The following is a 144179-nucleotide window of genomic DNA, read 5'->3' on the forward strand; positions in this document are numbered from 1 at the left end:
TTGTGGATATTCAAAAGTAATCTTTAAATTTATTAGACAGAAATCTGTATAGTCTTATGAAACCTCAAGTTTAAAAACAAATGATGTATATGTTTTTTTTATAACTAAATAGATAGTTTTCATTATAAAACCTATGTACATATACATTTTTCTGACAAAAATTCTTTGATTTGTTCATATTTAGATAAAGTTTACTTTTTTTAATTGCTTACTTCAAGGAATAAAATTGAAAATGGAAATGGGGAATGTGTCAAAGCGACAACAACCCAACTATAGAAAAAACAACAGCAGAAGGTCATGAACAGGTCTTCAATGTAGCGAGAAATTCCCGCACCCGGAGGCGTCCTTCAGCTGGCCCCTAAACAAATATATACTAGTTCAGTGATAATGAACGCCATACTAATTTCCAAATTGTACACAAGAAACTAAAATTAAAATAATACAAGACTGACAAAGGCCAGAGGCTCCTGACTTGGGACAGGCGCAAAAATGCGGCGGGGTTATACATGTTGAAGCAATTCGTCGACATATTTTCCGTATACAATTGACCTTAGCGTGACTCGTCTCGTAAGAATCCGGTGATCACAGTACGCATGGATCTCTCATTGAAATAAACTATTATCTGATTGTACATGTTATACATGTGCTCAATTTCCATGCTTCTTTGTTGATTGTGTACTATAAGATGATAATCGGTAAACTTCGGCTTTAAAACACGACAAATAATTAGCCGCCATATTTTCTCATCTTAACAAACAGAGAGAAACAAAATTGACGATTATCATATATATAATATATAATATAAAATATACGACATATTTGCGTAAAAAATCATGTTAGATGTGCACAGAAGACCAAATTTATGATAAATACATACATTTGTCATTTGTTCAAGAATTGAATAAACATTATTTTTCACCAGTCACTCGTTTCATGACTTTAAATGGAACTCCAGAACTTTTATTCCAGTTCGGTAGTTGTATATCGATTTTTTTTTACAATTAACAATATTATTTTTTATTATTGTATTACTTGTTGGTTTGTTTTCGTTATTATTATTCATGAGGCAATAAAAAAGAATAGATTTGTTTGCCCAAATGCAACCTACCCAGAAAAAAGCTGCCTACTCAAATTCTTTTATTGTCCTGATTTGAAGAAGTTTTTTTTTTAATCAGACAGGCATGAAGACTAATAAACACCATATACTTCAATTTCTCTTTTTGAAAAAAGAAAAAGAAAATGCCTACCTACCTACCCACTGTCTCAACCTTTTGGTAGGGTTTGGGCAAACCAAAATATTTTTAATTGTGGCCTGATTATAAAAAAAGTTTTAGAATTTGAACAGTGTACAATAATATTATTTTCTGAAAATTCCTGTACAATTGAGGTTTCACATTCAAAGTTATTCATGTTACAATAATTTATCCTGAATATGAAACATCAATAACTTATTGACATAGCCACAAACTCATTTTCTAATGCGGCTTATCATAGAATGTGTATAAGCAGGAGCAGCTCAACTTCTGAAGCAGTCTCTACTTATACTTCAGGAGAAACTGAGATCAACCCAAGTATTTTTTGTGGTTCATGTTTTTAGTATTTTATTTCCCTTGTAAAATTTTATGAACTCGTTTTTGCCTTTTTCGTCGTTTTTGTCAAGCTATGACGGAGTCAAAAAGCGAGACATAGGTATGCTGTTTCTGGTCATTTTAAAGAGAACCACTAGAAGAAGGTCAATGTTATTTGGTATGCAATTATAGAAGCATTACCACGTCTTGTTTTTTTGAAAATTAGTTTATTACTTTAATTGTTTTAGTAATCACTACAATAATTCAGGATATTTTGAAAGACTACCAACGGCGGTGAATAATTTTCCTATTGAAGACAAAAGTGGTATCACTCTATATGACTCAGTATTTAGAAAAGAGGGACGAAAGATACCAAAGGGACAGTCAAACTCATAAATCTAAAACAAACTGACAACGCCATGGCTAAAAATGAAAAAGACAAACAGAAAAACAATAGTAGACATGACACAACATAGAAAACTAAAGAATAAACAACACGAACCCCACCAAAAACTAAGGGTGATCTCAGGTGCTCCGGAAGGGTAAGCAGATCCTGCTCCACATGTGGCACCCGTCGTGTTGCTTATGTGATTACAAATCCGGTAAATAGTCTAATTCGGTAGGTCACATTCATGAAAGGGAAGGGGATTGTAGTTACGACGTAAGGAACATATCCGATATCATTTGTGAAACGGTTATTCTATAACGGTCAACCAACTCGTGGTGGCGTCCGTAAAATTTACGAAGGGATGATTTCAACTTCACCATTTGGAACTCTTGGTTTAATAGCTTCCTTGTGAGCAGTAACCCTCTATCAAGAAAATCATGATAGGAAATGCAAGCACGGGAATATCGTATCAATTGGGAGATATATACCCCGTATGCAGGTGCTGCTGGAATGTTGCTACTTAGAAATGGAAAGTTCACAATTGGAAAGCTGAAATCATCTCTATTGTCGTAAAGTTTTGTTATCAACCGACCCTCATTGTCAATTTCTAGATGTAAGTCAAGATATGAAGCCGATTTAACTTAGAAGGTACCTCTTCTGATTGTTTATTCCATTATTTAAGGAATGACTGTTTTTATTGGCACTCATATCACGCGAAGCGGTTTACTTTAAAGTGTGCACCACATTTTTGTTATGTTATTTCAAATAGACAGAATAAATATTAGTCATTTCTTATAATTAAATTCTAAATTCCATTTTTTAACTGAAGTAAACATAAAAAAAACGTCGATGACGTCACGGTCACACGACTAAATTATTTCTACGAGCTGACAAACAAAACAACGTCAGGCAATCAGAAGACGCGTTACATCTAAAATTAAATTATTACAAAATATAGTTAAAATCATTTTAGGAACTTCTTGAGACAATGTTTATATTGAATGCAACGCCCTTAGATTCTAGTTCAAATGGTTTATATATATGTGAATTGCCGAAGTTTGTGACTCAATATACAAACAATTAGATATAAGATGTGGTATGAATGCCAATGACACAATTCTCCATCCAAGTCACACTTTTTAAAAGTAAACCATTATAGGTCAAAGTACGGTCTTTATTTAACACGGAGCCTTGGCTAACATTTTTTTACTCCATATATAGGTGCTGACAAGAATAAAACCACAAATAATTGAAAGGTTTATATTTTATGATTTAAATAATCAATATAAAATCCCACAAGTAGATTTAACGAACGGTAAGACTTGGTATTTGGCGCAACACTCGTTTGAGGCATCATATCTAACAATTTGCTGCTGAAGATAAGAAGTTTGGACTTACAGGCGTATATTTTTTCTACTTTCAGTTTTAACGGACACAGTTGTATATAGGCATGGCAAATACAAAACTGATAGCTATGATACTTATTGGTATCATGGTAGTAAAAACTGAAGGTATGACAATTAATTTTATGATACTAATTGTACAGAGGTTGATTTTCAAATCATTTTATTAAAAATTTGGATGTATGTATTTCCTGATTATTTGTTGAATTTCGATTCACATAGACTTATGAAATTTTAATTTTAGCATGAGGTAGAATCCACTGGGTGAACCGTTGAAACTGTTATTTTATTCACAATTAGAGTAAATCAAGTATAAATATTTAATCATTCGACATAGTCGGTGTGGTAATCCTCGTAGATATAGTCCCACACAACATCAATTGTGTGTGTTTATCTCAATTGCAAGTGCTTGATGATTTTTTTTTAAATAAAAACTAGAGAAAAAAAAAATAAAAATAAAAAATAGAAAGTCCTTGAAATTTGGAATTTGGCAGCAGTATTTTTTTCTTAAGATACAACATTAAGTGCTTGATGAATTAATTAGGTATTGACAATTCACCTGGAAACTTAAAATATACCTTCTCGATACTTAACAAAGAGGAAGTCCTGAATAATCATAGTCTGTTTTATGTTCCTTTGGAATTTCAACCAAAGATGAAGAGCTGGGTTTTCAATCGCTGTATTGGATACCTAAACTACGTAAGTGTCCTTACAAATAACGGTATATTGATGAGTCTTCTAAATGCTCCACGAAACCTCTTTCTACATTATTACATTCTATTTTATCAGCAATCAAAGCCGAGATTCAAATATTTTGTAAAACAGCCTATTTTAGAGGTGCCATGAATCAGATGTGGATACTAAAATATTCCAAAGATCTTCTAGAGAACATACAATTGAAGACTCTTTTATCTTGCAATAGTATTAAAACATTTGACTTTTCTACATTTTATACAAGCATTCCAAACTCCCATCGAGCTAGAGATAAAGGATACTACAAATACAGTTAAGTCGGCCTCATATCTTGACTTACATCTAGAAATTGACAATGAGGGTCGGTTGAAAACAAAACTTTACGACAAAAGAGATGATTTCAGCTTTCCAATTGTGAACTTTCCATTTTTAAGTAGTAACATTCCAGCAGCACCTGCATACGGGGCATATATCTTCCAATTGATACGATATTCCCGTGCTTGCATTTCCTATCATGATTTTCTTGATAGAGGGTTGCTGTTCACAAGGAAGCTATTAAACCAAGAGTTCCAAATGGTGAAGTTGAAATCATCACTTGTAAATTTTTCGGACGCCATCACAAGTTGGTTGACCGTTATGGAATAACCGTTTCACAAATGATATCGGATATGTTCCTTATGTCGTAACTACAATCTCCTTCCCTTTTATAGAATGTGACCTACTGACTAAGAGTACTGACCGGGTTTGTAACAGTATGAGCAACACGACGAGTGTCACATGTGGAGCAGGAACTACTTGCCCTTCCGGAGCACATGAGATCACCCTAGTGTTTTTGTGGGGTTCGTGTGGCTTAGTCTTTAATTTTCTATGTTTTGTCTTATGTACTATAATTTTAATCACTCTGATTCAAACTATAAAACCAGGTTCAATCCACCATTTTCTACATTTGAAAATGCATGTATTAAGTCAGGAATATAACAGTTGTTGTTCATTCGTTTGATGTGTTTTGTCATCTGTCATTTGCCATGTGATTAGGGACTTTCCGATTGAATTTTCCTCGGAGTTCAGTCTTTTTGTGATTTTACTTCTTTTTTTGTCTGTTTGTCCCCACAAAAATTCCCGTAAATTTTGACGTCGTCATAAAAAATATCTGACGTCACAATGGAAAAGAAAACAATCGATACCGGAAAAAACGGAAGTAATTTGCACGAGAAGCACTGTTATGGGTTTTTGCACGAGACGCCCCTGATATGGGTTATCAACCCGGGTGGGAAATTATGGCTTGTGTACTTCTGCTCATTACACATATGCAAAAGCTATCATATCAATGCATAAATTGCATGCTTATATTGGTGATTTTAAATCTGTTCAAAGTTTTGATTTTTCTACCCTGTATACCACATTGCCTCACATTCTCATTAAGAAAAAATTCACACACCTAATTAAATGGGCATTTAAAAAGTCAGAATGTGAATATATATGTTCAAACTCTTTTAGGTCATTTTTTAGTAGCAATAAACAAAAAAACTATGTCAATTGGACATGCTTTGATACTATATATGCCCTTGAATTTTTACTAGATAACATTTTTGTTCGCTTTGGGGATTCCGTATATCGTCAGATTATCGGAATTCCAATGGGGACTAACTGTGCACCACTTATTGCGGACCTGTTTTTGTATTGCTATGAGTTACAATTTATGACAAAAATAAGCAAAGACCCATCGAAACAACATCTGATAAACAAATTTAATAATACTTTTAGATATTTCGATGATATTTTGGCTCTCAATAATGACGACTTCAGCATGTATATTAAAGAAATATATCCTGTTGAACTTACTTTAAATAAAGCTAATACTAACAATGACCACTGCCCTTTCCTCGATCTTGATATCTATATCACTAACGGAAAGCTGAATACTAAAATTTATGATAAAAGAGATGATTTTTCATTTCCTATCGTTAATTATCCATTTTTAGATGTTGACGTTCCCTTGTCACCATCTTACGGTGTTTATATATCTCAACTTGTACGATTCGCTCGTGTATGTAACAATGTTTTAGATTTTAACGAGAGAAATTTATGTATTACTTAAAAATTATTACACCAGGGTTTTCGATATCACAAACTAGTCAAAACATTTACTAAATTTTATCATCGGTATAAGGACATCATTCGTAAATATAGCTCAACATGCAGACTTCTTATACGTTTAGGTATTTCACATCCAATTTTTTATGGAAATATTCTTTATAAAGCACAAAGGTGTCAGTATTCACCTCAAAAACTAACAAAACCTTTGAATAGACTTATTAAGAAGGGATATAGTTACGATACTGTTGTCAGGTCATTAAAGATTGCATATTTTGGCGTTAATATTGATTCACTTATAGGGTCTTTGCATCGGAACTAAACACATTTATTCAAAAACCAGTTGTTGGCATGACACGGATTATGTTCTTCTCATATATGTTATGATGGTATGATACTAAACCCCTAACGGGAAGGATTGTGCCTGATGTTCATATGATGTAATCATAATCTTTCAGTCAGTTTAATTGAAGTCTGGAGCTGGCATGTCAGTTAACTGCTAGTAGTCTGTTGTTATTTATGTATTATTGTCATTTTGTTTATTTTCTTTGGTTACAGCTTCTCGCTACATTGAAGACCTGTTGGTGACCTTCTGCTGTTGTTTTTTTTTTCTATGGTCGGGTTGTTGTCTCTTTGGCACATTCCCCATTTCCATTCTCAATTTTAAGTATATGATAAAATACAATCACTCGGAGGCTTTCTGTACAATCGCTTGAAGCTTTTCTTTTCATCGTTTGGCCAACTAGACTACTCCAAAAGAGGGTAATCACCTTATTCGAGCTTCATGATTATAAGATGATAAAATTAAGATGATTTTTTTCTCCCCAAATATATAATAGGATATGAATTCCTGTTATTCAAAATATATGAAAAGAGAGAAGTACTCAATGTGTCAGCTGTTCATCCTTACCACAAAAAGATCAAAGTGTCCCACCGAGGATTAATCTTTATGTTGATCAGGCCATTATTATGTTGCCTATTTTTTCCCCATATTTTATGTTCATGATAAAGGTTTATAAACTGTATGTTCGTTTTAGGAAACCTCCTGTGTTACACATCCTGTTTTGCTACTGTTGGTGCAACAAGTGTTGTTGCTGGCCCAGCGGTACTGGCCACACTGGGATTTACTTCCACTGGTATAGCAGCTGGATCATGGGCGGCTGGTTGGATGGCCTCATATGGAGGAAGTGTTACGGCAGGAGGGTTGTTTGCCACGTTACAAGGCGTTGGTGCCACAGGCGCAATGAAATGGACGGGAATTCCATACGTTAATGCTGTATGCAAACACCTTTGCTATTAATAATTATCGACAGTTTCTAATGTATAATGTCAAAAGTCTTTCACCTATCCCAAATACATCTATTATTTCATGTAAAACGACTGTTTTGAAAAACATTGCGAACATTCATTTTTAATGTTACTCTAAAATGTATACATTTTTTATATGGATACTATCGTAATTTTTTTTTGTCATGCCATCACAGCGAATTTCGAATCAATCGTTTATATTCAAACCTGATTTTAAATGGCAATTTTTCCTTTATAGCCATATAAATGTAATCAAATGATAGGGGAATTTCCAATAGTTGAAAATCTGTTCACCTAAGCCGGTAAATATATGATTTACAAAGCACCGTTTAAGACATCTATATATTACCTTTTTGTTTGTTATTGATTTGTTAATTTATTAATTACGAAAAGTTTGTGTCGTAAATTCACTATTATTTTTTTTTTTAAATATTTTGATTGATTAAAAAAGTTAAATCATTGTACGTTTGTCACTAACAAATTATTATAGTTATTATGTGTATTTGAGAAAGACTCAAAATGACATTTCACCCAACTTCACCATTTTGCCGCCAAAATTGTGGGTTTACAGCAAAAAAATAAATTTTCGTTATCGGTAACCTATGTTATTTTTGCTCATTCTTTGAAGCTATATTTCAGCTTTTTATATGACAGTTTTGGACCAAGTGTCACAGAACGGTTTTTTGATATTCCTCTATTGTCCCTATCATTTCATCGAAACACGGTCCCTTTTACGTACCTCTTTAAAAGTAATTCTCTGAGCTGAAATTGTTGGGACCCCGTATTTTTTTTTCGACCAATTTGATTCAATCTCTAGAAAGATTAAAATAACAACAGTATACGGCACTTCTGACAGAAATTTCGAATAGGCCCGAGCCACCTTAAATGATGAACCACTGATAGTTCTATTCGTAAACCGAAAGAGACGGGCTAATTTTTTGTGAACATATTAAGTTATTTGATGGATCTAATACACCATTTCCTTGAAATATCTTTGGAGCACCTGAGATCACCCCTAGTTTTTGGTGGGGTTCGTGTTGTTTATTCTTTAGTTTTCTATGTTGTGTCATGTGAACTATTGTTTTTCTGTTTGTCTTTTTCATTTTTAGCCATGGCGTTGTCAGTTTGTTTTAGATTTATGAGTTTGACTGTCCCTTTGGTATCTTTCGTCCCTCTTTTTTTGAACCTCTTTGTGTATTTAAATCTTTGTCTATACATTTGATGACAAAGATAATCACTACTGGTTTGTCATTTGGGTGTTTTTTGTCGGATAACTATGTCAACAAAATGTGATAAAACGGAATTTATAATGCTTATTTTTCCTTGATTAAAAAATGAGAAGAGCTAACCTTTGTTTTGTTTTTTTTTTTCGTCAGAAAATCATGAAACAGCATTTCATGTAATGAAATATTTAGCCTTTCACTTTCTCATGTCACTAATTCTTTTAATTAGGACGACTAATTCAACTGGTTTGCTTTGTCAATTATTTTTCTGAGTTGTGCTTTTTAGTACTGTAAGGTGTAAATAACCTGACGTTATCGAGTGAAAATACATTTCTTTATCTTCATATAAATTCCTATTATCAATAAAATTTCATGAAAACATTTCTTTTGGCTATCAATCAACATGATTTTTCGTAAAATATGTATATCAGTGAAATCATGAATATCTAAGGGCGCAGACTACTCTTAATTTTATGACACATGCGTACAAGTCAACGGTTTACTAGAAGGTTAAGAAGCATGGATACCTGGAAAACACCCAAAAAAACCCAGTGGAAAACAAGCTGTATTTAAAACATACTTTGATTTTTCATCTTGTGTGTACTGTAAGGCAAACACGTATATTATTTTCAATATGAACACAAGTTATGATATTGTCCCCTCTGTGGATATTAAAAAACTTGTCTCGTAATAACTCCAATATATTTATAATTCCAAATTTTGTTTTGATAATTAACAAAATTGTTTTTACGCTAAAACTTTAATGGGGTAATGGACCTTTAAAAGGAACGCAATTCAATTTTCCAGCATGAATAAGGTCTTTTAAGTGGATGATTAACTTAGAAAACTGTCCCAAATCATCTACAGCAAACAGATGATCTCTTTGAGGTTCTGACACAAGTTTAGATAACTTTTGACGTCCATCATCTGTTGATATGCCAATCATCATTCCATAAACATCAGCCACATTCTTTAAAGATTGGGCTGCAGAAAGCACTACATTGTCGCCCTCACAATTGTACAAACCGTCTGTTAGTAATAAAACTTCCTTTTTTACAGCTTTGCTGGGTCTCATTCCTGTGGAATAACAGATACAAATATAATGCCACTAAATTTACCTGAATAACTCATAGTTTAAAAGGGTTGAAATATTAAGAAACAGATTACCAACAAAATTAATATACAGTTTATCCGAAATTTTGAAGTAAAGAGCTATACAATCATGAGGAAGATATATTCCTTAATTTAAAATAATTTTAAAACTGCAAATTATAATAACAAAATATCTGTATTTTCATGGGCTGGTGTTAACCTCGGAGTCTAATAATCAAACAGCAAAGGAAATATCAAATGAGGCTTTCAATTAAAGTAAAAACAATAAATCGAACATGTATTTCTTTTCTTCAAGGGCACACCAGGTTTTTTGCTGAATTCGTGTTGCACTATTTTTAGAATATGTGTTAAACTCTGGTTATTCTTGTTTGTCTCTTTATATTCTCGGCCATAGGCATAGTGGTTTGAATCGATACGGTGGACATGAATTTGCAAGTTTGTTTCCCTTAAGATAGCATAATTTGTCATTAATTTATTATAAATGAGATGGATCTTACTATTCTAATGACACTACTGTATTTATAACGAATTATCGTTACACCTTTATTATAAAACCCTCGTGTACTTACCATTTGAAACTGTAAACATTGTTTCTCCTAACATTAATGCCTTTTCTGTGCATGTAGTACCAGGATTATAATGAATTGCCTTTATCGCATGTTGAGCCTGTTTTACGCTGTGATATTTATTGAATTTAAAAACAAGTTCTGAGTCAGTTGAAAACAAGATAGCAGACAGTTGAATATAATTCCCGGGGTTCTGTTTATGGTCTAATGGATCGCTAAGCGGACAGAACATTCCAATTAACTCTGAGAGGTCTTCCAATGTTTTTGCAAATGGCTCATCTCCAATGCTTCCAGAACCATCAATAAGAAGAACTAAGTCACGTGGTTGTACAACTGGGCGAACAAACTGCACTCCAAAATTTTCAGATGTTGTAGTCGTTGTGATAGCTATAAAAAATTGTAATTTCGAAGTTGTAAAAATATGATAACACTTCATTTTAATGTATTATTTTCAAATTAAATCGACTTGCATGAGTGTAAACAACTCACGAACACCGTTTGCAATAAAAAACCAAAGTTATCAAGATTCATCAAATAACTATTATAAAAATTAAAAAAAAAAAAACAACAACTGAAAACATTGTGCCATTTATTAGAACTATTTAGATATATTAAACGAAAAATCATTGAAAACGGTTTACTTTTATACCCCAATTTTCTCCTTTTCTTACTTGTTATGTCTGGTTTTTTTCAAACATTGTTGTCAAAATAATAGAATTTTATTCGACTGTCATACAAGTGAGAAGTTAAGTTAGTTTTATTACCAGGTTGAATCCATCACTTTTTCTACATAAAGACATGCCTGTACCTTGTTTACGAGTTCAGAATAAGGCAGTTATTTTCCTTTTGTTAGAGCTTATGAATTTGCATTTTTTGTAAATTTACTTTTTGTCCAAATTAAAGCAGATCGTAGTCTTAGAGTTAAGTATACATACGTGCATTTTTCGTTTGTCTTTCAACTGGACAAGGAGCTCCTCCTCCGAATGCTTCTTTTTTAATCTGTTTAATTCTTTCAATAGTTCCAAATCCAAAAGGCTTAGTCCATTGACCCCATTCACCAAGTTCACAATCTCTTTTCACTATTACAAAAAACATCAATATGTCAATGATAAGTACAGAGCACTTATCTGTATGTTTTTGGACACATTTATAACCTTGCTAGAAATTTTCTTTTAGTAAATATATTGGTGTCTCAAATCACTAGAGATATGTTTTTTTTTCTCTTGATTGGGTCATATTTCAGATTGTGACATTTTACCGAGTGTGGTTTCGCATTGATATATGTATAAAATATGACGATTACACTGTTGCCTTTATTTACACCTCTAGTGTTCATGCGATACACTCATATTTTGTCTATTGCTAATCAATTTATTGATGGCTTATTTGAATAAAAACAAGGAGTGGTGTGATCGTCAATGAAACAATATAAAAAAGAAGATGTGGTATGATTGCCAATGAGACAACTATCCACAAAAGACCAAAATGACACAGACATTAACAACTATAGGTCACCGTACGGCCTTCAACAATGAGCAAAGCCCATACCATAATTATATAAGTTGGTTATCACATGGATCACAAACAGAATAATATACAAAATTATCGTACGGTAAAATGTACTATAACCATCTTCAATATAATCTTATTTAAAGTTTGTATTTATAAATTAGTAAGTTTACCTGATTTAGTCTCTGTTGTTGCAGGACAAGGTTTACCAGTGCTAACAGGTTTAATAAGAATTCTTCTTGTTCTAATACATGTACCTTGGTTATCTGGATGACCCCATGCAGTCCATTCACTAACAACGCATTGTACTACAACTACAAACATGTGTTGTTAATATAACTATAGCAAATTGTGATATTTAACATCGAAGTTTTATCTGTATGCATGCGTAACGTAAATAGTTATCAAAGGTACCAGAATTATAATTTAGAACGCCAGACGCGCGTTTCGTCTACATAAGACTCTAAATGATGCATATTTAAAAAGATATATACAGTAAGTATATATAGAAGGGATAATCTAATCGATCAACGGAAATATCTTATTTAAATCTTAAGTGTTATAGTTCATTCTGTAGAAATCAAGGCCAATAATTTTAAAGAGTAATTGTCACAAATCGGAAAATCCAAAATATAATAAAAAGACAATATATATGCCTTAATCATCAAGCATCAAACTTTTAAAAAGTATCCGAAACTTTACCCAGTTTAGTTTCTGTAGTGTAAGGACACGGAGTACCACTATTTACTGAGTGTCGAAGAATTTTCCTAGTTCTTGTACATAAACCATTTGTATCTGGATGACTCCATGTTGTCCATTCACCAATAATACATGATAATGCAACTAAAACATTAATTTATCCATATAAACAAATTGAATTATACAATGAGAAGTTTACAAAGACACTATATATTTAAACATGTGTAACGCGTATGGATAAAACGCAAGTGAATAAAAACAACAAACTATAAATTTGGTGAGTCTGATGGGTTTTCCTCGATTGTTCATTGGTTCCTCACCATATAATGTAATTTGCCTGAAAAGTTAAGGAGTTGTATGACCTAAACTTCAGTTGGTAATTGTACTGTTCAAAACAAGATATGGATTAAATTTCCATTGAACGACAGAAACACCCCGAATATTATACTTTGTTTTAATGAAATTATACTATTTACCGGATTTGTTATAACATGAACAACACGACGGGTGACACATGTGTAGCAGGAACTGCTTACCCTTTCGGAGCACCTGAGATCACCCCCAGTTTTTGGTGGGGTTCGTCTTGCTTATTCTTTAGTTTTATATGTTTTGCCATGTGTACTATTGTTTGTCTGTTTGTCTTTTTCGTTTTTAGCCATGGCGTTGTCAGTTAATTTTTGATTTATGAGTTTGACTGTCCCTCTGGTATCTTTCGTCTCTCTTTGTTTGATTGAAATAGTTATCAAAGTTACCAGGATTATAATTTTGTACGTCAGACGCGTGTTTCGTCTACATAAGAATCATCAGTGACGCTCATATCAAAATAGTTATAAAGCCAAACAAATACAAAGTTGAAGAGCATTGAGGATCCAAAATTCCAAAAGGTTGTGCCAAATACGGCTAAGGTAATCTATGCCTGGGATAAGAAAATCCTTAGTTTTTCGAAAAATTCAAAGTTTTGTAAACAGGAAACCTATCAATCATTTTTTCCTTTACTGTTAAAGTCTTTAGATCAAATGGGCTTCGATTTTAAACATATTTTATTCATTAAGATATGGAAAGGATTGAGCAACAGGCACAGCCTAAAAAAGCTCTCTCCATTTTACATGTTCAAGGTATAATTCAATTATAACAACTGTATTTAAATTAATGAAATCAAATGGGCTTCACTACTACGTCCTTCCCTATTTGTTTAATCTTCATATAACAATTTTCACAAATTGAAAGAAACAGTTCAAGAGCATCACGGGAAATATAAGCATATCCATTATTCAGTTGTAAATTCGTGCGATATCTGCCACCTTGACCTGTTTCTGTATGTGCATTATATAAAATACCATTGAATTCCTCTAGGAAGACATAAATTTAAAAACTTCCCTCCTCATTCGCAAAACCTCCAATAGTGAAATATAGTAACCTTTTGTTTCCTTTTTTTTTCTTATGATTCAAAAGTTTAATCATTCCCAAAAGATCATGGTACATTTTTCTTAAGTTTGTGTTCCTTATTTTTCTTGATTCGAATTTAGATCGCAAAGATTCAAGAAAGGTGTCCTTAATTTACATGTTGTCACTTAATACTAATAATTCAGACAAAGAAGTGAAAAAGTCAAGATGGGCTGGGGGAATTTAATTTTCTTTTTTGGATTAAAAACGATTATCTTATCCAAATAAAACATTGGCAACAAGAATGTTACCAAAGTACACGGATGCCCCCCTCGCACTATCATTTTCTATGTTCAATGGACCGTAAAATTGGGGTAAAAACTCTAATTTGGCATTAAAATTAGAAAGATCATATCATAAGAAACATGTGTATTAAGTTTCAAGTTGATTAGACTTCAACTTCATCAAAAACTACCTTGACCAAAGGCTTTAACCTGGACTATGCATATGACATTGGGGTCAAACCTTTAATTTGGCTTTTAAATTAGAAAGATCATATCATGGGGAACATGTGTACTAAGTTTCAAGTTGATTGGATGTCACCTTCATAAGGCATAAGATTTGAAGATCTGTCAACTGAATGTATATTAATATTAGGATTATAATTAAGCTTCATTATATCAAGAATACATTACCGAATATACATAAGTTCACTTGTTGCCTAAAACTATGTTTTAAGCTTAATGCCTAATTTTACTTATTGCCGCAAACATATGCACTAGACTTGACAATAGAGCACGAATCAAAACAATAAAACAACCAACGTATAATAAAACTGAAGAATACTGAAAATTAAAATTTGAGAAACGTCTGCTAAATCTGACCATCCTTGTCTTGGATAGTATAATCTTGATATTTCGTACCTTCAGTAAATAAACATAGACAGACAGCAAATGAGCGCTTACCACTGGAATGGTGAAGTATTTTGATTCTTTGTATGACTATTGTAAAATTAGGAAACAAAAGGGTCTAAAGACTATATAATTAAGTAAAACAACAAACAAAAAAACCTCCTAGGAACATTCAAACCTAAAGTCCCTAATCAAATGGCAAGGTCAAAAGATCAACCACGTTAAACAAATGGAAAACAACTGGAATATTAAAAACCAATTCTTCAGAGAACAATTGAACATCTTTCCACCTCGATGATAAGAATGAAATTGAAAAAAGGATGTTAGAAAATGACACTCCTTGTTAATGTAATTTCGAAGCTCAAACTGATATAAAACAATAAGACTAATAAGTATATGCAGAAGACTTAATTGTTTTATAAAAAAACAAGATTTTTTTTTAGCAAAGGTCAATCTTGAACGTCCAATTGACCTTTGACCTCGACCTCAATTTCAAGGTCATAGGTCAGTGATCTCAAATCAAAAGACCCCAGGTCAATCATTTGTATGGTTGTGGAGAAATACTGATTTCAAATACATAACGGGAGAAAACTCCTATAAGAGTTTACCAAAACACTTCGACTGAAATTGGTTGAAGTTGCGCCTTATTGTAAACAGTAATTTGGCAAATACATCATATCATTAACTGTAACAGTTTCTTCAAAGTTTTTCAAAATTTATACCATGCCCTTGACCTCCGACCTTGACCTCAATGTCAAGGTCATAGGTCAGTGAACTCAAATTGGAAGACCGGAGGTCAATCACTTGTATGGTTATGGAGAAATACTGATTTGAAATACATAAGGGGAAAAACTCCTATAAGGGTTATCCAAAACACTTTGACAGATTAGATATAAAGTTGCGCCTATTTGTAAACAGTTATTTGGCAAAACACATCATATCATTTACTACCACAGTTTCTGTGGAATAACGATAACAAGCAAAATTCAAAATTTAGAACATGACCTTGACCTTTGACCTCAATTTCCTTCAAATGGACCAAGGACTTCATATCAAAAGACTGTAGGCCTCTACGACTTATAACGTATGAATTAAGAATCTTAAATTTTCAAAGGGAAATAACTCCCTTGAGATGTCATCCGATCACTCAAGTCAAAATAAACCAAAACATTCTCAAGAGTAGACGAACAATTTGATGAAAACAGTTTGCTAAAATCTTTTACGATTTTAGAAATATAGCGATAACAAAAAAGGGGACGCGGGGAGATAACTCTTATAAGAATAAGTTTTCGGTCACTCACGGTGAATTTTGAAACCCCCATTAATGTACAACATCATTGGCTAAAAAATCCATTCGATATGTTGTAAGACAAAAAAGCATCTCAGACGGCAGAAGAAAAACAAAATCAGAAGAAAAACAAAAGGTCTTTCCACGAAAAGTAGATAGACCGAAAAATAATCCGAATAAAAACAAAAGGTCTTTCCACGAAAAGTGTAAAGACCTAATAACATGACTCGGTACAGGCACTTCCTTCATCATAAACAACCCAGATATTTATTATCGATGGTCATATGATTAAAGTGCTCCATATTTCGTTAGTATCTAAGTATTATAGTTTTAGTCTTTTAGAACAAATTGAAACATACTCACAAACATTTTTATTCTATTTAAAGCAAACCTTGAAAAAGAAATTCTTAAGATACATCACCGCTGTTAGAAACATAACTACATTCGGTATATTTCGAAGCCTAAGACACAAAGGATGAGGTGCTCCTAGTTTTTAAATCTGGCCTTCGAAATTGAAGTGAATCAAAATCATGTGAATTTGTTGCAAAAATGATTATAAAGTGTTTCCAAATTACAAACTTCATTATCTTTGAAAAAATTACTACGGTCACGGAGATTGAGGGTAGACGAATAACATGCTTCTATTAACTTATCTATCAATACTAAAAATTGAGAAAAGTTGGAAAATGGAAGAACCACAAAATTATTCATTGTATGAATGTTGTTATTCATCTAGACAACGCACAGCTATAGATTTTGTTTTATATCACAATTGCATTTGATATGACATCGTTGGTAGAAAATAGCTTATTTCTACCTAACATTGTCTCATCTTTAAAACATGCATAAAAGAATATTCTTAAATCAAAACTTCCAGATTTCAGTAAAATATACGACCAAACTAAACCATTACTCAACCTCTCCAATTTAAACTGGAGGTCAACATTGTGTTTAACTTATTCATGAAAAGCTTCTACTAATAAACAAGTGATAAAATGGCAAGTTTTTTTCATCTCCTTGTGTGCTTCTTCCATAATCTGCTCCATTTACAATAAATTCCCTTAAAACAAAATCCTATTTACCTTTATCCTTATCAGTCAAAGTAGGACAGTTGTTACCGCCATTCTTAGGATGCTGTAATACAACTCTACTTCTCATTCTGTTTCCTCCTTCATCTGGAGTTGTCCACTCCGTCCACTGTGTAACCTCACAATTCACAGAAACTAAAATGTCATCTTATTTTGAAACATTTGTGGAAATTTTTATAAAATTTTATGGTACACATTTAAACAAATTGTGCTACTTAAATTACATTACTCTAATTTTAGTCCGTATTTATAATTTCATGTTTATATTGTTGTCTTTTTGTTATCACTGATTTAATTTTGCCTTTTTTTCTGTTCTGTTCTTTTCTGTTCTGTTCTTTTCTTTTCCATTTCCTTTCTTCTAACGTATTTGCTTAAGTATCTGTAATGTGACCCAATCGCTTTTAGAATTCAATTGATAACTTAAAAAATTCTGAAACTATTAAAAACATACTCAGCTGTGTTTGTTCAAGTTTAGGACATTTTTTCCCGCCATTCAAAGCATGTCTTTTAACATCACGTGTTCTAGTTATTTTTCCATTTGTATCCCTTTTACTCCATTTTGTCCATTCACTAACCAAGCAGTCCATTTGCACTAGTATATAGAAAGATCTCACATTATCAAATCATGAAAAATATATACAACCAAATTGAACTTTCAAGTCACTTTCATGAATGTGACCTACCGAATTAGACTATTTACCGGATTCGTTATAACATGAGCAACACGACGGGTGCCACATGTGGAGCACGATCTGCTTACCCTTCCAGAGCACCTGAGATCACCCTTAGTTTTTGGTGGGGTTCGTGTTGCTTATTCTTTATTTTTCTATGTTGTGTCATGTGTGCTATTGTTTGTCTGTTTGTCTTTTTCATTTTTGGCCATGGCGTTGTCAGTTCGTTTTTTATTTGTGAGTTTGACTGTCCCTCTGGTATCTTTCGTCAATCTTTAGAAAGAATAATAATAGAAATTGAAAAAAAATATATTAGTGCAATTTTCAAGCGAGACATGATGTACAAATAGGTAAACCCAACTGAATTTGAGAAGGTCAATCTTATAGGGCTTACTGCCCTAAAAATTACATCTATGCATATTTATAAGTTAATAAAAATCTTTAAAAACTGTAATTGAAAACAATATACTGTAAACAACAAACCTGTCTTAGGGATATACATGTAAAAGCCACGTCTACCTTCATTCCTATCAAGTTAGCACTTCAATTTTTTATAGTATTTGACTACATTTGGTCACACATGGATTGATGGGCGACCTATTGATCCAACACCGATCGATACTAAATACATAGTTGCTCTAAATGTGTCTTTGTACTGTCTATTTAGAATATAAATCAACAGATTTATTCAAATAGTTTTTTTTTTTACCTTTATCGTTATCCGCCAAAGGAGGACAGCTTTTCCCACCATTTAGAGGAGCCTCTAATATAGCCCTACTCCTTCGTCTGTTCCCTCCCTCATCTGGTGCTGTCCATTGCGTCCATTGTGTAACCTCACAGTCCACAGTAACTGAAAAGAAATCAAACTAAATGTACAGGTTATTTAAAAAAGGCGGTTGCTTCGATCAATTAATTTCATTTCGGCACTGATCAGTTTCCAGCCATTGTGGATTATTTTGCTTTCTTTCAAAGATATTGTTTTTGTTGACTCTCCAAACGTTTCGTCTCGAGCATGAAGAATACGGTGCTTAAAAGATTAATCTTTCTTTGTTAGTAACCTTTTCTCTTTTTCATACATATTTTTGTCAAACTGCAGTAAAATAATTATAAAGCAGAAACTGATTACATAATACTTGTTTAAACAATATCATGCATACCCAGCTGTGTTTGTTCTAGTGTTGGACACTTGTTCCCACCATTCAGGTTATATCTTGTAACATCACGTGTCCTTGTTATTTTCCCATCTTTGTCTCTTTTACCCCATTTTGTCCATTCACCGACCAAACAATCCAAAGGTACTAGTATTTACAAAATATATTATACATTGTTTATCTTGGAAACTTGGAAAAAAAATAATAAAACTTAGTGTAACTATATTTTATATTCTAAATGTTCCAGATGTTACCACCATTCAGAGATTTTACCTTTATCATTATCGGTAAAAGATGGACAAATGTTACCACCATTCAGAGATTTTACCTTTATCATTATCGGTCAAAGATGGACAAATGTTACCACCATTCAGAGATTTTACATTTATCATTATCGGTCAAAGATGGACAGATGTTACCACCATTCAGAGATTTTACCTTTATCATTATCGGTAAAAGATGGACAGATGTTACCACCATTCAGAGATTTTACCTTTATCATTATCGGTAAAAGATGGACAGATGTTACCACCATTCAGAGATTTTAGCTTTATCATTATCGGTCAAAGATGGACAGATGTTACCACCATTCAGAGATTTTACCTTTATCATTATCGGTCAAAGATGGACAGATGTTACCACCATTCAGAGATTTTACCTTTATCATTATCGGTCAAAGATGGACAGATGTTACCACCATTCAGAGATTTTACCTTTATCATTATCGGTCAAAGATGGACAGATGTTACCACCATTCAGAGATTTTACCTGTATCATTATCGGTCAAAGATGGACAGATGTTACCACCATTTAGAGATTTTACCTTTATCATTATCGGTCAAAGATGGACAGATGTTACCACCATTCAGAGATTTTACCTGTATCATTATCGGTCAAAGATGGACAGATGTTACCACCATTCAGAGATTTTACCTTTATCATTATCGGTCAAAGATGGACAGATGTTACCACCATTCAGAGATTTTACCTTTATCATTATCGGTCAAAGATGGACAGATGTTACCACCATTCAGAGATTTTACCTTTATCATTATCGGTCAAAGATGGACAGATGTTACCACCATTCAGAGATTTTACCTTTATCATTATCGGTCAAAGATGGACAAATGTTACCACCATTCAGAGATTTTACCTTTATCATTATCGGTCAAAGATGGACAGATGTTACCACCATTCAGAGATTTTACCTTTATCATTATCGGTCAAAGATGGACAAATGTTACCACCATTCAGAGATTTTACCTTTATCATTATCGGTCAAAGAAGGACAGATGTTACCACCATTCAGAGAAGGCTGCAATATAACTCTACTTCTGAGTCTGTTTCCTCCTTCATCTGGACTTGTCCATTCGGTCCACTGTGTTACCTCACAATTCACGGAAACTGAAATGTTTTCTCATTTAGAAACTTATCATCCGGTTTTCAATTATTATTTTAAGAATATTAGAATTATGCCTGTGTATATTTAACTGTTTCGTCGTCTGTCTCTGCTACTTATTGTAACTTTTCCCTTAGCTGATTTTGGAACTTCTGTGTAACTGTTTTCGTTTTTTCTTATTCTTTAAAGATCATCATTTCTTGTTGCAAAATATATTAGTAGCAATTATACCCGATGGAAGCCTTTTGAGGAATATGTGTCTTTGAAATTAGTATTAAACATTCATCTTGTTATGTCACCTCTAAAAAGGAAGGATGGAAAATTGTTAATGTTCTCGTCCGACGGTCGTTTATTTTTCTCCTACGCTTCATGTCCCATTAACTTTGTGGTGATTATTGGGTAAATATTCAACTTGATTAATCTTCACCGTAAAAAGATCACCATTTTTAGGTGTGTACCTGATTTTTGTATCTCAAAACGTTTGTCATTGTCATGAAAATAGAGCAAACTGTAAGTCATTCCAAACCATACAGAATTTTTAACCTGTAATGTGCAGATGTGCCATCTACTTCGGAATATTCAAAATAGATGTTGTTCCCACGGATATGTCAAAATATATAGTGTATCATTTCAAAACTGTTGACAGTCCTGTGTACAAGTGTTGTTGTGTTTGAATTGTTTAAATGACCACGGAATCCAAATCAAAAATAAAAAAAAAAATGACCATGGACTGGAGTGATCCGCAATTAGAATTACAGTACTCCTAATTTTTCAAACAACAATATTGTTGTTTCATAAATTGATTCAATGATACGTATTGAGGCTGTTGAAATGCATACCCAGTTGTGTTTGTTCTAGTGTAGGACACTTTTCCCCACCATTTAGGTTATATCTTAGAACATCCCGTCTCCTGGTAATTTTACCGTCTTTATCTCTTTCGCTCCATTTTGTCCATTCACCAACCAAACAATCCAAAGGCACTAGTACAAAATAATGTATTAATTAATATTAACAGTACGAATTTAACTGCACCGGATATTTCGACAATAAATGTATCTTCGGTGGTGCTCGATCCACAACTTGTTACAAGCGCCGAGAAGCTGATAAAACCAATAGGACCAAATGTAAAGTCAAAAGTTGCAGCAACTTTTAACAAATAAATATCCGTATATTCCAAGTATCAAAAGAACAGTACAAAATCCAGTTGGCATAATTGTTGTTCATGTGCACCCCAGCTATATCAGTCAAGATTACATTTGTTTTCTATACATCACTTTAACGTTGCCATGTCCCTACCCTCTATTATATTGTTTAAAAACTTACACTCTCCTCATTTAAAATCTTAAGACTTAGACAATATAGATTTTTGACATTAACTTTAGATATAAAAACAAGTTAACTGTCAAGTAGACGACATGAGCATCTTTTGTACCTAATAAAAAGCTTGTCCGGTGTCATGAATTAGTTCTTTATTACTTGATTCAACATAGGCGCTTATATTCTCTATTGACGCGAACGTATATGTAAATGTAAATTATTGCACACGAAAAAAACAAAAACAAAGAGAATATTAACACCAAAGAGTTTATTTAAAAAACTTTACACCTATTGAGATATACAATTCAAAATAATATAGGGGCAAACTTCTTTGAAGACATACAACTTTAATCTTAACAAAACTGTAAATTTTAATCTCGTAACTTGAGCCTCGTTTATTGACCTCTTCCTGCAAATGTATCATTCACAGATCTGATCATGTTTTTAACTGAATAAAACTATAATAAACCAAATTCACCTTTCTTCTTTTGCCACAAGTCTGGACACTTGATTCCATTGTTCAATGGTTTAACGCGGATTGTACGGAATGATTCAACATTACCACCTTCATCAGGTTGGGTCCAGGCACTCCATTCACTCACAACACAGTCTATGGGTACTGAATAAAAAATAGAACTATTGCAATTTGATACTCACTACACAGTCTATTGGTACTGAATAAAAAACAGAACTATTGCAATTTGATACTCACTACACAGTCTATTGGGACTGAATAAAAACACAACTATTGCAATTTGATACTCACTGCACTGTACATTGGTACTGAAACTAAAGATAACTATTTTTGGTGAACAGACACCCGACCTACTCACTAAAGCACTATTGGTACTAAAAATTTGAATTAAGCTGGAAATGGCAATTATCAGGCCTTCAATGTACAGTAATAAATGACTTCATTTTAACAGGGAATTCGTATAAAGCTGTTCTTCTCAACGTTTCAAGCAACTGAATGTCTCTAACGAACCTGGCAATGGTAACTATAGAATCACTAATATAAATACTATGCACTAATACTATCAAACAAAGGAGAATTTGAAGTAAAAGAGGGAAGGGAACAAGAAAACTAGTAGTAAAAGAAAAAAATATAACGCCGGTACCATGCATACAAAACAAACAAACGAACGGACAAACTAACAAACTGCAAAACATAAGACACAAATTTAATGTCAAGACAGCAAAATATATCGTACTAAAAGCCAGATGTGACACAAATCACATTTGTCCAGCTGGTCTTGGCCAGTATAAACAATTTAGTGTTTAGTTCCATGTTTCAATCAAGGAAAAGAAGAAAAGATGAAATGAATATGCATATGACAATTGGAACATATTCGCTGCCATCTGCATGTGAGATATATATTCTATCACGATTTATCAAATATTAATGCCATTTGTAAAAATACGAAGCCTTCCTACAATAGATTGCTTGTATATACGTAGAGAAAAGATAATGTTATCCCTTCGAAAATGTTTAAAAAACATAGAATAACATAGAATGAATTACATCAAGGAAGTTTAAGTAACATGTTATCATCTTAAAGTTGATGTGTTCCTCGGTTTTAGTTTGTAAAGCAAATTTGTTTTCTCATTCGATTTATGACCTTTGAACAGTGGAATACTACTGTTATGATGAACTGAAATAGCATCCTAGTTTTTGTTTTACATTATAACAAATATCTCTTACCATATTTCGTATCTCTGAGTTTAGGACATTCTGCCCCACCATTCAGATTTTCCTGAATAACATAACGCTCTCTGTATGTGAATCCTGTATTGTCATGAGGTTTCCATGTACTCCACAGACTGACTATACAATCAACGGGTACTGTTTAATATATAATTCATCAATTATTAAGAAGTTTAAGTGAGTTAATTTTTTATAGTGCAGTATTTTTGTGATTTTACTTTTTATGTAATAACAAATCAACTATAACAGTGATATTACAAGTTTTATCAACTCATTGTGGTTGTTCCGAAGAAAGAAGGAACCAATAAATAAGTAGTGTAAGACACTATTTAATAGATATTTTAAAAAATAATCTTGTCAAACTTTTTAGCAATATTATTCCACTTTCTGTTTTGACTTTTATTCAAAACACAAAATGGTTTAGTCAAACTGAAACAAAAACAAACTATTTCACGTATTTTCATGACAATTGATACAAAAGTTCTGAAAAATAAAACTAGGATGAACAGGTTGAAAATTGGACTGCCGTATTGAAAATGTGACAATGCTTGATAACGGGCATACATTGTACTGACACCAGTATACCCAAAGTCGTTGGTGCGATGTTTTTTTTAACAAATAAACAGTTAGAAAGTGTCACCATTCCGACAGTCATATCTTCCATCACGCAAAGTCTAGAATACATACTCTCCGGCACAGCGAGATGTTTTACTTGACGAAACAAATCATTAGATGACCATATTTTCATATCTTAATCGAACCTTTTATCGTTAGATTTATAAATCAAATGACATTATAGATACAGCCGGTGTAAATAAGAGATATGATATAGGAAATTTACAAATGGTGACATACAATTATTAATTGACTAACGTCTTACATTCATAGATTTTATAGCTACTTATTGCTTAAACGTAAACTGATGGCCACACAAGCCTTTGCATTACCAACACAATTGTCATTTAAATATTTTTGATGGAAGCAATGGTAGCGTCTCGTTATATTGCACATCCAACATTCATTTATCTATTTTTGATGCTTTTGTTACAGTTTCAGTTTTAAAATGTGTTATGTTGTATCGTTTGTTGTTCAAAAAAGTATAATATTGCCTTTCAAAACGATCATTGTCGTATTCTTGAAAGTGACTGTAATACTGAAAAAGAATTTATGTTTCTGCTATAGTTTTGGTTGAATAATCTGTTATGTCTAAACGTTTGTAGTCCGAATACTGCATGAAGTTTTGAAACAATCGAAGACTCGTATTTTTCATTACAACAAATGAAGATATCCTTACACACTTCTGTTTGTCTTTTTTCATTTTTAGCCATGGCGTTGTCAGTTTATTTTCAATTTATGAGTTTGACTGCCCCTTTGGTATCTTTTGTCCCTCTTTTATACTATTATTTTCAATTTCTTTTTAATCAGAAGAAACGAGTATTTTTAACCAATGCATGTAGATATAATAAATATAAATAATAAAATTCTCTATGCAATGTGTTTTACATTCTGTAACATATAATCCACAGACATATTTCATTCAGCGAGAAGTTTGCCTGCTAATTAGTGTTTATTAATTATTACCGAAGTTTACATAACGTTAAATTGATAAACAAACAACATAGAATCATGGTGCACTTGAAAAAGAGTTATATACATGCAATAAAACGAGGTATATAAACTAGCCATGCGTTTTACCTTTGTTATTAAACCTTGTCCCAATAGTTTTTTTAGTATAATTAATCTTGTCTTTCATAATGAAATAAAACTATCTAATTGGCACGTTGGTTACATTTTCTTTTATCCATTTTTTTCCCTCGCACTTGCTCTGTATGGTGCCGGAATAACTTCTGACAGGTTCATCGTTAGAGAAACTGCATACGAAACTTCTATCGACGAATTAGAGTACACGAAGGCAATAAATCGATAAAAATACATTTCTGAAAATTTTGATCAGACTATATAAAGTCCTTATACACTTGTTTTATAGTAAATTATAGTCATTCAAGTATATAAAACACATAAAAGTTGTTTTGGTCATTTTAAATATCATATAGCTTTAAGATAAAGTTAATAATGAATGAACATTGACAGACTTCTCCGCACTTCCTATGATAAAATACATGCCGTTTTTAGAATCTTTTAATACAGGACATATCTTTCCACCATTCAGAGGCTTCACGATAATTGTTCTTTCTCTCCTGCTAATACCACTATCATCCAATGGACCCCATTCACTCCATACCGATACTAGACAGTTAATTGGTACTGAAAAAGGAGTTATAAGAGAATATTTCATAAACGTTTGTGTCACATTTTAAAAACAGTTATTGCTAAAACGATATAAAATCATTGCCGTACGTATCAATTGGCTCAGCAAAACGGATGCATGCTGCTTTTAAATATATATGTCCGACAAAGATTTATGCGATGTTTTTTTAAACTGTTGCAAGTATTTTATATAGTAATAATCTGGTACTATTAATCATCTGCCACACATGAAGTACTGGATAAATTGCCTTGGTACAGTAGTTGTTTTCCAATTTTATTTGAGATATATATGGTCTTATAAATATAAGTGTACCTTTTTTTGTTTCCTCTAAAGGCGGACATGGATCACCTTTATTCAAGGGAGTTGTGACAATAGTTCTGTAGCGTCTAGCAATACCTTTAGAATTTATTGGACCCCATTCATTCCAAGCACTGACTTGACAATTTATGTTCACTGAAACATATAATAAATTAAACAAAGAAAGTCAATGGTTTGTGATTGCTTGAAATAACGGTTATTTTAAACACTGTCATATTTTATTTTAAACCCTAGCCGTATTTGGCACAGCCTTTTTCAACTTTTAATCCTCAGAGCTGTACAACTTTGTACCCCACCCCTTTTTTTGACTTTCGAACTTTTATATCTGGGCGTCACTGGTAATTCTTGTTTGGACGAGGCGCGTTTTTTGATGTAATGAATTTTAAACCTGATGCCTTTTGTTATCTGTTGTTCGTGTGTTTCTAATACGTTCTCCTATTTGTTTGTATTGTGGTCCTGTATTATAATGTTGTCATTTTGATGTTATATTTAACAATGCCATCAAAGTGCGAGGTTTGGCATGCCACAAAACCAGGTTCAACCCACCCTTTTTTTCTTTAAAAATGTCCTGTACCAAGTCAGGAAAATGGCTATTGTTATATCATAGTTCGTTTCTATGTGTGTAACATTTTTACGTTGTGTTTCCGTTGTGTCGTTTGTTTTCTCCTATATTTGAGTGTACTATAAGACGTGTCACGGTACTTTTCTATCCCAAATTCATGTATTTGGTTTTGATGTTATATTGGTTATTCTCATCGGATTTTGTCTAATGCGTAGTCCGTTGCTGTGTGTGTTACATTTTAATGTTGTGTCGTTGTTCCCCTCTAATATTTAATGCGTTTCCCTCAGTTTTAGTTTGTTACCCCTATTTTGTTTGTTGCCCATAGATTTATGAGTTTTGAACAGCGGTATACTACTGTTGCCTTTATTCATATTGTGCCAAGTAAAAAGATGGTTCATTTATAATACTATTTTTGTCATTAAAAGTAAAATACAGAATAATTCAAAAAAATAATTTCAAAATTTTGCTGTTGATACTGTAATTTGATCATAAAAAGTTTCTGTCTCAGTATCGTAAAATTCCAAAGAGATTTACAAAGCTATTGGTGGAACTAAAAACGTTAACCCTTTTTAAATTCCGCAGATATATATCTATATATTTTTCGTGAATAATCTAATAATGTGTCTTCAATCTAACGATATGTTACTTATGTTAAGGACACTTTAAATTTATCAAATCCCTGAAATTGTTTGTAGGAAACAATCTGAAAATTTTGTACGTACCTAATCTTGTTTCGATAAGATGTCCACACTCCTTCCCTCCATTTAAAGGTTGCTGTGTTACAAATCGCTCTCTTCGTGAAAGCCCTTGGCTATCATGTGGACTCCAAACACTCCAAACAGTGGCAATACAGTCAACTGACACTGTAATTACAGATAAAATAAGCTGTCAAGAGGAAATATTTTATTTTCTCTCAATAAAACACTCATATATTAAAATTTTATACTTGCTCTAGTTTGTTCTCATGGTGGAATGCAAAACTTGCTTTTTCACATACCAGAATGTCAAACATGCTTTAAACCAAGGCTCCATGTTGAAGGTCGTACTTTAACCTTTAATCGTTTACTTTTTTACACGATTTGACTTGCATGGAGAGTAGTCTCATTGACACTCATACCACATCTGTGACTTGGATGAAGAGTTGTCTTATTGGCACTCATACTTCATCTTATCATTTCTATCTACTTTGTTCGCATGGTGGAATATAATACCTGCAGTAGTTTAATCTCATGATAAGTATCTAACCTGCTGCCAGTTTGTACTAATGTTTGAATGACAAACCTGCTTTAGTTTATTCATAAGGTTCAATGTCATATCTGCTTTAATTTTGGAATGTTATGCCTGCTCTAATTCGTATCTATGGTGGAATATCAAACCTGCTTCAGTTTGTTCTAATGGCGTAACGATATACCTGCTTTGGTTTGTTCTAATGGTGGACATGGATCACCGTTGTTTAGAGGAGTTGTCACAATTGTTCTGAATCTTGTAGATATACCTTCAGCATTCAATGGACCCCATTCATTCCAAGCACTTACTATACAGTTGATATGAACTAGAATATAATTAAACATCACTCATAGAAAACAAACCTTTAATACAGTATAGTGTGTTTGGGTTTAAATCATATGTAAGCTATTGTAAGATTCGGACTAATTCGATAGTTCTCAACAAATTAAGCCAATAAACTTTTCATCACTATTTCTTCATCTCATGTAAATCACATATGATTAGGTATAAAACGAAAACAACAACAGGAGAAGAAAAAAAGAAAAAAGAAAACCCGATATTGATACGACTATGCATAAGACAGAACAAAAAAAAAACAAAAAAACTTTAAATTCTATATATTGATTGTTCTATCAAAATGACGACAGACTTTGTTGATAATAAATAAAGTGCAGACCTAACAAGACAATTGTAAACAAATCATACTAAATAATACTCGAAATAACTACAAGCTAGTTAATGTGTTTGGTCTGCTGACATCTTTATAAGCAGGTATACACTAAAATATCAGTGGTTAGACGTCAGAGAAGATTAATTACAGCAATGTTATAAACTGTTGAGAAAACACGATATAGTAAAACGCAATAACAAACAGAATTTCAATGTTGAAAAAAAGTCTCGCTTAAATTATGAATGAGTGAATTAATAATCCCCAAAATACCAGGGCAATGATCGATCGAGCACAACAACAGAATGATTATAATAGTTTACAATTAAGTCTATCAGCCAAAAACAATAATTGGCCATAAATACCTAATTTCGTCTGATAAGTAACTGGACATTCTGCTCCTCCATTCAAAGCTGGTTGGGTCATATATCGCTCTCTGTGGGAGTGTCCGTTGTTGTCATGGGGACTCCAATCGCTCCACTTCGTAACCACACAATCGATTGGAACTTGTGAAATTAAAACAAAATTCATTAGATAATCTGTCACTTGAATGGATGTTCGTAGTCATCAAATATATGCTTTTATCTAAGATATAGTGTTTTTTTTTAACTTTATGCATTGGTCATTGAAATTGCCTCATTCGAATGTTCAATCCATTGAAAAGTACAACCATTTTTACTATTAATAGAACAAAGTACCAGCATTAATTTGTACAATTTAAGCCTTAGAAGATAAATCTGTACTCCACGGAAAATGTTTGGCTGTACACTATTTCATTAGAATTTCTAATACTTTGTTTAAACATATTTTATTGTTCAAAACAAATGGATTAGACACAAGTTTTCCAACTTAGTTCTGTCTTCTCCATAATATACATGAATATACATTATATTTATATAGCACATTACATAAATTTGTATTTTTCTAATAAGCATGAAGGCATGAAAAATAATTAAATAAATCACAACTATTGTTATTATAATATTTATACACAAAAAATAATAGAAACGGCTCAATGGATATCAAACGTTCTTATTTTGAATAATCAAACACACCCAAACGATCGGTCTAAAGGGAAAACACCTACTGTTACTAGTGTGTTTTTCAATGACTTTCTATAATATTTACCTGTATAAGTTGTAAAAGTAACATGCAATATTGTGAATATATATAATTGTGATACGGACATTAAATTATGACGTTAAAAATGCGGATAAAGGGATGACAAGAACATAGATTTAATGTAAGTATCGTTTTTGTATTAACTTCAATAATTGAAATCCATTGAGGCGAAACATTATGTTAACCGTTATGAACAACAAATCGATCATTCGAACAATGCATCGTCTGTACTGTAGACTAGTAAATAAAACAATAACCAGCAAGGTTGTTATCAGAGTGAGAAACGTTGAGTTTCTTTTATATATTTATGTACAGCAGAAAATATTACAAAATTGTCTTTTGTATCTAAGTTGTCATTACCAAACAATAACAAATCGATTGTAACAGGAATGTCTAAGTGGGTCATTTCTGTAAGCATAACATTTCTTTGCGATGCAAAGTTATTACAATATAATAAATAGTGTTCAACACTTTCACTAGTGTACCCACATGCACAATATACATCATGTACTAAATTGGCCTTGTTTAAATCTGCGCTAAGTGCACTGCACTTGTTGCGTAGCCTTGCATGTAATATAGATAGCAGTCTATCTCCATAAAAATAGTACCTAGGAGGTTTTACATTATGAAAATATAGTTGTTGCAATTGTAACTTGAAAGAAGAGAAAGTAAGAATTTGACGAATATGCAAATCTAATTCATTCCACAATGTAATAGAAGATGGAAAAAAAGACTGTTGATAAACTGATAGACGATTCAATGGTATATTAATGTTATGTCTATTTCGCAGGTTATAATTATTAGTATCTGATACATACGGAGGAACTAATACTTGTAAATAATCCGGTGTTTGGTTATTTACAATTTTATAAAACATGGTCAGTTTTTTAACTTCCCTTCTGACACTTAATTTCTCCCATCCTGTCTCTCGATAAATAGAGTTGATACTAGCATAACATGGTAAACCGGTAACTATACGTGCAGCTTCAATCTGAATCTTTTCTAACCTTTCGGAATTAATTTGCCCACAGCTGTCCCAAACTTCAGATGAATATTCCAAAATAGGACGAATAAAAATCATATAAATCTTTTCAAGATATTCCCTTTTTAGTCTAATTTTTAGTTTTCTCAGTACATTTACTTGTTTTGACGTCTTCTCTATCAGTTTATCAACATGTTTATTCCATTTACAGTCACTACTAAAAATAATACCTAAATGTTTATGTGTATCTACAGGAGCTATTGAGACTCCACCAAAATCAAAAGTAAGGACGTTCTGCATATTCCTAGTATTAAAAATCATGATATCTGTTTTATTAGGATTAAATTTTAGCATCCACTTTTCAGACCAATTTTGCAAATTATCTAAATCAATATTTATTAAAGTGTTGAGACTTGTAACATCGGGTGCAGTATGGCCAATAGATGTGTCATCAGCAAAAAGTCTACTGAACCCACTTAGATCATCTGCAATGTCATTTATGTAAATCAAAAATAATAATGGACCAAGTACCGACCCCTGGGGCACACCAGCTCTTAAACAGCCCAATGTGGATAGTGAATCTTTCATAACCACTCTTTGCGACCGTCCCGATAAGTAACTTTTCAACCAACATAATAAATCCCCTTTAATGCCATATTTTTCGAGCTTATATAAAAGACCTTTGATCCAAACTGTATCAAAAGCTTTGCTTATGTCCACAAATGTTATACTAGTAAGTTGTTTGTCGTTTAGTGACTTTATAATATGGTTATACAACTCAATCAATTGATGGGTAGTAGAATATCCAGGAATGAATCCTGATTGAAACTTGTATAATAGATTATGTGAATGCAAATGATTAAAAATATTTTTAAAAACTATTTTTTCCAGAAGTTTGCTCAAACAAGATAATAAAGAGACAGGTCTATAATTTGAGGGCAAAGATTTATCACCACTTTTAAATAATGAAATAACATGTGCAATTTTCCACTGGTTTGGGAATATTTTATCCCGTAATGACCTATTGAATAATAAACATAATGGTTTTGAAATTTGATTTCTGACAGCAAGTAACATTCTGTTGCTTATAATATCAGGCCCCACCGCTTTATCAACATCAAGTGTGGAAATCATATCGTGCACGTCTTGTTCACTAACTACAATCGATGACAGGAAATCAGCACAACGATCGTTAGAGGCCGGTAAATCCTTATCTGGATTCTCCAAATTAGCTATAGAACAGAAATATTTATTCAAAATTTCAGACTTTTCAGAGCTCTCATATGCCAAATTATAATTTTGATTCGGATCCTTCAAAGGTGGTACGTCATGAACAGGCCTGTCGCTTTTGATGTGCATATTAATAGTCTTCCAATATTGTTTCGGATTCGCTTGTTTGATTTCATCTAAATTTTCATTTAAACTGGCGTAAAAGTGTTTTTTAGCCTGCTTTTTCATTTTATTTACTTTGTTTCGCTGTTGCTTAAACTTAAGTTCAGCGAAAGATGTTTTCAAACGTAGAAAAAAATTACGAAATCTGTCGCGCTTGCGCATTTCACGACGTAAGTTAGAATTATACCAAATTTTGTCATCACATCGCACTACATCTTCTCGTGTAGGTATACACTCTGATGCTATGTCAAGGAGTGAATTAGTGAAATTAGTGCAAGCAACATTCATGTTATCTGCGTCAGAAATCAAATGCTCCCAATTGGTCCTTGATACCTTTTGATTCATGAGGTCAAAATCCCCATTTTTATAATCCCAAATCTTCCGCTTATAAGTACGACTACTTGTAAATCCGCAATTGATTGTGACATATGTTCCATCGTGATCACTGATCTCTCTATCAATAGGTACCGTGTCTTTATCGACAACAGGTATCGAATCTGTCACTAAAATAGGATCAAGCAACGAAGTGTTACCTGTACGTGTATCAAAGTGCGTCGGCTTATCTATAATGTTAATGAGGCCGTTAATGAAAATAATATCTCTTATATTTGACGATATATCTGACACAAGCATTAGCCTTTCAAAAAGGGCTAGTCGACTCTTAGCTGATGAAAATGGAAAGTGCTCTCGCTTTGTAGATTAATTCATTTACTAGAATAGCCACGTGCATCAATCAACAAATTTTACCACACACGTGAGGTCACACGTTATGAAGTAGTATATATAGTTTAACGTTGTTGTTTACGAAACTCCAGAAGATTCGACTATTTATAGATAAAAGTTACCTGTGTACCAATATCATGAATATGCATGATTAATGACCAGGCAAAATATAATTGCTAAAAAAGAGAGGACAAATCCGATACTCTACGGGATTGAAGGACATTTACTAGGTTTGGATTGTCCTAACCAATCAATAAATTTTGATTATTCACGTCTCGTAATATCTTCCAATCAGGTAGCAAGAAAAATTCACGCACTGACTGTCCATCGTTCAATTCTTAATATCGACTCCTAGGAGTCGATAATGAAATTTTTGTTCAGATCACCCAAACAAATTATACTATTATTTTCATCTAGGGCCCTTTTCAACATCATATCAAAATATTGCCAGAAACAAACTGAAGACTGTCGCTCTGATCTATAATTAATATTAATCAGTATTGATCGAAGTTTTGTTTTTAATTCGAACCACATACTTTCAACTTCATCATGTTCTAAATCAACACGACGAACAATATTAATTAAACTTTTATAATACATAATTATGCCTCCGCCGTTGGCATTCCGGTCTTTTCGAACTGGTGTCTCAAAACCAAATAATGATATATCGAAATCAGTAACGTTAACATCTAAATGTGATTCGGTAAAAAATACTATATCGAAATCTTCAATTATGTCAGTAATATAATTCAGTTTGTTTCTTGGGCTTCTAATATTACCGTGGAAAATTGACAATGTTTTTTTCGAGCGGGTCTGGTGTGCCTCCTGGACCAGGATTACTTTCTATATCGCCACATATTAACAATAAGCTTTATAACAACATATAAAATGATACAATATCAGAATATGATTTGTATTTACTTAGTATCCACAACTTACATTTCTCCAAATTTACACATATTTCAAAAAGTACATCATTAAAACTAACAGTATGTTTAATAACTGTTTTTACACAACCAGAGCTTAGTTTGCAATAAAACAGTCCTATTGATATTCTGTGTGCAACAATATCACTACCCATTGTCGAATACAAAGTATTCTAATATTAAAAAATAGGACCGTTTTAAGACATTTAAAGAATACAAACAATAGCACTTCGAATGATCAAAATTGAGTTTTTCAACGGCATTACATGCTGTAACAATTATGTACAAATTGAGGTATAACAACGTAAAAGTTGAACACATTGAAAAAAAGGGGGGTGGTGATTGCGAAATTGAACGAGAGAAGTTTATAATAATCTGATAAATATCATTTCTATTGAAGAGATAAACAAAAGTTATATATGTATAACTGATGTTCAGGTGCAAAGAACAAAAACAAAAATTATTGTATTTTCAATTACTATTATCGATAAATGAATAAGAGGCGGAGTCTAATTAGGTTTGATATTAAGGCCATATGTTATTTACTACTAATCACGCTAGAGTAAGCATGACATTTGAATGTTAATTAAACAACACAAAATAATTTGTATATAGGTTTTGAAACTGAGAACTCTACTCATACATTTACCACAGTATTTACACACTCAACAGTGTATGTAAACAGAACCACGTGCTATGTCATATAATAACAATAACAAAACACAGGATAATACAGTTCAAAACGGCAAGAAAAATAATAATAGACACATTCGTATGAATTTGCTAAATACAACCCAATATTATACAGAATTTGTCAGTACAAGAATATTAAACTTGGTGCAAACGGAATGTCTAATCCTCATCTTGGCTATCACCCTCAAGGACTTCCCCCACCGAGTTCATATATGTCTTGTCTAGATTTTATCTTTTTCGGGCTGGATACATCAGTTTTCTTAACAAGTATTGTGCCGTCATGTGTCCAGAATGAATGTATCTTATCTTTGGTACGCAGAGTATTTAGTCTGTTTATCAGATCATATCTGTGTTTAGTTAGGTTCTCAGCTATAAAAATCTTGTCGGGGTTGTTTTTAAGTTGTTTCTTATTGCTGAAGACCATGTTACGCTGACGATAAGAAAGGAATCTTACGATGATGGAGATCTTTCCGTCTTTCATTTCACCAATGGGATGGGATCGACCTATGTCGAAAATATTCAGTTTGACTTTGAGCTTTTTGTTACAAATGCGTAAAACAAGATCATCTGTATCAATTGGTGTTATGACTGCACCGTTATTATCGGTTGGTACAGGAACATTATGGAACCTTAAACTTGTTCTCCTGGAATATTGCTCTTGTTCCTCTATTCTAGATTCTACCTTAACTAGCTTGGATTTTAGGGATTTTATTTCGTCGCTTTGTTTTTTCATTTCTGCCTCTTGCAGTATCAGAGCATCTTTGTTTTGGGTAATAGTGTCAATATATGGTTGGATTCTGTCATCAACAATTTCTATTATTTTGGGCTTCACTTGATCCATGATTTTTTCTGCTATCATAGGAATTATTGTATTGATGAATGCTTGGTTGTTTAATGTAGCAAAAACCACTTCTGATAGTTTAAATACTGTTTCATTTTCTATGGATTTTGCAAGAATGTGTTCAGCAAGTGGAATATGATTATCATCCTGACTTGGGGATGTTTCCAAGTCTTTCAGCTTAGCTTGGTTTCCGACCTGTTGCGAAGAAGGAGAAGATAAGTCAGGACTACTAGCTGGTTGATCACGTTTAGCTCTAGATTTAGGTGTTGTGTTGATAAATTTATCTAACTTTGGTTGTTTATCTTTGTTTACTAGGTCGGCCATGTTGCTCATTACTAAATCAACTCACTTTGATTCATGTTCAATATCTTCAAATACACACTTCCAGAAGTTGTTGATGACGGAATTCAGCATACAGATATCTCATATAATAAATGTTCAATTCAATTCATTAATAATTTGACAATAAATACTTCATAATATAGATTTTCTCTCGTTTTTCGCTGCTCTGAAAATTTTCAAACCTCCATACTCAAGGGCACATAACTAGATTTTTCTAATACTTGTAAATGAAAAAATCCGTTACCTCTCTGTAAATATGTTTGTTGTCAGATATATAAAAGAGGGACAAAAGATACCAGAGGGACATTCAACCTCATAGATAGAAAATAAACTGACAATGCCATGGCCAAAAAAGAAAAAGACATAAATCACCATAAATTTTGTTGTTCCAAATTCATGTATTTAGATTTGATGTTATATTTGTTATTCTCATTGGATTTTGTCTAATGCTTAGTTCGCTTCTGTGTGTGTTACATTTTAATGTTGTATCGTCGTTCTCCAATTATATTTAATGCATTTCCCTCGGTTTTGGTTTGTGACCCGAATTTGTTTTTTTCTATCGATTTATGAGTTTTGAACATCGGTATACTACTGTTGCCTTTATTTGCCCATGTTTGACTTGAAGATAACGATCAAATCTGTGTAGTATCTAAATACCACAAAATAAATAATATGTCACAAAACTTCAAGTAATATCATAGATATAAAATGATATGACATTTGAACCTGCTTTGGTATCGTCTGTCGCTCCACATTCTTTCCCGCCGTTTTTCTGTTCTCTGACTATTTCTCGTTCCCGGAAACTTATTCCTTTCTTGTTAGGTACTGTCCATTCTGACCAAACAGTCATAATGCAATCAAGTGGAACTGAAACAAATTATCAGTATATAATATCTTTGAATGTAAATTTTGAAACAAACTTGTTACAAATTGACATATCACAAACATTTGGGATATATTTCATTTACTAACATGGTATGCATATTTGTTGATTAATATTTACCTTCTAACTCTTCTAAGAGAGGTGGGCATGGTTGTCCTCCATTTAAAGGTTTCTGTTTTCTTACTCGTGCTCGTGTTTTTATTCCCTCATTGTTGACCGGTCCCCATGAACCCCAATCTCCAACAATACAGTCAATTGGAACTAAAAATATAGTGTTGACAATTGAAATATCTTGACATGTTTATTGAAAGGACAAAAATGTTGCTTGCCTTATACATGTTATATTTAACTCTCTTGCAAAAGAAATTCCTTCATAATATTAGTTCCATATGAATAAACAATCCTGAACTTTATTTCCACTGGAACGATATTACAACAAGAACAGATATTATGGTATTGCATATAACAATTTTTCCAGGAAAGCATTTATCAATTATTAAGTTTACCTTCACGGTGTATCATTTCAGCTCATTTTTTCAGACAATATTTTGAATCATTTCAATAAAACTATAAAATTTACATTGAAGACAGTAAATTGAAGATGGGTAATTTAACATATCAATTGAGTAGCATGACCCTAATAACTATTCTTCAACTAAATAAATATATGTAAGAACAAATAATACCTGCTTTAGTTTCAATCGTATGTGGACATTCTTTACCCCCGTGTATCGGTGTAACTTTGACAAATCTCTGTCTATTAGATATACCGTCTTTATCGTGCTTACTCCACTCGCTCCAGGTAGATACAACACAGTCAACAGATACTATAAATAATATAATTATACTTCACGTTAAAATGCCATATTTTGATTGGCTAATACGATAGTGTTAATTTGCTCTATCACATTGCTGAGCGGGTGACAATTTTTTTGATGTCACCCTCAAGACCAATCAAAAATCGATAACTTAAAGGACAATGAGTTGAATTTACACCAAGAAATTACATACAATGCTTAAGATCTACGTTTTGGCTCTGGATCAGATTTCATTATTTGACTGTCAAAATAAAAAAATAAAAAACATTTTTTTTTTCACTTCTGTTGATTTTTATAAAATCAATTACGTTGTACGTGAAGTCAAAGAAAATACTTTTAAATGAAATTCATCTGTAAAAGACAATAATGATAGGACTTTCAGTATAATATGTTAATCAAATAACATAGCTGAGAGTCAAAATACAAAAAAAAAAATACATTTGTAGAAATAGAAGAATGAAAAAAATACAAAGGAAGCAAATATTTTTTTTTTTTATTTCAACAACGCTATTGCTATTAAATCATTGCACAAGATGCAGTTCTTCCGTTACCATGAATTGGTAGCGCTTACCAATTCAACGGGTTTCTTTGGAAAAGGTTGTTCATAGTTTGGATAATATCTACATAAAAAATGCAGTTATGTTACCTTTTATTGTTTCAACCAATGGTGGACATGGTCTACCGCCATGGCATGGTCGCTGTATAATAATTCTGGTCCGTTGCCGAACCCCTTGTGAATCCACTTGACTCCATAATGACCATAGACTTACGACACAATCTTTTGCAACTAAAAGAAGTAATAAGAGACCAATGAATCAATAATCGAAGTTCAATGTCCAGCGCAACTCATTCTCGATACGTATAGTAAAACATTATCTACTTAGGGTTATTATTATATAATTTGTATGCATAAAATTACTCGAATCAGGCGGAAACCCAGTTGAAAACAAAAGAATCGAAGCTCTTTGTTAAAGAAGGCGATACATGATTACTGTAATGTTTACTATAGTAACAAAACATTTGAAAGCTAAAAGAAACAAATAAAACGACAATTTTCTTCTCAATTACGAAGTGTTTTAGTTTAAAAACACAATTTCCATGTTTTCAATGTATCTAATACATAGTAATGCAGAACAATTAGATATCAAGTCGAACAACATGGGTATCTATCAAGTTGGATGTAGAAAATGCTTAACGTCCGATTTAAAAAAAAAAATACCACGGACGGAGAACATATCAATCTACTAGTTCAGTAATTTTCGTGTCTAGCCTTTCATTATGTGACTCAAGAAAAAATTCCAAAAATATGGGGAACAATTGTATCGATAAGAGAAAAACGAGTGCACCTGATCATCTCGCTTCAGATTCTATCATTTCTATACATTAAATCTTCAGGTTGACTTTATAACATAAAAACATCACAGTACGAAAAGATAAAATAGAGGGGTCAAGTGAAATACCTATTTAATGAATCACAAAAACAGAGTATAGCTATTGTTTTACTAAAAGTACTTGACGACAGTCTCTAAAGTTGGATGATGGAAATGCATATCTTCGAAAAAATATATACTTTTTGTGTGTGTGATAACTAGGGTTTATAATCTTCAACCACTGAAAATATTTAGTCTGCCCTTCCACGAAATATTTATTTCAATTTTTTTTTTAAATGTTTAAGAATTTTGGAAAATTGCACCAGACAACCGATCAGACAATAGTTTTAAGTTGAATCAATGCAGACAAGATCATTAACTGATGCTCATTAGCTAGTAGATACATTTGTCTTTTAAAATACAACTGACATGTAAGGATCGTAATGGTGCTATGTGGATAAATTTATCTGTTTTCAAGAGCAAAATTGGCAGCGCGTCATCCCTACAATGGCTTCCATGTGAAAATGAACTGGCGTAATGGGGAGATAATTTTGACGAAGTAGAATCCTGACTGGAATGGGCTTAGTCTAATAGAATTTCCCCCTATGTTAACACTTTGAAAGACCAAATTGCTATGACCATAATGCGCCAAGATCATTCATAAATATTCGAGATATTTATTATATTCCATTTAACCAAACTGAATCACTAGCTTGTCAACATCCGGGTTTTAAGTTCGTGTCCTGCACGTGGCAGGGGAATTCGACTCCAATACACATAATCGCTATTTATTCCATTCCGGATAAGCTCTAAAATTAAAAAACTTTTTTCATCCAGTTGAAGCTATCTTGAACCCTGTTTAAACAATGCACCATGCATAATACTTTTTAATGAGACCTGTTTAAACTATCGTAAATACTTCAAACAAAATAATTTTTTACTTCATTCTTAATTTCGAAAAAGGGGATCATAATATATCCAAGTTTCCAAATGATCGCTTTCTAAAGTTTTTCCTCCCTCAGCTCACTACTGATGACGTCAATTTTTTGGAAGCCTGACCCAAACAGAAAGTTGTATAACTTACCCGGATTGGACTAAATAGCGATAGTGTGTATCTTGATTTACTAGGATTGTCAGTTTTCCTACAGGGGGCCAATGGTTTTCACCGCGCATCCGACCGTCTCCAAAAATACAAACTGGCGACACAGAGATTAAAGCGAGTTGAATACCAATAAATCGAGAACTCAAATCAAAATCTACCACAATATTGATTTCAGCAATCTACGATATCGCGGCTATTGTGTTTTATTGATAAGTCAAACATCTGTATAACACCGTGTGATTATCGTCCATGATACTAATTGTGTAATTATTCCAACATACAGTTTTTCGGATTTTTTTCTTAATAGAAACTCATAAGGAAAGTATAAAGAACGATATATAATTAAGTTTCATTTGTACAGGTATCAATAAAAACAACAAACCTTGCTTAGTCTGGTATACTATTGGACATGGTCTTCCTCCATAGGATGGTCGTTTTAATATGTTTCTATTTCTAAAACTAACACCGGACCGATTCGGAACACTCCATAATGACCATTGTCCAACCGCACAATTACAAGGAGCTGTTTATGGTATATATGAAATATATAAAAAAACAAAAAAATTACCAAGAAAAATACGAATGATGAGAAATTTGGATCTTAGCCGATTATACATTGAGAAAATTTGATAAAAACATGAACTTATACAGCGTACATACAAATTATCTAAAGAAGTAATGATGGTTTTTCATGTGTCTGTTTCAAGGCAAACTTTAGTTTTGAAAATCTCATATGTGGGCCCAAATTCCTCCCGCCTAGACGAGGATGAGGTTTTTTCCTTGAGTTTTGCTTAATGTCTAAATTCGCAACAATAAAACACAAAAGAAAATATAATATCGTTTCTAATTTTTTTTTCAATGATTTGCTTGTCCATTCGTTTTTGATGCGTTTTGATATTTGATTTTGCCATGTTATTATGGACTTTCCGAATTGATTTTCCTCTAAGTTCAGTATTTTTGTGATTTTACTTTTTGGAACAATATGCTTTTTACTTTAAAAGTTATCAAGTACACTGGCTTTCAGTAATGATATCATAATAGCAAATCAAAAGGATGAAACTTGTCAATCTGATTGAATTACAGATCTGGTGTCCACAAATCTAAAGGATGAAACTTGTCAATCTGATTGAATTACAGATCTGGTGTTCATGAATCTCTTTCAAGAATCTGACAATACTCCATTCTACTTTCTGATCTTGTAACAATTACACCAACCAATCCGATGTCCGCCTTTAAAGTTCACCACGACAATTTCAAAATGATCCGAAAAGTCTCCAGACATGTATATCAATCAGATCTAAAATTTTGACATCATTGCTAAATGTGAACTACGTATCACCCATTCCTTCCAAAACAAAACAAGCCATGATTTCTTAAATAACACAGTTTCATATATAAGATTTTAGATATGCCCCAAGTAATTATTTAAGAATATAACAGGTTGGGGAGGATGATGCAGGTGATGTTTTTACCTGTTCTTGTCTCGATCAGATTAGGACACATTCCCCCGCCAGGTGTAGGATGTCTTATAATCCACCTGTATCTTCTTTGGATTCCAAAATAGTCTGTCTGTCCCCACGTTGCCCACTGCGAGACTATACACTGAGCCGGTGGTCTATAACCACCATATCCACGATTCCTAGGGTAGTAACTATTACACCGTGCGATGTAGATCAAACATGTAAAGGTTATAAAACGAATCAACATTTTATCATCACAATGTCAGGATTCCTCAGGTATCACTGGACACTATGTAGCAGTAGGGATTGTTTTGAGGGAATGAACTATTTCTTCTCTCACATAGGAATGATAAATCAGATTACTATAATAAATTTATTTAATGTTTGGTCACAGGTCATAATTATAAGCCGTTTAACGTGATCATTGTTTAAATTGTTGATTTTTGTAATATATGTCAATCAAGAATTATCTTAACTTTTAATGTTTTATTACTTAATGTTCGTTTTATTCATAATTTATTTTATATTTAGTGGTATTCAAGGAATTTTGTTCTCTACGTCAAATTAAAAAGTACAAATGTTACAGCCAACAAACTGCAATACTTGCGTGTAATTGGAATATAGCGATTTGAAACATATTTAATTTTTATTTCTTTTTGTACTTAATTCAATCAAAAGTACTGCACGTCATACTACTTTTATATAGGCCAAAGGGAAAATGTTAAAGAAATATGAAATCTCAATCCTGGTATCTATTAGGAGTTTATTTATAAATCTTCTGGATCGTATGTGGAAAATGGTCAACTCAAGATCTGCAATAAATGATCATTTGGTAATTATTAGATAGGGATTTGATAAAATGAAATAAAATCCCAAACAAATGCTAAGCAAAATATAATGGAACGGGATAACAGAAAAAACTTTACGTATTTGCTCTAAAAACTGATACGATATAAAATGATATGCAATATGTAGACATAACATTAGAATGACGAATTCAGGGCCGTAACTAGCATCTTTTAATAGTGAGGCAAAATATATTTGCCGAGCGTAGCGAGGCTAAAAACTTTTGGCGAGGGGTCTGAAGCTCTGAGAAAAATAAAGCAAAATCGTGCATTCTGAGCGTTTCCCGGACTTTTTTATTTACATTGAAACGCAATTAATTTTTAGCTATTTTTTCGACAATATTCTGGTCTCAAAGCTAAAACATAGATTAATTGTATTTTAAGACTTTTAGGTTTCACAGGGACAACATTAAAAGTAGACCGATATGTAGGATAAAGCAAAAATCGTAATTCTCATAATCTCATAATTATTAAAACCAGATCTGTCTGTCGATCTGTTGTTGTCTTGTATAGTGCTTAGACTTTTTTTATTATTTTTTTTACTAGATTTAAATATAGTGACAGTGCAACTATTATAATTATACTAGTACTGAAAAGTCGTCACTAAGGACCATCTTGACCTTGTTTTACGTTATTAATGATTCTTTTATTGTTGAAGACCCTCCAGTAACTATCAAGATAAAGATTTGACCATTGATCATTGTATTTGTTTCTATGCATTGACTTTGTGTGAGATTAGGTCCCGTGCACGTTTACTCCATGTTCCTTTATTTTCTGTTAAAGGGTCTGAAGTTAATGCAAGTTGAACCCTTCAATGTAAAAGGTCATATTGCAATGCATTGGTGTTTTATAATTTATATAGATGACTTGATACGGGAAATTAGAGGTCTTACTTTAATTTAATCCATGTCAGCTATCTTTCTACAAAAAAGAGCCAGTTTTCTTTGATATTAAGTTCAATTCTCCATGCAGAAACGACATTTGTTTTGCTGTGTCCAGTTTAGCATCGTATATTCTTAAAATATTTTCTCACACAATGTCTGGACATCGGTGGACATGCACTATTGCAAAACAAAACGCTTACAAATGAAAATCAACACTCAGACTATAGTCATAAAGTAGGACAATAAATGAACAAAAGACAAACCCGAGACACGGAAGTACAAACAAAAGAAAAACCCGGGACACAGAAGTACAAACAATAGACTATCTACTCTGAAAACTATAAGTAAAATAGAAACATGGATCACGAAAACATGCAGGGGCAACAACAGATAGTAAAGAAAACGTGCTTTTTGCAAGAGACTTTCAGTGAAAACAATTTGATATGAAGACAATGTTTTGTTTCCGTTTTTTTTTTTTTTTTTTGAAATTTCCAACATGAGGCATTTGCCTCATTTGCCTCAATGCAGTTACGGCCCTGCGAATCAACGAATCAAAGAAATCATTGCAAAATAAAGGCAACAGTAGTATACCGCTGTTCGAAATTTATAAATCGATAGAGAAAAAAATAAAAATCTGGGTAACAAACTAAAACTGATGGAAACACATCAGATATAAGAGGGGAACTACGACACAACAGAAACGAACTATAATATAACAAATACCAAATACTAAATCTTTTACATCATCTATTCTGTCTAACATCAGGCTCCTTTTGTTTTTATTTTTAAATTTCCTGAACTACTGACCTTTAGTATACGCGTTTTGTTTCTTCTTGTAAAGTACAAAGAACCCGGTCGCGCAGATAACGCTAGTCCTCTATTGTTTATTTCAATTAAATGCACAAATGCAAAAGTTCTATTAATGTTACAAACATCTGTGACGACTTATACTACACTATCTGCAATAATCTATATTTTTTTCAAATATTGTAAATCATGTTATCTCGGTGAAGATTAAAAATGTTAAATACTATAGTGGCAATCTTATTATACTGCAAGCAGGAGATGCAGTTAAACTTGAATGGAAAAAAAATAAGCTTTCATTTGCAAATTATGGACCGATACACATTACAAAATACTGGAAATGATTACTAGTAATAAACAAATGTTTAATTTTGTGTTCATTCCAAAAATAATACATATGATGCACTGGAAAACATTAGATTGATAACTTTTGTCAAAGTACTGGCAGTTATTTTTTTGTTTTTGTCATTATTGTTTTCGACTTCAATCAAGCCGATGCTATTAACTTTAGTTAACTCGGGGATATACGTTATTGGTTTTCGTCCATTGTTGAAGGATGCTTTGTGACCTTGGTCTTCGTAGTTTTTGATAATATCAAAAAAAAATTATTTTTGTATTGACATTGACACAAGAAAAGACTTCATCTGAACACCCTCTGTTGACCGAATAAATATAAACATACATAGCAAGAGGTTCAAAGGGAAGTTTTGCCCATTAATACTAAACATACCTGACTAGAGGTTCAAAAGCAAGTCTGGCCCATTAAATACTAAACACACATGACTAGAGATTCAAAAGGAAGTCTGGCCCATTTAAAACAAGAGAGTACACTCGGATCCTTGCTGATCTTTCGGTACATCGATCCTGATGTTTTTATTTATAGAATCAGAGTTTATAGTAGTTAACAGGTATTCAAAACTCGGAAATACATTAGAAACATACAAACAGAAACAATAAATTTGGAACTGGATGAACTCAAAACCTGACTGAGTGAGCCCTTTTACTGTGGTAACATCACTAAGTATGTAACAGTAGAAATGTGTAAAACCTGAGTGAGCCATTTTACTGTGGTAACATCACTAAGCATGTCACAGTAGAAATGTGTAAAACCTGAGTGAGCCATTTTACTGTGGTAACATCACTAAGTATGTCACAGTAGAAATGTGTAAAACCTGAGTGAGCCATTTTACTGTGGTAACATCACTAAGTATGTCACAGTAGAAATGTGTAAAACCTGAGTGAGCCATTTTACTGTGGTAACATCACTAAGTATGTCACAGTAGAAATGTGTAAAACCTGAGTGAGCCATTTTACTGTGGTAACATCACTAAGTATGTCACAGTAGAAATGTGTAAAACCTGAGTGAGCCATTTTACTGTGGTAACATCACTAAGTATGTCACAGTAGAAATGTGTAAAACCTGAGTGAGCCATTTTACTGTGGTAACATCACTAAGTATGTAAAGTAGAAATGTTTTACACATGCTAAGTGTTTAACCTTATATCAAATGTTTTACACATGCTAAGGGTTTAACCTTATATCAAATGTTTTACACATGCTAAGGGTTTAACCTTATATCAAATGTTTTACACATGCTAAGGGTTTAACCTTATATCAAATGTTTTACACATGCTAAGGGTTTAACCTTATATCAAATGTTTTACACATGCTAAGGGTTTAACCTTATATCAAATGTTTTACACATGCTAAGGGTTTAACCTTATATCAAATGTTTTACACATGCTAAGGGTTTAACCTTATAACAAATGTTTTACACATGCTAAGGGTTTAACCTTATATCAAATGTTTTACACATGCTAAGGGTTTAACCTTATATCAAATGTTTTACACATGCTAAGGGTTTAACCTTATAACAAATGTTTTACACATGCTAAGGGTTTAACCTTATATCAAACGTTTTGAGTTTTTATGCATTAGAATATTTGTCATCTTTATAGTTAAATGGGAACTAGTCAACCGATCAAAAACAAACATATGTAAAGGTATGTAATATGTTACTGATTCAGCGGCTACAAAACAAGGTAAGGTGTTACACTGTTTCTTAAGCTGATACATGCATCTTTTATAGTTGATTACTTTTACTTTAGCTATCACATTGCACGTTGAATACGCAAGTTTAATTTACGCAACTTACAGATGCATGCCTATCTGATTGTCATAATTGTGTTTCCGACATAGGCGAATCCGCTTTCAATAAAATTGATGGAATTTTGAATCCCTTTGTTTGAACGTTTGCTTTCTATTATAAATTTGTGAAAGAATGGATATAAGTAATTGTTATTTAAAGAACTACATTCCAAATCTATAATAAGTGATAAAATAAATAAGAAAAAGAAAAAAATTCATCACTACTATTCCGTAAAAAAAATCGTTTCAAAATTAGCCAAGAAATAGTAAAGTGACGAGCACTCTCAAGCGTTTTTTAATCTACACTTAGTTGTACATGATTCTAGGAGAAAACAAAATCATAAAAATACTGCTATCCGAGGAAAACTCAAAACGGAAATCTCTAATAAAATGGCAAAATAAACAGCTCAAACACATCAAACGAATGGGCAACAACTGTCATATTCCTGACTTGGTAGAGGTGTTTTCTTATGTAGAAAATGGTGAAATGAACCTCGTTCTAAAGCTGTAGAGAAAATCAACTCTAAATAAGATGAATATTGTTAATTATTTAAATCTGTCCGACTTTCAGTTAAAACAAACCCTTTTATTTCCAGGACTAGCTTCTTAAACTGTGCGATATGTGTTTGAAGAATGTGTCGTATCTGTTGTTTGTGTGTCTTGTTTTTAGAATTTCTGGCATTATAGCAGGTACTATTTATTCATATTTTATTCAGTGGAGTTAATAATAAAGAATTACTGCAGTTATAAGGTTTTGAAATACTATTGAACCTTTCCAAATTATCTTGTTAAATGCATCTCAATTTTATTTCCATAATTGAAAATGTAATACTAGCTATATAAAAATAATTCCCTTTTCCATTGTGATTATATTAAACTAATACATCAATAAAACAAAAGTGTATCACTTGAATGCTAAAATAAGTATGTAGGATCGATTATAGACTCACCATAATGACTACTAACTGTCTAAAACTCCTCGATTATAGACTAACCATAATGACTACTAACTGTCTAAAACTCTGCGATTATAGACTAACCATAATGACTACTAACTATCCAAAATTCCTCGATTATAGACTAACCATAATGACTACTAACTGTCTAAAACTCCTCGATTATAGACTAACCATAATGACTGCTAACTGTCTAAAACTCCTCGATTATAGACTCACCATTATGACTACTAACTGTCTAAAACTCTGCGATTATAGACTAACCATAATGACTACTAACTATCCAAAACTCCTCTATTATAGACTAACCATAATGACTACTAACTGTCTAAAACTCCTCGATTATAGACTAACCATAATGATTACTAACTGTCCAAAACTCCTCGATTATAGACTAACCATAATGACTACTAACTGTCTAAAACTCCTCAATTAAAGACTCACCATAATGACTGCTAACTGTCCAAAACTCCTCGATTATAGACTAACCATAATGACTGCTTACTATCCAAAATTCCTCGATTATAGACTAACCATGATGACTACTAACTGTCAAAAACTCCTCGATTATAGACTAACCATAATGACTACTAACTGACTAAAACTCCTCGATTATAGACTCACCATAATGACTGCTAACTGTCTAAAACTCCTCAACTATAGACTCACCATAATGACTACTAACTGTCCAAAACTCCTCGATTATAGACTCACCATAATGACTACTAACTGTCTAAAACTTCTCGATTATAGACTCACCATAATGACTACTAACTGTCTAAAACTCCTCGATTATAGACTCACCATAATGACTACTAACTGTCTAAAACTCCTCGATTATAGACTAACCATAATGACTACTAACTGTCTAAAACTCTGCGATTATAGACTAACCATAATGACTACTAACTGTCTAAAACTCCTCGATTATAGACTAACCATAATGATTACTAACTGTCCAAAACTCCTCGATTATAGACTAACCATAATGACTACTAACTGTCTAAAACTCCTCAATTAAAGACTCACCATAATAACTGCTAACTGTCCAAAACTCCTCGATTATAGACTAACCATAATGACTGCTTACTATCCAAAATTCCTCGATTATAGACTAACCATGATGACTACTAACTGTCAAAAACTCCTCGATTATAGACTAACCATAATGACTACTAACTGACTAAAACTCCTCGATTATAGACTCACCATAATGACTGCTAACTGTCTAAAACTCCTCAACTATAGACTCACCATAATGACTACTAACTGTCCAAAACTCCTCGATTATAGACTCACCATAATGACTACTAACTGTCTAAAACTCCTCGATTATAGACTCACCATAATGACTACTAACTGTCTAAAACTCCTCGATTATAGACTAACCATAATGACTACTAACTGTCTAAAACTCTGCGATTATAGACTAACCATAATGACTACTAACTATCCAAAATTCCTCGATTATAGACTAACCATAATGACTACTAACTGTCCAAAACTCCTCGATTATAAACTAACCATAATGATTACTAACTATCCAAAACTCCTCGATTATAGACTAACCATAATGACTACTAACTGTCTAAAACTCCTCGATTATAGACTAACCATAATGACTACTAACTGTCCAAAACTCCTCGATTATAGACTAACCATAATGACTACTAATTGTCTAAAACTCCTCAATTATAGACTCACCATAATGACTGCTTACTGTCCAAAACTCCTCGATTATAGACTCACCATAATGACTACTAACTGTCAAAAACTCCTCGATTATAGACTCACCATAATGACTACTAACTGTCCAAAACTCCTCAATTATAGACTAACCATAATGACTACTAACTGTCTAAAAATAATGACTGCTAACTGTCCAAAACTCCTCGATTATAGACTCACCATAATGACTACTAACTGTCAAAAACTCCTCGATTATAGACTCACCATAATGACTGCTTACTGTCCAAAACTCCTCGATTATAGACTCACCATAATGATTACTAACTGTCTAAAACTTCTCGATTATAGACTCTCCATAATGACTACTAACTGTCCAAAACTCCTCGATTATAGACTCACCATAATGAATGCTAACTGTCTAAAACTCCTCGATTATAGACTAACCATAATGACTACTAACTGTCTAAAACTCTGCGATTATAGACTAACCATAATGACTACTAACTGTCTAAAACTCCTCGATTATAGACTAACCATAATGATTACTAACTGTCCAAAACTCCTCGATTATAGACTAACCATAATGACTACTAACTGTCTAAAACTCCTCAATTAAAGACTCACCATAATGACTGCTAACTGTCCAAAACTCCTCGATTATAGACTAACCATAATGACTGCTTACTATCCAAAATTCCTCGATTATAGACTAACCATGATGACTACTAACTGTCAAAAACTCCTCGATTATAGACTAACCATAATGACTACTAACTGACTAAAACTCCTCGATTATAGACTCACCATAATGACTGCTAACTGTCTAAAACTCCTCAACTATAGACTCACCATAATGACTACTAACTGTCCAAAACTCCTCGATTATAGACTCACCATAATGACTACTAACTGTCTAAAACTTCTCGATTATAGACTCACCATAATGACTACTAACTGTCTAAAACTCTGCGATTATAGACTAACCATAATGACTACTAACTATCCAAAACTCCTCTATTATAGACTGACCATAATGACTACTAACTGTCTAAAACTCCTCGATTATAGACTAACCATAATGATTACTAACTGTCCAAAACTCCTCGATTATAGACTAACCATAATGACTACTAACTGTCTAAAACTCCTCAATTAAAGACTCACCATCATGACTGCTAACTGTCCAAAACTCCTCGATTATAGACTAACCATAATGACTGCTTACTATCCAAAATTCCTCGATTATAGACTAACCATGATGACTACTAACTGTCAAAAACTCCTCGATTATAGACTAACCATAATGACTACTAACTGACTAAAACTCCTCGATTATAGACTCACCATAATGACTGCTAACTGTCTAAAACTCCTCAACTATAGACTCACCATAATGACTACTAACTGTCCAAAACTCCTCGATTATAGACTCACCATAATGACTACTAACTGTCTAAAACTTCTCGATTATAGACTCACCATAATGACTACTAACTGTCTAAAACTCCTCGATTATAGACTCACCATAATGACTACTAACTGTCTAAAACTCCTCGATTATAGACTAACCATAATGACTACTAACTGTCTAAAACTCTGCGATTATAGACTAACCATAATGACTACTAACTGTCTAAAACTCCTCGATTATAGACTAACCATAATGATTACTAACTGTCCAAAACTCCTCGATTATAGACTAACCATAATGACTACTAACTGTCTAAAACTCCTCAATTAAAGACTCACCATAATGACTGCTAACTGTCCAAAACTCCTCGATTATAGACTAACCATAATGACTGCTTACTATCCAAAATTCCTCGATTATAGACTAACCATGATGACTACTAACTGTCAAAAACTCCTCGATTATAGACTAACCATAATGACTACTAACTGACTAAAACTCCTCGATTATAGACTCACCATAATGACTGCTAACTGTCTAAAACTCCTCAACTATAGACTCACCATAATGACTACTAACTGTCCAAAACTCCTCGATTATAGACTCACCATAATGACTACTAACTGTCTAAAACTTCTCGATTATAGACTCACCATAATGACTACTAACTGTCTAAAACTCCTCGATTATAGACTCACCATAATGACTACTAACTGTCTAAAACTCCTCGATTATAGACTAACCATAATGACTACTAACTGTCTAAAACTCTGCGATTATAGACTAACCATAATGACTACTAACTATCCAAAATTCCTCGATTATAGACTAACCATAATGACTACTAACTGTCCAAAACTCCTCGATTATAAACTAACCATAATGATTACTAACTATCCAAAACTCCTCGATTATAGACTAACCATAATGACTACTAACTGTCTAAAACTCCTCGATTATAGACTAACCATAATGACTACTAACTGTCCAAAACTCCTCGATTATAGACTAACCATAATGACTACTAATTGTCTAAAACTCCTCAATTATAGACTCACCATAATGACTGCTTACTGTCCAAAACTCCTCGATTATAGACTCACCATAATGACTACTAACTGTCAAAAACTCCTCGATTATAGACTCACCATAATGACTACTAACTGTCCAAAACTCCTCAATTATAGACTAACCATAATGACTACTAACTGTCTAAAAATAATGACTGCTAACTGTCCAAAACTCCTCGATTATAGACTCACCATAATGACTACTAACTGTCAAAAACTCCTCGATTATAGACTCACCATAATGACTGCTTACTGTCCAAAACTCCTCGATTATAGACTCACCATAATGATTACTAACTGTCTAAAACTTCTCGATTATAGACTCTCCATAATGACTACTAACTGTCCAAAACTCCTCGATTATAGACTCACCATAATGAATGCTTACTGTCTAAAACTCCTCGATTATAGACTCACCATAATGACTACTAACTGTCCAAAACATTTCGATTATAGACTCAGCATAATGACTACTAACTGTCTAAAACTCCTCGATAATAGACTCAACATAATGATTACTTACTCTCTATAGCTACTAGAGACCAAACAACACATTTATTGGCGAATGAGAGTAAAATTTTCAGACTTGTTTGATCACAAACTATTCTGTTTATCCCATTGTCAAATGTAAATAAGTAAGAAAATGCCAGGAAGAATAGATTTACCACTACGCGATTATACCGTTCTAGATGCCAATGACTGTAATGAATACGAAAGATCCTGTTTGGCTGATGGCAAGTGTATACCAGAAACATGGTGGTGTGATGCTCATTCGTTAGGCCCAGATTGTTCCGACGGTGCGGACGAAACAAAGTGTTCAGGTAAGGTACAAGAATATTATTCTTTTGTTCATCTCATATTGTTTTTATTGTGAATGTTTGTGGTTTAACCCTTACAATAAAACATTAGCAGTCAGATGCTCTGGAAGGGTACTACAACAGTGGTATACATCATGTTGATCATGGCAAGATTGTAGTTTGTCTATATATTCAGTCGTTTTTATTATTTGGCTAAAACGACTACCTTTCTAATAATTTCGGTATTGTATTCTCCTGTTGGTATATTTTTACTTTTTAGACATTTCAAGAATTCTGATTGTTCAACCGATCTTATTCACATTTTAGCTTCTGACTGTGCTTCAACTAATACGTTTCATTGTGGTAAAAGTATGACGTGTACACCTATTTACACCAGATGTAATGGCGAGAGTGATTGCCCAGATAATGAAGACGAGGCAAATTGCAAAGGTAACAATACTTTATAAAGTTAGTAACACACTGGTATTTATCTTATTTCTTTGAAAACCAGGACTTAAAAAAATATCAATGGTAACCCAAGCATGATAATGAATCCACAACATCTGTTGAATAGATTCTACCACTGTATCGAGTGTGTTACGATATTTATTCACTCATGGCACTTACATTCTACCACGGGGGGGTCTCAACATGGGATTTTGGGTACAGGTGTGCAGCTGGGATTTTAAAAACACCCCCCATTCATATATTGAATAATTGTGAAATCCCTACCTATACATATATTTCACAGCGAAATCATAACCCATTCATATATTTATCACCCATTAATATATCACAATCGGTCAATTACTACCTATTGATATATTTCCTCGGTAAAATTGCACCCCATTGATATATTTGACGGATCAAAAAAGGGACCCATTCCAGCGGCACATATGTATATACCTTTATATAGGAAGAGACCCCCCCCCCCCCCATTCTACTACTGTCACCAAAGGAAATTCGACGTCATAATCGAATTTTGACCAATGAAGAACTGAGATCAAACGAACCACACGTTGATCAAATATAAATTCTACCCTGCATCGAATCTGATATGATATCTATTCACTTGAGACAGTTAAAGTTTTATATGATGGTGTAAGGGGCATCGAACGATATCCACGGAACTCGTCGTGCTCCTTAAATATTGTTAAATAACCAAAGAAATATTCGTCTAAGATTACCAATTTGTATAGTGTTACAGAAAATAACAATCAGGAAAGTTTGAAAAGTATATTAAACATTTTAACAAACGCTTAACACCGTAAATTTAATATAACAACCAGTCAAGAAAACCAAAACAAACAACATGGCTGAAATCAACTCATATTCCGATGCGGTTTCACAACCAGCATATCATAAACATACCAACTTTTACCCGATACATGAAGGTCTTGAGGAACTGAGGTCAGTAAAACCGGTATTCATTTTAGAAACAGATTTATTTGGCAATACAGAACTCCAACAAAAAGACTTCTTACAACATGAAGAAGTTTACAAAAGTATCGGTTCAGAGGTACCCAGATTCCAAATGAAAGGGTTACAAAGAGTCAAGGGAATGTGGCGTATTTATCTTGCACAAGAACTAGCAAGAGATCACCTCCTTACAAGAGGTGTATCTATACGTAACAAACTTTTAACAGTATACGATAAAAACCCAAGAATCCCTGTAGCTGAACAACGCCCAGAATACCTCCGAATACGTGTGTCCAACATTCCATTATCAGCTGAGGACGGTATGATCTTCTCGTTCTTTCAATCTAATGGCGTAGTCGTTACAAGCTATTTCAGAGAGAGAGTGAGAATAAATGGCGAAATGACCGACTGCCAATCTGGAGACAGAATCTTTTTTGTCGAACCATTGGAAGGCACACTACCCAGATTCACAAGGATAAGCAAGTACAATGCCAAAATATATTACAAAGGCCAAATCTACATAAATGCACATATTACTTGTCAAAAATGCCTGAAAAAGGGACACAAACAGGACAAATGCCAAAACGATTGGGTTTGTAATGAATGTGGAAAAGAAGGGCATAAAGCAAAAGAATGCCAAACTCCTAGTAAACCAGCACCAGATAATGACACTCCTAGTAAAACAGCATCAGACAATGAAGCTAATAAAACAGATGACCAGTCTGATTCTAGTGAAAGTGAAAGTGGGGAAGAGACTGACATTGGTGATCATGTTGATCACAGTGAAACCCCACCTTCACAGTCCATATTGCTACCTACAGAAGCAATAACAGCAAAAACAACAGCTATCAGTAAAGTCGTTACAGAAATTGATCCTGATTCACAGGAGAAAAAAACAAGAAAAAACAAAAACAAAGACAAAACAAAAAACAAGCCAAAAGTTGAATCAAAAGGACCAATAGACAAATTCATTGTAAACCCTGAATCAACAACACCAGTACAAAAACAGGGGAAAAGACCAGCAACAACCCCTACAGATGAATATCACAAAAGACAAACTGATTCCAGTAAATCATCAAAGACATAGGTACAAGAACAGTTACCATATACCATTTCCTTTCAAAATATATTATCCATACAACAATGCCTAAGTCAATGGACATAATAATTTGTACTTGTACAAATATCTGTATATACTCCTATTTTATATATATTCATAAAAAACAATTAAAAAAATATGTGGCAGTGTATGATACAATAACATTAGACTGTATATACTCTGCACAAAACAAAATAAAACAATAAACTCTATATAGAGATTGTTGTCAATATAATATGTATAGATCAATGAAACTAATTCTTCTTTTTTCATATGAAACAACTAGTATAGTTATATATATATATATGTAATAATTTGTGCTTCAATGTACCACAATATCAATATGTGCGCTATGTCATATAATCATGTAAACAGAAAAGCAATAGCACTCTACTATATTTATATAGATATGCAAATTAATTCCATCGCCATTTCCACACACCTGTATACAAAATGTAAACAAATCAGTTTGACCTATTTATACCTGTTTTTATATGCAGATAATTATCCTTTTTTAGTTGTAGCCTCAAAAGTTTTCATTCATGTATTATGTCTTCATTTTTTTAATTATTTGCATCAGAATCTCCGTGTCCTGCTAAATATCTGTATAATTAAAGTCAAGCCCCTTAAACAAAATAGTTGTAATATTATCTGTACTGTTATCACAAGCATACGAAAGTATTTGATAATATTCTCCCGTTATTTTTGCTACTTGGTTATTAATGTCTTTTTTTCTGAAAAGTGTTTTAAAAATATACAATTAACGAAAAATAAATTCAATACTCACCAATTCAGAAAGATATATATTACATCCATCACATTTATATATTTCTATGTACGGTATATTAGTCTATTAAAGTTAATCCTCGTGCGAATTAATCGTTTTACATGTGAAGGTCAATATATTTTACCAGCTAACAATTCTAAATATAGAAATAGGTGGAAACCTAATAAAGTCGGTCAATATGAAATTAAATGTATGTGTGTACATGTAATTATATTTCGTCTAGCAACTCACACATGTACAGTCAAAGCTAAACCTGTCACTAGAGATGCACATATGATTGTATTTTTATCTCTAAATTCTGTATATATTTGTATGTATATTATGCTTTTTATATTTGAAATACATGTATCAAATACTTTTTTAAAACAAAATCAAGATGTCACTTAATCCATTGCATATATGTTCTTTAAATTGTCAGGGGTTAGGAAAATATGAAAAAAGAATTAGACTAAAAGAATGGATAAAACAACAAAAATGCAACATAATATTTTTACAAGAAACACATTTTTCGAACAATTTAATAGATAAAGAATTTACGGGCGATTTATATCATAGTTTTGGAAGCACACAATCAAGAGGTGTTTCGATTTATATCAACCAAAAAATTAAGTATGAAATCATAGATAAATATGTAGATCAACACGGAAGAATTGTTTTAATCAACATAGAAATCGACAAAAATATATTTACTTTTGTAAACCTTTATGCCCCAAACACAAGTAAAGATAGAAATATATTCTTTAAAAAAGCTTTAAGTGTCATTGAAAAATATAGTCTTGGTGTAATTATCATAGGCGGTGATATGAATGAAACGCTTAATATAAAAGATAGAAAAAGTAATAGAAAAGATCAACAAAAAATAAAAAATAAGACAAATGGGCTAAAAACTCTGATAAAAAAACTAAAAGTTATAGATATATGGAGAGCTATAAATCCAAATAAAACGCAATATACCTGGAAAAGAAAAAATAATGAAGTAGCTAGTAGAATTGATTATTTTCTAGTAAGTGAAGATGTGAGACCAAGAGTACTCAGCACTGATATACGACCTGCAACAATTCAATATACAGATCACTTAGCGATTTCACTTAAAATTAATCATTGTCAAGGGAACAAAGGAAAGGGATACTTCAAATTAAACAATAATATCCTTAACGACGAATCATACAAACTAAAAATAAATACTTTGATAGATAAATATGAAAAATTAAGAAATAAAAAAAGTCTAGCAATCGTGTGGGATCTTTTTAAAATAGAAGTTAGAGAGAAAACTATAGAACATTGTAAAATAAAAGCTAAACATAAAAGAGATGAAATTACAAAACTAGAACAAGAACTTAAACTTTTGAATGAAATTCACGATAACTACATAGATGAAAAAAATAATAATTTGCCAAATATAATAGATTCAATAAATAAAACAGAAGAAACACTACAAACTTTATATTCAGATAAAATAAAAGGGGCACAAATAAGATCACGAGTTAAATGGATAGAAGAGGGCGAAAAAAATACAAAATATTTTTTGGGATTAGAAAAATCAAGACAAACAAGGAAAAACATTACTGCTATAAGAGACAGTAAAGGAGAATTAACAGAAGATCAAGGCAAAATATTAGAAACGGGGAGAAATTATTATGTCAATTTATATAAGTCAACTAATCCTGATATAACAGAAATTGAAAATTATATTGAAAAAACTAAAATAAATTACAAATTAAGTACAAAAGAAGGTAATGAAATTGACGGCAACCTGACAATAGAGGAATGTACACAATCTGTTTTTAAAATGAAACTTAATAAAACACCAGGTATCGATGGTCTCTCAATTGAATTTTATAGAGCTTTCTGGTCAAATTTACAAACCTTTGCTGTAGATGTTTTTAATAATTGCTATGAAAAAAAAGAATTAACAAATTCTCAGAAACTTGGATTGATTACCCTTATATACAAGAAAAATGACCCATTAAATTTAGATAATTATAGACCAATTACCTTACTAAATGTAGATACCAAAATTATAGCATACTCTCTTGCACAAAGACTGAAACCAATATTGCATAAAATCATTCATAGTGATCAAAACGGTTATGTAAAAAACAGATATATAGGATTTAATATTAGACAAATCCAGGATATTATAGATTATTCGGAAAAATTCAATGTAGATGGAGCTATCTTATTTTTAGACTTCACAAAGGCATTTGACTCGCTAGAATGGGAATTTATGTATTGTTCTTTAAAGAAATTTGGCTTCCAGGAATCTCTTTTGAGGTGGATAAATACTTTATACACAGATATAAAGGGTTGCATATTAAATAATGGCTGGATTTCAAGACCCTTCAACATTGAGCGCGGTATCCGTCAAGGGTGTCCCGCGAGTTCTATAATTTTCGTAATTGCTGTTGAAATTTTAGCTAGTAGATTAAGACAAAATAAAAATTTTAAAGGCTTTCAAATTAAACTAGATAATAAAACCCATACATTAAAATTAAGCCAGCTTGCAGACGACACCACTTTATTTTTAAATTCAAAACAAGAAGTGTCATTAACTCTGAATATTATAGAAATTTTTGGATCACTTTCAGGCCTAAAGCTTAACCGAAATAAAACAGAAGGAATATGGCTCGGCAATTTAAAAGCCTGCAAAGATAAAGTTGAAAACATTAATTTTACACAAAAACCTATAAAAGTTTTAGGAATATACTTTGGACTTAATAAAAATGAGTGTAAAAAATTAAACTTGCAACGACAATACGAAAAATCTGAAAAAATAATTAAAGATTGGAATAAAAGAAATTTAACTATGTTAGGTAAGATAACTCTTGTTAAATCATTAATCTTACCGAATATTACTTATGTTGCATCTGTAACCGAAATTGATAACGAATACCTAGCAAAATTTAAAAAAATAATATACAGTTTTATATGGAATAATAAATCTGAAAAGGTTAAAAGGGATATAATAAGTAAAAATTACCATGCTGGCGGGCTTAAAATGATAAACATAGATAAATATTTAGAAGCGATAAATATTAGTTGGGTAAAAAAACTCATCGAAAACGAAGATCTATCACCCAATTGGAAAGTATTACCAAGATTTTATTTTGATAAATTTGGACAAGAATTCCTTATATTTAAAATGAATTTCAACAATATTAATTTGGTCTATAAACTGAAAGAACTAATTCCACAATTTTACTTAAGAATAATCAAATCATGGATAAATACAAAATCTGAAAAGGAATTGGATCATCTATCATATAAACAAATAAGACAGCAGCTTATATGGGGCAATAAAAATATCAAATTAAACGGTAAATGTCTCATCTTCAAAAACTGGATAAACAGCAAAATTCTTTTTTTAAATGACATTATTGATAATAAAGGAAAATTTAATCAAAACATGATCTTAGATAAACTTTCCTGTCATGCTAACTGGTTTTCAGAATATTCTAAATTAATGAAAGCAATACCAAAACAGTGGTTACAAGAGCTAACTAAAGAAGAATCATTAAAAACAAAAGTTGCCACTGACTCCGAATATAAATTTAAAGATAAAAAAGGAAAAATGGTATCACTTAAAAACATTTCCTCCAAAGACATTTACATCTCCCTCTTAAATAGATATTATGAAAAACCAATAGGATTTCAAAAATGGGACAACATATTTATCTTGGAAAACAACACAAACAAAAGACAACAAATGCTAAATTATATCTTTTATTATATACAAGATAATAAATTCAAAATGTTAAGATGGAAATTTCTGCACTACATTTTACCAACCAAACAATTACTTTTCTCTTGGAAAATAACTAAAACTCCGCTATGTAATATTTGTGATGTCATCGAAGATTATGAGCACTACTTTTTAACATGCAAATTTCTGAAATCATTTTGGGATAAAATAAAACTTTTACTTGATAAACTTAAAATAGGACATCACATCATATCAATTAAATCACTTTTGTACGGATACAAAATAAACGATACAAGTTACTACAGTATAAATGATTTAATTACAATTATTATTTTTACTGTATACAAAGGATACTATACATCCGAACAAAAAACAAAACAAATTAATATGTTTGAAATTTTCAAAAAAGAATTTCTTCAATATCACGAAATATTGATAAATAAAGAAGGCAAATATGAAAAATTCCATAATCTGGTTGCAGAAAAAATTAAATTAATTTCATAAATTAGAATTTATTATACATCTTGTTATCATATTTCTATTCAGTTACATACATGTCATTATTACTATATATACATATTGTGCACTAACAAGTACTAACTTATCAATAAAATGCTATATACTAACGTTAACGAGGCCGGGATAAGGTACCGGTACTTCATGTATCTCTAACAAATGTAAAATTCAAATAAAATATTTTAACATTTAAAAAAAAAAAAAAAAAAAAAAAAAAAAAAAAAAAAAAAAAAAAAAAGTTTTATATGTTAAATTTCGAGTGTGTACCGATATCGTAACACTGTCACCAAAGGAATATTCGAAGTCATAATCGAATTCTGACCAATGAAGAACTGAGATCAAACGAACCACACGTTGCCCAAATATAGATTCTACCACTGCATCGTGTCTGATACGATATCTATCCATTTGAGACAGTTAAAGTTTTAAATGTTTAATGCCGAGTGTGTACTGATAGATTTGTTTGAAAAATCTGTTTCTCTATAGTAATGATGTACAGACAGATTTATCTTTCTATTCGAAAGACATGCGATAAGATGTGTTCATTCTATGTGGTGTCATCAAGCATGATCGCCTTTTTTTATGCAGCTACAATAGGAAATTCAAAAGAAAGAAAAGTTTGACATCATAATCGAATATTAACGAACGGAGATCAAGCACACCACATGTTGATTAAATAAAAATAATCAACAGGTCGGGAAAAGGATAAATCGTGTAAGAATTAGAAAAACCTTTTTTTCAGAATTTGTTATGATGGAAGTCTTCAATCTTTGATAAAGAATTCGAAAATATGAAATATGTATACATGACTAAAAAATTGTAAATAAGGATTCTTTAAATCCTTAATTTGAATTCAAATTCATAATTACTGATTGATAAAAAAATAGGATTCTATATTTAAATACGTTGTTTCAGATTTAAATCCGAGAAAACAACATAAATGAATGTAGGACAATGCAATCAGTTTTATTATTGCATCAAACCTAACTTATTGCATCAAACCTAACTTATTGCATCAAACCTAACTTATTGCACCAAACCTAACTTATTGCACCAAACCTAACTTATCGCATCAATTATTTGGAAAAGTTGCTTGACTTCTGAAATAATTATTTAATATTATTTCAAAACAAAATATATCGAAAAACATTTTACAGATTATAAATGTTTGGACGGAACCGTTAAATGTAAAGACAACACATGCGCACTAGGAGATAAATGTGATGGAACAGAAGACTGTTCGGATGGAGAGGACGAAGAAAATTGTGAAGGTACAACACTTTAAATGTGAACTTTAACTATTTCAACTCCTATGTATTGAACAGTTCATTTTTAATGTTAGTAATTATACTAATATCTCTTTTTTCTGCAGTTGTGTGTCCTTGTTTCTTTGTTTGATGCTGTTAATTTGCCGAATTAGAAATATGATAAATATCAACCGAGGAACCAACAATTAAAAGTGTTGTTTTCAAGCAAAAATATGAATTGAAGTTAACAATAATTTTACTTAGAAGGTTTTTCATATTTTCATAGCTACTTTTATTTTAGTAGTTACTTTCTTGATTGTGTTTGATATACAAAATTCGATGGCCTTAAGAAGTTTATGATATCAACATTTCAATTGATAGTGTAACATAAAAATCCTTTGGCTAATGTACAAATGTTAAATGTCCTTTAGGGTAATTGTTTAATGTTAGATAAATAATCTTTAAAGGTCTGTCTTTATCTTCATCTGCAAGTCTTAGCTTAAAAGAATATGTCCAATACACACAAAACAAACTACATGTCTTTATCATATTTATAATGAATAAATAATACATTAAAAGTATAACAAAATATAGTTTTAAATGACTGCACTCACCACCGACAAACGACACTTCAAAGAAATGAGACAACAGAATAAAAAACGTGAACTATATGGCGAGGTTCCTAAACAATCTATATCAAGCACACCCACCATCTCTCGATTATCTTGTCCATAGACACAATCACAACATTGAGGTAGGTACACAAGGTAGAAGAATCGGATGACAAAATACAGATGAGTTTATATAAGTATTATACATTACAGATGGTTAATTTACTTTCTCTATACATTTTTGTTCTATTGTAACATTTCTTGATCCGTATGAGAAAATGTTTCTCCTCACAAACGAAATATCTGTTCTCAACAAATGATTGGTCAAACTTTTATTATGACGTCAAATTTGCTTGGTTTCTTCTGAATTTTTCTTTTGGACATCATTTAGAAATTAAACAATGCCTGATGACGTCAAATATAAAGGACACAACGTTCTGAAAATCACTAGATAAATATATTCCATCACTGCAACTGACGTATTTCCATATTATCCCACTCTCAACAGTGACATTTTAATCATCTACACACGGTCATACTTATGTTACACTGTTAAGTCGTATTTACAATAAATCCCTACAATTGTACTGATTGACTTTTATGTTTTGACTAAACTATTGTTTGTTAGTTGACATCAACTTTAAATCTGGTTTTCAGTTACTACTTATTCTCTTAGATCGGTACTCTATGTCTTTTAATTTGTATATTTGTCTGTTTGTGCTTTGTGCAGATAAGATTTGTCAACAAATTAATTCAACAAATGTTTACAACAGGTTCTTGTAGGTGGTGTACCATCATTGTTCTAGGTTAAGAGGTTGTCGAGCTCTCACAAACAGGTTAAGAACTTCATAATTAGCTAGTCTTTATGTACCAAGCCAAAAACTTGTGACGCAGTTGTCTTCATTTGTTGTCGTTTCATTCTTCTTTTCGTGCATTTGTATTGTACATTGTTTAATAGTTTACAATATGGTTTTAGAAATCTGTTTTGTAGTGATTAGTGCATCGGACTACTAACACAAATGTTCCTGGTTAAATCCCCGTTCCGGGGAGAAAATTTCAAGGACTTATATTTCGGCTCTCCTATGACACCATTCGCAAGTATGGACTTGAGAAACGATGATAGTCCGTCGGAAGGGGACGATAAATGAATGACCCGTATTTAGAGAGAAACATCTCTCGTGCACGTTAAAGACACCCTTGTAGATTTCGAAAAAGATCAGGCTAATGCCGCTACAGGGCAGCACTCGCACCTGCAAAGTGGAAAGGGATTAATATAAATTGAAATAACTTGTTTCTTAATCCAATATAAATCTATGTTTAAACTATTACGATTGTTGATGGAAGCTATGCTTAAGATGCATTTACTAACAGCTTTGTCCTTTTGTCTATAAAACAGTTGACTCATTGCTAAAGGGGTTCATGGAATATTATAATTTTTTTTAGTTTTATTTCAGAAAACAAATGTTCAAGATGAGTGTAGAGATAAACTGATAGAACTCCTTAACATGTAGATAGCATGATTGCGTGATATACAAAAGATACCAAAGGTACATTTAAACTCGTAAGTCGAATACAAAATCAAAATGACATGACAAAAACGGATAGCGACAAAAAGCTGTATACATAACACAACATAGAAATCAAAAGATCAAGCAATACGAACCTGCCAAACAATCAGGTGCTCCGAAAGGGTAAGCAGAATCCGTGTGAATAATTGTATACATTGATGTGCGTTTTTAACTCTCTATATTGCTTTAAGAATACAAGTGTCCATGGGGAAAAATTAAATGTGAGGACCATTCTTGTGTTTTGGGCGAACAATGTAATGGATTGACAGACTGCAATGATGGATCAGATGAACACAATTGTCAAGGTAAGACTCCGTTTTCAGAACACTTGCGTATAAATTAGATCGATAGGGACAGTCTACGTTAAACCGATGGGAATAGTTAACGTTAGACCAGTTGGGACAATTTACATTAGACCGATGGTGACAGTATACATTAGACTGATTGTGACAATCTACGTTAGACCGATGTTGACAGTCTACATTAGACATATTGTGACAGATCGATGATGACAGTCTACGTTAGACCGATGGTGACAGTCTACGTTAGACCGATGTAGACAGTCTACGTAAGACCGATGAAGACAGTCTACGTAAGACCGATGGGAACAATCTACGCTAGACCGATGGAGAAAGTCTACGTTAGACCAACGGGAACAATCTACGCTACACCGATGGGAACAGTCTACGCTAGACCGATAATGACATTCTACGTTAGAGCGATGGAGACAGTCTACGTTAGACCCAATGGAGACAGTCCACGTTAGACCGATGGTAACAATCTACGCTAGACCGATGAGAACAGACTAAGCTAGACCGATGGGAACAGTCTAAGATATACCGATTTGGACAGTCTACACAAGACAGATGGAAACATTTCTAAATTCCCAAAGGTTGTGAAGTGATGATTGAATTAAGAAATACCAATTAAAAGTTTATAAGATGTGGTATTATTGCCAAATAAGACAAATCTCTACCAGAACCACAATGAAATTTTATATATGAAATCTCAAATTAGAACTTGGCAATGTTAACTAGGACATGAAAAGTTTTAACATTTTCTTGTCGCCAGCCGGTCTTTCGTTTTGATGGTAAGGCATATATAGGTTGCAGGATCTGCTTACCCTTCCGGAGCACCTGAGATCACCCCTAGTTTTTGGTGGGGTTCGTGTTGTTAATTCTTTAGTTTTCTATGTTGTGTCATGTGTACTATTGTTTTTCTGTTTGTCTTTTTCATTTTTAGCCATGGCGTTGTCAGTTTGATTTAGATTTTTGAGTTTGACTGTCCCTTTGGTATCTTTCGTCCCTCTTTTTGCACATTGTTGTTTAAAGTGCAGTTTATAGACTATTATGGTGTTACTAAGATATATAGTTGGCCCTAAAAATGGAATGCAAAGTTAATCTCATAACGATAATTTGTACTTAATCGGGATTATTTTTGCATCTGTTTTGATTATACTTTTTAACTAGTTTCAAACTCATTTAGTTATTATAATGAACTGAAAAATATATAAAGTTATATATTGATGCCATGGGTACTTTAATTTTAAAAGAACTGTCATTATTGAATTTATGAAATATAGAATTAACGGTTACAGTTCTCTATCTTTTTTTTTTAAGAATATGAATGTCCTTTGCAAAAAATGAAATGCAATGACCATACATGTGTCTGGGGTGAACGCTGCAACAGTTGGATTGATTGTAAAGATGGATCAGATGAAGAAAATTGTGAAGGTAAGAATCACGTGATCATACATGTGTCTGGGGTGAACACTGCAACAGCTGGATTGATTGTAAAGACGGATCAGATGAAGACAACTGTGAAGGTAAGAATCACGTGATCATACATGTTTCTGGGGTGAAAGCTGCAACAGCTGAATTGCTTGTAAGGACGGATCAGATGAGGACAATTGTGAAGGTAAGAATCACGTGATCATACTTGTGTGTGGAGGTGAACGCTACAACAGTTGGATTAATTTTTAAGACGGACCTGATGAAGACAACTGTGAAGGTAAGAATCACGTGATCATACATGTGTCTGGTGTCTGGGGTGAACGCTGCAACAGTTGGATTGATTGTAAGGACAGATCAGATGAAGACAATTGTGAAGGTAAGACTCACGTGATCATTCATGTGTCTGGGGTGGACGCTGCAACAGTTGGATTGATTGTAAAGACGGATCAGATGAAAACAACTGTGAAGGTAAGAATCACGTGATCATACATGTTTCTTGGGTGAACGTTGCAAAAGTTGAATTGGTTGTAGAGAATGATTAGATGAGGAAAATTGTAAAGGTAAGAATCACGTGATCATACATGTGTCTGGGGTGAACGGTTCAACGGTTGGGTGAGTTGTTAATACTAAAATTGAGAAAGGAAACTACTCAGTAAATAAATTGTATTTAAATTCGGCATATATATATTCCGAAAGGATTAGTTTTAAAAGCCTCCCCACTTACAACAGGAGAAAAGTCAAACAGATTTTTCCACAGATGGAATAACATTCTATACCACAGTTCTTTTAGTCTGATGGATCTTTTACGCCAAGAAGCAATTCATCAAGTAAATTATTTATATAAACTTCGTGATAATTTGCACTGCCGATCTCGTGAACAATTGTCTGATCCTGGACTTGACGAAATTCAAGTACGTCTTGGTGATATCAACCATATTGAATCACATAAGCTCCACGTCAAACAGATTAACAAATTTCAACGTGATGGTGTGCAAATTAACCACTCTTTCATCAGACCCTCTAAAAAATCCATTAAAAAGCCGCGAAATCGTAGATTTCAAAGAAAAATTCGAGTTCCGACCAATCCCAACAACACGGTTGTCAATTTATCCTCAGTCTTTTTATCTGAGGACGAAACTAAAGTCTTGTTTAAGGGTTTGAATTTTTGTCCTACTCCCAATAACATAGATAATATGAAACTGGGAGATGACCTTGATAACTTTGCCAGAACCCTCAGAATCAAAGAATATTTTGGTAACAAGGATAAAGAGGTGGATAATGAGAAAGACTCAGGCACGTCTGACTCGGAGGAAGAAATCATAATTCCGCATTTTAAAAAGAAGAGTTCATGGATTCTAAAACCTAGTAAATCTGCTAAACTGGAAGATGTTATCGACAAAATCAAATCAGATGTTGTTCATCTAGCTAGCAACAAGTACTCGTCATTTTATAACACCTCTCCTGACGAGAAAAAAGCCATACAATCGCTGAGAAACCGAGATGATATTGTGTTAAAACCAGCAGACAAGGGCAGTGCCGTTGTGATAATGGACAAAGCTAACTACATCGCGGAAGCAGTGCGTCAGCTCTCTGATGAGAGATTTTATAAGAAGTTAGACTATGACCCTACTTCCGAGTTTAGCTCCAAAATTATCACTGCGTTACAAACCATGTACAATGACGGTCACATAGATAAGGATACAATTGGTAATTTAAAACCAGAGAATGCCAAGCCTGGTCGATTGTATCTGCTTCCCAAAATACACAAGGTTAACAACCCTGGTAGACCCATTGTATCCGCAAACGGCCATCCGACTGAGAAAATCTCGGAATTCGTCAATTTTCATTTAGGATCTCATGTAGAAAATCTTCCTTCCCACATTCAAGACACTACATATTATCTTCGTAAAATGGAATCCATGAATCCTCTTCCTCCGGAAACCCTCCTTGTCACTTTAGATGTCACCTCATTGTATACCAACATACCTCATGATGACGGCATACAATCTTGTAGGGAAATATGGGACTCGCGCAACATTTTAGAACCACCTACTGAATGTTTAGTCCAGTTGCTTACTCTGGTCCTGAAATGCAACAATTTCACCTTTAATGGTGATCATTATCTTCAAATAAACGGGACAGCGATGGGGACGAAAATGGCACCGTCTTACGCCAATATTTTCATGGGCAAATTAGAAAAACAAATTATATTAGCATCTTTATCCAAATCTTTGTCTTGGTTCCGTTTCATTGATGATATTGACATGAAATGGATTGAATCCCAACAAAAACTGGATGATTTCATCAGACATGCAAACAACGCCCACCATTCAATTAAATTTACGTATGAAATTTCCGACTCTAAAATATCTTTCTTAGACACAACCACATCTATAAAGGACGGTGTCATATCAACAGACCTCTACTGTAAACCCACAAATAAACATCAGTACCTTTCTCCCCAAAGCTGTCACCCCAAACACTGTACAAAAAGTATCCCGTACAGTCAAGCTCTCAGAGTCAAGCGGGTTTGCTCCCCTGAGGAAGCTGTCACGAAACGGTTACAGGAACTTCGCGGATTTTTGACAAAACGAGGTTATAAGAAATTGGACATAGATAAGGGGTTTGCGCGCGCTAACAATAACAGCCGCAATGACCTGTTACAGTACAAACGGAAGAGGCGCAGCAAAATAGTCCCGTTTGTTCTAACATACCATCCAGCCTAACCTTTCACGTTTGATCCGTGCCAATTGGCAAACTATTGCCAAACACCCTAAATTATCCAAGATCTTTCCCAATCCTCCTGTCTTAGCTTTTCGGAGACCGACAAGTCTGAAAGACTTATTTGTTAGAGCTGACGTCTCCTCAAATAAATGCTGTTCAATTGCAGGATGGTGCAAGTCATGTGGTAACAGATGTTGTCTGACTTGTCGACAAATACTAAATACTCAAACATTTACTTACCACTCGACTGGGTCTGTGTACACTATATTTTGCAATGTAACTTGCAAAACCCAGAATGTTGTATACCTCCTTCAGTGTCGATGTGGCATGCAATATGTTGGTGAGACAGAGCAGCCATTCAACAAACGCATGAATAGTCATCGAAGTGACTACACTTGCAAGCCCGACCTACCCGTAAGTCGTCATTTGAGATCACCTTGGCACACACAAGCTGATATCAAAAACCTTACCATCACAATCACAGACCACAACGAGGGTTGGCCGAAGGTCGACAGAGTCGCTCGGGAAAGATTTTGGATAAGAAAGTTACGGACAGTTTCCCCGGAGGGCATCAATGAAAAAACATAGAATGAGTCCCTCATTTTCCTATCATCACTTGTTTCCAGTAACTCCGGCTTTAGTACTGGCTTTACAGTTCGAATTTTTTTTAATACCAGTTTAAATTACAGGGCTCCATTCATCCCGGGATGGATGTATAAGTACGTAGCCACGTTCAATTATTTTACCATATCAGATAAAACTTATTTTTCTAATCATTATTAGACTGCTGTTCGTTTGGGAGGCTTAAATATGTAGTTTCTGTTGCAATTGCCCTACCGTTGTCAAATTTGAAATATTATACCATCTTGGATCGGTTAGGACATTTTTGATTTTTTTGTTTGAGGACTGCCCTCAATGCAGTTATAACATCTAAACTGTCACAATCTTTGGAAATTTAGAGTTGTGCCAGTTCACATCGAAAATAACTTTTTTCATTTTTCATATCTTTGTAATCTTTGCGCCGTGTTTAGAAATTTTAAAATTGTATCAGCGTCTGTGGTGTTCGCTTAAATTGTATAAACTTCAAGATTTAGAAAAAGTTTCTCAGTTTGAATATATTTACATGATTCATTTGACATCAGGCTATTATTGAAGAAGGATATCTGTTATCCGAAATATCTAATATTTGTTCATTTTATAGTTATTTAATGGTGATGTTGTACCCTTTTTGACTTGTTATATATTATATTTTGTAGTGTACAGAATCATATTACATGATCCATCGCCCTGTAAGATTGATCGTTGACTATTTATTCAGTCGCCCTGTAAGATTGATCGTTGACTATTTATTCAGTCATTATATATATATATATATATATATATATATATATATATATATATATATATATATATATATATATATATATGCAATTAATCGAACATCTATAAATGTGTTAAACTTTTATTCCAACTTCATGTAGTTGTAGCTACAAACATATTTTATGCAACATCAATCAATATGTTACACTTTTTCTCAACTCTTGTATAGATTAAGCTACAAAAATATTTTCTTGTCATGCATCCGATTTCATCTTGAGAGATGCACACGCCTGATGAAGCTAATTTGTTTAGCAAATTATTGCGTATTTCTATTTAAAATCTAATAGAACTTTTAATGTATTAATTAGCGTGTTTAAGTTATATTCTCAGACATTTATATATATATATATATATAGATTGCCTAACAATGTAAAGTAAGACCATCCTGATTTTAAAAATGTGTCATCCATTGTTCTGAAGCATTGGAAAATTATAGAAAATGTTTTAAATCTAAAAAAAGTATTTTCATCACCACCAGTCATGGCCTTCAGAAGACCTACAAACATCCGTGACAAATTAGTGACATCTGTATTAGCAAAGCAGCCTAATCCATGTCCCGGTTGCTACAAACAATGTGGTCGAAGGAATTGTTTGTGTTGTAAAGCTGCCAATACAAGCAGTTCTTTCATCAGGTCCGTTACTAAACAAAATTATACCATCTACTCTAATTCCAACTGTAAAACGGAGAACTCAGTTTATATATTAACATGTGACACTTGTGGCATTCAGTATGTGGGAGAAACAATGGACAAATTTAATATTCGGCTCAATAACCATCGTTCATCGTTCAAAACCAACAAAAACTGTCCTCTCACAAGACATCTTCGTTCAACGAAACATCCTTTTGATAATGTTACTTTCCAAATTATAGAAGTTAACACCGAGTGGGACACCACGGCCAGAAGGAGAAGAGAAAACTTTTGGATCCACCAACTCCACACTTTAGAACCTGATGGTCTTAACGAAAAAGACGGAAAAAGATACAGGAAAGATAAAGAATAATTTAAAACTAAGCATCGTCCTTTTTATCCCGTAATATTGGCCAATGGACGTTGCTAACTCTAACTACCAATTATGTATTTTTAAGGTAGCTTAATCCAATACAACATATACATTGAGCTGTAAAATTTTCTTATTTTCAAAGCAGCTAAATGCAATTTCTCATAGACATTGAGCTGCAAAATTTTCTTATTTTCAAGGCAGTTAAGTGCAACATAGACGTTGAGCTGCAAAAGTTTCTTATCATCTACATTTCACCTGGATAGATGCACGCTTGATAAAGCTAGTTGGTCTAGCGAAATATTGCGTTTATTTTCATCATTTTGTAAATATTTTAAACATTCTTATATTTACATACTAAATAGTGTGTTAAAATTACATTGTTAGGCAATCTATAATTTTATTTGTGTAATTGAATGAATCTCTGTACTGATTAATCCACACTCCCTTAGATTTGTATGTCATGTGCTGCTATTTATAGGCACTTATATATATATGTCTAATGAACCGCTGGAGATGCGGTGAAAGCGCTAACAGAAACAATGTTCGATTTATGATGTGATTTTTTGTGTTTTTTTACTTTTAAATTATATATATATATATATATACAACTCGTCTAAACATCAACCCAACAATGTTAGATCTGTAAATTTGCTTTCGCAAATTTTTGGTTCTTCCCTCGCCGGGATTCGAACCCATGCTACTGTGATATCGTGACACCAAATCGCCTGCACTGCAGCCGTCCCGCTAGACCATACGACCACCTGGGCTCTCAAAAAAAGAGCTTTCGCTGGGCGTGTGTTACCTTTCCTCGTCAGTTTTAATCTCACGGCGTACTACAGTACATGATATATTAGGCATGAAGATGTTATTGTTACAGATCAGTTAAATTATCTATAGTAAAGGATCCTACAAATTAATGTAATATACAGTCACAGAAAATAATTATATTTATAAGTACGTCTGAGTCAGTGACAACTCTACAACAGATGTATCCATCGGATCGCCATCAATGATGGTGATACATGGCTGTTTACATAATGTATATACAACTCGTCTAAACATCAACCCAACAATGTTAGATCTGTAAATTTGCTTTCGCAAATTTTTGGTTCTTCCCTCGCCGGGATTCGAACCCATGCTACTGTATATATATATACGATCCGATGGATACATCTGTTGTAGGGTTGCCACTGACTCAGACGTACTTATAAATATAATTATTTTCTGTGACTGTATCTTACATTAATTTGTAGGATCCTTTACTATAGATAGTTTAGCTGATCTGTAACAATAACATCTTCATGCCTTATATATCATGTACTGCAGTACGCCGCTAGATTAAAACTGACGTGGAAAGGTAACACACGGCCAGCGAAAGCTCTATTTTTTAAGAGCCCAGGTGGTCGAGTGGTCTAGCGGGACGGCTGCAGTGCAGGCGATTTGGTGTCACGATATCACAGTAGCATGGGTTCGAATCCCGGCGAGGGAAGAACCAAAAATTTGCGAAAGCAAATTTACAGATCTAACATTGTTGGGTTGATGTTTAGACGAGTTGTATATATATATATATATATGCCTTCCAAATACCGTTTCGTTCCCTAACATCACTGAAGAGACATTTATTGTCGAAATCCGGATCTGGTGTACAAAAAAATATTAACACCTTATGTTTGTGGCATAACATCGTGGCCACAAGTTACTTGTTTTCTGTTTAGTATTAAATTTATATTAAGATCCATTTTGTTACATCTTGTGATCAATTTTATTTTGCAATCGCCAATGGCAGTCAGCAGGGTTAAAGAACATCAGTTGTTCGACCTGTTAGTCAAATGCGTTTTGTTTAAATATACTTCTTCCCTTTTTTGGTCTTTTGGAAAATGTTGTTTGTGCTGTATTTAGACCCTTCTACAACGAAATTTGTTTTACATGCACACGTATAAAATTGCGGTTTTCATCCAACGCAATCATAGGTTTGAACGTAGTTTTCAATTTAGACTCGTATATAGGATCCTTTACTATAGATAATTTAGCTGATCTGTAACAATAACATCTTCATGCCTTATATATCATGTACTGTAGTACGCCACTAGATTAAAACAGACGAGGAAAGGTAACACACGGCCAGCGAAAGTTCTTTTTTTGAGATCCCAGGTGGTCGTGTGGTCTAGCGGGACGGCTGCAGTGCAGGCGATTTGGTGTCACGATATCATAGTAGCATGGGTTCGAATCCCGGCGAAGGAAGAACCAAAAATTTGCGAAAGCAAATTTACAGATCTAACATTGTTGGGTTGATGTTTAGACGAGTTGTATATATATATATATAATATCACATCTACACACGCTTAAAAAAGACGTGTCTCATGTCTATCTCTAGATTAGCCTTCCGTGACAAGGTAACACTACGACTATTGAAGTTATATTTTTATATTGCGGATGTGGTCGAGTGGTCTAGAGCGCTGGACATGAGGAACAATCAATATTCAATCTATCTAGGTGTGGATCAGTTTGTAAGTAAACTGATGCAGTTACTAAAAAGCAACAGTAAGAAACTGTCCAATTACGAGACAATACTTAAGAACAGGACATACATTTGATAATATCACCTTTCAAATAATTGAGGTAAACCAAAATTGGGACTCCGAAAGGAGAAAACAGAGAGAAAGGTTCTGGATGCATCAGCTACGTACTCTTGAACCTGATGGACTTAATGAGAGGGAAGAAAAACAGTTCTACCCAAAACCAAAGGAATAAATCATGAATTTCATTCTATTTAACTAAAACAACTATTTGTTTAGATTTAAAAATTGTTATGTACAATAAACGTCAAAAATATGTTTTATATAGACCATCAATCAATATGTTAAATTTTTACACGAATTTTGTGTAGCTCAAGCTACAAAAATATTTTTTGTCATGCATCCGATTTCACCTAGATAGATGCACACACCCGATGAAGCTAATTTGTTTAGCGAAATATTGCGTGAATAATATATAAAATATAACAACTAATTTTATAACACTCATTAGTGTGTTAAAGTTACATTCTTAGACACTTATATATATATATTATTTCTGTGACTATATCTTACATTAATTTGTATGATCCTTTACTATAGATAATTCAGCTGATTTGTAAAAATAACATCTTCATGCCTTATATATCATGTACTGTAGCACAACGCTAGATTAAAACTGACGTGGAAGGTAACACCCGACCACCGAAAGCTTCATTTTTATGAAGCCATGGTGGTCGTGTGGTCTAGCGCGCCTGTTACAATACAGGCGATTTGGTGTCACGATATCTCAGTAGCATGGGTTCGAATCCCGGCCAGGGAAGAACTTTTTGCAAATTTACAGATCTAACATTGCTGGGATGATATTGTTGTATATATACACAATAACAGACAAAGCATAAGATCTGATGAGCTCTTCAACCGTCAAAAACTAATCAGATAAAGACAATTGTGAAGGCAAGCTTGTAGTGTTTTCGTGGTTCTTTTTTTTTTTTTGCTATTGAACATTATGAATGCCTTTTTTTACACTTTTGACTTTTTGTTGTTCTGTAGACATTTCAAGAATTCTGAGTATTTAACCATGCTTATTCATTTTTTAGCCTCTGATTGTGCTGCAACTTACATGTTCCATTGTGGCAAAAGTATGACGTGTACACCAATTTACAACAGATGTGATGGCGTCAGTAATTGCCCAGATAATGAGGACGAGGCAAATTGCAAAGGTAACAATACTTCATAAAGTTAGTAACATAATTGAACTTATTTTGTTTCTTTAAAAGGTAGGACTAAAACAATATAAAATGGTACCCCACGAATGATAATGAATCAACGTTAGCCGTTATTACTATTGATAGAACTTGCTATACTGTGATAAAGATTTCTCTTCTATATGCGAAACGAAAATATGAAGTCTGTGTTTATTATTATAAGATTTGTAGATATTGATTCTTTCGTTACTTTGAATTCAAATTAAATCATAACTGATTGATAAAATTGATTATTCTCAATTTGAATAAGAAGTTTCAATTTTTGTTCCGAGGAAAACGATGTTAATGAATGTTATTCAATGCATTCAGTTTTATTATTGCATCAAAATTAAAAACTGTACGATTTATGGTCTTAAAAGGCATTAAAATTTGGAACATATGCTTGACATCAGAAATCGTTTAAAAAATATTATTACAAAATAACAGATATATAGATGTTGAAAAATATTTTACAGAATATGAATGTTTGTACGGAAGCGTTAAATGTAAAGATGACACATGCGCACAGGGAGATAGATGTGATGTGTAACGTTTGTAGCCTATATATATTAACTAAGAGACAAGCCATGTGTACTGATTAACATACTTTAATATAATGCTCAAGCTAACTAATCAACACAACTACATAAAGCAATACGACGCGACCTTATCTGCTATGTCCATCAACACAACACGTGCGTGAACTCTGAACTGTATAGATATTTATGAATGAATGAAAGTTACAATATTACATCTCTTCTTTTCTCAGATTAAACTTCTACTTTAATTAATTATATTACTGTCTGTGTAGTCATAAAATCTTTAACTGTCTGTGTAAACAAATTAAGTGATAAGATGCATAAAATTGTATCAATAGAAAATTAGAACTTTATAGTCTGTGATAAATGTAAATTATCTGGTACGCGTACTGTAATGTCAATATAATTAGTGGATCGTCTGATCAATCTGATAAGGCTATCATTACGAGTGTGAATAGTAAATTCCACAAAATCGATTTGTATCATAAATTCACAAACATATAAATCAACATCAAACCTAACTGATACATCAGAAAGAGCACAGGATTATTATGCCTGTAACACAGCTCTTTAACGCACATAATCATCGAGATGTTTCGGTGTTTGTTTTTCTCGTGATGATCTTCTTAATGGTGTGTTTGGTATAATGTCATCATCAATGATTTCTTCTATTTCCTCATCAGTCATTATCTTAGATTTCCCAACCTTTTTGAAGTGTGACGAATTTCGAGTTATATCTTTTTGTTGTTCGTTCGTTGCCGTAATCATACTACCCTTTTTATTCTTGATTGTTAATGGTTGAGGATTGTACGGGGTAGATAGTTTATCTTTCTTTTCCTGTTTAACTAGTACTGTATCTCCAACTGTAAAATTAGGTACTTTTACTGAATGTTTTTTCTCGAAGTATAATTTCATTTTACTTTTGTTCTTGTGGTCTTCTTTGCGAACTTCACTGTCGGCATGGTCATTTGTTGAAATGTTCGGCATTTTTGTATTGATTTTCCTTCCAAATAAAAGTTCTGCCGGGGACACGTTAGTTGTTGAATGTGGTGTTGCTCTATAATTGCGAAGAAATGTGTGTATTTCTTGTCTCCAACTACGATGTTCCGTTTGAGCTGCACGAATTGCTTTTCCTATAGTTCTCATAAATCTTTCACTTTCCGCGTTAGCGCGAGGCCATAACGGAGTTATTTTGCGGTGCTTAAAACCCATGTTATCTGCAAAATTTCGGAAATCTTGTGAATTAAACGGCGGTCCGTTGTCTGTTTTCAGTTCTTTCGGTATTCCAAAAATTGAGAAAGTTTTGTCTAGTAGCGGTATGACGGATTTTGCGGTTAAACTGGTTAAGGTTTCTATTACAGGATACCTTGAGTATTCGTCTATTATTACCATAACGTAATATCCATTCGGAAATGGTCCACAAAAGTCCATGCTGAGATTCTCCCATACATTATTCGGTATCTCAGACATTTGTAACGGTTCAAAAACATTTTTCGGGGTTGACGCTAAACATGGTATACATGATTTACACGTTTGTTCTACAAGTTTGTCTATTCCAGGGAAGTATACCTTTTCACGTAACAACTGTTTTGTACGTACTATGCCCTGGTGCCCTTCATGTGCAAGGTCAATTACACGCATCTGTAAATCTTTCGGAATGACAATTCTATTATCATGAAGTATGATCTCCATATCATTAACGGGAACGACTGTTAATTCGTATCGTAATCTTGAGAATGTATCTAGCGTATTACTCTCATACTTGTCCCACCTGTTTGATTTTAATGCAGTAATAACAGTTTGTAGATCTTTATCTTTTTGTGTACTGTCAGCTATTTCATTAAGGGTCATTGCCTTCGGCACAGCGTTGTCAGTTAAGTATCGAACATACTCTTCAGCTAATTGAGAATGTTTACATGCAATAGATGTAGTCGGGGTCGGATGTCTTGATAAATAATCAGCTGCGTTCACCTTTCCTGGTTTGTACTGCACTTTGAAATTATATCCCTGTAATCTTAATCTCCATCTTTCAATGCGTGCTGGTGTTTTTGCCTTTGGACTGTTGAATATGGTTTCAAGCGGTTGGTGATCGGATACCAATGTAAATGATTGTCCGTACAAATAAAGGTGAAAATGTTCAATTGCCCATACAATTGCTAATGCTTCCTTTTCTGTTTGGGAATAGCGTGTTTCAACGTCTGTCAATGATCGGCTTGCATATGCGATTATTTTTCCATTTTGTGTTAATAATCCAGCTAATCCAACGGGACTTGCATCTACTATCAACATTGTTTCTTTGTTAGGGTCAAAGTATGACATCACACGGTCAGCAACAAGTTCATTCTTAAGCTTGTCAAATGATTCCTGTTGTTCAGATGTCCATTCCCACTTGGAATCCTGCTTTGTTAATCTGCGGAGCGGTTCAGTAATAGTGGAATAATTTGGAATGAAACGTCCTACATAATTGGTCATTGCTAGGAAACTACGAATTTCACCTACGTCTTTCGGTATTGTCGTGTTCCTGATAGCGCTTATTTTTCTTGGATCGGCTGATATGCCATCTGCACTAAAAATGTGACCATAGAATTCAAGTTTGTTCTTATTAAATTCACATTTTGCCTTATTTAATGTCAAGTTCTTCTCTTTAAGACGTGCAAATAATTTTTCCAATCGTTTATCATGTTCGTCCTGGTTCCTTCCAAATACGATGATATCATCGGATATATTTCGAACTCCGTCTAATCCTTCAAGTGCATTACTCAGTGTGTTTTGAAATAACTCTGCGGCTGATGAAACACCAAAACTGAGTCGTTTGTATCTACGTAATCCTACGTGTGTCGTGAAGGTAGTGATGTTCCGGGATTCTTCGTTTAACTCCAATTGATGATATCCACTTCGAAGGTCCATTTTCGAGAATACTGTAGATCCGTTTAAATCTAAGATCATGTCATCGAGTGTTGGTGTAATATGACGTGAACGCAAAATAGCTTTGTTCGGTTCTCTCATATCCACGCATAATCGAATTTCGTTCTTGTTTTTCGGTTTAGGGGCCACAACTATCGGGGACACCCAAGGTGTTGGTCCATCCACCTTTTCAATTATATCCTGTTTTTCGAGTTTCTCGAGTTCTGCTTCTACTTGCTTGCGAATGTGAAACGGAATACGCCTATGTGGTTGTATTACTGGTTTTACACTTCCATCAATATGAATTTTCACTTTTTCATCTTTTAATTTTCCAATTCCATTGAACACATCGCTATATTTATTGCATAATATTTCATGTTTATCTGCTACTGAAGAAATGACTGGCACTATGCTTAAGTCAACAGATGTATCATAGCACAATAAATTCCCGTATCTTCCTTTCATCACATACACCGGTGCGGTTGTTATTTTATGGTCAGTCTCTATTGTAGCGTGAAATTTTCCCATTAATTTCAAGTTTTTATCTGAACCATATGCGAAGACTTTAGTGTCGGCGTGAGAAAGTTTGGGTTTACACTTGATGTTCTCGAATGTGCTTTCATCAATAACATTAATACTTGATCCTGTGTCAATTAAAATATCCACATTAGAATTATTGATTTTCACATTTATTTTCGGTTGTCCTTTCTGTACTTTATTCACAGTATTTTCTCGTAATCCAAAAACGTAACAATCATCTGAACTGCTGTCATGAGCATCGTCATGTTCGTAATTGTCAACTTTGTTTACTTTTCTTTTAAAAGTGCTAGTTCCATCCATACGTTTGGATCTACATACAGAAGCGAAATGATTCAACTTTTTACATGAGTTACAGCTTTTTCCAAAAGCTGGACACTTGTTTGCATGTGGGAAATCACCTCCACAGTTTCTGCAAGTAGTCTTTTTCTTTACGTTGTGGTCAGTTTGTGTCTGTAGAAATCGTGGTCCGTTTCTACGTTTTCCAACTCCTTTTCTCACAGCATTTGCGGATTGTTTGTCTGATTGTTCAATTTCCGTTGCCTGTTTTTCGGAAAGTTCTAACGCTCTAGCTGATGAAATTAATCCTTCAAGGGTCGTGTCTTCCCGAAGAGCCTTTCGTCTTAGTCTAGTTGAATGACAACCTTGGATAATTTGCGATTTTACTTCTTTAGATGTTTCCGTAAATTCACAGTTTACAGCTAGCTGGCGTAATCTCGTGTGAAAACTGTCGATAGTTTCATCAGATGTTTGTTTGGCTTGTCTAAATTTGTAGATTTCATATTCCGTATTCTTTTTCGGAGCAAAGTAAGCGGTTAACTTGTGTTTAGCGGCAGCAAAGTCTTCTCCTGTATTATCAAGGGTATCAAAGACTTCGTTAACATCTTCTCCAGCGTAATGTAACAAGAGTGCTCTTTGTCGTTTGCTGTCCTTTATGTTTAAACCGATGAATAAATTTTCAAGTCTACTTATCCATTTACGCCACCTTATTTCAGCATTATTCTCATGTACCGGAAAACTCGGAAAAATTGGTAAAGATGCAGCCATGGTTTGATTATCAGTGTCACTAATTATTAAATCCATAGAAATACATTTTTAAACATTTCCAACTTTAGTTTTTATCCTCGTCGCCAATGTAACGTTGGTAGCCTATATATATTAACTAAGAGACAAGCCATGTGTACTGATTAACATACTTTAATATAATGCTCAAGCTAACTAATCAACACAACTACATAAAGCAATACGACGCGACCTTATCTGCTATGTCCATCAACACAACACGTGCGTGAACTCTGAACTGTATAGATATTTATGAATGAATGAAAGTTACAATATTACATGATGGAATAGAAAACTGTTCGGATGGTGAGGATGAGGCACATTGTGAAGGTACTATAAAACACGATAAATGTATTGTTTAATTATTTCAATTTCTAAGTACTGATCAGTTCGTTTATATAGTAAATTCTACTACTAATATCTTTTTATTCTGCAGTTGTTTGTCCATCGTGCATTTTTCTCGTTTTGTTTATGTTAATATGCTGAATTAACAGTATGCTGAATATCAATCGAGGAGCCGTCTATTACATGTTTTGTTCCCAAGCAAAAATATGAATTTAAGTTAACAATCATTCTACTTAAGAAGACTTTTTATATATTCATAGTTGCTTTAATTTTATTTACTTTCTTGATCGCTTTTTTTTATATACAAATCCAAGTGTATTTAAAAATATAGGATATCAATATTTCAATTAATAGTGTAATATAAAAATCATTTAGCCAAATGTACAAATATTAAATATCCTTTAGATTAATTATTTTAATGTTTGAGCAAAGGATCTTTAACGCACTGTCTTTATCTTCATCTGAAAGTTTTAATTTAAAAGAATATGTAACAAACATACAAACCAAACGACATATCTTTATCTTATTTATTATGAATAAATATAACATAAAAAATATAACCAACCCTATTTCATAGACCGCTCTAACAACCAACTTACAACACTTCCAAGAAAAAAGCCAACGAAACAATAATGCCTGCTCCTGAAAAAAAAAACATGAACTATATGCTGATGTTCCTAAACGGTTAACATCAAGCACACCAACCTCCTATTATCTATCTCGGCAATAGACACACGTATAAGTAGACATATAAGGCGGAAAAGTCGGATGCCAAACATGATATTAGTTTCTATGTATACCTTATAGACAGTGTATTTTCTTTGTATGCCTTATATATAATTAATTTTCTATGCATGCCACATAGACAGTAAACTTTCTTTTATACTTCATATAAACAATAGTTTCCGTCGTTTACCTCATAGACAGTTAATAAATTTTCCATGTGAACATGTTATTTCTTATTACTAATCTTATGTTTGAAAGTTATCAATTCCACCTTGTAATACGATGTTTTGATGTTGTCTGTATCAGTTCTAAGATATTACTTGTTGGGTTTTTTTGCCACAATTTAGCACGTATTGGTATTCTGGTTCAATCATTTATTGTCTTACATCCTGTCGATACTTATACTTTGATATTACACAAGGTCATACTTATACTTTGATATTACACAAGGTCATACTTATACTTGGATATTACACAAGGTCATACTTATACTTTGATATTACACAAGGTCATACTTATACTTTGATATTACACAAGGTCATACTTATACTTTGATATTACACAAGGTCATACTTATACTTTGATATTACACAAGGTCATACTTATACTTTGATATTACACAAGGTCATACTTAGACTTTGATATTATACAAGGTCATACTTATACTTTGATATTACACAAGGTCATACTTATACTTTGATATTGCACAAGGTCATACTTATACCTTGATATTACACAAGGTCATACTTAGACTTTGATATTACACAAGGTCATACTTATACCTTGATATAACACAAGGTCATACTTATACCTTGATATTACACAAGGTCATACTTATACCTTGATTTTACACAAGGTCATACTTATGTCAGACTGTTATGTCGTATTTACAATAAAGTCATATTTAGTTGTACTGACTGACTTTTATGTTTGGAAGAAACTATTTTTTATTTAAATCCAGAATGAAAATGGAGAATATGTCTACTTATATATCTGTGATTTGTATCGACCTGCTCAGTCATTCTGTTAAAAAAATGTTAACAACAGGTTTTTGTGATGGAATGTAACGCCATTGGCAAAGATTAATGGATTATCGAGCACCCACAAACAGTTTTAACTTGTTCACTCAAGCTATTCTTTATGTTCAATGAAAGTAACCTCTAATCCAGCCGTCTTCGTTTTTATTATCTGTCAGACTTGGTTTTCGTCTATTGATACATTGTTTGATTGTTTACAAAGCTATGCATTGACCTGAATGTTTTTGCATTTTTGTCTTTTTGTCTTTAAAACAGTTGTATCATTGAAAACTTTAAATTCCTAGAATATAAAATGTTGTTTAGTTTTCTGTTATTTTAGAAAACAAATTTTCAAGATTGGTGCAGAGATAAATTGATTGAACACTTTTACATTTAGAAATCTTGTGCAAGTAAGTTATCAAAGATACCATAAGGACAAACTGATAATGCCATGGCATAAACCGGAAAGCAACAATAATACAAACAACACCTTTTAGAGTATACAAAATAGAACATAGAAAAACAAAAGATCAATAAAATTGAGAATGGAAATGGGGAATGTGCCAAAGAGACAACAACCCGACCATAGAAAAAAACAACAGCAGAAGGTCACCAACAGGTCTTCAATGTAGCGAGAAATTCCCGAACCCGGAGGCGTTCTTCAGCTGGCCCCTAAACAAATATATACTAGTTCAGTGATAATGAACGCCATACTAATTTCCAAATTGTACACAAGAAACTAAAATTAAAATAATACAAGACTAACAAAGGCCAGAGGCTCCTGACTTGGGACAGGCGCAAAAATGCGGCGGGGTTAAACATGTTTGTGAGATCTCAACCCTCCCCCTATACCTCTAGCCAATGTAGAAAAGTAAACGCATAACAATACGCACATTAAAATTCAAGCACATGAAACCCATAAGAAAATCAGGTGTCCCGCAAGTGTAAGCAGTATGAATAATTTTATACATTGGTATGTGTGTTTTACTTGTTTTTCCATATTTCTTTAAGAATATAAGTGTCCATCGGGAAAAATTAAATGCGAGGACCATTTTTGTGTTTGGGGCGAACAATGCAATGGATGGGCAGAGTGCAATGATGGATCAGACGAAAAAAATTGTCAAGGTAAGACCACGTGTTCAGAACATTTTGATATGCGTTAGACCAATTGGTACAAATAATTAGACCGATAATGACAGTCTACGATGGCCGATGGCGACAGTCTACGTTGAACCGTTAGTGACAGTCTACGTCAGACGGATAGGGACAGTCTACGTTAGGCCGATGGTGACAGTCTACGTTAGACCGATTGAGCCAGTCTACGTTAAAGCGATAATGACATACTACGTTAGATACATGGGAAAAGTTTTTGTTTGACAGATTGTGACAGTCTACGTTAGACGGATTGGGAACAGTCCACTTCAGATCAAAGGTGACAGTCTACATATCCTGATGAGGACAATCGTCGTTAGACCACTGGGAACAGTCCACCTCAAAACCAAAAGGAACAGTCTTCGTCTTCAAAAAATGGTGAACAGTCTACTTTAAACCGATCTGTCAATCTACGTAAGACAGATGGGTAGAATCTCTGTTTGACATATGAGTACAGTTGATTGTGTTCCGTATATAGAAAGCATTGCTTGTTGTTTAAAGTGATCAGTCAATCAACGTAAGACAGATGGGTAGAATCTCAGTTTGACATATGAGTTCAATTGATTGTATTCCGTGTAGCATTGTTTGTTGTTTAAAGTAATCAGTCAATCTACGTAAGACAGATCGGTAGAATCTCAGTTTGACATATGAGTACAGTTGATTGTATTCCGTATATAGGTAGCATTGTTTGTTGTTTAAAGTGATCAGTCAATCTACGTAAGACAGATCGGTAGAATCTCAGTTTGACATATGAGTTCAGTTGATTGTATTCCGTGTAGCTTTGTTTGTTGTTTAAAGTGATCAGTCAATCTACGTAAGACAGATCGGTAGAATCTCAGTTTGACATATGAGTACAGTTGATTGTATTCTGTATAGCGGTAGCATTGTTTGTTGTTTAAGGTGATCTGTCAATCTACGTAAGACAGATGGGTAGAATCTCAGTTTGACATATGAGTACAGTTGATTGTATTCCGTATATAGGAAGCATTGTTTGTTGTTTAAAGTGATCTGTCAATCTACGTACAACAGATCGTTTGAATCTTAGTTTGACATATGAGTTCAGTTGATTGTATTCCGTATATAGGTAAGGAAGCATTGTTTGTTGTTTAAAGTGATCTGTCAATCTACGTAAGACAGATCGGTAGAATCTCAACTTGACATATAAGTACAGTTGATTGTATTCCGTGTAGCATTGTTTGTTGTTTAAAGTGATCAGTCAATCTACGTAAGACAGATCGATAGAATCTCAGTTTGACATATGAGTACAGTTTATTGTATTCCATATATAGGTAGCATTGTTTGTTGTTTAAAGTGATCAGTCAATCTACGTAAGACAGATGGGTAGAATCTCAGTTTGACATATGAGTACAGTTGATTGTTTTCCGTATATAGGTAGCATTGTTTGTTGTTTAATGTGATCAGTCAGTCTACGTAAGACAGATCGGTAGAATCTCAGTTTGACATATGAGTACAGTTGATTGTATTCCGTATATAGGTAGCATTGTTTGTTGTTTAAAGTGAAGTTTATTTCGTATATAGGTAGCATAGTTTGTTGTTTAAAGTGAAGTTTGTAGATTATTGTAGTGTTAATTTGATATATAGTTGACCCTAAAAAAACAGTTCAAAGAAACTATCCGAACGACTTAATCAGGTTTTTTTTTTCATCTGTTTTGTTTCAACTGTTATAATTTAACACATTAAGGTGTTGTAATGAACGGATATTATATACAGATACAAATGTATATCAACTGATACCGAATGTGTTATTACAAGTATTCTTAAATTTTATTATCATATTCATAAACTATAGACTGACTTCTCGCCCATTTATTCATTTAGAATATGAATGTCCAACGCAAAAAATTAAATGCAATGATCATACATGTTCCTTGGGTGAAAAATGCAACGGATGGTTGGAGTGTAAAGACGGATCAGATGAAGACAATTGCGAAGGTAAGAATCACGTGATCATATATGTGTCTTGGGTGAACGATGTAATGGTTGGATAGATCAAATGAAAACAATTGAACTGGTAACAACCACGTGAACAAACGTAGTCTTGAATGAACACAGGAAATCATAGAAAGTATTTTAAAAGTATAAATACGTAGAAAAAGCTCAACTGAATCGTTTATCAAATATATTTTGCAAATAAGCAGTTTAACTGTTTGGTAATGGTTTTTAGAGCATGAAGTCAGTAAAATGGAAGTTAATTACTAGTTTATTTGATTTAGGTTATGAGTGCCCAACTGGTACCATTAAATGTGCCGACCATACCTGTGCGAAGGGAGGAGTATGTGATGGATGGGATGATTGTAAAGATAATTCAGACGAAAAAGACTGCATAGGTAATACAGGATTGTTATGACAAAATGAATATAGTATTTTAGTTATTAGATAAATTTGACCTGTTTATTTTGCAATAAAAAAATAATGATTAAACAATTGTCCATTGGAACAAGTTTCCACATCCCAGTGGAAGTTTAAAACGGGGAAATATTTCAAAAAGATATCGGAGGACTACTAGTTAATAAAAACATTTTGCATTGGGAAAACAAGAAAACTAAAGGCAGTCAACAAACATTTCTCATACACTGAATTAACATTGAAAAATATCAATCAGACTACATTCAGGATCAAACTCAGTCATTTTTATGAAGAGGAATCTTTAAAAAGACACTTTTGACAATTTATTCGCTACTTTAAAATTCTCGAGATAAGCGAGTCAAAGCTTTGCATATTGAACAAACATCTATCTAGAAGACTGTTTGTCGACCTCCTAATGGCCTTTAAATGTGTTTCTCACTTTTATCGTTGATCTGTTGTCTCATTGACGTAAACTCACATATCTTTTTATTATTTTTTGAAAGATGCATAGTATATCTTGTTTTTTTTTCGATTGTCGAAGTTATATTAATATATTTCTTGAATGTCTACTTGCTTTTATTATTTTGTAGACATTGAATGTGCAGAGGGTCAAATGACATGTGCAGATAGTGGTTGTGCATGGGGTGATCGATGTGATGGGGAAACAAATTGTCGAGACGATTCAGACGAAGAAAACTGCAACGGTACATGTAAATGGCACACTAAATGGAAAACATTTGCAATACCAAGGTCTCCTCAAAGAAACCATTATTTTCTAATGTACACGACTTCGTCTTCATATTCAGAACTATTTATTCGTCTTGGTAGAATGATTAAAGGGCCAATTAATTCTGGAGAAAGTTAACGCCACATGCTTACTCTTCTGAAGCACTTAGATCACCCCTTTTTTTCTTAACATAGGTTCATGTTGATCTTGATTTAGCTTCGGTGCTGTACCTTGTGGTTTTTATTATTTGGTGTTGGTGTTATTTCTATCGATAGCAATCCGGTAAATCCTTTGTCCTTAAAATATGTGTTTCAATATCAACTGTACATGATAAATGGTTTACGAATTTGTGTGATGCCTGGCCCATTTGTATGAATAATCCTAACACACTCAAACATCCAGTGTTGGCGTAAATTTGAAACGTTATCATTCAATTAATGAGGATGAAGATAACGATGATGACGACGATGACGACGACAACGATGATGACGACACCAAGATGTCCTCAAATGAAATCGGATACTATGTTTGTATCATGCTTTTCAATAACATATGGGCAAACTGCCTCAAAATTATTGTATCATAAAGTAACACTCTGCAGTGACAACAATATATACACCCACGCAAGCTGAAATTAATAAACAATCAGCTTTAATATCTTGTAAATAAATTCGAATTTGTCTTTATGGACATTTAAGGACACCACAAAGCTGAATTGAAACTTGAATGGAGGCTACCGAGAGGTTCACGAAAGGAATATATATTTGCATGACAAGAGTAACTTATAGGCAGTCGGGAAGTAATGGCAAAATAGCATCATAAAATTAAGAAGTCTAAAAGATAAATATTTCTGTCTAGCTGCTATGAAACAACACTCTATAATATCCAGTTGCAAGATTAATACTGCAAACATATTTTATTGCCAGCTCCAAGATTAATCTCAGAACATTGTAAATCATTTGAATGCCATCTAAAATTAAAATTGAGAATGGAAATGGGGAATGTGTCAAAGAGACAACAACCCGCCCAAACAAAAAACAACAGCAGAAGGTCACCAACAGGTCTTCAATGTAGCGAGAAATTCCCGCACCCGGAGGCGTCCTTCATCTGGCCCCTAAACAAATATATACTGGTCCAGTGATAATGAACGCCATACTAATTTCCAAATAGTATGCTTTGAAATGTCCCTATGTTATAAAGGTAGTTATATATCTTTCCATTAATTCACGTTAATGATTCGGACATTGACCAGTTCTCTTGGTATAAGCTGCTGCTTGTAAATCATATCGTAAATTATTAGCATAAATTCGTCCAATTAAAAACAGTGATTGCTAAATGTTTTATTTTCAGAATGTAAGAGTGGTTCCTTCCTATGTATAAAGGATGAGAGGTGTATACCCGATTCATATAAATGTGATTCGTGGCCAGATTGTAGTGATGCTTCCGATGACGTCGGCTGTGGTACGTAAGAGTGCCGATTTCATAACTGTTATCGAATTCTATAATATGCATATTCATTAATATAGATAGATACTGATGACATTCTTTAAACAATATAGGTATATAGTAATTAACAACATTTCATCTACTGGTTCATTTGACTAGTGTAAATGCCTTTGCTTTCATGTGTTCCAATTCGTAAAAATAAAGATATGTAACGTTGTGGTAAATTTAATTTTATAATGGTTAATCAAATAATAATCATCTACTATTCGGGTTGTGGTTGCAGGCACGTTAAACATTAGACAATACATATACAATATAGAAGGTCCGGAAGTGGCTAGATTTGGCCTAATATTCGAGGTGAAAGATTTGTGACTTAACACAAATGTGGCAACTTCCATTGTAGATTAAAACTGTCGTAAACTAGCATAAATGCTTTTAAAGTTGCGAAGATTTCAGTAATGTTGCAAGAATTAATAATATGTACTTTGAGCATATGATGCATACGTATTGTTTTGTCAAAAACAGCCAATATTTATGAAAAAGAGGTATTCTGCTTTCCAATTAAAAGTTAAAAGTTTACATTTTAACAAAGTAAAAATGCTATATTTTAGGGCCAAAAGGGTGTCTTACAAGGATGTGAAAGACTATAAATAAATCAAATTTGAAACGTTCTAAAATGTCATTCAAAAAAAAAAACATGACTTCAAACTAGCAGTTGTGCATTTATCGATAAGGGGGTAATATCAAAACATATCATTTCATTTTGCGTGCTTTTTAGGTACGTTCAAGATGAAAAGTTTTAAATATCTGATATAAAACAAGCAGCTTGCGAACATTCAGCGGATCTTCATGAACAAATAATAAGAATGCTATTGTTATTTTTAAAAGAGTAACTCATTTAGATTAAATCAATCGAAGATGTTTTGGAAGGTTAAGCCATTACTACTTTACATGTGGCAAAATTGCCCTGCTGAAGACGTTGATTTACGCAAATGAATACTAAACGAAAAGACTATATTGGTAGCAACCACAGATCGAGCTCGAATATTTAGATAAGCTACATAATATTATTCAAAGCAGTACACCTATTATAATCCTTATCCTTATAGCACTATATGTAACTTGACATTTTCAATATAAGAAACAATGCGCAACATAGAAGGAGCATGACATTTTAGTGTTTTATTTCTAGGCGATTGTGACGATGATCAATTTAGATGTGGAAACTCACATTGTGTTAATGTTGATAAACTATGTGATGGAGAAAATGATTGCGGCGATTTTTCAGATGAGAGATGCAATACTTCAGCAGGTATACCTATGCCAGTAGATCAGCCAATATTAATGTGGCAAGATCCAGATCAGTATGTGGGACATCCTGATATATTGCCAATAGCACCATCTGTAGATCATATGCAGTTGCCTAGTATGCCATGGGAAGGTAAAATAAGAACAAGTTTTACACAGCGTTATCTTCAGATTTTTAAGTTCTCCTTTCTTTAAAAAAATACCTTTCATAAAATACATTTTTTCTCAAACTGAATAGTCAAATTGCACATAATGATTTAGTTGAAACAACAGATTCTTAACATTGTGAAGACTTTATTTTATCTATAGATATCAGCAGATTACTATGTCTTTGTTTTCATAGATGATTCTGGCTCTCCCAGTCCTTTGGCAATAAGCAGTAAAAGAGTATCAAACACTGAATATAACAAACAGCTTATGAGACAACGGCTTTATAGCATTAGCACAAGACGACATGATAACAAACAGTTTGTGCGAAAATATGTTCATAGTCGAACAGGACATGATTACAGACAGCATGTCGGAGAACCAGTTCATAGTCAAACAGGACATGATTACAGACAGCATGTGGGAGAAACCCTTCATAGCCGATCAGGACATGAACACAGAGAGCGTGTGGAAGAACCAGTTCATAGTCGAACAGGACATGTTTACAGAGAGCGTGAAGGAGAACCAGTTCATAGTCTAACAGGACATGATTACAGACAGCGTGTGGGAGAACAAGTTCATAGTCGAACAGGACATGATTACAGACAGCGTGTGGGAGAACCAGTTCATAGTCTAACAGGACATGATCATAGAGAGCGTGTGGGAGAACATGGTCATAGTCTAACAGGACATGATTACAGACGGCTTGTTGGAGAACCTGTTCATAGTAGAACAGAATTTAATAACAGACAAAAATCATCTTCTCTACATGAAGACCGTCGTCAAACAAAGGTCCAGGATAATACATTATCAAAAAGAATGTCAAGATTAAATGCTTATCGAAGACTTCAAATGGCAAAATCAATTGCCCGGTCTTTAGTTGAAAAAAGGAATAGATTTGCTGCACAGATGCAGAGGCAAGAATCAATTCGTCATGTACTAGCCGGGCAAAAGATTAAGCATACTTTAGCCGGACAAAAGATTAAACACACTTTAGCCGAACAAAAGATAAAGCACACTTCACAGGTGGAAGAGGTTGTTCGTCAGCTCAAAGAACTGACAGCTTCAAGAAACAGTAATGAACACGAAAAGGTTCACAGTCGTGGGGAAAAAGTCATAAATGATATCAGACGTCATATGTCGACCAATGGCCAGATCAACGAACATTTCACTACACGCCAATTGTACGATGCAATGCAGTACCTTAGACAAAACTAATAAGTCAGACTCATTCAATTACATATAATAATTATTCAAATTTATACTATTGTAGACAACGCCTATAAATTCAAATTCAATTTTTATTTTTTTTTTTTTTTTTGCCTTCCATTCCAAGTCAGTGAGTGCCATTAGCGATATCTTAAATATAGTGGTTTAAAAAAATAACGCTGTTTCTCTTTAAATTAATACACAAATAAAAGTAACAGTAGCATATAGCTGTTCGAAATACATAAATCGATTAAAAAAAATCCGGGTTACAAACTAAAAATAAGGGAACACATCAAATATAAGCCTGTAGTTCAGTGGTTGTCGTTTGTTTATGTGTTACATATTTGTTTTTCGTTCATTTTTTATATAAATAAGGCCGTTAGTTTTCTCGTTTGAATTGTTTAACATTGTCATTTAGAAGCCTTTTATCGCTGACTGCGCGGTATGGGCTTCGCTCATTGTGGAAGGCCGTACGGTGACCTATAGTTTTTAATATCTGTGCCATTTATGTCTCCTGTGGACAGTTGTCTCATTGGCAATCATACAACATTTTTTTTATATAAAACTAAGGGAACACATGAACTATAAGAGGAGAACTACGACACTTAAAACTGAAAATAGCAGTAAATACATTTGGTGTGTTTAAAGGTTTTTCTGAATTTACCTTTATCAGGACTTCTCAAAACTTAAAGTTTGAAATTCAGGGTGTATGTTAAATGTAAAAATGCTAGAAGCTATATAGCCAAAATGGGACATTGAAGAAACTGCTAAATATATCTAAGGTAAACATTGACTGAGGGAGTTTGACTCTTAGTTTCGAACTAATTAATAAACTTATCAACAGCATATTAAAAAAATATGTTATAAACCTTGTCATTTTAAAATCACCGACTTTTAAGCCTGAAGATACGCTTTTGGACCAACAGTATACCAACAGATCTAAAGGTATTGATCTAGTAGTAAATGAAAATAAAACTTTATAAATGTCGTGCTTTCTTTTTTATGCCCCATTGATGGGCATTGCGTCCGTTCGTTCGTTCGTTCGTCTGTCCGTCTGTCCCACTTCAGGTTAAAGTTTTGGTTAAAGTTTTTGGTCGAGATAGTTTTTGATGAAGTTGAAGTCCAATCAACTTGAAACTTAGTTCACATGTGTCTTATAATGTAATCTTTCTAATTTTAATGCCAAATTAGAGTTTTTACCCCAATTTTCACGGTCCACTGAACATAGAAAACGATAGTGCTGATGGGGCATCCGTGTACTATGTACACTTTCTTGTTCGGATCTACTTTTATCAGGATTGCTCACTTAAACATTTAAGATATTCTGTGAAATAATCTTAAACGGCATTTATTTGACCACACACGATGCTCATTTCGACAAGTTTTAATTTCAGTGACGTGAGAGATAAAATATATTTGTAAATTATATCCGAACCCTGACATGGAAACAGACTAAATCATGTTGGAAATATGGCAATTAGTTTCGAGTAAAACTTTCTTACGTTTAAACCCTTCTATTTAGTAAAAAATAATTAGACGCTGTGTTAATTTAATAATATTATGTATCCTCTTTGTCGATATGCAGCTGTTTACACAACAACATCATATTAACCTTGTACTTAAAAAAGTGTATAAACTGAAAATCAAATTAACTACAAACATATTATTTAAATTCTGAATCCATAAAAGTTTAACATGTTCAGAATGGTGAAACCTCTCTCTCTCTCTCTCTCTCTCTCTCTCTCTCTCTCTCTCTCTCTCAAACACATACACACATATAAACCAGAAACTGAAGAGTAAATCTGGCAAGCATCAACAGAAAAAAGATCTCTCAAGGCTACTTTAATTCTTTCTTTTTCGGTTTTTGCAATTCATACAAAAAGGAAATAACTCAAACATGTAGTGTTTTTTGGAAGTGAACATGTTCCATTTTTTTTATCCATAGATCTCAATTTTACTCTCCTGTTTTTTCTATACACCAGTCTGTTTCTACTTTGAAATCATCATTGTGACAAATTCTACAATATAAAGATATATGGATATCGTTAGATTCTACATACTGATACCATTTACAGGCAACCTAACCCCCTTGTCAAATTTCATGATCAATTATACGTCAAGTAATTAGATATAGACATGTTTTCCTTTCGCCTTGATTCACATTTGTATTTCTCTTTTCAAGAATAAACAGTAGACATCAATATCGTGTAATTTCACTTTATAAACAATACATTTTATATTGGCCCATAGGAAGTTTTGGAGGTTTGATTATATCTTTTTTGTATATACGTTTGTTTTTTTTTCTTAATGTTTGTCTTCTTAACTAGTTGTATCCTTTATTTCAACTTAGTGTAGCTTGCTTAAATTTCAGTTAATCTAAACTCATTCATATTTCCATTTAGTATATTGTTTTATTATGATTCACTCGCTGTTATGGTCGTAATTCACAGTTGTGTCTTTGAAAAAGTGGTTGGTTATAAACTTTGTTTCCTGTCAATCACAGTAAGTTTGACAATGTTTTGTCAACTATTCGCTTCTTTAAATTATGATGACTTACCTTCATAATTAACCTGACCATCTCCGTCGATATCGGCTTCACGTATCATCTCGTCTACTTCCTCGTCAGTTAGCTTTTCTCCGAGATTTGTCATCACGTGACGTAATTCAGCAGCACTTATAAATCCATTACCGTCTTTATCAAAAACTCTAAAAGCTTCTCGAAGTTCTTCTTCAGATTCGCCGCCATCTTTGATTTTCTTTGCCATCATTGTTAAAAATTCTGGAAATTCTATTGACCCATTGCCTGAAAATTTATCAATAAGCCTATCAAGATTAAAGAAAGATAAAAAGGACAATTTGTAAACTTGTCAGCTTTTATAAATTATATTATAGGGTCTGACACTGGTTTTGAAACAAAATTCTAAAGTTGGAAGAAAACTTTCATAACACATCTCCATATTTATGATAAGATGTATTAAACATGACTACATCAATATAGTTCCGTCGAAATAAATAAAGTTAAGAAAATATTACATGAGAAGTCACTGTGAACAATGAATAGAAAGATTAAAATGACCAATTGTTAAAACCAATCTTTCACGCATCAGTGTAAATATAACGGAATTTGATGAGACTCTACAAAGTGAGAGGTTTAGCGCTTTAAAACCAGGTTTAATCCACCATTTTCTACATTTGAAAATGCCTGTACCAAGTCAGGAATATGACAGTTGTTGTCCTTTCGTTTTTGATGTGATTTGTCATTTGGTTTTGCCCTGTGATTATGAACTTTCCAATTTGACTCTCCTCTGAGTTCAGTGTTTTTGTGATGTTGCTTTTTTCATTTAAAAGATCTAAAAGTTTGCATGCGTCCTACCGTCTGTATCGACATCATTGATCATATCCTGTAATTCTGCCTCTGTCGGATTCTGACCCAGTGATCGCATTACTGTTCCTAGCTCCCTACAGGAAATTGTTCCATCTCCATCCTTGTCAAACAAACTAAACGCTTCTTTAAATTCTGTGGATAGAGGAATTTTAAAAATATTTATACATGTGATACTGTTGCTAAAATTCAGGCTTATTAGAAAAATACAAATTATGAAAATTTAAAGAAAACAAATAGAAAAATGCTTCTTTTTCTTTACGTATTATTCAAAATTATAATAAAAAAACTTTAGGTATTCGTTGTTATTCTTTGGTTAACATGTTGAAATGAACTTTTATATTGTTTCTTTGTGTATTTCTCTGTCCTGAGTGTTCTTGCATTTATTTGTACTATATTCCTGTCATGTTAGCGGTATATCTAGCATTGTCATTAAGCCCGAGATTTGGCTAGCAACAAAGCAAGGTACAATCCATCATTTTTTTTAAATGTCCAATACCAAGTCAGGAGTTTGGCAATTGTTATCTAATAGTTTGTTTCTATATGTGTTGCATTGTTGTTTGTTTTTGTTGCACTTCAGTTTTCCTGTTGTTTCGTTTTTTCCTCTTAGTTGATGTGTTTCCCTCGGTTTTAACTTTGTAGCCCGGATTATTTTTTTATTTTAATCGATTGATGACTTTTGAACAGCGGTAAACTACTGTTGCCTTTATTTATGATGATTTGTAATAAAAAGTAATATAACAAAAATACCAAACTTCAAACGAAATTCATAACGAAAAGTTCTTTACAAAATATCAAAATCAAAGGCTCATACACATGCTCTAACTTGTTAAAGATATTTCCATATGTAGAAAATGGTACATCCAATTTTTTATGGTAATATTCTTTATAAAGCACAAAGGTGTCAGTATTCACCTCAGAAACTTACAAAACCTTTGAATAGACTTATTAAGAAGGGATATAATTACGATACTGTTGTCAAGTCATTAAAGATTGCATATTTTGGCGTTAATATTGAGTCACTGATAAGGTCTTTGCATCGGAACTAAACACATTTATTCTAAAAACAGTTGTTGGCATGACACGGGTTATGTTCTTCTCATATATGTTATGATGGTATGATACTAAACCCCTAACGGGAAGGATTGTGCCTGATGTTCATATGATGAAATCATAATCTTTCAGTCAATTTAATTGAAGTCTGGAGCTGGCATGTCAGTTAACTGCTAGTAGTCTGTTGTTATTTATGTATTATTGTCATTTTGTTTATTTTCTTTGGTTACATCTTCTGACATCAGTCTCGGACTTCTCTTGACCTGAATTTTAATGTGCGTATTGTTATGCGTTTACTTTTCTACATTGGTTAGAGGTATAGGGGGAGGGTTGAGATCTCACAAACATGTTTAACCCCGCCGCATTTTTGCGCCGGTCCCAATTCAGGAGCCTCTGGCCTTTGTTAGTCTTGTATTATTTTAATTTTAGTTTCTTGTGTACAATTTGGAAATTAGTATGGCGTTCATTATCACTGGACTAGTATATATTTGTTTAGGGGCCAGCTGAAGGACGCCTCCGGGTGCGGGAATTTCTCGCTACATTGAAGACCTGTTGGTGACCCTCTGCTGTTGTTTTTTATTTGGTCGGGTTGTTGTCTCTTTGACACATTCCCCATTTCCATTCTCAATTTTAGTATAGATACATGTAGCTTAACCTGTGTTTGTATGACAGTCGCATAGAATTCCATTGTACTGACAGCAATGTGTGAGAAAAACAAACATTTCTATTTACAAAACAAATTCTTTGTACCTGCTATTTGTTCCTCTGTCAATGATTCTGCCTAAAAAAGATATAAAACACAGCTTAATTGGGTTGTTTTTAATAATAGTACTAAAAGTTTTATAATTTCTGTTGAATCTACTCTTTTTTTTACAACCTGTATGATTTATCTAAACTATGCTGGTCTTTTTGCAATTCAGAATAAAGTTGTTTTTATTCTCTTTGGTGATGCCGTCGCGTTCACAAAAAAAAAACGGGGGGGGGGGGGGGGGGGGGGGAGGGGGGTATTATCAAAAGCCTTTAAAACTGTTCATTGCTGAATGATTATATGAAACTAGAGTAGTCTGATCATCTACCATTTAATATCAGTGTTTCGGCAATTAGACGGTATTCATGAGCTTTCCAAGTCCTTTTTGTTTAAAAAGATTTCAAATTTTGACTTTTCAAACTTTTGGCCGTCTTTAAATCTAGATACCTGATTTAGGTAAATCAACCATGGACACGGAACTGTTTATCATACTTATAATTACCAATTTGTTCATGCCAAATTATAGTTAAAAAGAAATTTATAAATGAAAATATGAACAATCGAGTTTACCAACAAGAGAAATTTGATTTCAATTTAAACATTATACCAAACAAGATCTCGCCAGTGATCGTCTGTCCTCATATAATTAATCCTCTCACTTTTAATCTTTTAGTTTTACCAGGATAGCATACGGAGGTATATAATTGCTCAAAAGTCCATAAAAAAAAACGCAATTCTTAATATTTAATTGTCAACAAGAATATTTTAGTAACAACTTCCCTACTTTGAACCGCACTATTATTTTATTTATTATTATTACTTTAACTGTTAAGCCAGTTTTTGTTATATCTATTTTGCGTGACTGTATTTATGCATCCCGTCATACTTTGAACGACAAAATTATTTCTTGTCTACCTGTGCGAATTTCAAACGCGCAATTTTCACCAGTACTCAAAACCCTCCTTCCTTGATGGGTGCATTTTACATAGACAAATAAAATCGTATAATATAATCAAAATGAGGATGTTAATTTGATGTATGCCTTTTTGTGCTTCTTCGTTACATTTGTTGTTTTTATAGTGATTAAGATGATAACACAATGTTGACTGCTGTACCCCTATTTTTGACATTTTTACCTATTGTGTCTGTTTGTTTTGTTCACGCATCGGTTACAATATAATGGAATTTGATGCGACTGTCATACAAGTGAGAGGTTTAGCTAGCTATAAAACCAGGTTCAATCCACCATTTTCTACATTTGAAAATGCCTGTACCAAGTCAGGAATATGACAGTTCTTGTCCATTCATTTTTGATGCGTTTTGTTATTTGATTTTGCCATGTGATTATGGACTTTCCGAATTGATTTTCCTCTGAGTTCAGTATTTTTGTGATTTTACTTTTCGCTGGTACTCGTATGACAAATCACGCGTGACAAAGTACGTGATTTTTAAGGTGAAGGATAGCTTGACTGAATGAATGTTCAGGCTTCCTTTTCATTACGTCGAAAATAAAATGAAAATAATAAAAAAGTAATTTGACTATCTGTACAATTTACTTATAATTTAATTATTCCTAGTAAATAAGCTGAGATACTTACCATTGTGTAGTGTGTGCTGTGATTTATTTACAATGATAGCTATAGGAGCCTTATAAGATCAGAATAAATATTTACTTGTAAAGAGTTACTGAATGTATCTGGTGATAATAATCTTCGGTGTTATATTTCACAAAATAACAATCTTTACCGCAATGCGACAAGCGTACAATTTAAATATACTGAACATCTTAAAAATTACACTATGTTTTTTTCTACCAAACAAAATTGACTTTAAAATATATTAGGTAGCCTTTATTTTGATTAAAAAATAATCTTTGCAGATGGCCTGTCTCTTTTTCCATCCTCATATTCATACACCACACTCAATTAACGTACATGTATGTGTTAGATAAAAACATAAACGTTTCAAAGATTAGTGGAAACGCAAATTATAACATAAGCGAACAGAAAGTTGTCCAAGTGACTGTGATGAAATTGACATTATAAAAAATATAGCTATGTTACTATATCATGTATATATTTAGGAAATAAACGCAGCTAGTTGCAGTATAAATAAAAATATAAATGTAATGTGTTACTCAATACCAAAGAGCTGTTACGCTTGTATTTCAAAGATGGTATTGTTGTATCAAACCGGAACATATTTTCGAATACGGGATTTCTTTTTTAATATTTTTGTTCGACATTCTTTCACATACAATTTCTAAAGACGTTGGTTTTTCATATTTTTGTGTTGTAAAAAGAATACGCTTTGTATATTTAATCATATGTCTATTTATACAACATGGGTTATTGTTTAAGATGAATGTGAGTAATCAGATTAATTAACTATGCATCTACCTTTAACAGATTAGGAACTAACTGCCGCAATGCGACAAGAATTGGCCAATTGGAATACTGATCTCCCACAAATATATAGCATGACTTGTTGTAACAATCGTAGCAGTTCCAAATGAAGGGCTGCATATTTCGTGTAGTTGATTTAATATTGTGTTCCAACAATTATGTTTCCATCATGTTTTGACATTTTAAACTTTAGGAAATTTCTATTTCTGACCGGTTTTTTTTCCCAATTTAATCTGAAGCTTAAAAGGTTTGCTAATCTTACATAAAGTTATATTTTCTATCATTTGTATACATTTGGATGTACCTGTCTCTTTTTGGAACCTTGTTTAAATGTGATGTTCTGTGTTTATGCTTTCTTAAGCTCTTATTTATTGACTTTTAACTTTTTTATATTCGAGCCCACTGATGAGTCGTTTGCAGTCGAAACGCTCATCTGGCGTATAAAATATTTATTCTGGTATCTATGATGAGTTTATTGTTGATTGTATATATGTGCCGACTCTATTTGAAATTTAATTACTTTCTTACCACGAGAAGTATTTCTTACATCTTAATCGTTTCATAATTGTTCGATTTGTATTATGAATCCCTGTGTTAGTTTTTATCGTTTGAATTGTTTTACATTGTCATTTCGGGGCTTTTTATAGCTGACTATGCGATATGATCTTTGCTCGTTGTTGAAGGCCGTACTTTGACCTATAATTATTAATTTCTGTGTCATTTTGGTCTCTTGAGGAGAGTTGTCTCATTGGCAATCATACCATATCTTCTTTTTTTTATAATTAGTACAGATATTTTCTTATTTTTCCAAACTTAAAATTCCAACAGTTGTCTTTCTTCTTATTATAAGACTGTATTTATATAATTCGGAAGGAAATTAATATATTTTCTATTTCTTAACGAGATTTTGTTTTTGCTTTGATGCTTCGATATGCTTTTTGACGTTTTTTGCATTATTGTTTGAATTGAAAATCTGGTAACTAATATGCTTTGTCTCTGATGAAACGTCGCATTCATAAGTTAAAAACTGTTCGACCAAAGTCCATTTTCAGAGACAAACATGCTATGAAATGTTTATCGTCTCTTCGTGATAAGGATGTTGTTATTCTTGCGGACAAAGCTTCAATTAATATTGTCTTTGTATGTAAATCGTACTACTACGAGTGTGTTGAAAAAGAAGAAGGAATAAATGACCACGCAGGTAATCTCACATACAAAGACATATGATCGTTTGACAAGGATAAGATTATGGCGAATTATAAGTCCTTAATAGCTTCCATGAACATTACATTGAACAGAGCACCAACCTTGTTTGTATTCGACACATAAGCTTCACAAATTCCGTAAAAACAACAGTACATTGCCGACTCGCCTACATGTTTGATGAAAGAATTGTGCATAAAATTAAATAAATATCTGTCCACAGTGAAAAAGGGTCTTCAACAATCCATATGTGGATTCTAAAACACTTTAAGGAACTTGTTGATGATTTTAAATATCGATCTTTCTCTTAAATTACTTCTATCAACTTTTGATTTTTCAACCCTGTACACCACAATTCACCATGTGAAATTGAACAATTAATTAAAAGAAATAACTTAAAACTGGTAGCAGATGCTACAAATTTATTATTCTGTGATACCATACGGAATATTGTTCCCCTCTCTTTGCTGACCTTTCATTATCTTCATATGAGTCGGAGTTCCTTCAGGCACTTGTAAAAAACAAGAAGATCCAAGATGCCAAATCATTTAATTTCACATTCAGATATTTTGATGATGTTCTTTCTATTTACAATCCAAACTTTTCTTATTGGGTTCCATTAATAATCTCCAGAACTAAAATTAAATAAACAACATACACAGCTTCCTCTACCTCATTTTTAGACTTAAACCTCGATTGTGACATAACCGGTCATCTCAGTTCCAGAATCTATGACAAACGAGACGATTTTAATTTTGAAATAATCATTTCCCCTCCCCCACCTTAGTAGCAATATACCAACTTCCCCTAGAAAGAAGATGTGGTATGATTGCCAATGAAACAACTTTCCACAAGGTACAAAATGACACATAAATTAACTATAGGTCACCGTACGGCTTTCAAAAATGAGCAAAGCCCATACCACATAGTCGGTTATAAAAGGCCCCGAAATGACAATGTAAAACAATTCAAACGAGAAAACTAACAGCCTAATTCATATACAAAAAATGAACGAAAAATAAACAAGAAACCCACAAACAAACGACAACCACTAACTTCAGGCCCCTGACTTGGGACACATACATAAAGAGTGTGGAGGGTTACACATGTAAGCGGGATCCCAACCCTCCCTCCAATCTAGGACTGTCGTGTAACAGTACAACATAAGAACGAACTATAATTATCAGTTGAAAAAGCTTAACTCATCAGATGGATACAAATACAACACAGAGTGGAAGGGGCCGGGTATTGACATTGTTTATCATCTTAATAACGTGTTGTAGTGAACACAGAGTGGAAGGGGCCGGGTATTGACATTGTTTATCATCTTAATAACGTGTTGTAGTCAACACAGAGTGGAAGGGGTCGGGTATTGACATTGTTTATCATCTTAATAACGTGTTGTAGTCAACACAGAGTGGAAGGGGTCGGGTATTGACATTGTTTATCATCTTAATAACGTGTTGTAGTCAACACAGAGTGGAAGGGGCCGGGTATTGGCATTGTTTATCATCTTAATAACGTGTTGTAGTCAACACAGAGTGGAAGGGCCCGGGTATTGACATTGTTTATCATCTTAATAACGTGTTGTAGTCAACACAGAGTGGAAGGGGTCGGGTATTGACATTGTTTGTCATCTTAATAACGTGTTGTAGTCAACACAGAGTGGAAGGGGCCGGGTATTGACATTGTTTATCATCTTAATAACGTGTTGTAGTCAACACAGAGTGGAAGGGCCCGGGTATTGACATTGTTTATCATCTTAATAACGTGTTGTAGTCAACACAGAGTGGAAGGGGTCGGGTATTGACATTGTTTGTCATCTTAATAACGTGTTGTAGTGAACACAGAGTGGAAGGGGCCGGGTATTGACATTGTTTGTCATCTTAATAACGTGTTGTAGTCAACACAGAGTGGAAGGGGCCGGGTATTGACATTGTTTGTCATCTTAATGACGTGTTGTAGTCAACTCAGAGTGGAAGGGGCCGGGTATTGACATTGTTTGTCATCTTAATAACGTGTTGTAGTCAACACAGAGTGGAAGGGGCCGGGTATTGACATTGTTTGTCATCTTAATAACGTGTTGTAGTCAACAAAGAGTGGAAGGGGTCGGGTATTGACATTGTTTGTCATCTTAATAACGTGTTGTAGTCAACACAGAGTGGAAGGGGCCGGGTATTGACATTGTTTATCATCTTAATAACGTGTTGTAGTCAACACAGAGTGGAAGGGGCCGGGTATTGACATTGTTTGTCATCTTAATAACGTGTTGTAGTCAACACAGAGTGGAAGGGGCCTGGTATTGACATTGTTTGTCATCTTAATAACGTGTTGTAGTCAACAAAGAGTGGAAGGGGTCGGGTATTGACATTGTTTGTCATCTTAATAACGTGTTGTAGTCAACACAGAGTGGAAGGGGCCGGGTATTGACATTGTTTGTCATCTTAATAACGTGTTGTAGTCAACAAAGAGTGGAAGGGGTCGGGTATTGACATTGTTTGTCATCTTAATAACGTGTTGTAGTGAACACAGAGTGGAAGGGGCCGGGTATTGACATTGTTTATCATCTTAATAACGTGTTGTAGTCAACACAGAGTGGAAGGGGCCGGGTATTGACATTGTTTGTCATCTTAATAACGTGTTGTAGTCAACACAGAGTGGAAGGGGCCGGGTATTGACATTGATCTTAATAACGTGTTGTAGTGTTCTTGTATCTGTCTTTGTAAATCATCACTTTGAATGATTGGTCTATTGTTGATGATAAACATTAGACATGGCTCGGTAGTGACACATTCTGTCATTGTGCCATGGTAAATATTTGTATTCTTATCTTTGGTTTTTTGCTTATGTGCTTTATCTGTATGCATTTTTGTTGATTTGTTGACATAGTTGTATGTTTTAAAGTGATATAAGATTATATTACAATGTTGACTGTTGTACCTCTATTTTTAACATTTTCATCTATTGTGCCTCAGTTTTGTTCACACATCGTTGTCAATGTAATGGAATTTCATGCAACTGTCAAACAAGTAAGAGGTTTAGCTACCTATTAACCAAGGTTTAATCCGCCAGTTCTTATATAAGATAATAAAATGTCTATACAAAGTAAGGAATATGACAGTTCGTTTGATGAGATTTGACCTTTTGATTTTGCCATTTGATTTAGGACTTTCCGTTTGGAATTTCCCTCGGAGTTCAGTATTTTTTGTTATTTTACTTATTTTAGGCCTAAATATGCTTGGCTTATTCAGAGATATAATACTATATGTGTCTATTAAGGTATATTTCTATTAATTTGCCTCTTATTATTATACCGTTTCTAGTAACAGTTCTTTAATTGTCGCTTATCTAGAGAAAAAAAACCTGTACACAATAGGTCGCTATAAGAAGTCCATGGAGGAGTGTCGTGTTCACAAGAAGTAAAACACAAAACAAACATGAAACCATAAAACAATATCTTCGTCACATTATATCACCAGTTAAAAGATAGAATTGATTTAAAATGGTTTAAATCTTTAACAAGAGGTTAATTGCCATACATATACTATTTATACAGACATGGTAAGTAAACTTCTTAAGATCTTTGAATAGTAAACGCGAGTAAACTTAAAGGATTCCAAAAGTACACATTGTAGTTACAGTGAAATCGTTTTTCTGATATAATTGAAGCACTGTATCTCCAGTCAAATTTTTTCATTCGTTTTTGTATGATTGTAGCAATATCTTGATTTATCAAACTGTTCTATTGTGATTTTGGTTTATGTCAATAATATCTTTTATTGTATTCGTAAACATATATAGTCAAGTTGACAAATGTCAATGTTTATAATGTTAATAGGACCTTTTTGGACTAAATTATAATACACGTTTGTAAAGGTTAAAAGTCCGATTTAAAATTAGTGCATACAATCAAATTAGTTAGGGCATTGATGTAACACAATAGTTATCATTTAAGATTTGTATTTAGTTGTCGTGGAAATAATGATGGGTGTTGTGTGCGCTATCGCTCAAGGTAAACAAATATACTTTGGAGCATTCAGTATCATAATTAATATGTATACTTTAAATTAAGAGAAGTTCGGGCTTCAGTGATGAAACCCTCGTTCCGTTTTTTTCTCAAATGACAAATTTAACCCATTGATCTAAAATCGATATGCGATCGGTCAAATACTATGAGCAACTAACTAAACTAACAATTATTCATTTCAATTAAATGCCTAAATACAGATGATTAAATATCCTTTTACATTTGCATAAGATAATCCTAATTATCATCTTTATTAAAGTTGACCCTGGTTTACGGTTCATATGTACAATGATCACAAGATTTTAAAACAATAAATAGGATCGGCATTTTAAAATCTTGTATTCTCTATTTTAATTCGAGTAACTTTAAGAAACGGTTACACATTTTGTCATAAATGTGAAGAGAAAATGGTTTGGTATTCAGCGTTAAAAAAACCTTCTTGATGTTCGGCCATTGTCCTTTTGAATTCATTTCCGTTTGAGTATATGATTTTTCTTGATTATTCTTTTTAGTATCATATTTGTGGGTACTTAAGAAACAACCACCCTGAAATTAAAAAAAAGTGCGTAAAAATTCACACAAAAGAAAATTGAACATTTAGAGTTATAAACAAACAGCTTAATCTAATAGAAAAAGTTATATGTTACTGTTCTTTCCTTCCAGGCAGATCAACTGACAGAAGAACAGATACACGGTAATGGTGTTTCAACTATTGTCAATCTGATCACTACCACTAGTATTGAGTCTGATAGCAAGGATTTGTATAAATCCTGGCTTATTGGAAATGATATTGTTAGCGAACCGATGAAATCAAATCCAGAAAAGCGCTGTATATATACACTTTCTCAAATTCTTTTGGACGTTATCTACTCAACTCTTAAACGGGTGCCACATGTGGAGAAGGTTCTGGTTACCCTTCAACAGCACATGAAATCACCCCCAGTAATTGATGGGGTTAGTGATGCTCAGTCTTTAGTTTAGTATGTTGTGTTTTGTGTACTGTTGGTTGTCTTTTTTAATGTTTAGCCATGGCGTTGTCGTTCATTTTCGACTGTTGAGTTTGAATGTTTCAACTTTCGTTGGTATCTTTTATCCCTTTTTTAAAAACGATTTAGATCTCTTTTTGGAACATTGGTACATTCTTTCCACTGTTTAAGACAAGATTTTTCTTCCTTGTTTTTTTTTCTTCTGTTTAGCAGTTTTGCATTTTATCTTGTTTATAATTTTTCAGAATTTAAAGAGGCTTTCAGTTTATTTGATACAGATGGAAGTGGAACAATTACATCTAAAGAATTGGGAACAGCAATGAGATCACTGGGCATGAACCCAACCGAAGCAGATCTAGCAGACATGATTAACGAAATTGATGCTGATGGTAAGGCATTTGATAATTATGAATAATCAACTATTGCATGTTTTGTTATTATTTACATTATTTTCAATAATCACTTTGAGATATTTTTCCTTGGCATAACCGATTCCAGAGTATGGTAAATTTGGGGTTTCTGAAGACGCCTAAGCATGTACCATTATATTTGTAAACAAAGTTTGTTGTTGCCTTCTAGAACAATTACTTATTTAAATTAAAACATTAAAATGGGGGGGGGGGGGGTTCTGACCTTTGTAAGAATTGATCCAATGATGCTAAAATACCAATGATTTACTTCTATTAGTTTAAAGAGTCGTCTGTACTATCCCTGAATTTCACAAGTTAAATTGTCTAAAAAATGTATATCATCGTCATATGATTTCGCCTAGGGAATGGCCAGGTTGACTTCCCAGAATTCCTTACGCTTATGGCAAAGAAAATGAAAGATGGTGACGCTGAGGAGGAGATAAAAGAGGCTTTTCGATTATTTGACAAAGAAGGCAATGGCTTTATCAGCGGAGCAGAGCTTCGTCACATCATGACAGCAATTGGTGAAAAATTGACAGATCTAGAAGTCGATGATATGTTACACGAGGCAGATCTCGATGGAGACGGAATGATAAACTATCAAGGTAAAGAACAAAATTTCAGCGAAGCACAGTAATAAGTTGCATATATACTATTTATATCTAATTAAAAAAACAGGGGTTATATTTAACACCGAATATGGGAAGATAAAAGATCATACAAAACACAACAACTGGTAATAATTCTTGTCTCATGTAAACCCATCGCATGTGCCTCTTTTCTAGTTGAGAGTAATGATAGTTTACTGAATCAACGATATTCTTTTTTAAATCCAGTTAGAAAATAGTCTTAACTTTTAAAAAAAAATCATATGATAAATATAAAATTTTTCCTTAGATATTAACAATTCAATGTTCACAAACAGCAGTACCGTTGTCACGGCCGACACTCGGCTAACCGAGAGTTTGGTCGGTTAATCTATATTGAGTATGCGGCTATATCGGCGGTTGGTCTGTTAATCGGGTTGGCTAAAGTCTGTTAATCAGGTGTTATCGAGAAAATCATTGCAAGGTCAGTATGTTTCATTGTATAACTTTTTAGTTATATTTATATCATAAAAACTATTCATGTCTGACAAAACGATTTGGAGTACTGAATCCAGTGGTGTAATTATTTTTTTTCTAGCTTCAATAAACGATCTATAAAATGAAAAGGCGAGTTACTCATCAGTAAATTTATACACATTTTACACACACAAAATGTACACAAAAATGACAAGTTGGTTGAGTTTACTTGCATGCAATATTTTGAACATCGAAAAAAGAAGGGCATTATGTTTGTTTACCATATTAACATCAATATGTGAAAAATCTACACGAAAAACTGTATTTTGGTGACATAAATCAATTTTTGATAAAAATGTGGTCTGTTAATGGGTCGGATGTATAAAACTCGGTCTGTTAATTGGTCTGTTAAGAGTTATGAATGACATTACAAGCATAATTTAATTGCTATATGGGGTGTTATCTGAATAAAGGGATAGACTCAAGATTAGTGGCTAGAATATATGGAAACAATATACATGAACAATGAAACATAAGTTTAGACAATGGAATCTGAAAATTGATAGAAATGGTTTCAAAAAGTGTAATATCAAAGTAATACTAATTTCAAAAGACAATACATACCGGAAATAAACTCCTCATAGATACCGGGAATGAAATTTTATATTTACGCCAGACACGCGTTTCGTCTACGAAAAACTCATCAGTGACGAAAAAAATGTTTAAAAGGCCAAATAAAATACGAAGTTGAAAAGCATTGAGGAAACACAACTAATACCGGCGTCACACATCAGCGTATAGCACTGGCGTGTTCAAAATCATTTACGCTGCCAATACTCTAGTAATTTTGGATGCATTTAACCTGTCAATCATATTTGTAACGTGTGAAAAACGAGCTTTAAGCGTGTATTGGGCGTACTAGAAACGTATGTTGGCGTATGTTGTATGTTTTTTATGCTGCATACAAATTTCCTGATATTGTAGCGTTCATCAAGCGTATTTACTTTCCTTCATTAGCTAGAGGAATAGGGGGAGGGTTGATATCTCATAAACATGTTTATCCCCGCCGCAATTTTGCGCCTGTCCCAAGTCAGGAGCTTCTGGCCTTTGTTAGTCTTGTATGATCTAGTATACATATTTTTAAGGGGCCAGCTGAAGGACGCCTACGGGTGCGGGAGTTTCATTGAAGACCCATTGATGGCCTTGTCCTGCTCTATGGTCAAGTTGTTGTCGCTTTGACACATTCCCTATTTCCTTTCTCAATTTTACCTTCGTATTTCGACGTACTACAAACTTATGCAACGCGCTTTGAACGATTGCTAAGCGTTCCTATGGCATGCAACTAACGTATACCGACTTTGTCAATTTTTTCTGTACGTTTGGTGCACGCCGGTCTATACGCCAATGTGTGACGCCGGCATAAGGTAATCTATTCCTGAGGTAGAAAAAGCCTTAGTATTTCAAAGAAAACGCATGGAATTTAACCAGCTGCATTGCAACACATGACAGATTCATAGATGTTACAGACTTTGAACAGACAACAAAAAATAAGGCTGATTGATAACTTGGCGTAAATAGTAAATTCGTGCGAATTCGAGCGGCCAATCAGTCCATATAACGCTGTATTGAAGTGACACACCCTTCAATGAAATGCAAAGAAATAAAATTAAAATGAAAGTTCTCTTTCTATAAGGATACTGTTGCACCGTATTGTAATTTTTTCGTCACAAGTACATCTCATTTTTTTCAATGTGAAAATATAAACTAAAGGTAGTAGGACTATTGTCGTGGCTAAATAACTCTTAACTGACACGATTTAAATTGTCCAACCCACTAACAGACTGTATTCCCCTAATATTCAATAAAATGTGGTATTACTCAACTTATATAACAATTATGAAATATTTATCAATGACAATTATTTTTTTAGAACCAAAGTACTATTTTGTGTCCTTTAAATCATATATAAAAATGTTTTTTAGCCTTTTATCCAAAATATTGCTATGCGTATAAGCATAAAAACCACATACTTGCGAGACGCCTTTTCGTTTTACTTAAAACTGCGCAGGCTATGCATTTTTTTTACTGGTGGAAAATGTTCTATGATAGATATCATTTTGTCAGACGCTTTTCTTTTTTTGATGTGGTTCTCATAACATGGCAAAAATCTGTATATTTCACAGAGTTTAACATTAAATTGTGAGTTTTACTCTTAACAGACGTATAACCAACCCGATTAACAGACCAACCGCCGATATAGCCGCATACTCAATATAGATTAACCGACCAAACTCTCGGTTAGCCGAGTGTCGGCCGTGGTTGTATCTGGATATAATGGGAACTCACCGTATATGTTTTTTTATTTGTGTTGTTCACATTTTTTCACTTCCACTTGGTCTATTTTGCAAAACTTGGGATTATCACCATTGATGAATTATCCTTCATAATGGAATATCCTACATATAACTGAATAATTTATAACCTATAATACATTGCAGTAGCACTCAACGGTGTCGTTTAAATAACTTCACTGTTTGTCAGATCAAATAAACGTATATATTACACTTTTTGTTATTTCTTATTGTTGCTACTTTACACTACATGCAAGCCGTTACAAGGGACCTTTGTACAGTTTAATAATAGAAAATCTATTTTTATATTCCAGAGTTTGTTGCCCTGATGTTGAAATAGTAAATTCAGAAGACAAAGATGACACTCTTTTGTATAACAACATAGTGCTAATACTATCTGACAAACATCTGTCCAACGTTTTATCCAATGTATTTGTTTTCAAATGTACATGGCATGTAGTCTATCATCATTCACATATATAATAAATTAGAAGCTGTCTCCTGTTATACTTATACAACTTCAAAGGGCAGGCAAAACTTATTGCAGAACCAAAGAATTGGATGGTGGCTTATCAATATTTGTTTTTGGTATAACTACAGTATTTCGATTTAGATAAAAGCCAACCGCAAGAATTTTATCTAATGTTTGGTCAATTAGTGATGTAATTTTACTTTTTTTGCACATGGCGATATATGCACGTAAAATGTAGGTTATACCATTACTTCTAATTGATAATGAAATACATTATCGTAAGGTTTCTGCGTATTTTCATAGGCTAAACTTGATTGTTCAATGCAGACACTTGGTTGTTATTATATGACGGCCATGTCAACAAGGGTAAAGTGTAAACTAGCACAATGTATGATACCTTGACAGTACAGCTAAGCAGTCCAAGTTAATATTACTTATCTTCACAACGTAAAAATATATTTGTCATCTGCATTGCGCTTCTAATCAAACCTTCTTAAATCCGAATACATTCTAAGGGAAATAAAACCAGAGAGATCAATAGCAATGTTTCTGAATGACAGTCTTTTTTAATACACATCGGTCTTGCCAAAGGCTAATTACAATATGTCATCTATACATATAACTGAACCTCGGATAACTATTCTAAATAGATTGCTGTCAATATTTCATGCCAATAAATGTAAATATACTATTAACGCTAATCCTGTAAGTTTCGAGTATTACATCTTTCACAAGTTGTTAATGTTTGGACAAATACACTGGTATTTGGTATTGCATTTCCTTTGTAAATGAAAATAACACATAATACTCTCAGATCTGTACTTATCACTGTACATTTAAAAATAAACATGTGCTAATTAAAAAGCTTTCGTGACATGCACATATTAGGTAACACAACCCCAGAGAAACATCATCGTAAGATGATCTGTTGTATTACTTACCACCTGAATATTTTCTGATGAAGTTAGGGAGCGACCATTTGATTTTTATGGGGCGGGGGGGGGGGGGGGGGGCTAGGATGAAATTTGAAAAAAATAGGCAGGACAGGAGTTTTGAGTAAAAAAAGGCAGGATGAGAAACTTGTTAAAAAAAAAAAGGCAGGATGTCCCTCAACCGTTTTGTAGACGTCATCATGATTTGGTTCAAAATTTTGAAGTAACTGTGTCCCAGATGATCTTCATAGATATGTTACTCTTGTCACATTCACAATGCTGCCTCTGCTTCACACTGAATTTGCGAGTATCATTAGAAACAGTTGTCACTAATATGACTTACCGTTTCGGTGCACCTAAGCAAACCCTGATATTTCATGGGTACGTTTTGGTCAATCCTGGTTTTCAGTGTATTGATTATGATCTATTGTTTGTCTTTTTGACGTTGTATTTTTCAGTTATGATATTGTCTGTTTTAATTCGATTTATTGTTTTTGATTGCCCCTTTTAATATTCTCCCATTGTGCATACAAGAGTTATTGTTGATATGGAAAACAAGAACTATCTTTAAAAAAGATATCCGACGTTGAGTATATATGTTTAAAAGTATCATTTCGATAACCTTCAGAAGCACAATGACTTAATGATGCAGGACCTCTTTAATTAAATCTCCATCTGAATGTAACTACATGAAATTCTTTACTAAGTCTGGTTATATTACAATATTCCGATAATATTTAAATAAGTGATTTACCATTTAAATAACGTTTTCTCTGTTTGTGTTCAGTATTCTCGGTCCTCGTATCTGTTTACATTCACCAAAACCCCGCGGAAATCTCACATGCGTAGGTGCGTTCTAATAGTCATGTACGTTCGTACATGTACAACAAAGTTTACATTAAAAATTATATGATTGTCCCGAAAAAAAACAGCTGTCATGGATGCAAAGAGCTATTGGAGAAACAATTATTTTAAAAATATAAATCTTTGTAAGATCTAGTTCAAATATTTATAGTTTTTCGCTTGCTTTCCATCACGATATAATTAACGAGACGTGTTTTCAAACACAACCAAATCACCCACCATGACAGTATTTTGTCCAATCACAGAAAGGATTTTCGAGCATGCGTATTCTGTTGCCATAGTTAAGCGTCCTTAAGTTCAAAGGGCACAAACCGAAACTATACCGACTACGTCGGAAAAATCTGTAGTGAGTCTTTATTCGTATTCCTTGCTTAATATGTTCAATCGTTGGTCCGAAAATTAAATGAAACCAAACTAGCATTATATATTTGTACGAAAACCGTTATAAAAAAATTCTTGTATTGTGGACTTTATTTAAAGTCACTTGTTTGTCATTTAGTCGTTAATCTTGGTATTTTTTACGGCTTCGTCAATTTCTCTTTGACATGTGAGTTTTGAATGGTACCTTGGGATCTCCCGCATTATTTTTGTGATATCAACAAGGAAGCTACCATTTTTTTTCATAAATGAAATTCTATAATAATATGAGGCAGGTATTACATGTACCTGTGAAAGGGGACGTAGTCAGAAAACCTTTAGAATACTTAGAAATGCCACTGTGTATTATCGCCACCGGAAATTGGGTACTAACGAAGTGGAATGAAAGGAAAAAATAAATAAACAAGTCTAGAATTCCTTTAATTTTGAGCATTTCTAGCGGTTTGACGAGGGTATCACTTCTGAAACGATTCACTGATATATACGATGTAAAGTTGAATCTCTTTTTACTTTTCATTGTATCATTGTTTCATTGTTTACTCTTGTGTGATGCTAAGCCTTGCATGTTATTAAAGAATACAAAAGTTGTGTCGATTTTGTTCAGTACCTGTATCCTGTCACAGTGGTACAGATCTGCTCATAATGAAGATATATAGGTGTAAATGACACATGTATTTTACTACACATGTAAAATGATTTTATAATTTTGAACAAAAAAATATATGCTAGTAGTATTAGAGTCCCCATTATTTTCCGTTCTTTATATTTGAGTGCCCCATTTATATTCTCAATTCTATATATTTGAGTGTCCCATTTCCTTCGTATTTGAACGCCCCTTTTTCTTTGTCTCTGAGTGCCCCATTATTCTCTGATCCTCTCTATTTTTTACTTTGTTGTCATATTTTTCTTTCTTTTTTTTTGTCATCTATTCTGCACATTTTACTTGTTATTCTTGATTCCTCATTTATTAGTAGACTGTGTATCTAAGTTTTTAAAAACACATTAAATGAATTTAATAAGACCGATTTTAAGTCTTGAATATTATACACAAGACTAGTCTTGTGAGATCACTAATTTAAAAAAAAAAGCCCGTATATCAGCGGATAACAATTCAGTTCAATATTTTATTAGAAAGAGCACAATAGAGGCGTGATCCAAATACAGACAATAATAATATTAAAACAACATATATAAATAAAATATAGATGCAGGTTACAACAGGTCTTGGGTAAATTCTATGAAATACCCAACATTCTAAGTATATTCTATGATTACCATTACATTCTAACCATACACATATACAGCACAATTATTCTAAATTTTTATAATTTTGTTTAAAACACACAATCACCTATGTATAAGATGTATGTGTATTTGCACAAACTATTATAAAAGATGATTATTTGATGAAACAGTATGGTGGTCTCTCAAATCAAGAGCTTCTTACATACAAGTAGATTTTAGTTCATTTTCAGACATAGGATTTAACATTTTGGTAAAATTTTCATCCCAATTATTTGAATTAATATCATTAATATTATATTTACATCTAATTTTGTTATATTGAGGACGTTCAATCAAGAAATGTATCTCATTTTCAATTTTTCCTGTGCAAAATTTACAAAATATCTCGTTAGAGGCTACTATTGTTCTTGCATACCTTCCAGTCAAGTTCTATTGCTAATGAGTATGCACTTATCCTCAATTTAGTGAGTTTTTTTCTAAGATATTTAGAAGCATTAAAGTTCAAATATTCTTATTGTTTAAATTAAGTACATGTAGTATAAATAAAAGAACACCCAGGGTCGAATTATTACGGATCTTTGTACTGATATAAAAGTCTGCCTGATTGATACATATACGGTTAGTTTCCCTAAAGAACTCAAGGAATAATTCAACTGAACAGAACCTGTTGAAAAAGAAACGGAAATACTGCAACGTTTCCGATGTTGGTCCTATTGTATAATAAATTAAGTTATGACGTCATTTGCATTTGTAAACAAAGAAACACTATGCATCAGGTAAGGTTTTTGCTCCAGCTCGGGTGGTCCACTTCTTATATACAAGGTAATAGAACGTGCCGCTGAATAGGTCAGGAAAACTATCAGAAATATATGATAAGGTCAATAAAGTTCCTAAAACTTCGTCTGCCAAGTGTCATCTTTCTTAGTGTTCCCGGCTGTGTTTTACTTTTATGCTTTTGGAACTTTGGTCTTCCGATGTTAGATTACACACCAAACGAAACCCAAACAATATGGGAAAAGGTAACAGTTTTACCTACGCAATATATTAAAAGGTATACATTTTTTAAATCAAAATTGTAGATATATATGAAAAGGGTGGGGTTACAGAAACCCAGCAGCAACCCCTATCAATTGACGTGCCCCCTCCCCCGATCTGACATCAAAAGGATACAAATCTTATTGTTAAATTGTTGTCGTCCCACCTTATCGCTATTCCCGGTTGACCAGAGAATCTTGAACTATTGACGTCATACACAATCACATTTCCATTGTGGCGTCAGATATTTTGTATTTTGACGTCAAAATTTTACGGGAACCTGTGTGATGTCAAGTAATGGTGGGAAAATAGCGATAAGGTGGTAATCATAATTAAAAATTTGCGAGAAATCGTTTGACTTAGTTGGCATCGTCCGCCAGTGGCAAATGCAACTATTCGGAAAAGTTAGAAAAATCGTTTACGATTATGTCATAATGATTTTATTAGTAAAGTGTTTTTTTAAATTTATTTTTAGTAGCTTAATTGGTTTACTTTTCTCAAATCCCGAAAGATAAACGATACCAGAAAGAAACGCGGGATAATAAAAAAAAAAGTGTGAAAAAAAGTTATCGATTTTGAGTTCATTTCGGGATTTTTTTTCAGATTTTTTTTTTATTATTATTATTGATTTTTCTACTGTAATGAGGGACTTAGGGTAAGTTTAAGAAGAATCAAAAGTTTTCCCTTATATTTGTTGTAAATGTAAATATATTTCAGTTTCCATAAAGAGGATGCACAAGTGATGTTGAAAATTTACATTAGTTGTTTTTTCTACGTGTTTTTAAAAACCACATTTTTGCTTTTTTGCTGTTTGAACCTGTTCACCGTTGAGCCTTTATCTAGCCTCACAGACACATTTTCTCCATACATAAACTAAGTAAAACTAATTAACACATCAACCATGCATTGTACAACAGTATATTCACTGTAAATATCAATATCATATAATTTGATATTTTCAATACTCAATCTTAAAACATTTTCTATTATTTCATTTGTATGTTCATGTTTGCTTTTATACTTTTAAAAGATTTCTAAAACGGGTAAATATTTTACGGGATGTAAATATAAACAAACACTTCATAATAATCTATTTGAGATTTTAAATATTGACAAAAAGACTTTCCTTTTTTTTATTAAATCCTTGTATAATTATACACCAAGGGAGTATCCAAAAACACATATGTATCTGATTTCAGAGAACCCTTCAATTAATTTTTGTGATTAACTTTCACGACTTAGTCTAGGAGAAAAATACCGCGAATCTGTCTGAATTTGACAATCAAGTATATTTTCAAATATGTGAGAAAAAAAAAACACGTTAGAAAAATTGCCACAAATGAATTTCTGGCGTCTTCTAGAAAGAGAAAAAACGATTGCCGTGTTTGTCATTGTGTCAAATAAGGTTTTAACCAACATTTGAAAAAATATTCCGATACAATCGTGAAAGTTGATGTTTAAAATGATAATTATTGTATATTAATATTATTTTCATCAGTATAATTATTTGTTTTTTCAATAATAAGATGAATGTACACTTTTTTTGTTGATTCGTGTTTCTATGCATGTTATTTTTTTTAAAGCATAAACAATTCTTGGTAGCGATAGCAATCTAATCTATACAAGTATTCCATCAACAGTTATATGATATGACTCAAGTTTCTTTACAAAACTTCCCAACTTATATCTGAAATCAACAAGTACATGTAGATGGCACATATTTTGGTTTATACCAGTATGTTCGACTTCCTAGAATTCGAACCTATATGAATAAAAAAATAAAATAAATTACTGAATAGTTTCTAAACAATTATTGTGAAACATATTTATATTACACAACACTGGTATCAAGACAGATTAGTATCTTATTATATATTTTAATCAGATTATAGTAGGAACAATTATTTTCTGATGTTTTTTTCGCAGATTGCTTTGTGCAGATATATATTGATTGTTTTTGACCAATGAAGATTCATATGAAATACCTGAGATTTTATTGATATAACTTTAAATAATTCATTTAAATATCCCATGTTACAATACGTTTTTAAGTGTAACGGTAAATTTAAAATATATATCATATAAATAGACTTTGTTCAGGATTTATCACATTAAGAATGGTAAGTTTTCATAAATTGAATATAATTTTAAATGTGAAAATGAACTAATTGCTAGGTATCGTTAATGAAGTTATTTAGAGAGTATACAATCTTAATCATTTTACGTTTTTCTTCTAAGTTTAAATAATCATCAGTTAAAATAACAAAATTGAGAATGGAAATGGGGAATATGCGAAAGAAACAACAACCAGACCAGAAAGCAGACAACAGCCACCACTGGGTCTTCAACGCAGCGAGAAAATCGCGAACCCAAGGGTGGTCCTCAGCTGGCCCCCAAATAAAATTGTGTACTAGTTTAGTGAAAATGGACGTCACACTAAACTACAAAGCACATAATGAACCAAACTTAAAAAATCATACAAGACTAACAAAAGTCTCCTGACTTTGGACAGGCGCTAACCATGTTCATATATACATGTACTCTTACAAATCATTTACAGTAATACTGTAAGGTTAAACTTCTTGAATTCAACAGCCCTTTTGTTCACCTTTGTAAACTCTAATTGAGGTTTCAATCTACAAAAAGGAGGAAATCTAGATCTGAAACAGACCTTGCATATTCTAGAATAATCTGATGAGAGAAGTCCATACAACTTTTTTATTTTAATGTTTTGCATTGCAATATATATAACATATAAAAGTAAGAGGTATGAAAGCCATTCAGACGACAATCGACTTGACACTTAAGGAAGAGGATGTCAACAACTATAGGGCACAGTATTGACTTCAACAATGAACAAACCCAATCGGCATGGCAAAAGAACAAAACAATTCAAAAAATTATTTTATAACTTGCATACTGAATGCACGTTATCACTCTCTGTTCTATGGGTGCTGATTCTTTACAGCATACATAGTTAATGTACATTTACCAACTCTGTTCACTGGAAGCTGATCTTCAACAAATATATTACAGCATACACACTTAATGTACGTTTTCACACTTTGTTTGCTGTGAGCTGATTATCTACCAGTTGTTGCAGCATTGTGGCCTTTGGGTGTGTTTTACTCTTTGGTCGGGTTGTTGTCTCTGACAAATTCCACATTTCAATTTTAATTTTATTCATGTATGTTTTTACACTCTTTTCATTGCATGGGGCCTATTCTCTGTCAGATATTGCAGCATAAAATCTCAATGTACGTGTTCAATGTACAAAGTACAATGTTCACACTCTGTTCAGCTGGGTCTCATTATCTACCAAATATTACAACATACAAACATATTAATGTACTGTTTAACATTTTGTTCGTTAGGGGGGGGGGATGATTTTCCGCAAAGAGAACGTCTTGATATTCAGTGTTTATAGTACAGACGGGTTGAAGTTAGAAAAATAATTCCGTATAGAATGGGCTTCCTTCCTGGGGACTAGTACCGTTATCTTATGACCTGAGTTCAGCATTTAAAGGTGTGCATTGTGTCGGACACATAGACTTATAAATGTGCACGTCAGCGTACGATTCGTCTATATAAGACTTATCAGTAGAGCTCCAATTAAAATAGTAATATGTTGTATACATGTACCAAATTCAAACAAAAAGATGCCTTAAAAGTCAATGGTGAAAGATGAATTGTAAGGTACACAGACTAGAAAATACGAATGATATTAAAAAGAAGTTACATATAAGGTATATAAGAAACCTTGTATTTGAATTGAATACATGTTTTAGTCGGTATAATAATGGGTCCGATTATTGACTAGATAAACTATAATTTTTCGGTCTTTAATTACAACTGTCAAATATCATTAAAATTGGACGATTGTTTATTAACACGAGCATGACCTATTTCTAAGGTAGTCTATTACTATACTTAGAACCTTTTATCATGTTAAATCCATATTATTAATTGGAAACTTCAAAATATTATCTAAAGCAAAAGAAAAAAGTAAAGAAAAGAAAAAAACTTGACTAATTAAAGGGACTGTTCTGTTCTTTCTACATTGTTATATTATACCTTTTTTTTACTCTCCGAGATCAAGATTAATTTGTAAGACTCTCGTATCTTTAAAAGGAAATTGTTTTTAATTTAATAATATCTTGAAAAAGCAGATTATTCTTTGATATTTTAATATAATTCACAAGTACATGTGTATATATATATAGATATGAAATGACATGATATAAGTACTATCGTTTATATAAATAAATAAGTATGATTTACATTGCTTCCTGGAACTTATTAAATTCTTATTTTTTAAACTTAGTTATTAAGTATAAAGTATAAAGTTTCTATTTTCTTTTAACGACGTATATTGATCAGTCTTCGTAACTAAGTTGGTTGATGCTCTTTTGTGTTGATTTAAGGGATACTATTTGATCCCATGGAAGTTGAAGGGTGCCAATTGGAGGACGATTTAAGGGATACTATTTGATCCCATGGAAGTTGAAGGGTGCCAATTGGAGGACGATTTAAGGGATACTATTTGATCCCATGGAAGTTGAAGGGTGCCAATTGGAGGACGATTTAAGGGATACTATTTGATCCCATGGAAGTTGAAGGGTGCCAATTGGAGGACGATTTAAGGGATACTATTTGATCCCATGGAAGTTGAAGGGTGCCAATTGGAGGACGATTTAAGGGATACTATTTGATCCCATGGAAGTTGAAGGGTGCCAATTGGAGGACGATTTAAGGGATACTATTTGATCCCATGGAAGTTGAAGGGTGCCAATTGGAGGACGATTTAAGGGATACTATTTGATCCCATGGAAGTTGAAGGGTGCCAATTGGAGGACGATTTAAGGGATACTATTTGATCCCATGGAAGTTGAAGGGTGCCAATTGGAGGACGATTTAAGGGATACTATTTGATCCCATGGAAGTTGAAGGGTGCCAATTGGAGGACGATTTCAGGCCTTATTAAGCTATAGAAAAGCGTATTTTTTCTTTGTAAAAAGATTTATACACAACTATGCTTGGTTGTTCTGCATTTTTTTCTTTAGGCATATATATTTTTTCATCAAAGCATGCGTCAACATCTGATTTTTACTCTAATGGCCAACCTTTTTTTTTATGTTTATATTACTCCATTATTTATGATAAACCAATTAAAGGTACTTTGTTTTACAGGCAGCTGAACTAGCAGAAGATCAGATCGCAGGTAAGCGTAGAAATTCCTACCTGTTCTTATTCTTCCTGCTGTTCTGACATATGATAGTGGTCTTGGAATTCCTATTTATCATTTCCCTTTATGTTTCTATTTTATCATAAATTTTATAAGCTATTAAATTTTAATTTGAAAAGATGTTTAACTAAACGGAACAGCATCTCCAAGAGTCAAAAATTTGTTCAGGATTTCCAGTCTCTAACCCAAAAAATAAAAAAAAATAAAGTTGACATCTATTGGTTATAACTTTTTTATAAGCTGCTATTTGCTTTGAACTAGCTTTAAGTAACTGAGTACTTTTAGGTCGCTACGTTAGTGTGTTGTGTTTTGTGCTTTTTATGCTTTGTATCGATGTGATGAGTCAATAGTTTCAACTGGTTTTTATTATTTGTTCTTAAGTTGTACTGATACAACGGTGTCCCAGGTTTGATGAGGATTTGGCGCATAAAACCATGTTTAACCACATCTATATCATAATTTCGAACCTGGAGACAATACAATCATACATTAAAAAAAATTACAGTACACCTTGAAAAAATGTTAACAAATAAAACTCGAAGCAAAACAAGAAAAATCAATATAAATATCATCTTTCTCAAATCTGTGTTTTCAAAAGCTTTGCTACAAATGACGTAAATAAGAAAATTATTTATACAAATTATCCAAATATGGGCGATGCCAAATAAGGTTTAAACTTTGATGAGTAAAATGTCAAGTCTCAACAGTACTAGAATAAAACATATGGGTTCTAACTTTTTAATTAAACATTTTCTATGTTAAACTGGATTTTGCCCTTACTGCTTTTTCGCTGTGCAACATTGTATATTTATTCCTGCTTTGTTTCATATAATGCATAGAAATCAAATTGCATACTTATGTTTATTCGTTTTAATAGGTAAACAAGACCCAAAATCAAAAGTATTTTGTTACGTCGTTTCATTGAAGCTAGATTAATAGTTCTATATATATGGTATAAATAAAACTTATTGACAATGTTGTAGAGTTCAAAGAAGCCTTTAACTTGTTTGACAAGGATGGCGATGGAACGATATCATGTACTGAATTAGGAACTGTAATGAGATCCCTGGGGTGTAACCCTACAGAGGGAGAACTCAAAGATATGATCAAAGAAGTCGATGCTGATGGTAAGTTAGAACGAGTTAGGAACTGTAATGAGATCCCTGGGATGTAACCCTACAGAGGGAGAACTAAAAGATATGATCAAAGAAGTCGATGCTGATGGTAAGTTAGAACGAGTTAGGAACTGTAATTATATCCCTGGGATGTAACCCTACATAGGGAGAACTTAAAGATATGATCAAAGAAGTCGATGCTGATGGTAAGTTAGGACGAGTTAGGAACTGTAATTATATCCCTGGGGGTGTAACCCTACAGAGGGAGAACTCAAAGATATGATCAAAGAAGTCGATGCTGATGGTAAGTTAGAACGAGTTAGGAACTGTAATTATATCCCTGGGGGTGTAACCCTACAGAGGGAGAACTCAAAGATATGATCAAAGAAGTCGATGCTGATGGTAAGTTAGAACGAGTTAGGAACTGTAATTATATCCCTGGGGGTGTAACCCTACAGAGGTTGAACTAAAAGATATGATCAAAGAAGTCGATGCTGGTGGTAAGTTAGGACGAGTTAGGAACTGTAATGAGATCCCTGGGATGTAACCCTACAGAGGGAGAACTTAAAGATATGATCAAAGAAGTCGATGCTGATGGTAAGTTAGAACGAGTTAGGAACTGTAATGAGATCCCTGGGGGTGTAACCCTACAGAGGGAGAACTCAAAGATATGATCAAAGAAGTCGATGCTGATGGTAAGATAGAACGAGTTAGGAACTGTAATGAGATCCCTGGGGGTGTAACCCTACAGAGGGAGAACTCAAAGATATGATCAAAGAAGTCGATGCTGATGGTAAGTTAGAACGAGTTAGGAACTGTAATGAGATCCCTGGGGGTGTAACCCTACAGAGGTTGAACTAAAAGATATGATCAAAGAAGTCGATGCTGATGGTAAGTTAGGACGAGTTAGGAACTGTAATGAGATCCCTGGGATGTAACCCTACAGAGGGAGAACTTAAAGATATGATCAAAGAAGTCGATGCTGATGGTAAGTTAGAACGAGTTAGGAACTGTAATGAGATCCCTGGGAAGTAACCCTACAGAGGGAAAACTCAAAGATATGATCAAAGAAGTCGATGCTGATGGTAAGTTAGAACGAGTTAGGAACTGTAATGAGATCCCTGGGGTGTAACCCTACAGAGGTTGAACTAAAAGATATGATCAAAGAAGTCGATGCTGATGGTAAGTTAGGACGAGTTAGGAACTGTAAGGAGATCCCTGGGGTGTAACCCTACAGAGGGAGAACTTAAAGATATGATCAAAGAAGTCGATGCTGATGGTAAGTTAGGACGAGTTAGGAACTGTAATGAGATCCCTGGGATGTAACCCTACAGAGGTTGAACTAAAAGATATGATCAAAGAAGTCGATGCTGATGGTAAGTTAGAACGAGTTAGGAACTGTAATTATATCCCTGGGGGTGTAACCCTACAGAGGTTGAACTAAAAGATATGATCAAAGAAGTCGATGCTGATGGTAAGTTAGGACGAGTTAGGAACCCCTGGGATGTAACCCTACAGAGGGAGAACTTAAAGATATGATCAAAGAAGTCGATGCTGATGGTAAGTTAGAACGAGTTAGGAACTGTAATGAGATCCCTGGGATGTAACCCTACAGAGGTTGAACTAAAAGATATGATCAAAGAAGTCGATGCTGATGGTAAGTTAGGACAAGTTAGGAACTGTAATGAGATCCCTGGGGGTGTAACCCTACATAGGGAGAACTTAAAGATATGATCAAAGAAGTCGATGCTGATGGTAAGTTAGAACGAGTTAGCAACTGTAATGAGATCCCTGGGGGTGTAACCCTACATAGGGAGAACTTAAAGATATGATCAAAGAAGTCGATGCTGATGGTAAGTTAGGACGAGTTAGGAACTGTAATGAGATCCCTGGGATGTAACCCTACAGAGGGAAAACTTAAAGATATGATCAAAGAAGTCGATGCTGATGGTAAGTTAGAACGAGTTAGGAACTGTAATGAGATCCCTGGGAAGTAACCCTACATAGGGAGAACTTAAAGATATGATCAAAGAAGTCGATGCTGATGGTGAATTAGGACGAGTTAGGAACTGTAATGAGATCCCTGGGATGTAACCCTACAGAGGTTGAACTAAAAGATATGATCAAAGAAGTCGATGCTGATGGTAAGTTAGGACGAGTTAGGAACTGTAATGAGATCCCTGGGGGTGTAACCCTACATAGGGAGAACTTAAAGATATGATCAAAGAAGTCGATGCTGATGGTAAGTTAGGACGAGTTAGGAACTGTAATGAGATCCCTGGGATGTAACCCTACAGAGGGAGAACTAAAAGATATGATCAAAGAAGTCGATGCTGATGGTAAGTTAGAACGAGTTAGGAACTGTAATGAGATCCCTGGGGGTGTAACCCTACATAGGGAGAACTTAAAGATATGATCAAAGAAGTCGATGCTAATGGTAAGTTAGGACGAGTTAGGAACTGTAATTATATCCCTGGGGGTGTAACCCTACAGAGGAAAAACTTAAAGATATGATCAAAGAAGTCGATGCTGATGGTAAGTTAGAACGAGTTAGGAACTGTAATGAGATCCCTGGGGGTGTAACCCTACAGAGGTTGAACTAAAAGATATAATCAAAGAAGTCGATGCTGATGGTAAGTTAGGACGAGTTAGGAACTGTAATGAGATCCCTGGGGGTGTAACCCTACATAGGGAGAACTAAAAGATATGATCAAAGAAGTCGATGCTGATGGTGAGTTAGGGAGAGTTAGGAACTTTAATGAGATCCCTGGGAAGTAACCCTACAGAGGAAGAACTCAAAGATATGACCAAAGAAGTCGATGCTGGTGGTGAGTTAGGGCGAGTTAGGAACTGTAATGAGATCCCTGGGGGTGTACCCTACAGAGGGAGAACTCAAAGATATGTTTAAAGAAGTTGATGCTGATGGTGAGTTAGGGCGAGTTTTCATGGCAAGACGTTTTACCATTAATTCTCTCATATAATATGAGATATCTCATATAATATATAAAATATCTTATACATTATATAAGATATCTTATAATATCTTATATATTAATCTAGTTTTTATAATTTTAATCACTATAAGAATAAACAATATGTCAACAAGGAAACACAAAAAGACAGAGTACATAAGCAAAAACGAAAGACAAGAATACAAAAAAAATACAATAGCACAATAACGCAATGACACAATGACGAGATGAATAAGTACAGAGCTACGTCAAATGGATATTACCAAATACAGTATAGACTAAACAGTAAAAGTAATAATAACAAGAACTATCTTTAAAAAAGATATCCGACGTATTTAAATTTAAGTATATGTTTAAAACTATCATTTCGATAACCTTCAGAAGCAGAAAGATACCATTTAGATAACGTTTTCTCTGTTTCTCTGTGTTCAGTATTCTCGGTGCTCGTATCTTTCTGTTTACATTCACCAAAACCCCGCGGAAATCTTACATGCGTAGGTGCGTTCGTACAACAAAGTTTACATTAAAAATTATATAATTGTCCCGAAAAAATAGCTGTCACGGATGCAAAGAGCTATTGGATATTGGAGCTAATAAAAATATAAATCTTTGTAAGATCTAGTTCAAATATTTATAGTTTTTCACTTGCTTTCCATCACGATATAATTAACGAGACGTTTTTTTCAAACACAACCAAATCACCCACCATGACAGCATTTTGTCCAATCACAGAAAGGATTTTCGAGCATGCGTATTCTGTTGCCATAGTTAAGCGTCCTTAAGTTCAAAGGGCACAAACCGAAATTATACCGACTACGTCGGAAAAAAAACACTATAACATGGGAATCTATACTTCAAACCATCGCGTATTTGTGAAGTTGGTACGGAATATTTATAAATCACCAAGGTCTTGGTATCTTCCGATGATTTTTTTTAAACGACGTGCATGGCATTATAATAGTTTTTCCCAATCCAATAATCAAAAAGCTCATCATAGATAACGGCTCGGTAGCTTAACATTTTGTACGCCTATCGACGCGCTTTTCAAAACAGTGTACACCACTTGTAGTTGAGGGCATGTGTAAAGGTTACAAGTTCAATCAATTTGAAAAAAAGTAACTTTGAGTCTCATTCCTTCAGTCGTGTATAATAATGCACTGAAAAATTCATTTCAAAAGTCAAAAAATATTCCTTCCTTTTTGCTAAATTGTGTACTACAAGACATTTTAAATAAAATATGTTTATCTCAGATACTGCAGATGTGTCACACATCCTTCTCTTATCTTTTGTATAGGAAGTGGTTGTATTGATTTTCCTGAATTTTTGGAAATGATGGCTAAACGTTTGCAAGACGTAGATGAAGAAGCGGAATTGCGGGAGGCTTTTAAAGTTTTCGACAAGGATGGTAGTGGAAGCATAAGTAAAGCAGAATTAAAACTTGTAATGGAAAATCTCGGAGAAAAGTTAACTGGAGAGGAAATTGACGAAATGATGGCAGAAGCAGATAAAGATGGCAATGGAGAGATCGATTATGAAGGTAATAAGATGTAGGCTCTTATCTAATTGAAAATAAAATCAGTATCCGAATTTTAGTTATACAAGATTTGTACGTCATGAATAGTCCATTTTAAGCAAACTATTAATCTATGCCATTATATTTAGATATATGATCTTTATTAACCAATGGAATAAAAGAAAATATTTTTTTAGAAGTTTTCTATAATGCTTTAATAATTTAAACTATGTTTTTGTTTAAGTGATGAACCACAGATATCTTGCTGACCTTTATTGTATATACGATAAGATATTTGTCATCTGATTATTATCTCTCCTACATTACCATTGAATTCACAAACTGAACATCAACAAAAGAATTTTATAATTACATTAATTTGTTCTTACATGAGAAATACACTGGGTGCAACTTGTTAACTATGATAATGGAGCACCTGAAATCACCCTCAGTTTTAAGTTTTGTTTGAGTTGCTCAGTTGTTAGTTTTCTATGCTGTGTTTTGCAAACTGTTCTTTGTAATTTGGTCGGGTTTATCTTGTTATAGAAAGTTTTTTGTGTGGTCAGTTTTTCCTTGATATATGAGTTTGAATCAGTTTTTCCTTGATATATGAGTTTGAATCAGTTTTTCCTTGATATATGAGTTTGAATCAGTTTTTCCTTAATATGTGAGTTTTTCCTTGATATATGAGTTTGAATCAGTTTTTCCTTGATATATGAGTTTGAATCAGTTTTTCCTTTGATATATGAGTTTGAATCCGTTTTTCCTTGATATATGAGTTTGAATCCGTTTTTCCTTGATATGTGAGTTTGAATCCGTTTTTCCTTGATATGTGAGTTTGAATCTGTTTTTCCTTGATATGTGAGTTTGAATCCGTTTTTCCTTGATATATGAGTTTGAATCCGTTTTTCCTTGATATATGAGTTTGAATCCGTTTTTCCTTGATATGTGAGTTTTTCCTTCATATATGAGTTTGAATCAGTTTTTCCTTGATATATGAGTTTGAATCAGTTTTTCCTTGATATATGAGTTTGAATCAGTTTTTCCTTGATATATGAGTTTGAATCAGTTTTTCCTTGATATGTGAGTTTTCCCTTGATATATGTTTGAATCAGTTTTTCCTTGATATATGAGTTTGAATCAGTTTTTCCTTGATATATGAGTTTGAATCAGTTTTTCCTTGATATGTGAGTTTTCCCTTGATATATGAGTTTGAATCCGTTTTTCCTTGATATATGAGTTTGAATCAGTTTTTCCTTGATATATGAGTTTGAATCAGTTTTTCCTTGATATATGAGTTTGAATCAGTGTTTCCTTGATATATGAGTTTGAATCAGTTTCCTTGATATATGAGTTTGAATCAGTTTTTCCTTGATATATGAGTTTGAATCAGTTTCCTTGATATATGAGTTTGAATCAGTTTTTCCTTGATATATGAGTTTGAATCAGTTTTTCCTTGATATATGAGTTTGAATCAGTTTTTCCTTGATATGTGAGTTTTCCCTTGATATATGAGTTTGAATCCGTTTTTCCTTGATATATGAGTTTGAATCAGTTTTTCCTTGATATATGAGTTTGAATCAGTTTTTCCTTGATATGCGAGTTTTCCCTTGATATATGAGTTTGAATCAGTTTTTCCTTGATATGTGAGTTTTCCCTTGATATATGAGTTTGAATCAGTTTTTCCTTGATATATGAGTTTGAATCCGTTTTTCCTTGATATGTGAGTTTGAATCCGTTTTTCCTTGATATGTGAGTTTGAATCCGTTTTTCCTTGATATATGAGTTTGAATCCGTTTTTCCTTGATATATGAGTTTGAATCAGTTTCCTTGATATATGAGTTTGAATCAGTTTTTCCTTGATATATGAGTTTGAATCAGTTTCCTTGATATATGAGTTTGAATCAGTTTTTCCTTGATATATGAGTTTGAATCAGTTTTTCCTTGATATATAAGTTTGAATATCCCTTTGGTTTCTTTCGTCTCTTTTTTTTTCTACTTTTCGTCTTTTCTTTGTCGAATGTACAATCTTGTTTTCTTAATTTCGTACGTGTCACACGTATATACTTAATGTCGAAAATAGTTTATAATTAAGCTAGGTTAAAATACTATTGTCGTAAATTGATATTCAACAGAATAAATCAAAGACAAAACTTTTTTGGGGAACAAAACAAACAAAGACAAATCAAACAAAATAAAATGCGCATAAAGAAAAAAAATATCCTTTGCACAAAAAAAATGCCTTAAACAGATCAAGTAAATCTGACTTGGGTATATATCAATCTTGTTTTGGTAAATTCTTTTAGGTGCCACTGTTTACAAAATATATGAAGCATGCGTTATTGGTATAATACTCCTTTTTTTTATTTTTCAGAATTTGTTGACATGATGATGGCCAAATAGTGACTTCATAACCTTCCAATGTGATATGCAATACTCAATCAACGTTGTTAAAACATGTACATACTTAAATAGTCGTATAGTGAAATACGACTTTAATATTTATTTCATCCATCGTTTCAATTATGTTAGTTAAATACTTGTGCTACTATACGGCAAATATTAGTTCCAGCAGAGTTCATTTTTAATTGAATGGTTTTTGTAAATAAAGGGACAGAGAAGTAGTACCTATATATGTATTTAATCTTAAGAGTAACAAATAATGTCCCACTTCAAATCAACAAGTTTAATTGCTCATTATAACATTCGATGACGCCATACATATTTACAAATAAGAAGCTTTTCAGTAAGTTTACATATATATATATATTATTTGGTTGGCATGCAACTAGGGGTAATATCCAGGCAAGTGTTGGAAATTATACACTAATGAAATAAGCAAACATTCATGGATGTATAAAAAAAAAGAACCCAATCTTCATATACTGTGAGACATTGGGATTTTATAACGATTGAAGAATATTGTAGAAATAATGAGATGTTATGATTGCCAATGAAACGGTTATTCACCAGAGTTCTAATGATTATGAAGTTGGGGTCTAGGTTGTCGAGTGGTATAGGTAATCGAACTGCTATAACACTACCCTGTTTACACTGAAGTTGTGAGTAAAATCCCGCACGTGGTAGGTGCGCTCGACGCCAATCTTAAATGTCTAGGTTTGCTGTTTTCGTCCCGAAGACCGGTGGGTCTCTCCAGACACTCTTGCTTCCTTCATTGTTAAAACAAAGTGACCGTCACGAAATACCACAATAAGAGATTATACCACAATAATCTCGAAGTTGGCGTTAAACGCCAATCAATAAAATGAGGTAATATTAGCAAGTGTAGCCCACCGTTCGACCTTCAACAATGAGTAAACCCCATACCGTATGAATACACGCGAATAAGACAGCATCCTAAATACACTAAAACATCTGAAGATGTGGGGATAATGACATCTTCAACGACTAAACTTTTGGAAAAAAATTGAAAACTCCTCTGATCAATTTCACAAAAATCGTATAGGACTACAGTTGATCGTAAGTATACTGAATTGTCCATGACTTAATATCAACTTTAATTTGCCTGATTATCATAAGACATGAAGTATGAGAATTTAGGTAAATTTTCATGAGATCAATTTCCGATTGTGTTCTGTCCGTTACACCAACGATGGAGGAAGCAATACAGTACGTCTGAACCCGTGACAACTCTACGACAGATTTTACCCATCGAATCACCTGTGATGCTGAAACAAGACCGAAAACACATTATGTATATACAATCCGTCTAAATATCAGCCCAACAATGTGAGATATTTATAGGTTAGACAATACTTGGTCATGTTTTATGAAGATTTAAGCCCAAGGCGAAGCCGAGGGCTTAAATCTTCATAAAACATGACCAAGTATTGTCTGACCAATTTAGAACATATTCACACTTTCGAGTGACCTTACAAAATTAACTTTCCCATTGTAATATTCAAACCTTAATTAGAGTTCACTTTTTATGATTAACCAAATGTAAAACATAGGTAATCATCATTTCAATGGATGGAATGAAATAGCACTGACATAGTTTGTGATGATAAATGGATAAATTGTTTTTCTTCTGCTTCAGGTAAAATTTAATACTTATATATCTTGAGGTTTTTTTATTTTAAAAAGCAACACAATGTTATATAAATCCCCTTTTTGATTTTTTTTATAAATATAAAACTCTGTATAAGCATTTAAATCCAGACCATTCAGTGTTAAATGCTTACTTTTTTATTGATAACTTTATATGTATTAATGTGTCTCCGAAAAAAAATCCTTTGCTTTCTATATCAGCAGTCTGGAATTGTTTTCTTGAAAGAAAAAAAAATCCCTCAAATGCCCGGTATATAATAAATAAATATTATTTTACCTACATCCTTACCCCCATATTGTTTTTGTTTATTCTATATATGTGTACCATAAGAAAATTTATAAAAATTTGTAAAATTCAAAATGTTTTGTTTTAACCTTTGCTCTTTCATCTTTAATCAGTAGGCTCTTTTCCCAGGGAAAATGCCTCAGGGGATTGTACACTTCATTAGTGCAGTTATTAAGAGTTCACTTTCATAATTAACTGACAATGAAAAGTCATTCATGTATAGCATTTCATAGTGCATGGAAAACCATGTACTATGAAAAATAGAGGGGGAAAAAACTGACTTTTCATTGGACGAGAAGGGGTAAGTATGTTCTAAGTAAATTTGCGGAAACAAATGTTGTGTTCTTCCCTGGCCGGGATTCGAACTCGTGCTACTGAGATATCGTGACACCATACTATGCCCGACTCGCTAAACCACTCGACCATCTTAGCTGTATATATTTTTCACGAAATTAATGGTATTTTATACAATGCAGTGAGCTCCATTTGTGAAAAATATCAAAACAATCAATATCTATTAAATATAAAGTACACTTCCATACCAAATTTAATCACAACCGATTTTTTAATAAAATATGAAAGAAATTTGAATCAACTTGTAGGAAGTAAATTTGAATTATTAATGGGAGGCGCATGAAGCGACTTAACTCTGTAAATATATATTAATCTGAAATGTAATTAAAAGGAGTCCTATGTTCGAAGAATTTTATACTCGCATATCTGTGGATTTCTAGACTACGGCCTGTGCCACCAGGAGCTGAGCCTGTACCTTAGTTTGAGTCAACACGGGGAACTTATATTAATACAAAGGAAAAACAGTACTAGATAAGAAAGACCAAACAATTTGTTAGTCAGTAGTTATTGATAACACGATATACACAAGAGGGGCGAAGATACCAGAGGAACATCGAAGTCATAAATCGAAAATAAACTGAGAACGCCATGGCTAGAAATAAAAAAGACAAACAGACAAATGATAGTACACAAGAAACAACATAGAAAACTAAAAACTGAGCAACACGAACCCCACCAGGTGCTCCGGAAGGGTAAGCAGATCTTGCACCACATGAGGCACCCGTGGTGTTGCTCATGTTATTACAAACCCGGTAAATAGTCTAATTCGGTAGTCACATTCATGAAAAGGGAAGGGGATTGTAGTTACGACGTAAGAAAACATATCCGATATCATCTGTGAAACGGTTATCCCATAACAGTCAACCAACTCGTGATGGCGTCCGTAAAAATTTACGAAGGAATGAATTCAACTTGACGATTTGAAACTCTTGGTTTAATAGCTTGCTTGTGAGCAGCAACCCTTTATCAAAGATGTGGAAAGTTCACAATTGGGAACCTGAAATCATCTCGTTTGTCGTAAAGTTTAGTTTACAACCGTCTCTCATAGTCAATTTCTAGATGTAAGTCAAGATAGGAAGCAGACTTAACTGTATCTATTGTATCCTCTAATTCGATGGGAAAAATGCGTTCAACATAGTCACCAAATTTTGAATTATTTAGTGAGAGAACATTATCTATATAGCGTAAAGTTAAGTTAAAGAATATTGCCAACTTCTTGTTTTTCATCTTTAGAAGTTCGTGTATGAAGTCAGCCTCATAATAATAAAGAAACATGTCGGCAAGAAGAGGGGCTCAATTTGTTCCCATTGGAATGCCAACAGTCTGTTGAAAAACACGTCCTCCAAACGTAACAAATATGTTGTCAATCAAGAAATCAAGCATCTTGATAATGTCAGTTTCAGAGAAGTTTTGTTTGAATCAGTGTGATCCTGTACAAAGTAGGATTTATCTCTTCCTAAGACAAGCTACTTATATCTTCGTTGGCCATTCTGTTGTATGAAACAAAAGAAATACCAACTCTTTCAATTTGTCTTTTGTTTTGGAATGGGAAATACTTATGTAAAGATTTGCAACATGAAAGAGTCTTACATTGTATGCACTCTAAAAGATCTTTGGATTTTTTTAGTATTCACATCTGATTCACGCCAACTCTAGAATAGGTAGTTTCACAATAACTTTGAAGCCCTGGCTTTGATCGCTGATAAAATAGATGTTAATAATTGAGAAAGGGGTTTCGTGGAGCACTTGAAAGACCCAGCAATATACCGTTGTTTGTAAGGACACTCATGTAGTTTAGGCATTCAATACAGTGATAAAAGATCCAGATCTTCATCTTTGGTTGACATTCCAAAGGAACATAGAACACACCTATGATTATCCAGGACTTTCGTTTTGGTAAGTGTGAATTGATCAAGCAGTTTATGTAATGAGTTTTACACACAAAAACGGTGTTGTTTTGGGCTTTATCTGCGGTGACAACAACATATTTGTCATGGAGGTAGGACAAGTGTTTTGCAATAGTTGGGTCTTTAAAGATTGACGTAGCACGGGTATTGATAAAGACTCATTCAGTTTCTTGATTCTTGTTTCTTGATTCTGATTTGAATCAACGACCTCACAGCCTTTATTCATTCTGAAAAGTATCTTCGTCTTCCTTCTCGCGCTGAGCCCATTGCCTAACAGAATCCTCGAAGGATTACGATGAACTGTTTATGAATAAGTAATCATTGATAACACGAAATAAAAAAGGATCTAAGGTACTTCTTGAATTCTTAGTACTTTAATTTACTTAGTATGAATACTTGTGACGTCCAAGAATTTCAGAGACTTGAAAGGATAGGAGAATCTCGTATTCAAAAATGCATTCAATGTTTTGCAAATACACTAGGACACAGTCTATGGCTGTAAGAGTCGTCACTCTAATGATTGAACTTCCTGTACAATAAAGACTAGATCCTTTCAGCCTCGGTCACACCTTACCGGATAGCTCAAACGGACGCCTAACGGATAATTTTTTTCAATCCGTTCATGTCCGTTAGACTTCCGTTCTTATCCGTTAGACGTCCGTCCATATCCGTTGCATTTCCGTTAAGGGTACGTTTTATCCGTCGACGTCCGTTCTGTCCGGTGGAAAATTTTGAGCATGTTCAAAACTTTGAACGGACGTCCAACGGATAAAATGTCCGTTTGGTGTCCGTTTTGTACGGTACTCGTCCGTTTCGTTTCCGTTTTGTATTCGTTACGTGTCCGTTATACATCCGTTGGAGGTCTGGAAGATAAATTCACCAACGGACTTCTACTGGACGTTTAACGGATAAAACGGATGTTGAACGAATGAAAAACGGACTTCTACCGGACGTATAACGGATAAAACGGATGATGAACGGATCTGAAACGGATAAATGCCAATAAAAAATTTCGCGTCAGAAATGCCATTTAGATTTTTTAAGGTTCATGAATTCTTATTGTTCATAATCGATCTTAGAGTAAGGGCACGTCTTCACAATCAAGCAGCTCTTATTCAGGACAGATACTGCCCTTTGGCGGCATTTTGAAGAACAAACCAAAACCAGTTACACAGAAAAATTTTGAATATTTATGCGATTTACATGTATTATTATCGTCGCCTTTAATTTTTCCGTATATCTTGTTCATCCGTTTTATCCGGTACGCCTCCGTTAGGCGTCCGTTTTATGCGGTACTCGTCCGTTGGATGTACGTTCAACATCCGTTCTGTCCGTTACGTTTCCGTTTCTCGTACGTTGCATATCCGGTGTGTGTCCGTTATGCATTTGTTACGCGGCCGTTTTATTTGGTAAGTACATCAACGGACTCCCAACGGATAACAATTTTGTCAACGGACAACTTTTATTTTCATCCGTTAGACGTCCGTTCGTGCTATCCGGTAAGGTGTGACCGAGGCTTTAGTATTGTAGTATTGTAAATCTTTAATTTATCAATATATGGTTCCCCTTAAGTAACATGTGTTTATTGGCTTTCTATTTAGTTTGTAGATAGAGTCTCTCTTACAGGGGTCGAATTTAAGCTTTTTAGTGTACTGGCCAGCCGGACCAGTGGACTTTAGATCTACTGGTCCGGCTCAAAATTTACTGGTCCTGCAAAAATGACATTCATTTGATAACCACTAAAAGATATGACAGATGTTTAGTTTTATTTTCCTCAGCTGCTTTCCTCTTCTTTATTCCAAAAATAGCACCCCCAATACCCTAAAAATAATTTCTCAGGTTTATTTTTTTGTAAACAAACCGAGATAGAGATGCAATCATTGATTTTAACGAAAAATTTCTACTGGTCCGCCGGACTACCAGCTGACAAAATCTACTGGCCCCACACAAATTCTACTGGTCAAGGACCACCGGACCAGCGCCAATTTCGACCCCTGCTCTCTTACAACATAGAAGATGAGCACACTTAATTAATAGTATCGCACCGCGGGTAAAATATCACGTTGTGATTGGTTTAACGCCGTCACGTGGTGACCCCTATGAGACCGTAGGGGGTTAGTAAATTTCATAGGGAGTTGGTGACGTCATCTATTAATGTTGTTGTGTTTCATTGTTTATTTTTCAACATAACGCAGCAGAAAAAGTCCAGCGTGCGATAAATTCGTTACTAATTTGTAAGTTCCTCTACGATAGATAACTAAGCTGATCTTTAAAAATTCCATCTTCATATCTTACCGGTATGAATCATGTACTGTGTTACGACGCTAGATGAAAACTGACGAGGAAGGGACACCGAAAGCTTTATTATTGTAGAGCCTAAGTGGTCGAGTGGTCTAGCGCGTCAGGCATAGTGCAAGGCAATTTGGATATCTCAGTAGCATGTTTACATACCTACTAGTGTTGGGCTGTTATTTAGACAAATTATATCATCTTATACCTCTACTGGCAAATTTTCATCCATTTATACCATTATTCTATTCATATATTTAAATAATAGTGTAGTGCAAGTTCATGGCGGACACTCTTTTCTAATAGATTGCAAATAACATATAACGTAAACAGAAGTGTTCGAGATATGCCGTACGGTGACCTATAATTATTTTAAAATTAGGTCTTTCCACTTTTCCGTGGAAAGACCTATTGGTTTTCTTCTGATTATTTTTTTTTCTTCCGCCTAATTTTTTTTCCTTCGCTGTAGTGATGTTTCGAAAGATGTCGCTTAGATATTTGGAATATGATATTGTACAGTTTGTACGCTTTTGTATCTACTTCTGCGTAACCGAATACTTTTCTATGTAAGAATTATCTCCCCGAACACTGTTTTTCTTGTTATTTTTAAACTTTGCAACCGTATAAGAAACCGACAAATTATTTTTCCAATTTGCTCGTTATATCCTCAGGAAGCCATATAATGATTCCATATGAGAGTTATTTCCCTTTTTGTATTATATATCAGTAAAGTGGATTTGTAACTGGAAAACTATAAGTGATAGAGGCCTAGGGTCATTTGATTTGAGGTCTTTGGTCCATAAAAATGAAAATAAGGTCAATGGTCAAGGTCATATTTAAAACTTAGATTTTGGCTTGTTATCAAAATTTTAGTTAAAAGGGTACGTAGATTTTAATGGGTGTTTTCTCCCCTGTTATATTGTATGGTGATATAAATCAGTTGTAACATATAATTAAGACCTTGGGTCTTTTGATTTGAGGTCCTTGGTTTATGACCTTAAAATTGATCTCAAGATCATTGGTAAATTTAACGTTCTAGATTTTGACCTGTGCTTTTATCTCATATGTAAACATGATAAAGCCATGGGACTTTTGCATTAAGTTGCAAGTCATTAAATCTTGAAAAAGCCAACCGGAAGTGTACTGGTGTAAACCGGAAGTAGCCTTTTTTGTACTAAGTTAATGTAAAAGTATATAGAACCATATTTTTTTTTGAAGCAGTGTCAAGTAAACTATCAAACTACAGAAGTGACATTTTTCAAACCGGAAGTAAAAAATTATCTCCCTTATTTATATTTGTTTGTATACAAACCATATATTTTTGGAATCAGCGTACAATAGACTGTCTTTTGACTTGGGATTGACATTTAAAACTGAATTTTAATATTTTCATATCAACATAGATCCTTAATGGTGGAAAAACCTTCTTTAATTTCTATGTCGCTTGTTCTCTTGTGAAGAATTGTTTCATTGGCAATCATACCACATCTTATTTTGAGTTTAAATGGAAATCATTCTATTTGGAAACATTTATTTTGTATTCTACGTTAGAACATAAGATTCGGTTTTTTATATAGGCAACAAAAGGGTTTATGCCAAGCATATTTCGTGACTAATCATATGTACAAGGTAAAGGTGATCTGTAAGAATAACATCTTCAACTCATGCCGTATATATCATGTACTGTAGTACGAAGCTAGATTAAAACACGTGGAAAGGTTACACCCGGCCACCGAAAGCTTCATTTTTATGAAGTCCAGGTGGTCGTGTGGTCTAGCGGGACGGCTACAGTGCAGGCGATTTGGTGTCACGATATCTCAGTAGCATGGGTTCGAATCCCGGCGAGGGAAGAAAAAAAAAATTTGCGAAACATTGTTGGGTTGATGTTTAGACGAGTTGTATATATACATATATATACAATTTAGTTTTCAATTTAGACTCGTATACATATATATATATATATCTCAAAAACTTTCAAAAACTTTCAAAATATTGAAATGAAACAAATAAAGACTTGCAATAGATTCATAAAATAAATAGAGAATGATTAATACACGTTTGAACTAAACTTGCAACATTCCAATAATTCTCACGGGATTTCGTTTTAGTATCTTACGTGATACATACAACGCCAAAGTATACTCGGAGATACGCTGAATGTTTTTATAGATAATTCTGTCTATTCTGAGGCACATGTTTGTTGTTGATTAATAAATTACGTTATTAAGACAATAAAAGACAAGAATTATTTCCACTATTTATGATCTAAAATAAGTCCAACTCTGACCGTAATGAGAAATGAGGAATATCATTGACAATATTGTAATTATTGGCAGAAGTAATACTAAAACATGTCGACCGTCATAATGACAGGTGCCCGTTTCTGTTGATTAGTCTGATGATACATTACATCTCTGACACGTTTCAACATTTTCTTAATTGGAATTTTGTCATAGAAGTATCATTGTACGAAATCATTTTTACGAATGATTTAGTTAAGATTCCGGTGTAAAATGTATGGATTGGATTTTAAAATACCAAAGACTATAAACATCGCAATTAGATCGATGAGTATTTTGGAGTATCCCGCCTAAATAGTCCGGCGGCTACAATCATATTTCAGACGAATTGTGCACATCCTGCGACAAGCATGAAATTTGGCATATAACTTCCTCAACTATTACTCTTTTATTTCAGATAGGGAGGCATTTGAAAAAAATAACTCACTTCCGGTAAAATTCAAAATGGCGGACATCATACTTAAATCAGTCTAATATCGAAGGCTAGTATGTGAAAAGGTGTTAATATCATGCTACTAACATAATATTTGGTACCAACCTTTGTTATATACTACTTTTGGATATATGATATAGATAAGATGTCTTCAAAACCCCTACTTCCGGTAAAATCCAACATGGTGGACATAGTACTAGAATAAACTTATTTTTAGGGAGGGTTGTTGAAATGTGTTTTATTGTATTGCTACTATCATTACATTGAACAGGAACCTTTCTTTTGCGCTTCTCATGGATACAATGTATAAGACATATCTCTTTAAAAACCTTACTTCCGGTAATATCCAAAATGGCGGACGTAGAAATATCAATTTTCTATTTTAATATTCCACATTTTTCAAAATGTAAAGAAAATGTTTTTTGTTGTTGCTTTGTTTTGCTTGTCATTAAACTTTTGGCTTCTAGTTATCCTCAAAACCGCTAATTTTATTCTGTAGTAAATTTTTAAATAACACTTCCGGTAAAAAAAACCAATATGGCGTAAATTTCAAAAAATGAGTCCTCAATCCATATCTTTGATTAAAAGTTTTATATAGATTGATTAAAACAAAACAAAATTACTAAAGTACTTAAACATTACTACTTTTTGGCTTAAAATACATGTTTATTCACAGTCACCACCACGTGCATACAAAGTAGTGCACGGGAGACCCGATTTTCCACATTCAAAACGACCGTGACATCTGTATCTGTATCTGTATGAATACTTTGACGAAACCAATTCTGGCTTTAATATGACGGTTTGAGAGAGCGCCGCCGATTTATTGACGAGGCGTAAGAGCAGATTTGACCCTCTCTATTCTTCGAACTTCTTGGCAGTTTTGTTTTTCTTAGGACGTGTTTTTTTTTTTGAGTAATTCGTCTGGTTCAATAGCGGGAATCAGCCCCTAAACCACTTTGTACATAAATATCAACTTCTAGCTTGTTCGTCTTGCAATTATCTTGAGGTCTTGCAGTTCCAGTTGGGCAAGCATATTGGAGACACAACAGTCCTCTTTTGACTTGTAATCTATGGTGACAAATCTTGCCCCTTGTCGTTGTATCCTTTGTAGTTTATTCATGTTTGTTACCGTGTAGGGGTCCCGTACTATGGCTTCATATTCCATCGTTGATCTGACGGGCTAGATGTAAGCTGTTTTTTGCAATCTTGTGGGCAGTATTTCAAGTTTCTTCTTTGAAAGCCTAGTGTTGAATTTTCTTTCTTTGCCATGTTTAATATGTGGATGGTCCATTTGAGGTCTTCCGAAATGTGTAGTTTCGGGTTATGCTTGACTTGTTGTAGTATGTGTCCATTAAAACTGTAGATTTTATGGCTTTTGTTTCTGATGCTTAGGATGTAGCATTTTTTGGCATTGAACCGCATTCCCCAGTACATCCATAATGTACAAGCTTCTAACAAAATGATGAGGCCTTAGAAAGAGTTATTTAAAAGTGATCGTCTTTGTCCCTTTGCCATCCATTAGCGCCTGAACCGGATAGCATAAGAGGCAATTCCAAGCTCGTCCCCCTAAACACTTGCCTTAGTATATTGCACGTTTTACATGCTGGAAAAGACGAGACCAAGGTGAGGGAATACCCTCAATTAGTCTTTTCTTTTGAGCAAATAGTTATTTTCTTGATTCGTTAACCATGTTAACCCAATCTGATAAGATTGTGTGATCTTACAGTTAAACCTCGGTAATTTGGGCTGATCATTCATCATTCTTTATGTTTAAGTCACATCTTCAATTGCCATCAATGTTTCCCACGCAGTCTTTTTTTCCTTTTCAAGCAATCAGAGAACCATATCACAACCGGTAAAGACATGGATCACAATAAGTGTGTGTAATCACTCATTGCCAGGTGCATTGAAAGGTCTTTGATATACATTTATCCAAAGCTTTTTGCCCTCCCAAACACAATCCATAGTTCGTCTACCCCTGTCACGGAATAGCATAACAGTTATGACAGCATCATCAGTAACGACTATTCGAATCATGACTCGTGCAAGTTCGTGTTTCATTGCATCAGACACATGCACCATGATTCTATTGTCAGCCTCTTAATGTGAACATGGTGAAATACATCACGAGGTTGATAAGATAGAATATCCTGAACATTTGTTATAAGAAGCAAGAGCTACATTTAGGAAAAAGGGAATACACAGACGAATCCAGAGTCAAAACAAAATCCTCAAAATTGGCAAAGTTTTCTGAGAAATGACGACCATAAGAAAGAACTTTTAAGTTTTCATTCGCAACAGCTTGCTCAATAGATTTTGAGGAAGAGGTAGTTGTAGTAACCGTTGCTCATGATGTTCTGTGTTATCCACCACATTATGATGTTTCAAGCTTAGCACCTTGTTCACATGAAGCGGCTGACACTTGAATCAAGATGCATGTGTCTGATGCAGTGAAACACAGACTTCACTGAGTCATGACTCAAGCAGTCGATACTGATGTTACTGTCATTGCTATTTCGCTATTCAGTGACATAGGGGCAGAAATCTTTGGCTTGAATTTGGAAGTGGAAAAAGCTTCAGATATATATCTATCCATGACCTTTCAAATACACAACAGCTTGCTCGATATATTTTGAGGAAAAGGTAGTTGTAGTGACATTTGCTCAGGATGTTCTTTGTTATCCACCACATGATGATGTGTCAAGCTTAGCACCCTGTTCGCATGAAGAGGCTGACACTTGAATCAAGATGCATGTGTCTGATGCACAGACTTAACTGAGTCATGACTCAAACAGTCGATACTGATGTTGCTGTCATTGCTGTTTCGCTATTCAGTGACATAGGGGCAGACAATCTTTGGCTTGAATTTGGAAGTGGAAAAAGCTTCAGATATATATCTATCCATAACCTTTCAAATACACTATGCATTGAGAGATTACACGTTTGCTGGGAAAGGAACTGCGTTGGTGACATGGATGGTGTTTGAAGATGTGACTCTATCATTCAGAGTGATGATTGATCAGCCAACATCACCAGATATGGATTTGACAATGTCATTGATAAAACGATACGTGGTTTTGTTGTAAGATTGAACAAACTTATCAGATGGGGTTAACTAAGCCAGAAAACATGTGTTTTTTAGAAGAGGAAATACTTTTTGAGTCTATTCCCACGACTCGGTCTAGTCTTTTTCAGCAAGTAAAACGTGCAATATACCATGGCGGAGGCGAATGAGTAACAAGCTTGGTATTGGTTTCTATGCTAACTAGTCCAGACGCTTATGAATGGTGAAGGGGAAAATGTGATCCATGGGAATCCCTTTCGACATCTCTTTGTTAGGCCTCTTCATCTTATCAGGAGCTTGTACATTATAGATGTAAGAAACACTAGTTACCACGATCTTTGTAAATTTGGAAAAAAAGCTCTCCGATTGTGAATAAACCTGTATTTGGGGCCATACATTAGTCATTCTTAAGATGTTTAAGAACTTTAGTGATATTATTTTGTTTTAATCAATCTATCCAAAAACTCCACATCGAAGATATGGATTGAGGACTCATCTTTGTAATTTACGCCAAATTGTTTTTTTTTTTATACCGGAAGTGTTAACTTTGTATTTAAACATACAAAGCTGAATAAAATTAGTAGGTTTGAAAATTATCAATATTTCTTTGTCCGCCATATTGAATATCACCGGAAGTAAGGGTTTTAAAGACATGTTTTATACATTGTATCCACGAAAAGCACCAAAGAAAGGTTCCTGCACAATATAATGATAGTAGCAATACTTTAAAACACATTTCAATTATATTTTACCCTTCCTAAAAATAAGCTTGTGTTAGAACAATGTCCGCCATGTTGGATTTTACCGGAAGTAGGGTTTTAGAAGACATCAAATCTATAACAATTATCCAAAAATAGTACAAATATTATGATAGAAGCATGTTAATAACACCTCTTCACATACTAGCCTTCGATATTGGGCTAATTTAAGTATGATGTCCGCCATTTTGAATTTTACCGGAAGTGAGCTATTTTTTTCAAATGCCTCCCTATCTGAAATAAAAGAGAAATAGTTGAGGAAGGTCTATGCCAAATTTCATGCTTGTAGCAGGATGTGCACAATTTTTCACAAAGCCGCCGTACTAAAAATGTGGTTTCAAAATTTACAAACAAAAGCTGCATCAAGTAAAAATCTAATCAAATCCCATTAAATCTCCGAAAAAATATCTGGTCACATTAATCTTAATTTAATTAACATTCTTCCTTATATTATAGTTTTTATTGTCAGAAACTGCATTTGTATGCACCGGTCCTAAGTCAGGGACCTGATGTTCAGTAGTTGTCGTTTATTGACGTGATCGTTTTTCGTTTTTTATATAGATTGGAGCCAATTACAGCTTGCTGGTCGGTGTGAGCCAATAATCCGTGTTGAAGGCTGTACTTTGACATATAATGACTATAATGGTTTACCTTTTAGACAATGTGACTTGGATGGAGAGTTGTCTCGTTGGAACTCATACCACATCTTCTTATATCTATTCTAATAGACGAAAATGTCTGTTCTAGCATTTACGACATTAATTCAGGTATAGACTATTCAGGTCTTCTACCTTCTGATGTGTGACGCTTTGTACAGATAATATATATAAAATTATAAATACACACCTTTACCGCTAAAGGATTGACATCAACAATTCTCGCATTCTATGTCAGTCGAGACTAGAAAAACCTGAAAGTAGATATATCAAAATTTGGGGTTTCTGTTTTAATTACTTAGAACAATAGATATTTTATTATTTAAAATTGTTCAATTACAATCATTCCCTAGCTTCAGGTTTTTTAAGGTGGTTATTCTAAGTTTATTTTAATAAATTCAGTTGGAATGCACGAAACGATCACAATTAGTTTTGGACGTATCTATTATTTCTCCTTACTGGTCTATAAAAGTGTTCAATTATTCATATATACACTGTTCGATCTGTTTGCCATGTATTATTTTGACGATAAAATATATTTAAACTACTGTTCGTTAAATTAATGTCAGAAGTTCAACAGCCATGAGCAGCATAGGAAAACAAAAATGTCTGACCACCTTATAAATGTGAGTATTCTTTTTAATCTAGCTTTTCTTTAATATAAAACAAATATTTTATTGTAGATACCTCGCACAAAATTCATGAAACATTACGAACACTTGGAAAATTAACTATTGCATACTAGTATTTTGGAACAGAACGGATAACATATTGTCAGTGCAATCTTTATTGATCGATTATTGGAAAAAGGGAGGGGGTTGCATATCGCATCTTAAGCAAAAGGCGTATAATTCATTATTGAAACACACTTATATGGAAAACAAGCGCCAATTGTTTCGCAAATGTAGCACTTAAGTTCTAAACAAATTGGACGATGTTTAGTCCTGCTTGCGTTTAACGATCATTTATATAAGATGGCTACATCTGCAAGAACAAAGAAGTGCCCCACCATAGGCAAATGGGGCATTAAGTGTTACCCTTCATCGCCCGTCTGTCCATCCCTACGTCCGTCTTTCCGTCCTTTCGTTCGTCCAATTTTTGTCTCCGCACTCTTTTCTAAGTTTTGCTCATCCAAACTTTATGAAACTCATACACAATGCATATAACGACAACTAGCAAACAGACTTTGGGTTGTGAGTCATTTACCGAGAGATGGCTCCTTTCAACTTGGAACAAAGCTTGAACGGGGGCATTCTTGTCCTCCAATAAATTCTTCATTTATTTTATATTAAAATTGATGAGTAAATACCACCTTTCTTTTAATTTTGAGTGGTTTAAAGTAAGATAGATACATCTGTACCTGTGTGTGTTTATAAAACTAAAATATATATTATTCGAACAAATAAGTGATTTTTGAAGAACTAATATCTATGTTATCATTTCTATTTTCTTCAAGTTGTTATGTTCTAGATATACATTGTATTTTCTTTTTGGTATATTTAAGTCCGCAATAATGTTGATTAATTGATTTTAATATTTTATGATAATCTGATGTATTAGTAAACTTCTTTAAATAGTATTTCTGTTATAATCTTTCCTTTCTCCCAGGGAATGTAAAACAGCATTAAACAATTCTTAGGTCACTGCATTCCGTTAGCGTGTGGAAGCGGTAATTGTGCCCCTCTTGTTGCCGACTTGTTTCTTTATTATTATTGGGCTGACTTCATACACAAACTTCTGAGGAAGAAAGATAAGAAGTTGAAATATCCTTTAACTCTCTGCTATATAAATGATGTACTCTCACTAAATCATTCAAAATTTGGTGACTATGTTGAACGCAACTATCTCATCTAACTAGAGATAAAGGATACAACAGATACAGTTAAGTCTGCCTCATATCTTGACTTACATCTAGAAATTGACAATGAGGGTCGGTTGAAACCACACTTTACGACAAAAGAGATGATTTCAGCTTCCCAATTGTGAACTTTCCATTTCTATGTAGCAACATTCCAGCATCGCCTGCATACGGAGTATATCTCCCAATTGATGCGATATGTATTTCCTATCATGATTTCCTTGATAGAGGGTTGCTGTCCACAAGGAAGCTATTAAACCAAGAGTTCCAAATGGTGAAGCTGAAATCATCCCTTCGTAAATTTTACGGACGCCATCACGAGTTGGTTGACCGTTATGGAATAAACATTTCACAGATGATATCGAATATGTTCCTCATGTCGTAACTATATACAACCCACTTACCTTTTCGCCACGAATGTGACCTTCCGAATTAGACTATTTACTGGGTTTATTATAAAATGAGCAACACGACGGGTGTCACAAGTGGAGCAGGATCTGTTTACCCTTCCGGAGCCCCTGAGATTACCCCAGTTTTTGTTTGGGTTTGTGTTGCTTAGTCTTTAGTTTTCTATGCTGTGTCTTTTGTTCTATTATTTGTCTGTTTGTCTTTTTATTTTTTAACCATGGTGTTGTCAGTTTATTTTCGACCTATGAGTTTGACTGTCCCTCTGGTATCTTTCGCCCTTCTTTTATGTACGTTACATTCAGGAGGTTTAATGAGATGTTCCTAAGATGGTATAGAATAATTGCTGCAGTCTTGTGGATCGCTAATGGTCAGTATAAATATTGACTAAAATAGCCTATAGAAACCCATTTTGCATGGTTGTCATTTGAATTATTACAATTTATATCATTTTCAAATTAAAAACATAAGCTCGGTACCTAAAGATGCGGATCCAGCCATTTTTAAAAGAGAAAGGGGTTCCAACACATGGTAGTCATTTAAAAAAAGGGGGTTAGCCATATGTGCAATACAAAAGTTTATTGAACGTTAAATACGATACATCGTGCTGGTGAAGTGCCTGTCACTGCAATTTGTGCGCATTGCTGTTTGTGTGTTGGTTGTACATTCTTTATGTATAAGTTTCGGAGTTTAGGTGTTATACCACCAAATCATGGTACGTCACATCCGGTTGTATAGGGATAGGTCGGAAAAAAATTCCTTGAATTTGACAGTTGTAGGTAATTAATCCTACATTTCATTGCAGTAAAACATTTTTGTCACATAACATATGTATTGGGTATTTCAAAGCACCATTATTTTTTTATTTGGGGTTTCTATAGAATATTTTGTACTTGATGTTACATAGTTACTAAAGCTTGTACACAGGTTATCTAAGGGGAGAAATTTGACTGGTTAACTTCCAGTGATGGTTATTTTCTTATATGCAATGAAATGTTATGTGAAATTGTTTTTATAGTACTGGACAGGATAAAACTTTACTCGTGTCAAGTATTTCTTTATTTGAAACAAAAGATAAATTCTGCACAATTTTTCGAAAAGTGCAAATTTATCAAAGACTAATAGGGGAAAATCCTTGGTGGTATTACACCTTTAGTGTGATGTCATTTTTTTTACTAAACTAGTACACATTTTTGTTTAGGGCAATCTAAAGCCAAGCGTCTGTGTGCTGTGTGCGTGATGTATGTTATCGCTGTGTTGAAGACCCATGGGTGGCATTCGGCTGTTTTCTGCTCTTTGGTCGGGGTGTTGTCTGTTTGACGCATTCCCCATTTCCATTCCCAATTCTATATGATTCGACTCTTCTTTTCAAGTAAGATCAGATAAGATAAGATAAGAAAACTTAATTTTGATTCGGCATGAGTCCAAATAAGCAACACAAGCTCTAAGGAGCTTTTGACCGAATATAAAAACAAATAAATAACATAAAACAGTGCATTTTGACATTAAAAACAACCTGTAATACAAAGTTCAAATCTCACATACATAGCATGCAATAAAAATAAGCAACAAATTTTCAAATGAAGTAAAAACATGCTTGACCAGAGCAACTTATCGTAGATGGCAATATTCTAAATTAATTTACTGACAGTTATTGCCGTTCTCTTCTTTAGTAATATTTATTAGAAAATAAGAATAATTTAAATGAACCTGAGTTAATAAGTATTTTTTTTACCGAAAGCCACAAAGCGGTATAAGCTTTTGACTCGTCCATCCGTCCGTCCTCACTTTGTTGTATTAAAACTAGCGCCTTTGTCACTTCTGATCTACTTTTTGATGAAAGTTTAATTTATTAAAATCTAAAATGAGGATATGTGTTGGGGGAATTAAGGGGAAAGGTAATATATCTCTTATTAATACATGTAGCCGGGATAGCACCTTCACGTGTTTTTATCAGATATGATTTTAAATGTGTGTGACTGAAAGTTTCCACTCATCAAAATTTTGAATATATTTGTTTTAGTTAGGTAAAAAAAAAGCTGAATTGGGGTATCGTAACTCATATATAATAAAGAAATAACATTAAAAAAAAATGTGGATGCGTGTTTCATGTATCTAAAAGTGTGCACTATATTTTTTTAGGTTATTTAGAATAAACAGAAAAAGTATTACAATTATTCCTTATGATTTAATTCTCAATTCCATTTGAAAAACGTTGATGACGTCATGATCCAATGACAAAATTATGTCTATGAGCTGATACAAAAAAAAACTTTCAGCCATCCAGAAGACGTGCTACATCCAAAATTAGATTATAATCTGTTCAACTGAATTTAAGATGACGTTTGAAATAAGAGTTTATATCCTAACAATTTACCATACCCTATGGACGTTACTGGATCGAGTAACATAACAATTACTTATATACAAAAAATTGCATTAGAAATAAATGGATTGTAATGGCCATGAATATTTAAAATGAATTCTACATTACAATGAAAGCGATGAACGATCTTGAGCAGATACTTATAACACTCAGCCGTTTTACAATGAGAAATCAGATTTTCATCACCGATACCACCCTTGAGATGAGATGTATATATAAGTTGGTGTTCTATCATACACACTATATACAATATAATCAAATATATCTGATTAAATTAATTATTCCTTTTCTAACTAATTATTATATATGGAAAACTAGTTCACAGAATTATTATAACTATAACTAGTGCTATTTAGGAAAACCATATGTACAAGCAATAAACAATATGGAGGCTATTGTGAGTATTAATTATTATGTCTTGTATGATGTGCAGATTAACGTGGTCGACACTATTTCATCTTTGTATTTTATTTCCAGATTAACGTGGTCGACACTTTTTCATCTTTATATTATATTTGCAGATTATTGTGGTCGACACTATTTCATCTTTACATTTTATTTCCAGATTAACGTGGTCGACACTATTTCATCTTTATATTTTATTTCCAGATTATTGTGGTCGACACTTTTTCATCTTTATATTTTATTTGCAGATTATTGGGGTCGACACTATTTCCTCTTTATATTTTATTTCCAGATTAACGTCGTCGACACTATTTCATCTTTATATTTTATTTCCAGATTATTGTGGTCGACTCTATTTCATCGTTATATTTAATTTCCAGATTATTGTGGTCGACACTATTTCATCTTTATATTTTATTTCCAGATTATTGTGGTCGACACTATTTCATCTATATATTTTATTTCCAGATTCATGAGATTTCTGAAGAACAATTGAGAGGTATGTATATGGCTGTTTTATATTTACTGTGTATACTTGCCTGATTTTACGATCTACATTTTTGTAGTTGTCAAATTGATACTTGTGAAATATGTTGTTTTTCGGAGGTTAATTCCATGCATTCTCTAGAAATTCTTTAGCTTTCTTACTTTGTTGTGTTTTGTGCGCTGTTGTTGGTCTGAAACAGTTGGTCGTTTTCTTTCGTTGCCATGCCGTTGTCAATATAAAAGGAAGATTTGGTACTACTGTGAATGAGACAACTCTCCACAAAAGGCCAAATAACACAGAAATTA

General features: G+C 33.4%; 8 protein-coding genes across 9 annotated transcripts in view; 5 read left to right on the forward strand and 3 right to left on the reverse strand.

Annotated features, from left to right (window-relative positions):
* Positions 1-9214: 9214 nt before the first annotated feature.
* LOC143066296 (uncharacterized) lies at positions 9215-23609 on the reverse strand. Its single transcript, XM_076239283.1, has 13 exons — positions 23475-23609; positions 22251-22391; positions 21295-21435; positions 20320-20460; positions 19063-19203; positions 18615-18755; positions 17686-17826; positions 17229-17369; positions 12568-12708; positions 12039-12179; positions 11292-11435; positions 10360-10743; positions 9215-9754 (listed from the first exon to the last, which is right to left on the reverse strand). Exons 7-13 carry the CDS (start codon positions 17819-17821, stop codon positions 9438-9440), a joined length of 1404 nt encoding a protein of 467 aa, XP_076095398.1. The 5' UTR covers positions 17822-17826; positions 18615-18755; positions 19063-19203; positions 20320-20460; positions 21295-21435; positions 22251-22391; positions 23475-23609; the 3' UTR covers positions 9215-9437.
* A 1430-nt stretch (positions 23610-25039) lies between these two features.
* On the reverse strand, positions 25040-29090 carry LOC143067003 (uncharacterized). Its single transcript, XM_076239927.1, has 5 exons — positions 28886-29090; positions 28038-28178; positions 27349-27489; positions 26059-26199; positions 25040-25742 (listed from the first exon to the last, which is right to left on the reverse strand). Exons 1-5 carry the CDS (start codon positions 29049-29051, stop codon positions 25534-25536), a joined length of 798 nt encoding a protein of 265 aa, XP_076096042.1. The 5' UTR covers positions 29052-29090; the 3' UTR covers positions 25040-25533.
* A 17367-nt stretch (positions 29091-46457) lies between these two features.
* On the forward strand, positions 46458-73877 carry LOC143069849 (uncharacterized). Its single transcript, XM_076244653.1, has 8 exons — positions 46458-46545; positions 51671-51802; positions 52106-52228; positions 60460-60573; positions 62920-63033; positions 64348-64461; positions 73181-73303; positions 73804-73877. Exons 1-8 carry the CDS (start codon positions 46476-46478, stop codon positions 73875-73877), a joined length of 864 nt encoding a protein of 287 aa, XP_076100768.1. The 5' UTR covers positions 46458-46475.
* Positions 73878-78655: 4778 nt separating this feature from the next.
* LOC143067004 (uncharacterized) lies at positions 78656-88907 on the forward strand. The gene is made up of 8 exons (XM_076239928.1): positions 78656-78699; positions 81468-81581; positions 83448-83561; positions 83843-83956; positions 84566-84679; positions 86053-86163; positions 87341-87589; positions 87800-88907. Exons 5-8 carry the CDS (start codon positions 84589-84591, stop codon positions 88819-88821), a joined length of 1473 nt encoding a protein of 490 aa, XP_076096043.1. The 5' UTR covers positions 78656-78699; positions 81468-81581; positions 83448-83561; positions 83843-83956; positions 84566-84588; the 3' UTR covers positions 88822-88907.
* Positions 88908-90641: 1734 nt separating this feature from the next.
* On the reverse strand, positions 90642-95706 carry LOC143067005 (calmodulin-like). The gene is made up of 5 exons (XM_076239930.1): positions 95594-95706; positions 93998-94028; positions 92186-92329; positions 91370-91615; positions 90642-90830 (listed from the first exon to the last, which is right to left on the reverse strand). The coding sequence occupies exons 1-5, from the start codon at positions 95594-95596 to the stop codon at positions 90802-90804; spliced, it is 453 nt and encodes a 150-aa protein (XP_076096045.1). The 5' UTR covers positions 95597-95706; the 3' UTR covers positions 90642-90801.
* Positions 95707-101055: 5349 nt separating this feature from the next.
* Positions 101056-106940, forward strand: LOC143067006 (calmodulin-alpha-like). Its single transcript, XM_076239931.1, has 5 exons — positions 101056-101164; positions 102294-102324; positions 102862-103005; positions 103389-103631; positions 106756-106940. The coding sequence occupies exons 1-5, from the start codon at positions 101162-101164 to the stop codon at positions 106779-106781; spliced, it is 447 nt and encodes a 148-aa protein (XP_076096046.1). The 5' UTR covers positions 101056-101161; the 3' UTR covers positions 106782-106940.
* Positions 106941-111055: 4115 nt separating this feature from the next.
* Positions 111056-124843, forward strand: LOC143067007 (calmodulin-like). Of its 2 annotated transcripts, none has more exons than XM_076239932.1 (5): positions 111056-111108; positions 116558-116588; positions 117596-117739; positions 121994-122236; positions 124587-124843. In XM_076239932.1, the coding sequence occupies exons 1-5, from the start codon at positions 111100-111102 to the stop codon at positions 124613-124615; spliced, it is 456 nt and encodes a 151-aa protein (XP_076096047.1). In that variant the 5' UTR covers positions 111056-111099; the 3' UTR covers positions 124616-124843. The 2 variants fall into 2 exon arrangements, with proteins under 2 accessions (XP_076096047.1, XP_076096048.1); XM_076239933.1 differs by lacking the exon at positions 111056-111108 and adding an exon at positions 113399-113487.
* A 13986-nt stretch (positions 124844-138829) lies between these two features.
* LOC143066297 (calmodulin-A-like) overlaps positions 138830-144179 on the forward strand; it is a 10755-nt gene continuing 5405 nt past the window's right edge. The window contains exons 1-2 of the mRNA XM_076239284.1: positions 138830-138959; positions 143856-143886. Of these exons, the coding sequence (XP_076095399.1) occupies positions 138939-138959; positions 143856-143886 (52 nt within the window). The 5' untranslated portion in view covers positions 138830-138938. The remainder of the gene's footprint in view (positions 138960-143855; positions 143887-144179) is intronic.

Source organism: Mytilus galloprovincialis, chromosome 3, assembly GCF_965363235.1.
Source record: "Mytilus galloprovincialis chromosome 3, xbMytGall1.hap1.1, whole genome shotgun sequence".
NCBI lineage: Eukaryota > Metazoa > Mollusca > Bivalvia > Mytilida > Mytilidae > Mytilus > Mytilus galloprovincialis.

Excerpts from the sequence above, each read along its gene's own strand:
- LOC143066296 (XM_076239283.1), bottom strand. The coding sequence starts at position 17,821 with ATGGACTGCTTGGTTAGTGAATGGACAAAATGGAGTAAAAGGGATACA. Across the intron at positions 12,180-12,567 it reads CACTACAGAAACTAAACTGG|TTGTAGTACAATGCGTTGTT; the intron begins GTAAAGTTTCGG and ends ACATGTTTGTAG. Across the intron at positions 10,744-11,291 it reads AAGACAAACGAAAAATGCAC|CTATCACAACGACTACAACA; the intron begins GTATGTATACTT and ends AATTTTTTATAG.
- LOC143067003 (XM_076239927.1), bottom strand. The coding sequence starts at position 29,051 with ATGAATTTTGTTTTAATTTCACAAGTTCCAATCGATTGTGTGGTTACG. Across the intron at positions 28,179-28,885 it reads TACTTATCAGACGAAATTAG|TTCATATCAACTGTATAGTA; the intron begins GTATTTATGGCC and ends ATTATATTCTAG. Across the intron at positions 27,490-28,037 it reads ATTAGAACAAACCAAAGCAG|TGTCAGTTGACTGTATTGCC; the intron begins GTATATCGTTAC and ends CTGTAATTACAG.
- LOC143069849 (XM_076244653.1), top strand. The coding sequence starts at position 46,476 with ATGTGTTTGAAGAATGTGTCGTATCTGTTGTTTGTGTGTCTTGTTTTT. Across the intron at positions 60,574-62,919 it reads GGACGAAGAAAATTGTGAAG|AATACAAGTGTCCATGGGGA; the intron begins GTACAACACTTT and ends TATTGCTTTAAG. Across the intron at positions 63,034-64,347 it reads AGATGAACACAATTGTCAAG|AATATGAATGTCCTTTGCAA; the intron begins GTAAGACTCCGT and ends TTTTTTTTTAAG.
- LOC143067004 (XM_076239928.1), top strand. The coding sequence starts at position 84,589 with ATGACATGTGCAGATAGTGGTTGTGCATGGGGTGATCGATGTGATGGG. Across the intron at positions 86,164-87,340 it reads TTCCGATGACGTCGGCTGTG|GCGATTGTGACGATGATCAA; the intron begins GTACGTAAGAGT and ends TTTTATTTCTAG. Across the intron at positions 87,590-87,799 it reads GCCTAGTATGCCATGGGAAG|ATGATTCTGGCTCTCCCAGT; the intron begins GTAAAATAAGAA and ends TTGTTTTCATAG.
- LOC143067005 (XM_076239930.1), bottom strand. Across the intron at positions 91,616-92,185 it reads CAATGATGTCGATACAGACG|GCAATGGGTCAATAGAATTT; the intron begins GTAGGACGCATG and ends ATAAATTTTCAG. Across the intron at positions 90,831-91,369 it reads TGGTCAGGTTAATTATGAAG|AATTTGTCACAATGATGATT; the intron begins GTAAGTCATCAT and ends TTTATATTGTAG.
- LOC143067006 (XM_076239931.1), top strand. Across the intron at positions 102,325-102,861 it reads GACAGAAGAACAGATACACG|AATTTAAAGAGGCTTTCAGT; the intron begins GTAATGGTGTTT and ends ATAATTTTTCAG. Across the intron at positions 103,632-106,755 it reads CGGAATGATAAACTATCAAG|AGTTTGTTGCCCTGATGTTG; the intron begins GTAAAGAACAAA and ends TTTATATTCCAG.
- LOC143067007 (XM_076239932.1), top strand. Across the intron at positions 117,740-121,993 it reads CAAAGAAGTCGATGCTGATG|GAAGTGGTTGTATTGATTTT; the intron begins GTAAGTTAGAAC and ends TCTTTTGTATAG. Across the intron at positions 122,237-124,586 it reads TGGAGAGATCGATTATGAAG|AATTTGTTGACATGATGATG; the intron begins GTAATAAGATGT and ends TTTATTTTTCAG.